This window comes from Alligator mississippiensis, chromosome 9 (assembly GCF_030867095.1).
Source record: "Alligator mississippiensis isolate rAllMis1 chromosome 9, rAllMis1, whole genome shotgun sequence".
Taxonomy (NCBI): Eukaryota; Metazoa; Chordata; order Crocodylia; family Alligatoridae; genus Alligator; species Alligator mississippiensis.
Genome location: NC_081832.1, coordinates 1754113 through 1855182, shown reverse-complemented (window position 1 = coordinate 1855182; position 101070 = coordinate 1754113). Strand labels below are relative to the sequence as shown.

Below are 101070 nucleotides of genomic sequence, written 5' to 3'. Positions count from 1 at the left end.
GGAGCAGCAGTGAGGGCGCCTGAACCGGGTGAGCTACTTCCCTGGCTCCACCAAGGAGCCGCGAAGTGAGACCTTCGCCCAGCGGGACGGGCAGAGTCCATCCCTAGTGCAACCCCACGCCAGGGGCCAAACAGGCACTGGGAGCAAAACACGCTTCGCCCCAGCACGGCACCGAGCCCGGCCCTGCAGACAAGCCCAGGGCTGGGGGTGGGGGTGTGGAGAGCTCGTTCCTGCCGCCCCATCCTCATCCGGGCTCCAAAGAGGGACTGCCCGGCCCGGCTGTTTTTAACCTCAAAGGTTGCCCCTTTGACTTCCTGCTTCCTTAAAACCAACCGCGTGGCACCAGCAGCAGCGTTGCTAGCCAGGCAGCAGGGACAGCGTGGATTGAATTCATAGCTCGTTACCATCTACCAGACCCCTCCTAAACTCTTCATCCCACAGGGGTTAATGACCCTCTCTCCTTTTTGGTGTCCTGGATGCCCCACCAGTCACGCCAGCCTTTCTTCTGCCATGCAGCTGCCTCTAGCTGCTCCTGGTCGTGAAGCTCCTACTTCACAGCCGTGGAGCTTTGTTTTTTCTGAACTCATTGCAATGAAGCTGTCTTTGTTTTTGCTTCAATCTTCAACCGAATAACCCGGCCCGAGGCCCCTAGCACATGAGCAAAGCGTCCCATTTCTTTTTCGCTGGAGAAAGATGTGTTGGGTTACATGGGAAGAGGCACCTCACCGTGCGCACCCCGCTTTGCAAAACTCTAGATCCTCCCATGGAGGAGGCGGATTAAAACCTCCCTGGTGCGAAGGACCTAGTCGCAGCTGGGCATTGGTAAGATGGAGGCCAAGCAGCCACGTGGCAGCGGAGGCAGTGGGGACAGGAAGCCTTCTGTAGATGGCCTGGAGAAGTAACCATCCAGCTGACCTGCAGGATTCGGGTCCGGCCGTTGCTTAAAAGCGTGAGAGGGAAACAGTCGGGGAAAGGCAGGCAGAGGGGAGCAGCCCAAGTGGCTTCAAACGAAGGAGCTGCCAACATGTGTGCCAACGGGGCACAGACGGAGAAGCCGCCTGAACCTGCTCATCAGCTCCGGGCGGGTCTCGGGAAGGGCCGGCTCACCCTGCACTGCCAACGCATTTGCCTGTTGCTTCTTCCAGCCGCCGGTGCCGGGTGCAGGGGGCAGGAGCGCTGTCCTGAGCACCGCTAGCGCTGGAGCTGTGCCAGGCCAGCGGCTTCGCGGGGTGAGTCCTGGGGTCCCGCCTCTGAGTCCACTGAGGCACGAGGACCCTGCATCCATGGAGAGAGGCAGGGGGGCTTGCACCGGGCAGGAGATGTAAGGGCCTTGAAGCCTGTGGTCTCCCTGGGGCTGAGACCAGGGAGGCGAGTGACTGCCCTGCAGCCCGCAGGTCACCAACGTGCACCCTGGCCCGAGGATCACGTGTGCAAGCGCCGACGCGGCGGGGGCATGCCCGGGGGCCTGGCTCTCTGTAACACCGGGCTCTGAACTACCCGCAGTCACAGTCCAGCTCAATAATGCAGGGCCGCGTGGCGTCTGCTGGGCCCCTGCCCTCCCGTGCACCCCAACGTGGCAACGCTGTGCCTCAGTTTCCCCTCCTGTGCGAGGGGGAGAAGGTTCTCGGGTCCCCGAGGGGGCTGGGAGGCTTCCTGGGTGAGAAACCTGCTGAGCTCAGGCAGGAGGAATGTGAAGTGCTCTCCAGAGGGGCTCGCTCCGGCCCCAGCCCTGCGGTGTGCTCCCACTTCCTCCTTCCCGAACGAGCTGCACAACGGCTCTCAAAGGCACGAGGCTCAGCCCGAAGGGGGAGAGCAGGGGCATCCCCACCCAGCCCCCCTGTCCTTTGAGGCCTGCGCTCCCACGCCGTGCGGCGCTGCCCGTCCAGGTCCGTGCACACATGCCCCAGGAGGTCTCCCGCGGCCACGCCAGCACCGTGGGGGGGAGGCAAGGGAAGGAGCCGCACCTCTTCTGCTAACAATGGGTCTGGCAATGTGACCCGACCCGAGTGCCAGCCCTCCTGGTTGCTGTGCTCCCTCCAGAGCACCCAGGCAACGCTCGGGCATGGCTGCACGGCCCCGGCGCTGAGTGTGGCAGCCGTGGGGGTCTGCGTGGCAGGGTGGGCAGCGGGCCCGGCTCCTCGCGTGGGGCTCAGCCCTGGCCGGGTGCTCCGGCGGGGAGGAGGAGCCGGGGCAGGAAGGGGGAAGCTGACTCAGCCCTTCTGGATTACACAGGACTCTGGTTTCAAGGTGAAGCTGTTGACAGCCTGGCGGGTGCATTTACACTCCTGGGCTTCGGTTCCGGGTTGCTGTAAACCCCAGGCACGGCCAGGCTGGTGGGGAGCGTGTGGCCAGCACTCGGGCTCAGCATGAGCTCTGGGGAGCATTGAGGACAGCGGCAAGGTAAGGGCTCCCTCTTGCCTGGGGGGGCAGGGACATGGGCACTGCCAGGCTGGATCAGCCCAATGGCCCGTCTCAGCAGCCTGGGTGAAGCTCTGCAAGGGGCCGAGACCCAAGCAGGCAGGGTATGCCAACCTGCACCCAGGACAAGGGCTAGGCTTCTCATGACACCTTCACCTCTGGGATGCCCCTGGGGGATGCCCTCATGGCCCATGGAGGTGCAGGATGCTGCACGGGGGTTACATCGGCTGCAACAAACACTCGGGCTTTCTTGGCCCTTTCGCCCCTGGTGTTTGCAGAGCACCCCCCGCTGCTTTGGTTGGAGGGGTGGGCTGCGCCGTCCTCACGCCATGCCCTCTCCCCGCAGGAGCAGGACGAGCCTCGGCGCTGCCCCGCCATGGCGCTGCTCACCCACTTCTTGGCCTGCGTCTTCGGCACCGGCTCCTGGGTCGCCGTCAACGGGCTGTGGGTGGAGCTGCCACTGCTGGTGCCCGTGCTGCCCGAGCACTGGTACCTGCCCTCCTACATCACCGTGGTCATCCAGCTGGCCAACGTGGGGCCCCTGGCCGTCACCCTGCTGCACCGGCTCCGGCCCGGTGCGCTGAGCGAGGTGCCCGTGATCTACGCCGTGGTGGCCACGGGCGTGCTGGCCTGCCTGCTGCTGGCTTTCCTGTGGGGCTACACCACGCACGTGGCCGGAGCCCCCCACAGCACGGCCTTCCTCATCCTCACCTTCTTCCTGGCGCTGGTGGACTGCACCTCCTCCGTCACCTTCCTGCCCTTCCTGGTGCGGCTGCAGCCCCGCTACGTGGCCCCCTTCTTCGTGGGCGAGGGGCTCAGCGGGCTCCTCCCCGCCCTCGTCGCCTTGGCCCAGGGCGCCGGCGTCACCCACTGTGCCAATGTCACCCGGGAGGCCAATGGGACCCAGGTCCTCCTGGAGACCCGCTATTCCCCAGCCCGCTTCTCCCCGCTGGTCTTCTTCCTCCTGGTGGCTGCCATGATGCTGGCCTGCCTGGTGTCCTTCTTCTTCCTCACGCGGCTGCCGGCGGCACGGGAGCTGTCCCAGCAAAGCCTGTTCCGCGGCGACGTCAACCTCAGCCCCTTCCACGGCTCCCCGGGGGACGAGCTCGGCGGGGAGGACAAGCCAGGCAGCGCTGGCAAAGCGCCTGGCGAGGCCGACGTGGACGTGGCCGCCTATTCCCCGGCCCGGCTCGCCAGCATCTACGCGCTCGTGGCCTGGGTGAACGCGCTGACCAACGGGATCCTGCCGTCCGTGCAGTCCTACTCCTGCCTGCCCTACGGCAATGTGGCCTACCACCTCTCAGCCACGCTCAGCGCCATGGCCAACCCCCTGGCCTGCACCATCGCCATGTTCCTGCCCGGCAGGTACGACCCCGGGCCCCGGTACCCCCTGCCCGGTGCTGGGGGGCTCCTGGGTTCCTAGCTCCACATGCGGTGAGCGGAGCTAGGGCAGGCTGGTTGTGAGATTTACGCCGTCGGAGGGCTTAATGCAAACCTGCTTGCTTGCCCTGGGACCGCCGGGCCAGCATCTCTCCCCCGTGGGGGGTTGTTGGGCCCAGACGGAGCCGGAGTCACCCTCGGCGTGTCTCCCACAGGTCTCTTGCCCTGCTCGGGGCCCTCTCCATCACCGGGACGGGATTCGGAGCCTACAACATGGCCATGGCGGTCATGAGCCCCTGCCCCCTCCTGCAGCACTCGGCCTGGGGAGCTGCGCTCGTTGTAAGTAGTTGTGGCAGCATCTCGTTCCCCGCCGTCTTCCCCCCTCCCTGGGGTGCCTCGTGCATGCCCCCCACCTCCTCTCTGCCTATCCAGAGCCACAGGGATGCCCCTTCTGTGCCCGCAGGTCGCATGCTGGGTGCTTTTCACAGGCACCCTGTCCTACGTGAAGGTGATGACCGGGGTGATCCTGCGGGGCCGCAGCCACGGTGCCCTGGTGTGGTACGGGGCGACGGAGCAGCTGGGGTCCCTCCTCGGGGTGCTTCTCATGTTCCCCCTCGTGAATGTCTACAACTTCTTCCGCTCCGCTGACTACTGCAGCCTGCAGTGCCCAGCCTGAGCCAGGGCCTGGGCAGGGCACTCGCTGGGCTGGGGCATCCTGAACCCGGACGGGTGCAGCCCCCCAACTCCTTGACCGGTGGACCGTGGTGCAGGGCAAAGAAGATGCCAAGGGACATACCCCCCAGCCCTGACCCCAGCCCCAGGGAGCACTGTGGGTCCAGCAGGCGCTGGCTGGAGCGCAGGACAGCTCTGTCCCGGCTCCCCTTGAGCCAGGGGGTGGTGGGGCTGCTTCCCTGGGGCAAAGGGAGCCCTCTCCAGGGTGCACAGCCAGCGCAGAGCAGGGAAGAGCCGCCAGACCCCTGCATCCCCTCATGCACTGCCGCCCGGTTGCACCAGATGGAGCCACAGGCTCGGCAAGAAGGCCCGGGCGGCTCCTAGCTGAGGCCGGGATGGAGCAAAGAAGGGCCTAAGTCCCCTGGGGCTTTCGTGCACTTGGGGGTCTCTGCCTGTGGCAGCCCCTCATTAAAGAGCTGGGCCCAGCCCCAAGCCCACAGCATGTCTGTGCCCTGTCCCTGCCCCATGCACCGGGCTTGACACCTGCTGCCCCATGTCCGGGGGGACGGGGCAAGCGGTTCCTTCCCCTCCTTCTTGCGCTGAAGGACACAAGATGCCCCCCTTGCCCCAATGGTGGATGCAGCTGCTGACCCTTTCCTAGCATCTTCTGGGAGCCTTGTCCTGCGTGCAGTTGTTGCTCATGCAACGCCCCCAGGCAATCAGGCTCCCCGCTCCCAGCCTGGGGGCGTTAATCACCATCAGGGAGTGGGGTGTCAGCTGCATTTCCCATGCCATCAATCACAGGCCGAGGCCAGCAGAAGCCCAGGCTGCGGCCTGGGATGACCCAGTTACCGTGCGAACAGCAGGGCAGGCGGCAGGCTGCTGCTTGCGGGGGGCACCGGCCCCCACCCCAGCACAGCCTGGAAGGGGCCTGGATCCACGGTGCAGCCAAGTGCGGATGCAGACACGTGCCTTGACTTGCCTGCCACGGTGCCCTGCGGCCCAGGAGGCAGCAAGGGATGGGGGCAGCTGGGAGATGCTGAGCCGGTCCAATGCCTCCCCCAGCACCCCCCTGCCCGGGGGCCTGTGTGTGCAGGACAGACATGTGCGCACATGCACACGCAGGCACTCAGGTGTGCAAGCTGTAGGTCCCCTCCCTTGCAAAACCCAGGGACGTGGCAGTGGGGAGGCAGTGACTGGAGCCCCCACCTTGCTCATGGGCACCCTGCTGGCATAGGGGTCCTGGAAATCTTGCCCGGAGCCAGAGTCCCTCTGCCAAGTGAGGTGCCAGGCATGGCTGTCGCCCTGCGGCGTGACAGGCTGGGGGACCGTGGGGGAGCGGTGCCAGCCCCAGGCCACCTGGCAGCCCAACTGTTCCTGGGCAGCACAGAGCACCCAGGGAGGCCTTGCTCCAGGGAGGGAGGGCATCAGCAGGAGCAGGGGACCCCTCCAGCCTGGCGGGGAGCAGGGGAGAAAGGAGGAGGATGGGGAAGGGAGCACAGGCCCCACGAAGGCTGGCCTCCTGCCTCTCCCCATCCTCAGGGCACTTGGCAGCTCAGAGGCAGAGCAGTGCACCCAGGGGTTGCTCTGGGGCCAGCGGGGAGGCGGGGGGAGCAGCACTTGGGGCAGGGGGGCACATCTGAGCCTCACAGAGCTAGCCGGGGGCCCCGAAGGCACAGTCAGACCCAGCTCGCCCAGCAGCCTCAGGGCAATGACCTGGCGCACGCAATGGGGTGCTGGTGCTGGACGCCCCCCTGCTTGGCTGCTGCCCCTCAGTGGGCTCCCCCAAACTCACGCACGCGTGCACACATGCACACCCCCACCCTTCCCGGGGGCACGGCAGCCCTGTCTTTGTCCCCGGCTCTTTGTCTTGCAATCTGTTTCACCTCCGGGAGATGAGCGGCCGGGGGCTGCCAGACAGCCGGCTGCTTCACCTTAAAGACGCAGATCCGGGCGACTTTGAGGGGCTCCAACTGTTCCCATGTTGCCCACGGGGAGGATGCCGAGAGAATGGCTAATGGCAGGCAGCCCCGGCTCCCTCCCGAGCTCCCGGCGCGGAGCAGAGCCCAGGTCCGGAGCTGCCCTCCTGCTTCCCGACCTGCCATGGGATCTCCCCAGGCCACCCTGCTCCGAGTCACGCAGCCCCGCCGCCTGCCAGCTGCATGGCATGAGCTGGGGCAGAGCCATGGGGCTGAGCGAGCACAGGGGAGGGGTTCACGATTGCAGGGATAGGGCTCACTGGGGGGCCAGATACGCCGGCTTGGTCTGCGGGGCACGAGGCGCATTGCATTTTCTGGCCAGCTCTCAGCAATGCCCTTCTCTGAGGGGCTTTGCTGCTCGGCTGCTGGTGGCAGGTCTTGCACAGGTCAGCGACTGCTGGACTTTCCACCCAGCCCGGCTCCTCTGCCCTGGAGCTTCTCCCGGCTGGCCCCCACCCGGCCCCTCTGTGTAACCACTGCCGTCTGCCCTAGGGCAGAGTATATGCACACGCGTGTGTGTGTGCACGTGGGCCTGAGTGCACAGTCTGTCGGGGGCAGGCCAAGTCGGCAGCTCCGAATCACACTTGTCGGCGGGGCGCCTGAACCCTTGAGGCCAGCACTCCCCTCCTCTGGCTCCTTTCCCCTGTCGCAGCTGGAGCAAGGGGAGCTGCCTGCCTTGGGCAGGGGGGGAGATGCTAGAATCACCTGGCATGCTCTGGCACGTGCACATGTGTGCACTAGTGTGCAGAGATGTGCAGCGATGTCTGCTGCAACACCCCACCCCTCCTACCTAGTGCCCCTCTGCCCCAATGCCCAGCATCTCATGCTGGCAATGCCTCGGCCTGCGCGGCAATGTCTGCATTGCTGGCGGGGTACCAGGGTGGTATAGGGGTAGCAGGATCACTGCCAGACAACACGAGGGGTGCCAGCCCAGGCCACCCACCCATGTCACAGGGCCCTGAGCTCTCCTTTGATCCCAGGCAGGGAGGGGCTGGGGCTACAGGGTGCTCTGGACCCCAGGGCTGGGAGCATTCAGCCCAGCACAGCTTGGAGGGGATCAGGACCCTCTGAGCCAGGGCCTTCGTGCAATCAGCCCACACAGTTGCTCCCTGGCATGTTCCCCCCCATCACCCCCATGCTCCAAGGGACCGTCCTGTGCAGACAGATGGACCAGGAGACAGGGGGAGGGGCCGGGCCTCTCCCAGCGCCGCACAAAGGGGAAGGCGGGCGCGCTGCAGCCCAGGGACTTTGTGCTGCTCCTTATCGCACAGAGCAGACCCCAGCGCCCGTGTCCCCCCCACACACACCCTTCCCCAGCCTCGGGCACACAATAGCCAGGGGGCTGGGGGCTGCGAAGATGAATTGCCCGAGGAGCAGGCGTGTGGGCCTGGCGGCGGGGGAGAGGGATAATGAAGTGCGCACGAGTTCATTGCATCCTCGGCTGGCAGCTCTCAAAGGGGCCGACAAAAGCGTGGCTTCCTCCAGGCCCTGAGAGAGCTCCAGCCTGGTTCTGCAGAGGTGGCAGGAGCCTGGCGCGCAGCAAGAATTGTCCTCGTGAGAGATGGAGGCAGCGGGGCAGCGTCCGTGCTTGGCCAGGGAACGGCCAAGGTCAGAGCTGGTGGCTGGAGCTCCGGCCACCTTGGAGCGACTCAGCCCAGCCCGTGGGGCTGAACCAGACAACTGGGGCTCTGCTCTTGTGCATCCCCACGTGCTTCCCTGGCTGTGTGTGGAGCCCGGCTCTGAGCAGCACAGGGCACAAGGCGCCCTCTCCCCGCCACGGGCAGACCCAGGATTGAGGGCCAGTTAAAGATGAGCCTGAGCTCCAGCGTGGGGCGAAACTGTGGCACTGATCAGCCAGCCCAGGGACCCCCTGCCTGGAGGGCACTGCCCGGGGCATCAAGCTCCAGGGTTGGCTGCAATCTGCCTCCAACCTGGCCTGCACTCCAGGGCCTGTCCCCCCATGCCGAGCACATGGAGACAGCTGGTGCTGCACCCATCCTGCTGGCCCCATCCTCCCCAGTGTGAATGGGACACTGTGCACTGTGCAACCTGCCAGGCCAGGGCTCCTGGGGCGGCCGCCTCCCGCCAGCTGCCCCGTGCAGAGCAGGACGGCTGCCCCTGCATTGCCGGGGCCCTCTCCAGGCCTTTCACGTGGGAGAAGGGGCTTTCTCGTCACACAGCCCAGCTCCAGCTGGTGGGACTTAGCGTGGAAGCGCAGTGCAGGCGGCACAGGGGCAGCTCTTAAATCAAGCCAGGAGCAGCCTGAGCATGTGATGACAGCCAGGCCTGGGCCAGGTGCATCCCAGGGAGGGACCGGCAGCCCCAGACGGAGCCGCTAAGCGCTGCCCAGCTGCAGGGCGGGTTCTGCCCCTCTGCGGGACCCGGAGGCCTGGTGTTCTGTGGACACATCCTGTGCAAGCTCCCCCTCACGGCTCGCCCCGACCCGCTGTGGCCCCACCATGCCAGCTCTGCTGATGTTCCTCCATCACGTCAGCCTCCTCCCTGCGCTCCAGCCTCAGGACCTGCAAAGCGGGCTGGGGGTGTAGGGCTGTAGGGCACCTCCCGAGGAGGCCACAGTGGGTTTCCTCTCCAGGACTCTGTCCTGTCAATGCCCCGTATCCCTGAGCCTGGCCCTCCTTGCAGCCAGCCCGCATCCCCTGCCTGGATGCATCCTGCCTGTCTGTGCATGGCGCTGGCGGGCATCCCTGGGGACCATGTGCCGACAGGTGCTGCGTTCGCAGGGGCCTCCATTTCACGCCTGTAGGCAAAGAAAGGGCAGGCGGTGCCGGGGCCATCCATCACCCGGGCGGGCAGGGGAGCAGAGACAGGCCCACGGGCATAAATCACCTGCCATCGGACAAGGCCCCCAGGCCTCTGGGAGCAGAAGGCCCAGGTGAGCTGTACTCCCCACCATGGGGGTGACGTCCAGGCGACCGTGTCAGGCCACAGCTCAGACTCTCATCCACAAAGCCAGGTTGGCATTGGCAGGCTGGCAACGGCTCCCTGCATTGCACCTCTTCCTCCCAGCCTCGTGCCTGCTGCTCCAAGCCCTGCCGGACCACTACTGCCCTCGGCAAGCCCCCCCATAGAGCGCGAGGCTGGGGCTGACAAGCGAGCTGTCAGGGACTGAATCAGGGCCACACAACAGTGCCTCCTGCAGCCATAACTCATGCTGTCCGGGGTTTTGTTCCCCACGTCCCGTAGGCCGCGCACAGGTTGGATTCGTACAGGCTGGGGAACAGGTAACAAAGTGCTTCGTGGCCCCCGGGCCAGCCCCGGCCCCTCTCCTCTGACACGGGAAGCACGGACTGCAATCTTCATGCAAATGTCGGCAAGCCCCTGGGCACATCAGATGGGGCTGCAGCTCTGGCAGCCGGGAACTGGGAACCCGCCCTGCCCATCAAGGCACAGGTGGCTTGCAAAGCTCTCCCCATAGCCTCCCTGCAGACTGCCACGCTCTGCCCACCACCAACCACCCAGCACAGCTCCTATGAATACTGAGGGCCCAAGAGCATGTCTGCATGTGCCCATGCCCATGGCAGCGCTTGTGCAACCCCCCCAGGGGCACGGGGTGGGCATGAGTGTGGTGCTCTGGTGAGGCTGAGACACTTCAGCTGGTGCTGCCAGCCGCAGCAGTGAGACCGGGGGGAGGCAACCCCAATCTCCTTCTGCCCAAGGGTCTCATTCAGGCAAAACCTTCCCTGCTGGGCTCAGCACCTTTCCAAATCAGGCCCAGGGTAGGCTCAGAGCAGAGGAGGACGGAGACAGGGCAGAGGATGAGCACTGGCAAATCCACTGCCACTGAGCACTGGCCTGCTCAGCTCCCAGAGGTCGAGAGCGGCCCACGTGGCTTGGACAGGAGCCATGCAGCAAACTCCCTGGTGGCTCCGGATGTTGGGAATGAGGACAGCAAGGCTGGATGCTGGCTAGGGAGCAATCCCAGCCTTGCCGCTGCGGTGCCAGAGGGCAGGGAGTCCGTGCCAGAGCTAGCTGGGGTCTGCGCCGGCCCCGGGTCTGGGCTAGCGACCCAGCTCATGCCTGCCCCTCTGCGCCTGGAGTGAGAGGATGGAGCTGGCAAGGCCCAACCTAGCACAATGGGACCCTGCTCAAAACCTCGCAGAGGGCAGGGGGTTGCCCAAGCTGGCTGGAGATGCAGGGCAAGGAGGAAGGGAGACTTGCCTGGGAACTGGACCTCCTGAGGCAGGTGGACATGGCCAGCAGGCTTCCCCAGCTGCACCGACCCCAACCTGCCCCCCAGCCCTGGCCACCTGGTTTCTTCCCAGCAGGACACACCCAGCGCACCGAGTCCCTGGTGTGTGTGCACATGGGTGCTGCTGCTCCTGCACGCCCTTTCCTGGTGAAACAGCCTCTCTCTCCACTCCCCATCGCACCTACTGCCTGTGGGTGCCTCTGCGCCCAGGGCAGCCGCAGCACCCAGCGCCTGGCAGGATTCCCTGCGCCCCCCATGGCCGCTCCCACTCCCCACGCTGGAAAGAGGCACAGGAAACAATCAGATGCAGCCGGAGCGAGAGGGAAATTATTTCCATACAGCTGCCCAGAAAGCCACGAATTTAAAGATCACCCAGTCGTATTTTAGAAGAAAGGGTTGGCTTTCTTCTGCTTGTGCTCTCCCCCCGCCCCCCTTTTGGGGGAGGGGGTCTCTGTGGCAGGGAGGGGGAGGTGTCGGAGGCTTCTTGCAGTCAGCAGTATTAGCGCACTCAGCAGGGCTGATTGCAGGTTATTAACATACATTATCTCACTCCCCTGCCTCTGAAAAGAGTGGAGTTCCTATTCTCCCCTGTCCTCAGCCCCCTCCCCCTTTGTCTTTTACACTTAATTGCCTCACTTATTACACTACAGGCTGGGGAGAGAGAGAAATCACAGGACAGTGGTCAGGCAGGCCCAGCACAACTAGGGCGTGAGTAATCGCCTGTTCTGCCAACGTGCCTTCAAGGAAGGAAATCACACGCAGGCACATAAATAAATAAGGGGACCGAGGCTTAGCCGGCGGGGCTCCTTCCATGCGTGCAGTCGGAGGGGAGAGGAAAGGCCAAAGCCCGACCCGTGGCGTTTCCATTCAAGGCACCGCTCCCGGCCTGAAAGGGACCTGGGCCGGATGGGACCCTGGCCGGCGCTGAGGGGGGGTGTGACCTTGAACTTGTGACATCACCGCTCCTTGCTGGGGAGACAGATGGGGTGTGATGTCATAGCTTGGCCGGAGTGTGGGTTTCAAAGGGGAGATGCACAGAAAGGAGAGGGAAGAGCGGAGCCCCGATCCGGCGGGGGCTGGAGACGGGTCTGGCTGGCCGGGCCCCCAGGACATGGCCAGGCCCCCAGCTCTGCTCCCAGGGGCACGGGGAAAGCAATTGGAAAATGCGCAGGGCCTTTCTCTGCCCTTCCGGGACCCGGCTCAAGGGCAAAGGGCCTGTGGCTGATGCAGGTTGGGCCCTGACCCTGCACAGGCCTCTTTTGCTTGCAGCACAACTCCAGGGAGCAGGAGGGCCCTTGGGGGGCAGTGGGACAAGGGGGCAAGGTGCTGGGCTCTGCTCCTGGGGGATGCCCCAGGGGAAGGGGCTTTTGCATGCGTGTATGTACAGCACCTAACACGGCAGGGACAGCGATGTGGCAGGGATCTCCCCAAAGCTGCTGGGAGAGGAATAGGACCAACCCCCGAGCTGGCCTCGTGGTTCAAGGGCAGAAAATCAGAGAACATGAGGGTGGGACGGGACCTCAGGAGGTCACATCTAGTCCAAGCCCCGCTCCAAACGGGGCCAGCCCCAACTACATCAGCCCAGCCAAGGCTTTGTCTAGCCGGGTCTCGGATGGAGACTCCACCACCTCTCTGGGGAGCCCGGTCCAGTGCAGCTGAGCGCTCTGTATCTGAGAGCACCATGGGGGCACCCCCGGCCCCCGGCCCATGGACAGAGCCACCCTGCCGCTGTGGCCATACATCACATGCTGTTAGTAGTGAAGTGCTGACAATGTACTTGGCACCTGGCAAGGCACCAGGTCCCCTGCCAGCGGGCTGAGAGCACGAGCAATGCACAGGGGCCAGGCTGAGCCGGAGAAAGGCGTCTCTTGGAAGGGAGAGGGGGAATTTTGGATGATATAAAATGGGCACAGGAGATGTTTGCTTCAAGGCCGAGGGGGGCAGACGGGGTGAGCTGGCCGAGGCCACGGTGCGGGGAGGACAGCTCAGTGCCACAGCCCTGCCGTCAGCAGGGGAGAGTCAAGCTGGCTGCGGCTTTTGACATGCAGCCCCACTTCATACCCCTTCCTCCATCCATGAGGACTGCCTGGAGCATGGGAGGGAGGGTTGGAGACCCCCAGCCCCTCCCCATGGATAACACGGGTTCTTTGGCGCATCTCCGACGTGTGGCCGGATAAACCCCTATCCTGGAGCGAAGTGGGGGCAGCGGCCACTCAGAGGATCAATGTGGCACACACCAGCCCCCCTTCTCGTCCCCCAGCCACCAGGGTCACTGTTTATTGCCCACCTTTGTTGAACTGGGAAATCAAAGGCCCTCCCCCTTCCCCCCACAGCGAAGGGATCCAGACTGTATTATTCACAGGGTCTTAAAACACATGAGCAGCACCAAGACAAAGGAAACAGAGACAGACAGAGACAGGGAGTTCATCCTGACAGGCTCTCCCCCTCGGCCCCCCTCCTCCTCGGCCTTCCTCTCTCCTCTTCCTCGCGCACGTGCTTCTATTGTCTGCCTGCCCGTGGACCAGGAAAGAAAGAGTGGGGGAGCCAGAGCCACGGAGCCGCTTGATCCTTGGCGGGGGAGGGGGGGGCAGCAAGGACCCGGCTGGATGTTAGTGGCACTGGACCAGGCTCCCCAGAGAAGTGGTGGTGTCTCCCTCCTTGGAGGTCTTTAGGAGCCGGGTAGACAAAGCCTTGGCTGGGGTGATGTAGCTGGGGCTGGTCCTGCTGGGAGCCGGGGTTGGAGTAGATGTGACCTCCTGAGGTCCCTTCCACCCTCCTTGTCTGAGTCGATGAGTCCCTCTCAGTGCTGCCCTTGGCATCATGCCTGCATGTGCATGCGTGTGCATGTGAGCGCACCTGGGGAGAGACTCCCCCCAGCCCCGCGTTGGCTGCACAAAGTTGGGTGCCCAGGCCGGAGTGGCCCCGCCGGACACCTGCCCTGCTCCTTGCCGGGGCTCAAAGGCATGCATGTGAGCTCCCGCGGGTGCGGGCTCAGCAGATGGGCAGTGCCCCCTCCCCCCGGCTCCCCCCGGCTCCCTTCCTCCTCTGCCTGCTCCTCACTTTCGCTGCCTGCCTTCCCCTTCCCTTCCCTTCCCTCCCCTCCCCTCCCCTCCCCCTGCTCGGCGCACACTTTCTCCCTCTTCCCCGTCCCTCCCCTCTCCTCCCCCCGGCCCTGCCCGCACAGCCGGCTCGCTGGCAATGTGATGATTGTCCTGGGGGACGTTTGATGGATTAGGAAGCCGAGCAGCTCCGCGGCGAGGCACCACCTGATCGCGTCCCATATAAAGCCGGCGGGGCCCGGGGGCTGAGCTCAGCTCCGGCTCCGCTCCGGCTCCGGCTCCGCGTCCCCCGGCCGGCTCCGGAGCTGTCCAGTGCTGATCCGGCCGCACCATGCCCCGCTCCTTCCTGGTCAAGAAGATCAAGGCGGCGGACGCCTTCCAGCCCGGCCAGGCGCCGGCCCCCGCCTACCCCCCGCTGCCAGCCGGCCCGGAGCCCGGTAAGGGGGCAGGGCCGGGCCGGGGTGCGGGCCGGGCCGGGGTGCGGGGCTGTGCGGGGCGGGGGGGCGTGTCTCTGCCGGGGGGCGGGGGTGCCCCCCGCTCGCTGGGCCGGCCCCTCACCTCGGGCACATGCACACGTACTGCACCGCATATGGATGCATGCACACACATGCACGTGGGCACATATGTGCATGCATGCGTGCATACGCACACCTACACATGCATGGATGCATACACGCATTTGCACATTGACACACGTGTGCATACACACGCAGGCATGGCACATGCACATACACATGCCTACATGCACACACGCACACATACATGGATGCATACACACATGCGCACACATATACACATTGCATACGTGCATGCACACATACACCCACACCTACATGCAGATGCGACCTTACATGGATGCATACACGCATTGACACACATATGCATTGACACACATGTGCATGCACACATACACATGGACACATATGTGTATACATGTGCATGCACGCATACACCCAAACCTACATGCACACGCATGCTTACATGGATGCATACACACACTCACACATATACACGCACCCACACATATATGCACAGGGACACATATGCCCATGCACCTATACACCTGCACGTACACACATATACACACATGCATGCATACACATATGTACACATATATATGTATGCACACACACATATGTATACATGCTCGCACCTTGCATGCACACATATGCACATGCAGACATATACACACGTACACACTGGGTGCATCTTCGGGGAGGAGGGGCACCTCTTCTGCCTGAGAACTCCCCCCACCACCCATGTCCTCTGACCTGGAAATGCCCCTCCAGGGCACGGGCAGGCACGGGCATGGGAAGCCAGGTGGGAGCCTGGGCCAGTGGCGGGGGCAGTGCCAGGGGCTGGCTGGCTATACACCAGTTTGCCAGGGGGCACCAGCAGCATGCGGGGAGATGGCTTCTCCCAATGAAACAGGGGCTGCATTGCTGGGCCTGGGGGCTTCCTTGTTCAGAGGGAGGTGGAGAGGCTCCCCCCACCCTCTGCCCTCCCATGGCAACTGGCTCAGCAGAGCTGTGGCTGGGCCAGCAGGACTTGGGGGGTGGGCATCTCTTACTGCTACCAAAGCCTGGCTTCATGTACACACAGAGCTCCCAGCATGGCATGGGGGGCAGAGCAGTACAAACAGCTAGATAACAATGCGGGCAGATAGAGGTAGCCAAAACAGGGACCCCAAAGCTCCGCAGATGGCCAGGGCTCTAGGCCTACAGCCAGGGAGAAGGGATGGACGGTAGCACCATTGACAGGGAGGGATGCTGCTGCCTGGTCTGGCTGTTTTGGGGTCCCAGGCAGCAGGAGGGTGTCAGGTCCTCTCCTTCCAGGCCTGATCCAGGTCACACTGAAGCCTGGGAAGCCTCCGACCTCAAGTGTGGGGTCTCTGGTTATAGCACTGCACACATTAATGTGAGGGCAGGAGCCTGGAGGCCTGTTCTGATCCCATCACAGCCATCAAGATGCCTCTTGGGGACAGCCAGCAGGCTGTAGAGCCACCCCAGGAGAGAGGGGGAAGCTGGCACGTCCCCTCTGACCTCTCATTTGGGCTGAGCCACATCGGGCAGGGGTGCCACCAGGAAGGGGCACCCTAGGTTTGCACGTGACAGGAGTCTGGTCTTCCCAGGTCCTTTCCTCCTCATGCATTTAAGCTCTGCATGGAGGTCACTTGGGTCACTGCTTCTTAGCACAACCCCTGGGGCCGATGGTGGCTGTGCCCTACAAACCTCCTCCAGGCCAGCAGCCAGTGTCCTTGGGAGTCAGGCTGAGGCAGGGTCCAGGGTGCTGTTGAGTCCCTGCCTGTGTGATGTGTGTGGGTCACTGAGCGGCTGTAACAGCAGCATGGACCTGACTGGCATGGGCAAGAGGTGGCACCCAGCTCCACATGCAATGGATATTGCAGGGGGAGGCCAAAGTGGCCAGACCTTGCATTAGCCACAGGGTTGAGTCCTTCAAGCTCCCCATATGGTCCCCACAGGCTTCAGCTTTGGGCTCGTGGAGCAAGGTGTATATGAAACACCGGGAAGGAAGCATGTGCGTCTGGGGAGAGGCTGGGGCTGCCGCTCTCCTGGAAATAACCTTGCTGCATGTTGGAGAAGAAGTGTGAAAAATTGCTGAGCAGAGCGCTTTTTGCCCAGCGTGTGTGACTGCACTCGGTAAACAAGGAGAAAGGAAGGAGAGCCAGGGTGGGGGAGCGGGGAGGGGGCTGGGGCAGGGGAACGGCGGGCTGCAGAGCTCCATCAGCAAGGCTGTCACAGCCCCTGATCTGTGCACCCCAGCGAGACCACTGCTCTCCGGCTCCTCCGGGCAGGGCCAGGAGCCTGCTTCCAGGGAAGGAGCCTCAGCTCTGCTTCTAGACCCCAGCAGCGGGAGTCACTAGTATGCTCAAGCCATCTCAGTAATCTCAGGTTTGCAGGGACACAGAGGATAGGAGCAAGCTCATCTCCCTCTCCTGGCTCCCGTGCACCCCCTTCCCTGCATGGCTGGCTCTGAGGACACGAGCTGCCCTGAGCAGAGGCAGCAGACTGCATGGGGCAAGGGCTATTTCTCAAGGAACTACCTGGGACTTCTTCCGTCCCCAGCTCAGCCCTGCACACCTCCCCTGTCGCTCTGCAACCTCCAAAAGCAGGCAGCATCCCCCTGGAGCCAGGGCAGGGAGCAGGAACCCCACACCCCATGCAGTCATCCGGGCAGCCACGGGGGAAGCCCGGGGGCCCAGAGTGCAGGAGCAATAACCATGCATCATTGAATCACAGTCAAGCTCACTTAGCATCAGTGTAGATGGGAAGGCCCCGGTGGTAGGAGACCAGGGCTCCCCACTGGCTGTGGACTACCAGGGTGACCTTGAGCCAGCCGCTGTTGAGACTGAGCACCTTCCCACCAGTGCTGGGAGCACCAGGTCAGCCAGCTGTGCCCCGAGCAGACCTGGGCAGCATCATTGCTCTGGTCCCTGCCTGCCTTGGCTTCCAAGAGCTGTACCTGCAAGCCACCCTCCTAAAACTCAGCACAGCTGTGCTCCCACCCTGGCTCCGGGGCCCAATGATCCAAGCCCGGACCAGGCTCCTGGCTCCTCCACACTTTGGTCCCGGGGTCTGTGGAAGAGAGAGCTGAGAAAGGCCTCCTCCTTTAACAGCAAGGTTCTTTGGGTAGATGTGATATCTTTTATGAGACCAACTAAATAGTTGGAAAAATTGTTCCTAGCAAGCTTTCGGGTACAAACGCCCTTCTTCTTCCTTTCATGTGCCTTTAACAACAGGCGGCAGCAGGCCTGGGTCCACCAGTGAGCTCATTAGCCAAGCGCTCGCGCTGCGTGCATTTGCTGACATGGCATGTTGCGGGGGGGAGGGGAGCGCCGCTTCCAAAGTGACATTACACAGGAAACCGCGTCGCTGCAAAGGAGAGCAATGGTGCTGAATTAGCACACGGAGCTGCGGTGCGCAGGGACGCCCCTTCCCATCATCAGGCTTCCCCAAGCAGCCATGCTGGGCCTGAGGGGCAGCTGCTGGGTCAGCCAAGAGCCCCAGCTTCCCTGCCCCTGCAGGAAGCAGAGGAATGACCTCGCTGGCACAGCCATCACCCACCCCTACCCCGGCTCTCCTTGCAAGACAAGCCTGACCCTCTCCCTCCCAGCAGCTCCATTCCCCACGTCCCCCTGTCCCACACACCAGCTTCCCTGGGGGAAAGCCCCTCCATGCCCTCTCCAGCCCCTGGCTTTTCTGTGTGGGCCAGGGGCCAAGGGAGCCCAGACTCTGCCTCCCAGCCCTTGTATCGCTCGGACCAGTTGTGCTCCACCGGGGTGCGGCAGCACCCTCGGGTGCCATGAGATCCTTTTCAGGCTGACAGTGTCAGCACTGCTAGGTGTGCCAAGCCCTCCACGTGATTCACAAAATAAGCCTAGAGGTTTCAAACGGGAATCTGGAGTGTCCGAACCTTTCTGCCCTGCTCTGCACTCTCTGAGGTCTCTGCTGCAGGAGAATGGCTCTAGTATTTTTCTGTAGTCAAAAAATACAGGAAAGCAAAGAGCTGCTGTTTTCCAAGGGGTGCCCAGGTCTGCCAAGGGGTGGCCTGAGTCTAACAAGGGATGCCTGGGTCTGCCAAGTGGTGCCTGGGTCTGACAAAGGGTGGTTTGAGTCTGTCAAGGGCTGGCCTGGGTCTGCCAAGGGGAACCTGGGTCTGCCCAGGCTGAGAACCCCTGGTTTAAACACACTTAGAAACTCAACACAAGTGCCCCCCAGGCCGTGGCGATCCAGCTCACCGCTGCTAGGCTGAGAGCATCACCCATGGGAAGGCATCCTGTGCCTGCTCCCTGCAGCACTGCGGTCAGGTCAGCCCAGCCAGCTCCGTAGGGCTGCTGGAAACACTGTGCTCTGCTTGCCTGAATGGAGCTAGAGTGAGGGGGCTTGCTCTGCCTCTGAGCGCCACCTCCCGTCCGGTTTCCATGGGCCCAGGGAGAAAAATGCAGTGACAAGAACAGGTCCCTCTCCCTGGGAGCAAATATCGATGGGCACCGCATCCGGGAGTCATTCATCTTGGTAAATCCACACACCAGAAAGCGAATGCACCAACCAAGCCATGGCTCTGCTGAGCCTGGCACCGGCGAGCGCTGGCGAGAGATCGATGCGGCTGGAATTACCCTCCGAGCAGCGCACAGCAGGAGGGAGGCACAGCGCGTCCCAGGCATTAGTGGAGCTGTGCCAATTGACATCATTCTTCCATATTTTACCACCTCACATGGACAGGAGCCCCCCGCGCGGCTTGCAGCAAGAGGACCTGACATTTCTGGCGTGAAAAATTAGCCCAGCCCATTGCCTGAACATATGGGTCTTTTTATCTGTCTAAAGAACGATACCAATGTGTGTGTGCATGTGAGAGAGTGCGTGTGTGTTTGCACAGAGGCACCTCATGCCTCCAAGCATGGCACAGAGACGGGACGGTACAACAGGCGTGGTGCTTGTGGTAGTGCATGAAAGAGGCTGCACGAATGAAGGATGCTGTGATGAATTTGGCCTTCCATGGTTTAAGAGAGCGGGTGAGCTGCTAAAAGGCAGACGCACATCACCCCGCGCTGCCAGCAGAGATCATTGCAGCAACCACAGGGGCTGAGAGTCACCGAGCCGCATCCATGTTCCAGGGTCACATTGCGGTTGTCCGGTTGTAACCCACAGCAATTAGCCCAGGCTGGCGGAGAGGGGGCTACTGCCTACAGATCTGCAGGGGTGCCCGCCCGAGGGGTCTCAGGTGCCACAGACAACTTCTGTTATAACGCAGCCTCACGGCTAGCTTTCCTGCACTAAATGCATGCCAGGCAATATGCATGTCCTGCCACACCTGGGAGGTACCTGGTGCACAGAAACAGATTCACCCTAATCCTTTTCACCCTTTCCATGATTCACCCTAATAGAGCGGCTCTTTCACTTTTTAAGGTACGGCATAGCCTAGGTCTTGTCCCCCGACTGCAAACTGGGAGGTGAAAATCCCTCCAGCTACTGGGTACAGGAGCAGAGTATGGCATTTCTGTAGCATGGTATCCCCCGGACAGACGTACCCCATGCCCTACAGAAGGATTAGCCCTGGAGGAGGAGGATGGCTGACCTGTCTGTGTCCTCAGGGATTCAGTGCAAAACCTGACACTGACTGAGCTGAGATGAGGCAGGGTCCATGTGGGACAACCCCCAGGATGAGGAGGGGGCTCCCAGGAGAGCAAGCAGGAACAGTGCGAGTTGCAAGCCCTCTGCATGGGTGCCTGTGGTTTCCAGCAACTCCCCCCAGCATCCCCTGTGCAGCCCCCACCATGGGTACCCCAAATCTGAGTCCTGTCTTGGCTGTGTTTGTCTGTACGGGCTTTGCACACCTAGCACGATGCACGGAGCAGCTGATCCCTCGCCCAGGCTGCTCCTCTGCGTATCGCTCACATGTCCTGCCCGCAGCCTCCTCCGGCTGTTCCCTGGCTGGGTCCCTGGGAGAGCTGCAGTCCCAGAGGTTGCCCCTCATCTCCCCTTTCAGTAAAGTCCATGCTGATAACCCGCCCCAAATGCACCGCCATGCATGTGCCCCCTCTCTGGAGTTCACAGAGTCTGGGAAGACTGGGACCACTGGGAGAGGGAGGGGACTGGCAGGAGGGAGAAGCGCTGGTGGATGGTGACGTCCCCTCTGTTTCCCACAGGGTACGTCCAGCACTGCCTCACCGCCCCCAGCTATGAGACGGACAAGAAGCCGGGGCTCCAGCTGGTGCCCCCCGACCCTGCCTATGCCCCAGGCCATGAGGAATACAGCGACCCCGAGAGCCCCCAGTCGAGCCTCTCCGCCCGCTACTTCCACGGCGAAGCCGCCGTCACGGACAGCTACTCCATGGATGCCTTCTTCATCACCGACGGCCGGTCCCGGCGGCGCGGGGAGAGCCCGCGGCGGGGCAGCCACCGCCACGGCTGCAGCCAGTGCGGCAAGACCTACGCCACCTCCTCCAACCTGAGCCGGCACAAGCAGACGCACCGCAGCCTGGACAGCAAGATGGCACGGAAGTGCCCGACCTGTGGCAAGGCCTACGTGTCCATGCCGGCCCTGGCCATGCACGTGCTGACCCACAACCTCAAGCACAAGTGCGGCGTCTGCGGGAAGGCCTTCAGCCGGCCCTGGCTGCTGCAGGGCCACATGCGGTCGCACACGGGCGAGAAGCCCTTCGGCTGCGCCCACTGTGGGAAGGCCTTCGCCGACCGCTCCAACCTGCGCGCCCACATGCAGACTCACTCGGCCTTCAAGCACTTCAAGTGCAAGCAGTGCGAGAAGACCTTCGCCCTCAAGTCGTACCTCCACAAGCACTACGAATCCGCCTGCCTCAAGGGCTCCGAACACACCTGCGCCCTGGAGAACTGAGCCCCCCGGCCCGGGGCAGGGCAGGGGACCGGCGGGTGGAGAAGAGGAGCCGTCGTGGGCCGGGAAGCAAGGGTTCCCCTCTACCCTCCTCGGGCCGCTCCCCCGGGGCCTTTTGCAGCTGGGGGCTTGGAAAGAAGTGCTTTCCCGGGGATGCTCCCGCAGACCAGCGCCTGCCTGGGGCAGGGCACGTGTTTGTCTCCTCCAGTTCCCAGCCGGGGGGATTGCTGTGCAACACAACTGCACCCAGAGCTGGCTCCAGGGGTTTCCCACCCGGAGCCCCTCGCTCCTTGCTCCCGTGCAGCCCTGGCCTGGCTGGCCGCACCAATAGCTCCTGGCTCTCTAGGGAAATCCCAGTGGGGTTTTCTCCAGAGCGGGGCTGCTAACCGAGTCTCTCTGGGCTGCTCATCAGGACAAAAGAGATGCTGCCGTCTCTCCGAAACTCCTCCTCTATTTATTTAATTTATTGTCGTATTTATTTCGTGCTGCTGCTTCTCCCCGGGGGGAAAGGAACGGTCTTCGACTTCAGCAGGAGCAAAACTTGCTGGGTGTGCAACACAAGCTGTGCAATCGCCAGAGCACGGACCAGGCCGGGAGGGTGGGGGGCCAGAAGGGAGACCTGGGGGGTCTGTGCAATGGACCGAGGGGAAAGGGAGGCCCTACAGCTGCAGGCCTGTGGACAGGAGGGGCTGGGGGGCTGGCAGGCCGGTGTACATGGGTTGTCTTGAACGACTGATGGACCGTGGCTGGGAGGGAATCTGCGCGGCTGAGGGACGGGAAGGCGGGGGTGGTTCTGTGCAATGGACACACCGAGGTTTTATTTTGATGCACACCTGGGGTTTTGGAGCGGGGGGGTCTGGGTGTCACAAACCGCTGGCTCCCCGGCGAGGTGCGGGGCTGCCGGGAGCCAGCGCTTGAGGACGAGAGACAGCTGGAAGCTCCCCGCCGCCCCAAACACCTCAGCAGTGGGGGACGGGAACCCAGGAAGGAGGCAGCCCCCTCCAGTGCGCCGGGGCAAGGACCCTCAGCTCTGTGAGGATGCAGAAGGCTTCCCCCGGGCCCCCCCAGCCCCTGGTCAGGTGCCACGGCCAGGCCCCCGCGCCTCCCCACGGTCCGACAGCCTTGTCCTGCCGGATGAGAGGGGAAAGGGGTGTTAAATGCTCCAATGCATTTGGTGCCCCCGCCCTTCACCAGCATGCACGCCCCCTCCTGTGCCCCGGGAGGCTGTGATGTCGCATGCTGTTGCTGTGACATCATGCTGAAGGCCAAGCCCGATGGGCCCACGCCACGGAAAGGCCTCTCCTCCGGGCCTCGCTCAGAGCCCCCGGCATGCAATGCCCAGCGCCCTCAGCATCCTCTCGATGCAGACAGACTGGGCTGATGGGGCTAGAACGGCCCCCCCCGTTACCTCTTCCCACCCCAGAGGTGGAGTCTCTGCCCGCCGAAGTCGGGGAGAGGAGGGAGTCCTGGGGGTGCTACTGTGAAGTCTGGGGGTGGGGGGAAGGGTCTATTTAAATGCTCTTATTTATATTATTTATCATTTATGCTGTTTAACTATTTATTTGCCAAGACACAAGGGGCAGCGCTGGGTCCCCAGGGCAGCGGTCAAAGCTGCTGGCACAGCCACCAGTCCCAGGGCAAGCTGGGGGAGGGCTGGCAGGGCGATGACCTTGCTGCCCAGGACACAGGGCATGGAGGCATCCCCCAACCAGAGCTGTGAAGCTCAGCCGAGGTGCTGTGTCCTTGCTCCGACTCTGGGCTCCGTGGCTCATGAGCGGGCGAGTCAGGGCAAAGCTGTTCTCCCTCGTCTTCCTCCCTGCCCCTCGCCATGGCAGGAACAAAGCAGCTGTTTCTATGCAACTTTCCAAGGGGAGAATGAGCTATGCTGTTTCCACGTGCTCCGGGCCCTGCGTGCGCTGACCGTGGGGAGGGCCCTGCCTCCTCCTGGCATGCCCAGTGCTCCTGGCACAGGTGCCCACCACCGCAGAGCTTCCTGTTTCCTACCTCATCCCCCTCCCTGGATGGCAGTGACTGCACAGTTTGGGCTGGAGGGTGCTGGTCCCAGAGGCCAGGGCGCCTTGCTTGCAGTGGGGATGCACGGTGCAGCTCTCAGCTCCACCCCGGAGCAGGGAGGCATACCTGTATCTTCACCGGCCCTCCTGGCATGCACTCTGGTCCTCGGCGTGCACGTCTCACCCATGCTCCCCTCGCCCACTCTTCCCCAGGCATCCTGCCTTATGAGAACACCCCGTGGGAGGCTCCACATCCCCGTGCCATCATTCACCCATGCACCTTCCCTCACCAGAGGTGCAACTTCCTAGGCACAGTCCTTCTTGCTGCCATGTGTGGATGCCTGAGTGTACAACCATGCACGCACATGCAGAGGTGAACAGCTTCATGCCTCCTCCTCCTCCAGGGGTGCAACCTCACGGGTGCCTCCTGCTCTGGGCACACACATGCACATGTGTTACAAGCACTGCATTCTCCTTGCTCACGCACATCCATTGTGCAATGCTGTCAATGCACCTGGACTCATGCACACACACATCACACGTGCCACGCAACACACAGTGTGTTCTCTCTCTGCCCTGTCCCTGTGCTATCCCCCTTGTCCTAAGCAAAACTCATCGTCCTCTGGGGGCAGAAGTTGGACGCCCCCTGCCCCATAGCCAGCTCTCCCTGCTGCTTGCCCTGGGGACAGCAAGGGCGCCCTGGGGCCCTGCTCCATGTTTATATTGTAAATAGGAACTCCTACAGCAATAATTTTCTGTGCATGATTGATTTTTCTGCCAGGTTTTGTATTGGACACATCGCAGCCAGACAAGTCTACTGAGAGCCGGCCACCTGCAGTATTACTTGTAATGCCATTCAGGGATATTAAAGGGGCTTCTGCCACTCGTCCCCGTGTCTCTGAAGATCTGTGCCGCTGGCTTTGGGGAGGTCACAGCTGGAGCTGGAAAAGCCGGGAGCACGATGTGACGCTCCAGCCGCAAGCCCTGTGGTTCCCCGTGCTTGACCCCTCTGCACAACTCCAAGGACAGGGGTGTTGCTCTGAAAACTTGTGTGAAAATAACCCCTGGACCAAAGGGCAGTTGAGCCAATCTCTTCTACACTGGGGAGATGCCTTTTTCACACACCTGCTGGGGCCACTTGGTGGAAATACTGCCATTGCTGATGGGTTTTGTGCAGGAAAAAGAGGAAATTAAACATCCTCTCTCGGCGCGTGCTGCAATACAGACCCACCGCCTGTTCTGAGATTAGCTGCATGCACATGCCAAAAACCTCCGCACCGATCAGGCTGCCTTTGCCACCCCCCAGGAGCTCAGAAACAAACACAAGTAGACCCAGGAGACTGTGCCCATCTGTCTGGGTGCCCAGCTCTGTTCACACGTCGCCTGCCGCTAGCAAGAGCCTGGGGATTGTCACAGCACAGCGGAGCCCTGGTCCCTCTGGCCCGACAGCTGCCGTTGTCTAGCACTTCGGGGAAAGGTGTCACCTCCCCATAAGGCTCCGGGATGGCCTCTCCCTCCCCTTTCATCCTCCAAAGGCCCCAAATGCAACTGGAGTGCAGGGTGCTGAGCAGCTGGTGGCTGCAGTGAAAGAGGAGGCTGCTTTGGCCCCAGCTCTTAAGGAGGGGAGCGAGTGGGAAACCTCAGCCCCAAACCTCTGCTCTGTCCCACCCTCTTGCTCCTAGGCTCCCTCACTAGCTGCTTTCCTGAGGGCACTGGAGGAGAGTCCCGCTTGCCCCGGGGGCTTTTGTCACCGGTGCCCCTGGCACTGTCTGAGTCTGCGAGCAGCCGCCCCAAGAAGGGCATGCAGCAGCAAGCAAGGGCTCCGTATTAAAAGCACCCTGCTGATTAAAGGCCGAGAGCCGGAGCAGAGCGCTGGCCTGATGGGAGAGAGAAGCAAAGGCTGAAATCAGAGCCCCGCAGGGAGCAAATGCCCCCCCTGAGCTCCCCCAGGAAGGGCTTGCCAGACATGCGGGAGGCAGGCCCCAAAGCCACAGCTTTCCCACTCACTCCATCCCCAGACACTAGATCTGGGATCACCCTCGGTACCAACCTTTGAAGCCAGCACATGGCAGCTGCATGGAGTAGATGCGCTGACATAGGACAGGTCCATCGGTGGGTGCGAAACGAGAGACCAAGGCTGCAACTCCACATTAGGACTTCCCAGGCCTCTAAATGCTAGAAGCTGGAAGGGAAGATGGGCCAGAAATGGGTCAGTCTGGGTAAATGAACATCCCCTTAATCTGGCGAGATACGGGGTGCTGGGTTAGATACGCCAATAAGGAGAAGCTCTCACGTGTGCCATTCCAGGCCCCTTGGGACATCAGATAAATGACCAATAGTCACTAAATACTTAGCTAAGCCTTTGCAAAACTCTTCTCCTTGATTGCCCCCTGCCCATGGGGTTGCACGCCTACCCCAAAACGCCCTAACCGGGAAGCAGTGAAGGTCTGAGTTGGCAGGCCAGTCACTGCACGACTGAGATGCATGCTAAGCCCGGGTCTGGTGAACCTGTGCACGAGCGGCTCTCAGGCATCCCCACATCCAGAAGCAGGATTTAGCCCAGCCCCAGCAAAGCTGGTGAGAGGCTTCCAGCTCCAGAAGTAGTCACTGCAGCGAGTGGGGTGGGTGCACTAGCCTTTTCCGGGATGGAACCGTTCTTGCAATGGATCTGGCACAGGGCAGCAGCCTGGCCTCCAGACGGGTACAACCGCGTATTGGCAAGGCTCTGCTCGTCTGCCAGGTGCACGAGAAGTGCAGCCCGCCTCCGCACTGCAGAAACCAGCCCCAGAGCTCATCTGTTCCCATTTGTCCCAGTTGCCAGGTGTACTTGTGGCCGTTTGCCCAGCTGCAGGGTGAGGGGGCCAAGAGGACAGGCCTGCCGGGAACAACAACACACCCCAGGAGGGCTGGGAAGAGGGCCTGGGTTTGGCTCCAATGGTGCCACCTGCCTCCTTTCATTCACGTGGGGACACCTCCTTTGCCACCAGCCCCTGGTCAGCATCAGTCATGCCAGGGCAACGTCCCCTCACCGGCAGCCAAGGAAGGCAAAGTCTGTTGTGGGGCACAGGCGGGCTCCCCGACACAGCACAGAGGGGCAGATTACAGGGCTTTGAAGGAGTGGGTAGGGCACTGTCACAGGTGGACGTCTTGGAGGTGCCAGCTGCTGCAGGAAGGAAGGAAGTCCCGGAGCCCCGGCGCTCGGCACAGACAGATCCAGCAGTGCCAGGCACAGGGCTGTCCTGTCCCTGCAGCAGCACAGACACGGTCCCGCTGGCTCGAACTGCCTGGATTAGGGAGGGGATCAGGGCAGGGGCTCCCTCCCCAGCCTGCGCCTCCCGGCCTGGATCCACAGTTTCTCTCCACCCCCGGGCAGGGCCAGCCCGCCTTGTGCGAGGCCGGTTGTGCTGCATCACGCTGAGTCTGTCCCCAGGAAGCTCACGCCCAGATTCCAGGCCCGGGCAGGGCAGGCGGAGCCGCAGCAGAGCGGGCGTACAGCGCTCCTTCCCTGCAGCCGCCGGGCACGGCGGGCATGGGGAGCCAGGCGGGTGAGGGGCCTGGAGGCTGCAGCATCCACTCCGCCGGCATCCCCGTGGTGCACAGCGTCCCCATGAGCGTCCTCATCCGGCCCCTGCCGCCCGTGCTGGACCCAGGCAAGGTGCAGAGCCTGATGCGGACCATCCAGGTAAAGCCAGGGCGGACTGTGGGGCTGGGGAGACCTGGGGTCGGGGCAGCTATCCCCTCTCCGTGCCTCGGCTGTCCCTAGGGAGGGAAATGGGCCCGGTGATCCCGCCCAGGGCTCGAGGCAGGATGGCAAGGGTGGGCTGTCGGCTGTCTTGGGTGGTTTCCTCCGCTTCCTGCCTCAGCTTTCCCCAGCTGTGAAAAGGGCTTGGGACAGGATGGCAAAGGCTGTTGGCTGCCCTGGGTGGCCTTCCCTGCTCTGCCCTCAGCTTTTCCCATCTGTGAAATGGGCTTGGGGCAGGATGGCAAGGACTACCTGTTGTCCTGGGCATCTTTCCCCACTCCTTGCCTCAGCTTTCCCCACCTGTGAAATGGCCCCAGTGATTCCATCCAGGGCCTGGGGCAGCAAGGGCTGTCAGTTGTCCTGGGCGGCCTTCCCTTCTCCTTGCTTCAGTTTTCCCCATCTTTGAAATGGGCACAGTGATCCTGTCCAGGGCTCAGGGCAGGACTGCAAGGGCTATTGGCCCTCCTGCACTGCCAAGCATGGGGGCACGCTGGGGGGTGCTAAGCATGGCCCCCTGGGACTGGGGACCCCGGGGTCGTGCTGCACTGTCATACTGCTCCAGCCTCTCCAGCAGGTCTGCTGCTGCGCGCGGCGCTAGCCCCTCCAGGTGGCCCACGGAGGCAGGGCGGATGCTGCCCGGGTGCTGGGCGTGCGGGATGCCTGGGTGACCCCCTGCATCAAGTCCTCGGTCTCTGTGCCCCCCCAGGAGGACCCCGACAAGGTGCCCCCCATCGACGTCCTCTGGATCACAGGCAGGCAGGGTGGGGACTACTTCTACTCCTTCGGGGGCTGCCACCGCCACGCCGCCTACCAGCAGCTGGGCAGGGAGACCATCCCTGCCAAAATCGTCCGCTCCACCCTCCGCGACCTCCGCACCTACCTCGGCTCCTCCACCCCCGAGCTGCAGTAGGGCCCTTGGACCTCCCCTGCCGCGGGCGCTGACAGCCGGACCTGCCATGCGCCACCAGCCCTGGCGATGCCCTGTGCCCCCCGCCTGCCTGGCTGAGGCCACAAGGAGAGTGCCCTGCTCGGCCCCCACGAAGGAAGGAGCCTCCAGCCCCAGCGTGCAAAGCCTGGCAGGTTCGAAGGGCAGCCTCCGGGGACCAGGCAGTCCATAACGGGCAGGGGAGAGGGGTGATGCTTTTTAATGCCAGTGCTTTGTGTGTTTGTATAATAAAGCCAGTCTGGGTACTGTGTGCCAAGGGGCGGTTGTGTGTGCAGTGTGCAGGAAACGTGTGTAAGTGTGCAGCCTTGCACATACAGCAGCAGGCACATGCCAGCCACCTGCAACTCTGCAGCAGTGTCCAGAAAGAAGGAGGTGCAAAGCCAGGTGTGGGTGCCCACACCAGAGGGGCACATGGGGCCGTGCACATGTGGCCGTGTCCGGAGAGGTGCAGGACATGGGGCCGTGCACATGTGGCCGTGTCCGGAGAGGTGCAGGACATGGGGCCGTGCACATGTGGCCGTGTCCGGAGAGGTGCAGGACATGGGGCCATGCACACATGGCCGTGTCCGGAGAGGTGCAGGACACAGGGCCATGCACAAGTGGCCATGTCCAGAGAGGTGCAGGACACAGGGCCGTGCATGTGTGGCCGTGTCCGGAGAGGTGCAGGACACAGGGCCGTGCATGTGTGGCCGTGTCCGGAGAGGTGCAGGACACGGGGCCGTGCATGTGTGGCCGTGCCCGGAGAGGTGCAGAACACGGGGCCGTGCATGTGTGGCCGTGTCCGGAGAGGTGCAGGACACGGGGCTGTGCATGTGTGGCCGTGTCTGGAGAGGTGCAGGACACGGGGCCATGCACAAGTGGCCATGTCCGGAGAGGTGCAGGACACAGGGCCGTGCATGTGTGGCCATGTCCGGAGAGGTGCAGGACACAGGGCCATGCACAAGTGGCCATGTCCAGAGAGGTGCAGGACATGGGGCCGTGCATGCGTGGCCGTGTCCAGAGAGGTGCAGGACATGGGGCCGTGCATGCGTGTCCGTGTCCGGAGAGGTGCAGGACATGGGGCCGTGCATGCGTGGCCGTGTCCAGAGAGGTGCAGGACATGGGGCCGTGCATGCGTGGCCGTGTCCGGAGAGGTGCAGGACATGGGGCCGTGCATGCGTGTCCGTGTCCGGAGAGGTGCAGGACATGGGGCCGTGCATGCGTGGCCGTGTCCGGAGAGGTGCAGGACATGGGGCCGTGCATGCGTGGCCGTGTCCGGAGAGGTGCAGGCCGGAGGGGAGCAGCCAGCAGATGGCATCCTCACCCTGCTTGGGGCCGTCTGTCTGTCCAGAGCCGGATCTGTCCTTCTGGGGCTGGGGGTGGGAGGGATTGGTTTCCTCACGCCCCTTCAGAGCAGTGGATCACCTGTGGCACCCAGTGCCCTCGGGGATCCTCCAGCCCCGTCCGTGCTCCCGTCTCTGCCATCTGAAGCACTGCCCGGAGCTCCCTAAGGAGCAGGTCCGAGGCTGGGTGTTGCTCCCCCCCTACAACCTGTTGCACCCCCGGGACAAGCTCAATGCAGCTGCACTCTGGTGCATCTCTGGAAGGCTTCACCTTCTTCTCTCCAGCAAACCGTCAGGGGCTTCTGCCGGCCGGTGGTTTCCTTCTGCTGCTCCGAAATGCAGCAGTGGGGGCCCCTTCAGCAGGTGCAGTCGTGCCTGGGTGACCCAGGGGCCCTGGGCTCCTGCCAGGCTCCTATGCAAGGGCAGGAAGCCGCTCAGGCCCATCCCAGAAGCTTCATTACCAGGTCAGTGGCTCAGTGGCTCACCCACACTCACACCGTGAGTCAACAGCAAGACCAGCACCACGTGTCCCAACGCCCTGCTCCTGCCATCGGCCACGCTCCTCCCTGCACGGGTCCTGGCCGGAGACCTGAGACAACCTGAGCGTTGCACTGGGCAATGCCTCAGTTATGTGGGGCTGCTGGGGAGAGAGCGTGGTCCGTCTGTCTGCCTCCACCTGTCCTAAACCGAGTGTGCACTGCACTGTGCGGCGGAGAAGGGCCTGAGACCCCCCCCCTACCTGGCCATGCCGCCTGCCTCATAGCCCTTCCTGCCAGCACCAAGGCCGGGCGCCCAGCTCCCGAGCGAGCCCCCGCCGGCTGCAAGCAGCAGATTGCTTGTGAGCCATTTCCGCCACAGCCCGCGGAGAGGAAGGGAAGGGAAGAGAAGGGGCTGGGGCCGGGTGGGGGCTGCCGAGCCCTTGTGCATCTGCAAGGGAAGGAGCTGAGTGTCAGCGTGCCGGCCGCCGGCATCGCATCAAAGCGGCCCCCGCCTGCAGGAACCGGCCGCATGGCCCTGGCAGCTGCTCCCACGGGGGCTGTGAAGCTGGCTGAAGAATCGTGGCGTGCTAAAAAGTTTCCTCTTGCTGGGGAAGGGAGGGAAGGAGGTGGCATCTCCAGGGATGCCTGCAAAGGGGGCAGCGTTCAAAGGCACCCTGCAAGCTGCCCACCTCCCCGCCACGGCACCGCACCCGGCACTGCAGGGCAATAGGTTTCACCCCAGACACCCGGAGCTCCCAGCTTCATTCCCCCCTGCAAATGTACCTGGCCCATTTCACAGCTAGGGAAAACTGAGGCAGGGAGCAGGGAAAGCTGTCCAAAACAACCACGAACCTCTGAGGCTGATGCGTCTTATGGTTGGGGTTGTCACTTGGGGAGCAGGGTGCAGTGCCCTCGGGCAGTCTCCAGCCCCCTGCCCACTGCAGGCACCTCCCGGCGTTTCCTGCTCCCTGCTCAGCAAGCCCCGCGGGACCTGCTCTTCCCCGCTTCCATCTTCCTCTGTAAACAGAACCCGGATGTGCCCGAGCCGGCCCCGGCTCCCCGGCGCAGGGCGCGCCAGATCTCAGCCTCTCGCTCGTGGATCCAGAAAGGAGCAAGTCCCGGCTCAGGGAAGGAAGGGGCCAGGGCAGGGCAGCCGGGACCCCTTCCTCGTGCTCGGGAGGAGTCTAGAGGCAGCAGGGAGGGCCTGCTAGCGAGGGAAGCTTGCCATGGCTGGGCTGGCATCCTCTGGGCAGGCTGGAGCAGGACGGGACCCAGCCCTTGGCTGCCCATCCTACCCCTTGCCCGGATGTCCCTGGAGCCAGCTCTGGTTATTGATCTGTGTTTGCTCTGTCTGTGTGTCTGTCTCTCCACCTGTCCCCCTCGCCTCCTTCTCTCTGCCTGACCTGCGAGGCCTCCGGCGCGGCAGACTGACAAACGACCTCAGCTGCCTCCAATCCATTCGTTCCAGCGCAGGAACAAAGGCTCTTTGTGGGACTCGCGCTCTCTTCATCTCGCCTGGCTCGCGAGGCTTCCCCGCTCCGGAACTGGGGCAGACTCCCCCGCGCGACAGGCGTGTAATGCGTTCCAGGCTCCCGCGATGCGCCGTGTCGGCCCTCACAGCCCGGCAGGTAGGAGGCCGGGGGACAGCCCAGCCTCGTGGCGCTGGCCGGCGAGGGGAGAGATATGGATGGTGGTCGTGCGGTGGAAGCTGCCCGTGGGGGGCCCTTCTCCAAGGAGAGGGATGCTCCTGCCCTGGGCCTGCCCGCAGCATCCCAGAGCCGCAGCTGAGTTTGCATGAACTCCATCCTTCCTGGATGCCCTGGAAAGCCCAGCCTCACCTGCTCAGTCTTGGGGCACAGAGGAGAAGGGGCCAGGTCCAGGTGCCCCAGGCCCAGCGCACTGGGATGTCAGGAACAACATGCGGGGAGGTCACGTCCAGAGACGGATGATGCAAGCTGGGGCCCGGCTGCGATGGAGGGACATGGAGCCCAGCTCTGTTGCAGTAGCCAGGCCCCGGAGCCAGCCGGCGTCACGTCAGCCCCGGCCAGCTGAACCGCTCGCGCAGACCCAGCGCCTCTTCCCGTGGAGGGGTCCGGTTTCCAGTTGAAAGGAGGCCGCTGGTGGATCGCGTTCCCGCCAAAGCGCGTGAAGCACCTGATGGCTCCCGACACGCTGTCCTTCCCCGGGAGGCTTGGGGCATCTGGCACGGCCTGATCTGGAGTGCATGGGTGAGCTGGTCCACTGCCCTGCGGGGCCTGCACACGCGTGCCTCGCGTTCCCATGCTCCACACCTCTTCTGCACGGAGCCAAGGGCGATCCCCACTAAGCGCGTGCCTCAGTCTGTGCTGCGGAAAATGGATCTAGCACTTGTGGAGCACTGTCCTCTGCCTCTACCAGCACCCCAGGACCCCCAGCCCTCCCCGCCCATGCGCTGTGAACCAGCATCCTTAGCCCCTGGACAGGGGTGTTACATAGGAGCAAGGTCTGGATTGATCCTAACCACGGAGAAGCCATCAGTAGCACCCCAGCAACTCCAGCCCCGTGGCCATGGTGCCCTGCGGGAGCCAGCACCTTCAGTGGAGCCAACCGTGCCACCCTGCCGGCTCCCGGGCATGCAGCCTTTCCAGGGCATGGCGTGCCAGGGCCGTAACGGCAGGCCCTGGTGCAGAGGGAACCCCTGCCGTGCTGCGGGGTTAATATTGCTCGCCTTCGGAGAGGGAGACCCCGGGGGCAAGCCAGGCCTGCGACCCTGCCCACCAGGCCAGGGACACGGGGCAGAGGGGGCTGCTCGGAAGGGCCGCGGGGCCGCGGGGTCAGGCCGGCCGTGTCCTGGTGGCCACATGTGCCCCGGCTGCGTCTGGAACCCATTTGCCGCGGCTGGCAGCGGTGTTTTCCCAGCAGGAATGTGATGGGCCCCCCGAGGTGGGGATGGCCGCCCGGCCCCTCCGGGCCATCTGCTCCCTGTTTGTTTACCTACGCCGCAGTATCACGGCCCGGAAAAACACTCCTCCGAGGGGCACAGAGCGGGGCCTTGCCCTGGAGAGGCCAGCACAGGGAGAGGGGATCCCTGCCCCCGGCTTTGCAGCCCCCGTGGAGACCCCCTGCATCCAGGACCCGTTCTGCGTCCAGCTCGCGTGCCAGCTACGGTGCGTCTGGCACTGCCAGCACCGTCTCAGCTCCAAGGGACGGGTGACTTGCCCAGGGACCCCCAGGTAGTTGGTGGCAGAGGCAGGCTAGGGACTGGAAGCCCTGACCTGCCTTGTCCCAGACTCACGGTCTGCTCACGTCCCCCCAGCATCTCTTCTCTCCCCCTGGCTCTGTAAGCTGCGTGGGGCAGGGGCTGCAGCGGGGTCCCTGCTCCTGGCTGGTGCTGGAGCCCGGGGGGTGGCTCATGCATGCTTCTCCCCCTGCACACCCCCAGCACCCCTCTTGCTCCATTGCCCAGGGCAGCCCTGCACACCATGCGCGGTGCAGCGGGGAGGGTTTTTCCTGCGCTACGAGGCTCCCTCCTTCGCCGTCAGCTGGCCTCCATGTGCTGCCTGACAGCTGCACCTGAGTACACAGCCCCTGCCGATCCGTCTTGCCGCCTGTCAGGGCCTGGGGGCTGTTCCAGCCCAGCCAAATCACACCCCAGCAGGGGGGCCAGCATGGAAGAGCCCCCTGCCCGGGGTGGGGAGGGGGGAAGAAAAGCTGTGCTCCGAGCTCAGGAAGGCCTGGGAGACGGGCCGGTATGTCTCCGCGTGGAGCCGTCATCTCCGAGGGTCCTCCCAGCCCTCCGTCTGTCCATCATGTCCGGGGCCGGGGCCACGCATTGAGTCCGTCCTTCTGTCATCTCTGTGCTTCAGCCGCCCCCGGGCTGTGCGAACGATGGGTTCAGGGCTACAGCAGACGTGCAAGGGCTTGGGAAGCTCCTGTGAGGAGCCATCGAGGTCTCCACGGTGCTTTTTGCCTTCAGCTTTCCCCAGCCCGGCCTGCCCTGGGGGGTGCCTGCCTCCCCCCAGGCCCCGGGGCTGTCCCCCCCCCATGCCCACAGCCTTTCCTTGCCAGATCCACAGGTAAAGAGCAGCCCCGGATTCACACCTAGATACACACGCAGCCCTCGAGCCAGGGTCGCTGCTCCAACCCAGGCAGGGACCACCAAAGGGCAAGGGGACGTGGGCACTGCTAGGGGACAGCAGGGTGGAAGGGGGCGCCCTGGACGCCTGCCTGGATGATGGCGGCTTTGGAGGGGGGCTGCAGGGAAGAGTCAGGCTGGCACAGAGGGGCGCACCGCGGGCCTGCCACCCCAGAGGCTGGAGAGGTTGCAGGGGTCCCTGGAGCTGCCGGGCATCCCTGCCACCCTCGGGGCGCTCTGGAAAGGCGCTGGGCCTGCTCTCCCTGCAAAGCTGCATCCCGTTTCCTCCCCGCCGCATCGCTGGGGCTGGAGGCTCTTTGGGGCAGAGACCGCTCGGCTCTGGGATTCCCTCTGCTCCCCCCGCCCCTCCGCGGCAGCCCCAGGCCGTACCCTCGTGCAGGGAAGGGGCAGTGGGCAGGGAACCGGGGAGCTGGCGGGGGTCTGCACCAGGCGCCGCTCTCAGCCTGTTTGCTTAAGCTGCCTCCACAGCTTGACCCGCGGCGCTCCCGGATCCGCACGCTCGGCCTCGGGCCGTGGGGGAAGGACGAGCAGGAAGCCTCGGGCTGCTTTTCTTGGCTGGCTTCCCCTCCTGCCGGCGCTCTCTGGGGCACGCGGCGCGGGGACCGGGAGGGGAGCAGGGACCGGGGGCCGAGAAAGCGAGAGTGCGCGAGCCGCACGGCTCTCCAGCGGGAGGGGAAATCTCTTGGCTATAACTCACCGGCGCAGGAAGCCGGTGGTGGGCAAAAGCTCCCCATGCATCGGGGGGTCAGAGCCGTGGGGCCTAGCCCCAGATGGAGGCCTCTGCCGGGCCAGGCTGGACTCGCGCCCCTGGGGAAACTCCTGCAGCTCAAGGCTCTCACTCTCCTTGCAGGAAAAGATGTGATTTTTCCACTGCCGGCACACACCTTCCTCCCGGAAACGCTCCGGGCCAGGCAGGCGGCAGCCCCCCTCCGGGGCAGCGCGCGTGACGGGCAGGGCTTTCCATCGCAGCGGTTGTGGGGCGCGGGGGAGCCGCTCGCTTCGGCTCTGCGTGCCCCTGCGCTCGCTGCAAAGGGCCTGGGCTGGGGGGCCTCGGTCCCAGTCCATCCCCACTGTGGCACGGAGCCTCCTGCTTCGTCGTGCCCCCGGTATCCAGGCCTGGGGACGGAGGGGCTCTAAATGGAGCCGGACAGCTGGCAGCTGCAGGGCACCAGGCCGGATGGACCCCCAGCAAGCCCCCAGGAAGAGGGTCTTGCAAGGGGTCTGGCTCCATGCGCCCTGTTTGGACTGCGGCCACCCTGCAGAGCCATGTTTGCAAGGTGTCTGCGCTGCCCGCGCAGCCCCACTCCTCCTCTTCCCCCAGGGCAGAGGGGTCGGAGCCATCTCCCTGCACCCGCGGCCGCTAGCTTTAAATTCTGGGGGCCGGGGCAGCACGGCAGCCCCATTGGCTGGCCGCGAGTCAGCTCCCGGTTCCCAGCCCCTCCCCGGACTTATATACAGAGCCTGCTGCGAGTCCCCCCAGAGCGAAGGTACCACCCTCTCTGGCTGTGCTCGGAGCAGCTGGGAAGACGTCAGGACCTGCCGAGAAGCCCAGGCGTGGGCAGGGCTGGAGGTGGGGGGTCCCCAGCGCGCCGGGGAGGCGCTGAGACCCACAGCTTCCAGCCTGGACCGCGCCGAGCAGGGGCCTGGGTCCGGCCGGGGGTCCCTGCCATGGCTTTCACCATGCTGAGACCCGTGGCAGCACACGTGCTGTACCCCGACCTCAGCCTGCTGTCGGAGGACGAGGAGAACCGCAGCGAGAGCGACGCGTCCGACCAGTCCTACGGCGCCTATGAGGGCCTGGAGCCCCACGGGAAGGTGGCCCGCAAGCCGGGGCCGCTGGTGCTGGTGAAGCAGCGGCAGGCGGCCAACGCGCGGGAGAGGGACCGGACCCAGAGCGTCAACACGGCCTTCACGGCCCTGCGCACCCTCATCCCCACCGAGCCCGTGGACCGGAAGCTGTCCAAGATCGAGACCCTCCGCCTGGCCTCCAGCTACATCTCCCACCTGGCCAACGTGCTGCTGCTGGGCGAGGGCTGCGAGGACGGGCAGCCCTGTTTCAGTGCCATCTACGGCTCCAAGGGCGAGCTGGAGGGCAAGCAGCCCCGCAGCATCTGCACCTTCTGCCTCAGCAACCAGAGGAAAGGGGTGAGTCCCCGTCGTCGCCCCCACCCGCCAGGGAAGGAGACCGCAGGGGTGTCGCTGCAGGGCACCGCGGAGGCAGGGATCTGGGGGACCGGTGCAGGGCAAGGGGAGCATCAGCGGGGCATGCTCAGCTGCCTGGGATGGGTCGAGGCAGGGCAGAGGGATAGGGACACACTGCCCTGGCTCCTGCCAGCTGCATGACTGCATGCGAGCCCAGCAAGAGCCCGGGGATAGCAGCAAGGTCCGGCCGGAGCATTAGCAGCTCTTGGCTCAGTCCTGCCCCAGCCTCTTGCTGGCCGGCCGTGCAGATCCAGTATAACCACGCAGAAGCCGAGGGAGGAAGGGATGGGTCTCTGCACTCACCTGGGTGCCAGGGCATAGTCTGTCCGGGTGGTCACAGAAGCGGGATGCCCGCATGCCGCCCCTCAGCTGCTCGCTGCTCCTGTCTGGCCTTCCCCCCAGGTTGCCAGCGCGGTCACCGACAGCTGGCTCGGGACCAGCGTGTTTTGCTTCACACGCAGTTAACTGCACAGTGGGGGAGAGAGAGGGTTGGTGACGTGCCCCCCACCTCCCTCCTCCGCAAGCCAGTGTCTAACCTGGAGGGCAACAGGTCTGTAGGGGTGGCATCCAGGCAGACCTCAACCTCGGTCCTGGGGTTTGTCTCTACTTCTGGGATCTCTTGGATGCCTGGAAATGCACAGCTGGGTCCCTGGGGTGGGCGGAGGGTTGCGGGGGAGCTGAGCAGACAGACCCGGAAGAGCCAGCAGCCCCTGCAGCCAGATGTTCAAGCCAGACACACACGCACCCCGCTCCCGCATCACGTAGCATGTGCTGTTTGCATGAGTTGTGTGCATGTCCAGACCAGACACAGGCCTGAGGTCCAGCCGGGGACCTCAGCTGAGTCTGAGGGCCTGAGTCCGGACCCCAGACCCTGAGGCTGTGCCCCCGAGTGCATGGCTCTGGGCTCATTTCCAAGCCCTGAGCGAGTGGGCAGCAAGGGGGGCAGGCCTGGGCTGAGGCTCCCCTGGAGAAAGGGGCTGGAGGGGTTTGTGCTTCCACCCCAAGCCAGGCTGAAACCCCCTGCCCTGACCCCCGCCCCGTGCACCAGCTAGGAGGTCGCCGGCTCTGCCTGGGGTGGGGAGCACAGAGCAGGAGAGAGGAGCCCGAACTCCCAGAGGAGCCCAGGGCTGCAGCCCCTCATCCAGGTTTCATCTGCACAAGGATGGGAGAAATGCAGAGGTGCAAGCGTTCACCCCGTTGTCCTTCAGGACAGGCCACCATGGGGCTGGGGCTGGATGTAGGGGCAGCATCTCCTGGGATCTACCCCATCCCCTCCAGGCCCCTGCATGTGCACAAGCCGATCCCTGTACCTGGAGGGACTCCCCTGGCAGCCCCTGCTTCACCCCCTGGATGAGGCACAGGCCCACGCTGCTGCCCGAGACCTTCCTTGTTCCCCCTGGCTTCAACCCTCTCTGTTCGCCCCTCTCCTCTCCCATCCCTCCCCTCTCAGCTCCCTCCTGGGGTTTGGAGCTGTCTAAGATGAGAGACTGAAAGCCAAGCCCCCCTTGCCCCCCAAGTCCGGAGGCAGCAGTGGCCCCTCACTGCTGGGCAGTTTGCTTGAGGGGGGCAGGAGCCAGGTGCAGCCACAGACACAGCCACCACCTGCACCCCCGGGGCACCCGCTCCTGTTGGGGACGGCTCTGAACATCCCAAGAGAGGAAGCCTCCGCGCTCTCCCAAAAGAGAAGATCTAGGGGTGGGAAAGGACCAGCCCCAGCACCAGGATTGGCGCCCAGGTGTCCGGCATGGCTCCATGTGCCTCTGCTGGTCAGCGTCCTGTGAGGCCTCTGGAGCTTTGGGGTGACACCAGTGGGGAACAGGTGCTGCGGCTGATGGCCGTGCCCTGAAGACCTGGGCTCCAACCCCAGCTCGGGCGACAGGTGGAAGCAGCTGCGTGCCTGGGTCAGGCTGGCACTGACCCCAGCCACGGGCCTCTGTGTTCCCATGGTCTGGGGCAGCTCATCGAGGCTGGACGGGCTGAGCTGGGGGAAGCTCAAAGGAGAAGTGCAGAGGAGGAGGGTGGAAGGAAGGGCAGAGCTGGCTGGCACAGGGCAGGATGGGGAAAGGGGAGAGGCTGGGGAGCAGGAATCACAGCTGGGGGGCCTGGGTGGGAGATGGGTCTGGGCTCTCGGCAAGCCGATGGGGGGGTCCTTGCTTAATCCCCTCTCCCGCCGGTACTGCCCCTCTGCCCCGGGGCAGCTGGCCTCCACTGACTCCCACCCATCGCCGCAGACATGCCCTGAGCCTCCTGCCCTGCCCCGCGCCCCCCATCACTCGCTTCCCCTCCCTTCCCTGCAGGGCAGCCGGCGGGAGCTCGGGGGCAACTGCCTGAAGGTGCGAGGGGTGACACCCGTGCGGGTGCCGCGGAGATGAGACGGGGCCCAACACGGCAGCCCGGCGGGCCGAAGCCCAGGACACACATGCTCCGCACTCTGGAGTGGGGGGAAGGTGCCAGTGCCCCCCCGGACCCCCGGAGAAGACGAGGCCACGTGGCATGAGGGGCTGCTCGCTGGACTGTAGGGACACAGAGGGCTGGGGCTGCTCAGCTTGGACTTGAGGGCAGGACCCGATCCTGTACCATCCCCGGAGGATAGCGAGCACCCCGGCGACGCCAGGACCCCCTGCCTCCGGGGGGTGCCGGCCCGGTGGCTGGGCTCCGAGGCGCAGGGGAGTTCTCCCCGGGCCGTGGCGCGGAGCATGGCGAGAGGGCAGGGTCTTGCCGGGCTGGCCACCACGAGTCGTCATTTCAGCAGGTTTGAAAATAAAGCTATTTTTGGATCAGCCGGCAGGTCTGCTCCAGCCCCAAAACCCGTCTTGCACCCAGCCCTGGGGAGGGGGCACGGGGGCTGGAAGGAAGCAGAGGGGCTCAGGGCCACTCTAATGCATTTCCCAGCTCCCCAGTGCAGCCCAGGCCACGGGCTGGACCTGAAACCATCCGCAGGGGGAGTTTGTCCCAGCCTGGACAGTCCCGTGGCTTTAGCTGCTGCTACAAGGATCACCTGCCACCCCAGGCTCCAGGTGGGGGGGCCCTGGGGACCTCTTCTAGGCCCGTGTCATGCTTCCTTGAAATCCCCAGGGGCCAAATTCTCCCCCCCAATTTCCCCTGCATGGCGTGGGTGCAAAGCTCCCTCAGGTGCCAGCGGGACCTGCTGGTAACAGAGCACTTGGGTGTGCTATCGCCTCGGCTGTGCGGGGACGAGATGTGTCCCTGAGCACGGGCACAGCTGCAAGGCTTTTCCCGGGTGCTAGCGACTTGCTGCTGGGCTCGGGATGGAGAGCCTGCTTTCACCTGGGAGGGTGGGAGCGAGGGGCCTGGGGAAGCGATTCCTCGGTGGACTGGTTGCAGAGACATGCTTATGCCAAGGTTTGAAACTGGCCCAGGGAAGGGCAGTGCCGTGTCCTTGCCAGCTGCAGCAGGGTTCAAGCCCCAGCTCCTGCCCCCTGCTCCTGCCTCCCCGTCCTTGCCTAGGGGACTGGCCGTGCCTGCCTGCATAGCTGCACTGACTCCTTGCTTGGAGGAAGTCTTGAGAGCCCTGCCTGCATCTCCGTGGTGGTAACGCAGTGGGGACCAAGCCCAGCCCGGGGCCTTAGCCCATGCTCACGTGCTGCCCTGCATCAGCCTGTTGCACAGGCTCCCTTTAGCCTGGGATGGCCCCGGCAGGGCTGGGAAAGGTGCAAGGAGGCAAAGGGGACGCAGCTGTGGGGCAGGGCGCCTGGGGCCGGCCTCCCGTATATAGAGCAGAGGCTGCAGGACCGGCCAGCCCGGCCCGGCCCCAAGGCCACGCTGGCTGGGCAGGCAGAAGGATGCATCAGCCGCTGAGTCAGCCCCACGCCCCTGGGGCTTTCCTGGGGGCTGCAGAGCAGTGCTTTTCCCAGGCCGGGGGAGGACAGCGCCCACGGGGCCCAGGAGACCGGGCACCGGTGGGATGGAAGAGGCGGTCTTTCCCCTTGCTCATGTGAGAGGCACCCTCAGATTCAAGGGGTCCCCCCATGCCTCCACGTGGTCCTGCTGTTTGCCTCCTATGAGGGCTGTGGCCGTGGCCTGCGCTGGGCCAGGCTGGGGGACGGCGGGGAGGGGGAACCAGCAGCATCCCCAATGGAAGGAGCAAGGGCTGCTCCCCAGGGTGTGGGGTCCCCCCTCTGTCCATCTGCCTCCCTCCCTCCCGGCTCCCTTCCCCCAGGGGTTGATTTATGTAGCTGACAGCGCGGCACAGCTGTGAGCCTGAGTCCCAGGCAGGGCCGGGGTGGGTGGGGAGCGGTTTGTTCTCAGCGTGTCTAATCTGTACCAGACCCCGGTAAACAGCCGTGAGATTCTCCAAACAGCCCTGGGACATGGGATCCCTGCCCCCGGGTTTATGGGAGGGCACGGGGGGGCTCGTGTCGGTAAACAACCACAGCTAGACGTGCGAGGGGGTGCTTCCTTTGCAAGCCCTGCAGCACCCGGGCAGGCCGGAGGCGCGGAGGCTGAGGCAGCACTAGCATATGGCTCCCGTTGCCGCTGTCCGTGCATTGGGCAAGGCTGTGCTTGCACGTAGCCGCCGGGAAGCAGGGACGGGGTGAAAGGGTACGGCAGGGTCGCGGCAGACGTGTCTCCGCCGCTCATGCTCTCCGTAGGTGCGCAGACCTTCGCCGCCACGTTCCTTCCATCCCCGCGGCCCCGGGATGCGTCCCTCTGCCTCCCTCCTTCCCTTGCTCCATCTTCCTGAGCTCAGACACCCTTGGAACAGCTCTTGGCCGCTTTCTCTGAGACAGGAAGGTGTCCCCGAGTCTCAGGAAGGAAAAACACTCAGTGCTGAACCCACCGCAACCATCTCCGAGGGACTGGGGCTGGCGGGGCTCCAGGCCTGACATCACCTGGGAACTGGAAGCAGGACCGCAGCTGCACTCGGCTCCTGTTATTTTTCTGTTTAGCTCGTGTTTTTTAAATGTTCTTTTTATAGCTCGCTTTTTCCCCTCTCCGTTCCCCTCCCAAATACTTCAGGCTCTCTGAGACTTCAGTGCGAAGGGCCAAAGCCTGAGGAATGCGGAGAGGCCGGACAGCGCGTTTCTTCCTTCCCAGGAGCCAACTCCCCTGTTGCGTTGCACCGGGGGCGTCGAGGAAGCCGGGGCGGGGGGCTCGTCCCAGAGCCCAGGGTGCAGGTCGGGCTGGGGCATCCCCCACACAGGAGTCGGCAATCCTACCGTGATGCAATGCCAGGCTGGGAGCCCTCCCTGCAGCCACCCCCCAAGGGTGCTAGGGCAGGGGCGGGAGCCCAGGTGCAACCGCGGGGCGAGAGGTGGGAGGGAGGGATGGAGCCATCCGGCCGTGGGAGGGATAACCGCAGGCCTCCGACTCCTACTCGTGGTTGGATGAGCAATTGGGCAAGTGCTCAGACCCCAGGGCAGGGGGTGAGAAGCAGACTCCTCATTTTTCTGCTGTGTCTGGGATTCGGAGGCTTTCCCCCTTGAGCTGAAGGGTGCAAATTGGGAGGCGCTGCCAGGGGCATTAGAGCGGGAATGTCTGAGCCCCTCTATAGGCCAGACCTGCCCCGGCCCGTGGTAACGGGGGTCCTGACCCTGCATTGGCCCTGGCCAGCTGTGCACAAAGCACCCCTGCTCTGGAGCACGGCGCCTGCCCCCTCCCTCCTGGTCAGACACATCCCGACGCATCCCTGAGCAGAGCATCGCGCTCGGCCCCAGTGCCACGGACCCCGGGGGTGAGCTGAGCGCCAGGGCCCCCAGCAAGAACCCCCTCTCGGGCAGCTCCCCAGGGCTGGGTGCTGCGAGCGTGAAAGCTGGGGGGTGCAGCACAGGGGCAAGCCAGGAACTGCTTGCTCACCATGCCCCCAGCTGGGAAAGCTGCTGTGGGAGGACGTCTGCCTCCATCCACACATGGGAGTATGCCCGCGTCCACGCGGACAGCTCTTTATCGCCCACCCCAACGCCCGTAGCCCCTTGCTCCTCCGCGCTGGCCGCGCTCGTGCTCTCCGGCTGTTTGCTTCTCTCTGACTTCCTCCATTCCTCCTCTCTCTCCTCTCCAGTCCCAGTAGGGACAGGGTGTGAAACGTACTGCGCGGGGTGAACAGCAGGTTAATCTCCGAACGGAGCTTCCCTCTGCAAACAATAAGACAATGCCCGGCCGGGGGCTGCCTGCGTAAACCGCCCGCCCGAAGGGAAGTTGTAATATTTGTATTTAGCAGGCAGTAAATTAGGAGAAACAAGGAGATAGGAGGCGATTACAGCCGCGCTCCTTCCAGCCCGTCCAGCGGGGACCCTTGGGGCCACAGCCTGGCCTGAAGGTCACCTGAGCTGCTCTTGTCCAGGACAGCAGCTCACCCCAGCGCGGGGCAAAGAGACCCTCGCATGAGGCGAACGCCCCATGTTGCCCCTCGTGCCATGGCTTGGAGCCTTGCTGCAGGCATGGCCACGTAGCCGGGTAGACGGGGCTGTCAGGGTAGACCCAGCTGCCACTCCACTGGGCTCAGGGGTGGACTCCAGTGGGGGGAAAGAAAGCTGGAGAGGGACCCAGCAGCTGGCCCCCCATCCTGGCACTGCCGCTAGCAGGGGGCAAAGAAGCTGGCCAAGGAGCACGGCCGTGGATGGAGCAGGAAGGGTCTTGCCTCTCTGGAGCCGTGGTGCAGGAGATTGCTGCTCCTCCAGCTTCAGCCCCTACTTTGCTGCCAGGCTGCAGCCCCTCCACAGCAGAGAGGAGAGAGGGTCCCGGTGCCTGGCTGTGCCGGGGTGGGGGGAAGAGGCAGGCCTGGCTTGTAGGGCCCCCCCTCGCCGGCAGGGTCTGGAGCTTCCTGCTGGTGCGCAGCCCCGGGAGCTCGCTGGGAGCCTCCGTGTTTCGGAGGAAGAGGAATGTTCCTGGGTGAACTGGAGCCAAGGGCTGCAGCTTGCATGCACATGCACACGTGCCGACATGCACACTCAGGTGCACGTACGCACGCTCGTTGCCACGCATGTGCACACGCATGCAGCTGGGAGAGACGGACAGAAGCAGGAGGCAGTTCGTGGAAAGGGCGTGTGGCCCACCCCATGCGCGAGGGCAGGGTACAGCTTGCAGCTAACACAGCATGGGGATGGCAGGGCTCCCAGGGTGTGCTGGCACGTGGATGGGGGCAGGTCATTTCAGGCAGGCCCCCCACCCCCAATCAGGGCCCTGGCCCCTACCAAAGGACTCTCCCCAGGCACCGCATTTGGGGACTGGGAGCAGTTATGGAAACCCGGGGGTCAGAAGATAAGACCCCGCTTCCTCTGTAGGGAAGAGAAGGAAGCGCCAGCTTCCATTAGCTGCCAAAGGACAGAGACTGTGCAAAAGGGGCTGCACAGGGCTGATGGGGTGCTGCATTGCACTCCTGCCTCCCCGGTGCTGGAGCTGAGGCCCTGACCCCCGGGAACCTCCATGGGGGTAAGGGAGGGGCCTGCCCGGTGTCAGTGCACAGCGCAGTGAGGGGGTGCAATGCAGGAGAGCAGGACAATACCCTCATTAGCACCCCCGTGGCCATGGGAGCTGGGGTCAGGGACATAGGGGCTAGGCTAGCACTAACTGCTGGTCTCCCAAGCTGGCTGCAGGAGTCCCTGCCTGGCTCTGGGGAAGGTCTGTGCATGCAAAACCCCCAAATATGGGGGACCCTGGATGCCATCCCGTAGCATCCCAGGTCTTGCTGCCTTTCTCATGCATGCACCCGTCAACCCCACAGCAATGGGGCACGGGTGGCCTGCCAGGGCAAGGGTGAAGGCCAGGAGACAGGGGTGAGCAGGGGCAGCTGGGGGGGAGGTGAACTGTGGAGGGCAGGACCGGGCAGAGAGATGAGCGTGGCACGGGGGCCCCGGCTCGTGAATCAGCCGTTTTCCCCCCACACGGCACATCCCTCCAGCCCCCTCGCTGCCCACACGAGCCCACGTCAATGCCACGGCAAAGGTGTTGGAACAATCGCTGACCACCAGCTATTTTTAGGCACTTGGATACGGCCGGGCCGCTGACAATGGGGGGAAGGGGGCTGGCCTTCCCCAGTGGCCACTCAGCGGGCGAAGGGCCCGCAAGGTTTCCTCGATGACTTCGCCTTGTACAATACAAGGAAAGCGCAGCGGGGAGATGCTCAGGCCAAGCGCTCCGCTCCTCTGCCTGATGAGAGTGACCCCGGGCAGCCGCGGCCAGGCCAGCGGGGGCGGCCGGGGACGAGCCCCCCGCGTGTGGGAACGCAGGGGCTGCACTGCACAGACTCAGGCTTTCCATGAGGCAGGGCCAGGGCTTTCCATGAGGCATGGGGCTCCAGCCTGGCTCCTGCCTGTCTGCGGCTCCCACCCGTACGCGCCAGCGGGCCGGAGCGCCGCAGCCTCGCCCAAGCCCTGGGGAAGGTAGAGGAGAGGGTCTCCAGGGCAAGGAGCTTACCCCAGCCCCTCTTCACAGTCCTCCACCCTGGGACGCTCAATTGTGGGCACTTCAGGGCAGCCAAAGCCCCGGGTGACAGCCACTGCTTGCCAGCTCAAGGAGCAGAGGGCTGGAAGTCCTGCTCCGTGGGCATCTGCCGGCGACTGCTCCGAGCCCCTTGGGTTGGCACAGGGGAGGGGGCTGTCTCGGCATGCATGCGAGCTGTGTCTTATCTTGCGGTATTGACCCCATGGCCACGCACTCCAGGGCCAGGAGCCAGCTGCCAGCCCTAGTCCCGCTCCATTTACTTCCTCCTTCAGTCTCCCCCTCTCAACCTGAGCTTGGCACAGAGGTTGGTGGCTGGTTTTCTTCAGAAAATGCAGATTTCCTTGGAACGAGCTCATGGGTTTCCATGGCAGGAAGTCAAGAAGCCTGAACATGGGAGACGGAGTTTGCAAAGGTCACGGAGCTCCTGTTCAGAGCTCGGGGTCTGCACGACGCAGGGAAAGGGCAGGGGGTCAAGTCAATCTGGTTCCAACCCTTGCCATCCAGGAGCCACGCAGCCCAGGCAGGTCATTGGGGTTCGGGCGGGGAGGGAGGAGAGCTGGGACAGGGGTGAGCGTGGGATGTACCCGGGGGCGGGGGGAAGAAGGGGGCCAGAAGGAGAATGGGATCTCAGATCTGCTCCAGACCGGGGCTCCCCTGGGAGCCCTCGGGGAAGCTGCATGTTGTGCGAAGGCATTGTCCAAGAGATGTCACACCCACGGCGACCCCACCCCGCTCCCGCCCCGGCCCCCCAGCCGGGGGCATATGGCCTCTTTCCTTTCTGCTTTGTTTTGGCTTCTGTTTCCTTCTCCGTGGGTCTCTCCGGTTCCTCTGGGGAGCAGCATCCAGCAGCCCCAGCTCTGCCGCTCCGGCCCAGGTCCCAGGGCTGCGCTGGAGCCAGCTGGGAATATTCCCCTGGACCTCTCCCCTGCGACTGCCCTGCCCTGCACGGTCTGCTGGTCCCATTGCCCTGCTGGGATCATCCAGGACCCACCGCTGGGACAGGGAAGGAAACCGCCCTCCCAGCTGCAGCCCTTCAAGGGAGATCTCCCTCACACCCGTTTTCATCCACCTCACTCTCTGGCTACTTTCTGCTCTACCCCGCGCTCCAGGTGGGCCCCATCACCTGCCAGTTTCCATGCTGGTCCCCGCTCCCTGCACTCATGTCCCTTATAGATCACAACATGGTTCTTTGAGTAACTCTGATATCTGTTATTAGACCAACTCAAATAGCTGGAAAAATTCTTCAAAATTTTGAACCTTGTCTGCCTATGTCCTTAGACTAACACGGCTACAACCTGGACCCTTACAGATCACAATGCATCGACGGAAACTTTGCACTCTAGCAGCATTTCCAGGGAGCATTTCAGGCCATGCAATGAGAGACACAAGCCTTTGCCCAGGCTCTGCTCCAGGAATACAGCAAAAACAGGTGGTAAGGGCTTTTCCTTGAACTGAAGGAGTGCTGCGGGCCAGGGCGGAAGGGCCGGGACACTGTCCTGCTGCCTGGCGATTGCCCTTAGGCTGCACATGGGAGCTGCACCTCATGGCAATGGGGGTATCGGAGAAGGGGGTGCTGCTGGAGCATCATTTGTAACCTTGCTGTTAGCAAATTTGTCCTGCAGGGCCCCCGTGGGCTTGAGCTTGGTCTGCATCCAGCAGGCTCTGAAGAGCCCCACGTCACTCTGTTGCTCCATAGCTGCAGCCCCACTGGCCCCTTCCCTCACTTCCAGGCAGGCGATGATGCAGCCAGACACGGTACAGCCTGAGCCAGGCTAGCCGAGCCCAGGGCTCCCATACAGCCTGCATTGCTCCGACACAGCCTGATTCTCCCAGCCCTACTCTCCCCATCCTCTTCCAACTGTGCCAGGGGGCTCAGTTTGGATCCTTCTTCTGAGTCAATGGCATCCCCTCCATGCTGGGACTGCCAGCATGGGAGAAGGCAGTACGAAGGCCTGGATCTTGCAAAAACACAAGCACTGGTGGGACTTTCACTGGGTTTCACAGGAAAGTGTGCTTGGCCAGGACCTCGCCTCTTCTTTTGGGGTAGCAGGTCACGTGTTGTCTAGGCCATTTTGTCCCCCAAAGTCTGGCCCTTTCCCCTTGCTGACTCTGCAGGGACCGGACCCGGCTCTGAGCGGGGCTGGGATAAGCCCCCGGTTCTGAACAGAAGATCAAAGTTGCCACCTGGTGGCAGAGTCTGCGAACAGGAATCTCCGGCTCCCGCGAGATGGACGGGGCATCGTGTCCGAAAAAAGGAACTTTAAAAAGCCGCTGGGACCTTGCCTCCACTCAGCGCCCCGCTCTCCCTGCTCAGCACCCTGGGTCTGGCAGGCTGAGCCCAGCTTTGCAAGAGCAGCGCTGCATTTGGGGACAACCAGTGAGGCAGAGCCCGACTTCCTATCAAGATTTACTGGCTTCTACCCCAGGAGAGCACAGAACAACTGCAGACTCTCCCTGTGCCTGAGGAAGGGTGTTTGTTTGTATGTGAGAGCTTGCAAAGAACATTTTTCCACCTATTTAGTTGGTCTAATAAAAGATACCCCATTTACCCAAGACAACCTTGTCTACCAGGAGTTTCAGCAGCCAGGGTGGAGTATCTGACCCGACCTCAGTCTTGGCTGCTGAGGGACACTGCAGCGAAACCTGGTTAATTCTGCAGGAAGCAGCCCTGGAAGTGCAGGAAGCAGGGCCAAGCCCATGAAATTAGCTTGCAATTGAAAAGCAATTAAAATGCATCCAAATGATCTATATTAGGGTAGGACTTGGGCAGGCATTAGCAGGCAAAACTAAGACAAAGGGCAAGCCTGAAGACAACAGTCCCCTTCTAACAATGTGGGAACAGGCCTCGCTGGAGTTTCAAATCCAAGCTGCCTTTTCAGTTATTCAAACACTTAAAGGAACCATCCAGACACAGTGACAGACCCTGTGAGCTTTTCCACTTCTGGGTTTTCACAGGCAAAACCTCTCCCCCAAACTTTGCAAAAGAATTTCATGCTTGGGCATGATAAAAAAAAATGCTCCAAAAGAGTCCCTAATCCCACCAATGCTGATGCACAGGCTTAATTTTATGCGCTGTTAGTTTTAGTAGCTACTCTCAGCACATCAGATTCAGCACATGCCGAATTCAGTGCAGAACTGGAGCTAAAGATAGTACTAAAGAGCAGGAAATTATAAATAGCCCTGTCAGCCAGATCGTCATGTTTTCTATGGGAAATCCTGCCACACTAGCTGGGCCCACGGTAACAGACCTTAGGATCTGGACCACGCACACTCAGCGCAACCTGGTGCTTCTCCGATGCAACCATCACTGTGTCCAGCTTCAAGCTGTAACCTTCGGAAGAGCCACCAGCACATGCTGACATTGCCATTTTTTCTAGTGTTTGTTATGACATCGCACGCTCACTTGTTACCATCACATTTTGCTGTGAGATCACTTTTGGTATACTGTGATCACAGAATAGTGCATTATGACACCAGGTTATGACATCACATTAGTGCATGACTATTGCATTTAGCTATGACATCGCATTTTGAGACACTGTGGGTACGTCTACATGAGACGCTTTGAGCACAGTAGACTAATTCTAGTGCTCATTAGTGCAGTGGGCAAAGCCCGTGCTAATGCACGAACATGCAGTTGAATTAGTCTACTGTGCATTAGCGTCACCTAAGTAGCACTGGTTGCTGAGCATTTAGTTAGTAACTATTACCTACCCTATCAGTACCTATTAAACACAGATTATGTTTAAATATGATATCATCAACCCTGGGCACACCACGGCCCAGAATTGATATGTCAGCATCACAGAATCATAGACTCACAGACAATGAAGGTTGAAGGGACCTCAGGAGGTCACAACTAGTCCAACCCCCTCCTTCAGGCAGGACCAGCCCCAACTACATCATCCCAGCCAAGGCTTTGTGTACCTGGGTCTTGAACCTCCAAGGATGGAGACTCCACCACCTCTCTGGGTAACCTGCTCCAGTGCTTCACCACCCTCCTAGTGAGAGAGGTTTTCCTAATATCCAACCTAAACCCTCCTTGCTGCAACGTGAACCCATTGCTCCTTGTCCTGACGTCTGCCCCCACTGAGAACAGCCCAGCTCCATTTTTGCAACTCCCCTGCAGGGAGCTGAAGGCTGCTATTCAATCCCCGTCAGTCTCCTCTTCTGCAGGCTAAATCAGCCCAGTTCCCTCAGCCTCTCCTCACAGATCATGTCCCTCAGCCCTCAACCATTTTTGTTGTCCTCTGCTGGACTCTCTCCAATTTGTCCACATCCTTTCTGTAGTGGGGGGCCCAAAGCTGGACATAAGACTCCAGACGTGGGCACGGCACTCCAGATGTGGTTAACTTGTCACGTGTTAACTTGACGTGTGACAGGCCAACTTGGCAGTGTTATGCATGTGTGATATCACTGGGCACCTCAGGAACAGCGACCGTAGGAGCTGAGCCACTTGCAGGTCCCAGCTCCTAAGCCAGCCCCAGGGCCCTGCCCGGAGCCTGCAGATCAGTGCTCCTTCCCGTGGCGCTGGTCACTGCCAGAGACTTGTCCTCCTTGTGCCAAGAGAGCTGGAGAGAAACCTGTGGCCTCAGTTGCCCGGACTCGGGGAAGCAGCTGCGATTGGAATGAGCGGGCTGCAAAACAAAGGCGGCTGCAGAATGTCTTTGACAGGTGTTTGTGTTGTTCTCCGGGTCCGGCTGCCGTGGAAAAGCCCTGCCCAGCCCTTACGGACCCCAGGGGACGGTGCACAGATCCCCTCCTTGGGAGCACGGCAGGACTCGCCCGGTTACTCAGCTCCAGCATCAACCCGGTCCCCTGAGTCCCGGCTCTGCTGCACACACAAGTCCAGGGGGCCGGGATGGAGCACAGCCCCCGAGGCCCCGATCCTGGCACGCTCTAGGAAGCACTGCAACAGGCTCCCCAGGGAGGTGTTAAGAGTCTCCATCCCTGGAGGGGTTTAAGACCCGGCTCGACGAAGCCTTGACCGGGCTGATGTAGCTGGCGCTGGGGCTGGTCCTGCTTGGCGCAGGGTGCTGCAGATGACCCTTCCAGCTCTGAACCCCGCCCCACTGCAGCGTGCAGAACTACCCCTCCCAGAACCCACTGCGCCGCCGCGGGACGAAACGCGAAGCCCCGCCTCGCCCCGCCGCGGCAGCACGTCGCGAGGGGAGGGGTTTCCGCTTCCGGCCAGCCTCGCTCTGGTCCCTGCGGCTGGCGGCCGAGCCTTGTGCCTCCGCCATATTGTCTGTGTGAGGCCGGCGGGGCGGCGGGCAGCGCGGCGGCCGCGCCAGGTACCGGCGGGCGGCGCGGGCCGGGCCGCTCCTCGCGGGGCCCGGCGGGGCGGGGGGCGAGCCCGGCATGAGCCGGGCCGACCCGGGGCCTCCCCTCGGCCCTGCGGCCTGTCTGGGGGCCGCCCTCCCCCCCCGCCCTGAGGGCCGCAGCGGGGGCCACGAGGGGGCGGGGCCAAAGAGAAGGGGCGGGGCCAGCACTGGGGGGAACCTGCAGAGCGTGTCCTCTGCACGGGGGGGAGGGGGCATCTCCAGCGCTCCTGCCTGGGGGTCCGTACGGAGAGACCCCGTTTGTCTCTATTCAGTGAGGTCTCTTTTTGGGGGGTGGGGGCTGTTCCCCACTCCTCCCCCTGTCATGGAGTCATCCCTCCCTGATGGGGGGGGTTGTTCCCCATCCTTCCCCCTGCCATGGGGTCATCCCTCCCTGTTGGGGGGGGGGGGGGCTGTTCCCCACCCCACCCCCAGCAGGGCAGCAGTCCCCATCATGGTTTGGGTCTTTGTTCCCTTTGGGGTGGGGGGCAGCAGCCCCCTCAGGAAGGGTGGAGCTGCTTTCTTCATCCTAGGAGGTGGGCTTAGCATCACCCCTTCCCCCCCCCCCCCAGAAACTTACCCTTAGCCCCACCGTCCGCCCCCCCTTCTGTTCCCCTCGGCTGCAAAGGAGCAGGAGGTATTCCAGTCGAATCCCGGCAGCAGAGCGCAGGTTGGGCGTCAGCCTCCTCCCTTGCCCTGGGTCAGATGACAGGTTTCGTTCTCCTTGGGGGCCGGGGCAGTCAGGTTGGAGCCGTGGGCGCTGGGTCCGTCGCAGCTTCTGTGACGCGCGTGGGGATGAGTAGACGGTGCTGCCCGTGGACTCTTTCAACTCTTTCAAACCCGCAGTGGCGCGCAGGTTTGCTCCGTCGCAGCTTGGCGCGAGGTTGGGGTCTCAAAGGTGCTCGGGCGCTCGGCGTGGCAAGGCGTGTTTCGGGCTCCTTCCGTTCATTTCCTCTCGCGCTGTCGTCACGTACAGTCGCCGGACTTGTCTAAATTCGGTTGATGACCTCGTGCCTGAATGAGTTAGAAAAAGTGGCTCTGAAAGTGACGTTGTGAGGCTGAAGAATCGACCCCCTTTTGAGATGACTAGCGGTGATTCTCGCCTTCCCGAGAGAGGCTGTTTGCAGGCAGGCGGAGACTGCGTCAACTCTCCATCAGTTTACAGTAGCTCAGGAGCAGGAGGCTCTTTGTAGGTGTAAGGCCTAGGACTGGTCTCCTGAGAGCGAGCGAGAGAGCTCCTGAAAGGTGCAGAGCCCCATGGTGCTGGGACCTCAAGCAGACCAGATCAGCCCACAGGTTGTGTTGGGTTCCTTGATGCGGACCCCAAAAGTGGCATGGGTAGGTATGAGACCAACGTCCATTCATTGTGCATCTCTCCCTTCTCTTGAGACACCCTTACTTCAAATAAGCATATCCCCATCCCGGCTCAGATGGAAAGGGGATAGTTCCCTTCAGGTTCTGGTAGTTCTTTGTGGGTTGGGAATCCTCCTCTTCTCGTCCTGTGGCAGAGATGGGGTATGTTATCTAAGAAATGAGGGTCTAACCTTTGTCTGCTCTGTGGTGCAAGTGTAACCTCTTGGGGTGGGTAGGGGTAAAGCTTTGGTGCGTACATTGTGGAGTGCAGATCGTAACAATTTTTTCCCCGCCTGTCTTTCTGAGTGAGATGTTTTCCGTGGGGAGTGACCTCTCTTTGGTGGTATCTTATTGTAATGGTGATGAGGATGTGCACTGGGAGAGGTTTGGGAAGACGGTTCCAATGGAAGATGGGCTGTGGTCGGAAGAGGGCAAACTGACTACAGTGGAGAGTTGGGTGGCAAGTGTGGCGGGGATTAGTTTCTGGTAAGAAGGAAGGGGTGTGGTCAGATGAAGAATTGTTAGAAAAGATGTTGGTGAAGCAGGGAGAGCAAGGAATTGCACTTCGGCAGGAGACAGTGTATTACTGTAATAGAAACAAAGGGATGACTAGATCCCTCTGGGAACACAAGTGTGTGAAAAAGGAATAAGGCAGCAGGTGGAGTAGCAAAAATGAGGGAACTGGATCCTCAGATGGTGACTAGAGTTTAGCAGAATGGGCACAAGGATTCATTTTATGCGGTGAGAGATGGGCTTGCACATTTGCAGAGAGGAGAAGGTAGCATAAACTGAGGGTGAAGATACAATCCCAGAAAAGGGGGGATAGGATGGTGACTACTGTCATAAAGATCTGATGATGAGAGTAGAGGAAAGAGCTACTTTCTGAACTCTGAGGGTTTGCTTAGTCTCTGAGAGTGTATGTGGGGAAAATGGTTGTCAGACATGAAAGGAAAGTTGGGGGCGGGTGTGGTTAAAGATGGTTAGATCAGAGCTGTAGTAAAAGGAATGGAGATGATGTCGTGTCCCTCCCCCCCAGTTTTATCAAAGAGAGTAATTTTGTCCTTTTACTTTTCATATGGTCTTTTTGGTCATCTTTTCTCTTCCTCCACAGCTTATCTCCTGTTCTTTCCACCAAGTGTGCCATTATTCAGGTAAAGAGGAATTTCTTCTGTGAAACGAAGAGTGACCCTCAACATGGTGGTGTATTTGAGATGGGGACTTATTGCTGGGTGTGGAGGCTATCAAGATTTGTCATTTCTTCTAACCAGCAGTGCTGACTTGCTTATATTATGGCATCTTTCCTGTGGACTCTGCAGGTGGGAATGATCCCTTAGGTTTTACCTGTCTTAGTGGTCTGGAGAGAGATGTTGTTTTCAGATGGTTAGGCTAGGAGGGACCTTGAAGACCTAATCGGATCACAAGGATTATCTAGTTTTCTTTGTAAGGAAACTTTTTGAGTATTATGCATGTAATCATGATATCTCCTATTCTAGGCGCCTCCAAAAGAGCTGGCTTATTCTGGAATGTGGAAAAACATAATGGAACAAAACATTTATTGCAATGGAGGAAATGGGAGCTTACCCTTTAGCTTCAGGAAAACTGCTTTGAAGAGGAGAAAGTTACTTTCCAAATACTGCTCTTGCGAATCTGTTCTTGCTGCTATTTATATTAGACTCCATTCAAACTTATCTGCCAGATGCCAGTGTAGAAAGACTTGTGAGCAGTGGGGTGTCAGTGTGGTCCTAGGGCCAGCAATTCAGAAATGCCTGGTACTTTTTAGGGCAGTAGGCGAGCAGTAAAGTGAAGTTGACACAATATATGATTCTCTGCTGTTCACAAGGTTCTGGGCAGTTGTACTAAAACCCGGCATTTTGCTGGAAAACAGAACAAGAGCAGAAACATTAGCTCTTTGTCTGGAGATGCAGGACAATGCTGTGTTGGTTTGTCTCAGTCTTAGAAGATTCCCTGTGCAGTCAAGTTTATGGGTGTGCTCTGCACAAGTCTAGTTCAGATATTTCTTCTCTTCCCAGAAAAAAGCTTGTCTGTCAGAAGCCAGTGGACTGTTTTCCAATGTCTTGATAACTGATCCCTAATTTTAAAGGAGTGTTACTCTTTGCAACAAAGTATGGCTTGTTACAACAGACACTCAAATTTAAGTCACTTTGTTCATCTCTGCAGAGACGAAATTTTATTCATTAGGTTTATATGCAGTCCTTCCTGATGAAGGCTCAGGCGGCTTACAGAAAAGAGGAAAATTAATTATCAAACGAGTGAGGGGACAAAGTGGTAGAAACACAATTATTTATAAAGCCAATAGAGTATTAAAATAAACTCTTAACAGCTGCCCTTCTTTTGCTGTGGAGCGTGGGGGCCCGTGATCTAGGGAGCATACCAAAAAGAAAGGGAATTCAGTTTTTGCCCTGGAAAGATCTTTCCTTCCACCCTGACCTGATCACTTGTGAGATTGGCCATGAGTAACGGTAGCATGATCTCTCCCAACTTCTGCATTTCCGGAACATTTGGGTGTGTCTGGAAGGAAGCAAATAATTCATTCTAAAAACAGTACACTGATGCAGCTCAATTCACCTCATGCTTATTATGCCTGAAAAGGAATAATGTGAACATGGAAGACAGCTTGTCCTTGAAACAGCCGTTGGCAGTGCTCAACTTTACGTTTGTTTTTATTGCTTGGGGTGGTAGGGATTGACTTCAACATTCATATCCCTGTTGAGCTGTATGGAACTGTGAGATCAACTAAATTCACAGGGTTTGCAGAGTTTCAAAAGTACTCACATGAACTGCATAAACTCAGGACAGCCTCATGACTACACATTTCCACTACCTGCTCGGTCCAGGAGATGGACCCTATCTAGCAGTAGCTGTGTAGATTGAGTGTTTCTTGTACTGTGTTAGTAATGCAGGAGCTGGCCTTTAACAGATGCTGGGTTTCTTCCCTTGCATTTAAATGCAAGTTCTCTGAAGTTCAAACATGGTCTGTTAGGATGGAAGATTTTCAGGGAAGGATGTTTTTGCATACTGCATCTCCTGCTTTAGGCACTGGGACGGATATTCCCTTGCTGAGTTTTATTTTATTCTTTTTCTTGGTGCTGTCTGAGCAGTGTTGAAAATGGTTTGCGGTCACTTGCTTGTCTTGCAGCCTACTTTTGTCCATATGCTGTGGCATATTTTGTGTTGCAAAAAAATCTACCCATGTTACCCACTGGATAGGTACTAACTCTGAGGCTTTCATGAGGGGAAACAACCATGTGCAATACATGCGACTTTTTTTTCCCATTTGACTATGTTGGTATTTGCCACCTCTGTCTATTACATTATCATATTGGTTAAAAACTAAAAATACATGAAAATAAACCACACTAGTTAAAATAGATCCAGCTTTGTCTTCTAAAACCCCCAGAGAAATCACTTTCCGTACATAATATAGGGGTAGGGGGAGAATCAGCTGAGAAAGTGCATATTGGTGTTCCCTTAGAGCCTGTTTACTAATTAGTGACAAGAGACGTCCCCCCTACATAGCAACAGTGACTAGGCTGGGTGTGACTTTCCACTGGACTGGAGGCCCCTGCCAAGCAAGCCAGTGAGGTCAACTGAAGATTGAGTGCAGAGGTGCTAAAAGAGATGCATTTGGTAGCCGTGTTGGTCTGAGACAAAAAGAAATGCAAAACTCTACAACTCTTGGTTCAGAGATGATTGACCAACTAAGAAGTAAAAGGTGCTGAAGTACTTCCCTTTCTAAATTTTAGGGAACAGTTGTTAGTTGTTGCCAGAAATTTTGAACTGACAAATCTAGAACTGTAATCCTGCCCAAAGTCCCGCAGAACAAGCTTTGTTTGGTGGGCTATGGAGCAAAAACCAGTGCTTTGTACTGGAGTCTGCACGAGTACCTTTGCTTTGCTGTCAGAATCCTGGAGGTTTTTTCCATGGCTTTTCCAGCCTTTCATACATGAATTGTAGCCTTCAGTTGTCATGTATGCCCTAGTAGTAATAGTGAGACAGCACAGGTTGGTACAACATGGAGTGGAAGGGAGAAAACGCCCATGTTGTTGGAAGTTGGGGAGGGGGGTGGACTAGATGTGAGGTCCCTTCCAACCCTAATTTTCTATGATTCTATATGAGAGAGATGTTGAATATCACTGCTGTCCTTTACACAAATGCTTGTATGCATTAGTTTAATAACCTTTATATTATTTGCTTAGTAAAAGCTTATTAAAATGGGATTGAGTTTCCTTTTTGCCAGTCTTGAGTGATAGCATTAACTTCTGTATTTGGAGGGTGACTTGGACCAGTAGCGCTATGGTTTCTTGCAGTCCAGTCCAGCAGTAGGCAGGAAAGAGGTCTGACTTCAGCGAGACTATGAGGAGTGGGACTCTTCGCTATGAGAGAGAACTCTGGTTAACCACGCTTCAGGTAAGCTGTGTAGACCGCATCTAGAATGAGTCTTAACATCTTTGTCCAAAGAACAGTTTTCCTTCTTCCACTGCAGCTGACTCCTGATGTTCACTGTGATCACACAACAGTGTACAGACTTGGCACTGAGATTTAAGGGAAAGCCAAAGTAATTTTTGGAGAGTGTACTCCTGGAGTTATTTGACTACTCTATGTAAAGTATGTGTGGGGAGGGGAATGGGAATGAAGAGAACTTTCTGGCTGCCTACAGCCTCCCACTGTCAGAGCAGTTTCCAACTGGTTTGGCTAGAGTACATGTGCAGGGCTGCTCCTATGTTTTCCGGGGGACAGTTGTCCAACTGAGCTGAGGATCTTGGAAACTGCTTGCATTTCATGAAAATGTAGGTCATGAGATGCTCTCTGAAGATCAGCAGGCTAAGTGCCTTGCAGAACATCTGGGAGAGAAGGTAGCGCTTTCTCTACTTTACAAGTGGGAAAACTAAGGAAAAAATAGACTTGTCCTTGACAACAGAGGAAGCGAGTATCAGGCATTGCTACATAGGAATTCCTTGTTGCCTGTCCTGCGGTTTGTCCACCAAACCATAATGCTTCATTTCAGCGGGTTACCTCGCCCATAACTAGACACTGGTGGCAGTTCAGTGGAGACAGCTGCACTGCCGGGGCGTTTGCGGCCTGGTTGATACTTTTGGTGTCAGTTTGAGAGTGCCTGCCAAAGTTGGAATTATTCTAGAAGATTTACTCCTAGTTGCTGAACTAAACTTTTCCACCATTTCCAATTAGAGCCGATCACAATTCCTTTTGAATTTAAATTGCAACTTGATTCCTTGTTTCCTGAATCATTAGAGGATGTCTGAAGTCCTTCTAAAATCTGACTCATTACTTCCCCGCAGCTGAGCGCTGCCAGCTGTTTGAAAGGAAACTGGAGGTAGTGTTTGTATACAACATAGCTTGGAAAGCAGAAATTCCTTGGGAATTGGACTTAAACTTTTCTGTTGCTATTAGGTTTGGTCATCTTTTAATTTCAGTGAAAATGGTATTTTGTTTGGATTTTAAAATCTGATTTTTCAACTTGACCTTGCCCTTTTAGCATGTATTTGTACTCCTGGGAAGGATGCAAAACATCAGTCCTAGTAAATGCAAATTCTTTTTCATTTCTGCTTGGATTAGGGAAAATCCAGAATGCTTCAGTCCTATATGCATGCCAGTAAGGTCTCTATTGCTACCTTGAATTTGACTCTAATATATATCAGAGCGATTGCCAGTACTTCCGCCATTAGTTATACAAATAGGTCTTCTGAGTACAGAGTGAAGTAGAAGTGTTACCTCCGTTTTGGCCAGATAGTAATCTAAGCTGTGTCTAGATCATCTATTCACAGTAACACCCACCTTGTGTTGGACCCTTTCCAAGCACTTGAGAAAAATGGTCCCAGCTCCAGGATGCTTTCAGTGGTTGGCGAGAGGGTTAAGGGAGCAGCGATGGTCAGTTGGATTGTATGTCAGCTCAACCTTCTGCTTTAAACAATCCCAGAAATTCAGTGAACGTAATTAAACATTGCTTATTTCAGAAGTGGATCTGAGCCCTGAATTCTGAAGGATGATGGTTGCCATCCAGTGATGCAGCAGATGTCTCTGCTTAACAAACCTGCTGAAAGCTTTTTGACAGTTGCTTTTTAGGACAGGGGTGATGGCAGTTCATCCTAATTCTTCACCTCTTAGACACCAGGTAAAGAGTGGTATTTCATATGCAACTGCCTGTTTGTTTTTTTTCCCAGCCCTATAAAGGCTGCAAGAATTGAAGCTGTTAATGAGCTAACATTGGGAGTGTAGGAGTGGGTGGAAAGTGTTTGGACTCATTTGAGCAGTCTGCTTTTTGCACCCATTTTCTTCTTTGGGAAGAGAGAACTTCTTGCAGGTTGTTTCCAGGACCAACAAAGTGAGGGGCAGAGTTCCCCAGGGTCTTCGGTGACATTGTTCTGAAATGGGCTGTGCTAATCCTGTTTTTGGGGGGATGTTTCTGCCAGTTGGATTGGTATGTTATTATGGGATGTTCTGCAATGGGCATGTTGCACATACTATTGAGCAGTTTGGTGCTAGTCTGTTCTGGTAAATTTGGAGCTCTCTGGCAATACATCTGTGCTGGGGGAGGAAGGGATAAAAGAGTGCTGTTGTTTATTCTCTCTAAGGATCGTTACTGTTAAGCGAGGTTTGTATCCATGGATGCCATAGGTACACAGTAAACCTTATCCAGAAAGGTCAGTAGCTAGATAGCGGGTGAGAGATTCCTCAGTCTGCTGGGAAGCTCTTGGCTTCTACCTCAGTTAGCATCGGTGTAACCCCTCTTCCTCAGCGTGGCACTGTTCATAGGTGATTTTGAAGGCTCTTATTATGCTTTTCTGTAAGGAGGGCCTGAAGCCAGAAAAATTTCCATTTAAAAAGAAAAGGTATGTCAGTACCATAGCTACACTCTGCCTGAAAATATTTTTTTTCCTAAAAATGGCTTTTAAAATAACCATCTCTAGAACTAAGGATAGTACTGTTACTTCATTGGGAACTACCTTTTGCTGTCACCTTCAATGGAGTACTTCTGTTTGGAGAGAGAGATGCACGGGAAATATGTCTTCGTAAAAACGTGATGCTACAAGTTGGTGCTTACATAAGCCACTTAGGAGGCAACGACGAAGTTTTCAGACCTTCAGTGTAGCCCCGGGGGGGGCTCCAGTACCCTGGCACTTCTGTCAGCAACATCTGGCTGCCTTGCTTCTCTCTCCTCCACAATGCAAGACGGTCTTTATGACCGTTCTGGATTTCATTTTAGTGTCTGGTGGCGATAGCAGTGCGGGCTACAAGTCAGAGCAGTGTAGCTGGTGGTACTGTTCTCTGTTCTGATGGGGAAGTACTGCTGTTGTGTGCTATTCCTAAGGAACAGTAAGTTCAAATAACTGTTGAAGCTTGGTGTGCGCCAGGAACGAAGAGTGACCTGCCAATTTAGGTACTATCCATGCTTCAGCTTGTGATTAAATCATTTAGATGACATGGATGTGTCTACCCCATTGTAGCTTTCCTATAACCAGTGCCATGTATTGTGTCCTGTTTGCAGCTGATTTAATAGCTCCTCTTTTCTCTCAGCTCTTTGTGCAGCAGGACATCCTGGAGCGTACTGCTGCATATCCCGCTGATGCAACACTGCATTTGTTCCATGTACTCTAGCGTCTGAGGCATTGTGGGAGAGCTCTCCAGATTCTCCCTGAATGTTCAGGCATGGTTACACAGGTGGATGTGTGCAGATACACAGACAGGATGGTGCTGGTAAAGTGCCCTGTGCTCACAGACCTTAGTGGGTTATGTGCAGCTTGTTTAAGGGATTGTGCTGTTTTAATCGGTGACAACGTTATAGACTGAATAGCATGGATAGGGGCTCTTGGTCTGCCTTCCCCTTGCTTTTGTCGGTGGGTTTATTTGCTACTTTGCTTGAAGGGAATGTGCTCATCCAAACCTGGAAGCATAAATGATGGACAAGGCTGGGGGTAGTGATGCTGTTCTTGCACAAATGAATAATTTATATGCTCCATTTAGGCTCCAACTGCACTCAGAGTAACTGGGTTTTAAGCCATTTCATGACACATCTGATCTCAGTTCAGCTATTGCTGTTCTTTGTACATACTGCAGCTCCTGCTATGGACCCTGCTATATTTTGCATGCTCGCTTCTACCACACTACTCAGCTGAATTCAAATCCGTCCCTCCTGGCCAGGGACCTAAATCAGCTGCTAAATTTGCCCTCTCAAGAATGAGGGTGGAATATGTATCAACTCCCCCACAGTTCTTAATGGGAAGGATGAGAATGTGACTGCTGATTGCTTTTAGCTTTTAAGCAAATGTGAGGTGACTTGCATATAAAGCCAGAAGCTACCTCAGCTGTCATATTCTCTCATCTCTCCCCACATAGAAGCGGGGATATAAATATATGTGTTTGTGGATGTAGATAGCCTTGTGCTTCCAGGAATTGTATGTGCCACTGTCAAAAACCACCCACTGTAGCTTCCTGAAGATGCCTTCTGAGCAGTCCTGCATGTTATATGCCCTGTGCTAAGCTATATGACTTGTGATGACATCTGCTGTGAATGGTAGTGTTCTTCTCTCTTTTTTTCCCCCCAGCAAAATAAAACCATCTTTAGGATTTTTCTTGTATTTAAATTAATCTTTATGCAAGTCTTTAAGATACCCGAGTCAGTTTAAACTAGTTTAAGGTCAGCAAGCAATACAAGGCAGCACGCTAGAAAATGCATCTATAAAATTCAAGAATATTAACCAACTAAAATAGTGCTAGTTAGGTTTGCATGGCCTCTCTGCATCTAAGCAACTTGCTTGCTGGGCTTCTAATTTTATCTTTCTAGTTGCCAAATTAAAAGTCACTGTCATTCAGCTGGGAGGGGGTAGGGCAAATGAACTGGTTCTGATATGAAATGTATCTTCATGGTTTTCACTGTACTGAGTGCATAGTAGTCAGCTTGCAAATCTTGGCAATGCAGCATGTCAGGATTTTTCCACCTATGGGTGCTTGTCATTTCTAGTTGTCGGGGTCATGCAGAGCTGCGAGAACTTTGGGTCTGAACCGGTTGCTGCCTAATCTTCTGCAGTAATAGTTTGTTACAGAGAATAGCACTTTTCCTGCTGCTTGTTTCCAGACAGTACCATCTCTTCTTCATTCTCCCTCCCCCCGGAGTGCCAGTCTGAAGTGCTGTTGTCCTTATTCTCCCTTTTTTAGAAGACTCAAGCATATCTCTGGTGCAGGTGTTGCTACAGCGATGCATGCTTTTATCACCTTGAACCACCTGCCCACCTCCTGTGTGGTATGAGCAACTGTACAGATCCAGGGTAGAGCAGTTCTCTATCCAGGTCTGATGATGGCATATTCTCAATGGAGGGTCTACACATCTGGAACTTGCTTCTTCGGTGTGGCGTAACCTAAACTCACCGTGTGTCAGTCTGCTGGACAGGGTTTGCTGATAGGTCTCACTGCTCAATGGAGCTGTGTTTCTTTTGGTCTAATTAATAGGGGCCTGTGCTTTTTTGTTAGGGGGCAAAAGGTTGTGTGCAGCACTCAAGTCATTGCTGCAGCATCCACAGTGGTTTAGGGTATAAACATGGGAGCAATTTACCCTGAAATTAAAAAGGGCAGGGCTGTAACTATCCAGCAGGTGCTCTGTAGGAGCTGCCTATTGCTCCATTCTTGTCCCTACATCAGTGGAGGTGAAGCTTCCGTAATTTAGCCCTATCTGATCAGTCTGTCCAACCTGCTCTTGAAAATATCCAGGGATGGAGATTCCACAGCTTCCTAAGCAAGCTGTTCCCATGCCTGACCACCCAGGGCTAGGGGATTAAATAATTTGTACAAAGTCTAATCTCTCCATGTCTGAACTTGGGAGTCATGGTTCTTGTCTCCTTAGATTTTGAACATCACCCTCATCGCCATACTTCCAGCAGCATGGAGCAGTGTATCTAGGACCTCTTCTGCTTCTGTCGCCCTTCTGTCTGGGAGTTCTTGCTGTACTTTGGCTCATGGTTTGTTTCCGCAAAAATGGGGTCATGTGGCACCAGGAGTAGATCATGGTGCAGTTTGGAGAGTTAGATCCTGTTGCAGTTGTTGGACCAGGTCTGGGAACAGCGCCGTCTCCTGCGTAAATGAGCTTCACCCTTGCAGTGAGCCAGTTCCTTCTTGCCAGAGGATCAGAGAGAGTTGTCAGCTGCAGTTTCTATATTACATTTAGTTACCCTGGGACCAGGTCAAGTAAGTATTCAAGAGTCCTGGGTAGTTCTGGTGGGAAACTCAACTACAGCTATTGTGAGTAACCGGTCTTTCAGGTTAGATGAATTTTAACCATAATATTTAAGAGTTAGAATTTTTCTTTGGCTTTGAAATAATTTAGTCTGTTCTGACTCATGGTGATGGATCATGGCTGTGGCATCTCAGTTTATAATTAAGTGAGGCCAAAGCTTAATAGTGGCTGACTCTTACTGAGTCTCCTTAATGAGAATGTAGAAACGAGGCAATGCTCAGAAGAAGCAGGATGAGGAGAAATGCTTAAAAAAAGAAAATCACAGCAACAACAATAATTTCATTTTAATTTGAATGAAAGTTATCAATCTGGAAAGTGAAACTTCTTGTTGGTCATTTTATTTAGAGTCTAAACTTTCTATAGACAGATGATCCAAATGATTTTTCCAGCTGTCCCACTTTGTCACAAGCTCCAGAGCTCCTAATTTCAAGCAGACATTTTAAAGCTCTGAATAGCTCTCGGTCATTATTAGCATCACTAGGGCCTGGTACATGTCATTTTTTTTTCTTGTATACCTGGAGCGTGCTCTCTTTCTTGCTGCAGCAGCACACAGTAAGTGTGGTTAAAGTAGGAAACCCTTATTCCCTCTGCTGGTCTAACTAATTCCTAGTCTCACATGGGAATAGCTGAACTGGCTAAAGCAGCTGTACACTTGCATTCACACTGGGAGTTGCCTGGCTTCACCTTGTCTTACAGTGAAAGCAGTGTGTTTTGTGTTTTTAGACAAGCCCATGTGTGGGTTAGGCCCTCGAAAGCCCAAGAGCTGAAATGCTGGCTGAGATGGAAATTACATGCCACAAAGTGAATCATTGTGGTCATAAAAGCGGGGCCTGTGCCTGGTAACCTACATAAAACACTTGGGTGTGCCCATTTTGCAGTGGGTGAGCTGGAGCAGATCATAGGTGACAAGCCGTTGGGAACCAGGGGATGAACTTCTCTTACTGCAGACTCAAAGCATCAGTACGTTTGATGTGTCCATAATGTCTTGGCTGCGCTACAGGTGATGTACGTCACAGGCTCTTCCTTGACGAGCTTGCACTCTTGATGACCTAAAGCATCATTCGCTGTTTAGCAGTTGAACTGTGCACAAAGCTTGATGTTCTGTGACTTTTTTTTTTTTCCTCTCCGTGGACAGAGATTGGCTGGATATTGAAAAAAGTCGGTGTGAGGCTATTTTGAACGAGGGCAAGAGCCACCTGTTTGAAGGATGTTATGCCTACTCTTGGGTTAAGTGCTTATGAGAGCTGGGATAACACATGGCAGGCATGCCGGATATGCTGGCTATGTTTACTGCTCCGGTTTGTCCTACCCCCTCAACGTGTCTGCAAGGGTATTTGTTCCAAACACAGACTTCTTAGGCTCTTAGCAGAGATCGGAAAAAGAAGAAGATGCTTCTTAAGCCCCATCACTGGCTTCTTCACCTGGTGCATCCTCTTGTTTGTAGTGGTACAGATATTGTTATGCCCCCTGCTAACTTTCACTGCATGTCCTGAAGGTTTCTCTCACGTGGCTCAGCCAGGTCACACTTAATTCTACCTTTTCTGAAACGTGTGCACCTGCCATTTTTTCCTGGTAAAAGAATCCCAGCAATACTCAAGGAAATCCCAAGATTAAATACCATCTGCCCACCATGGTTCCTTCCCCTGCGTTCTTTTCCTTGTGCTGGTGAACCCAGCCCTGGGACCACTTTCCCCCTTTAAATGAGTTCCTTGCTACTCTTTTTCTTCCAGGCAGCTTCTCACCAGTCTTCACCTCTCCTTCCTCAATACCATCCTCACCCTATTTATACCCACCCTGCGTAGCTGCAGGCTTTCTGGCTGGCCTGCTAATTGTAACAGTGGTTAGCCCCAGGCCTCCTGGCTCTGTACATTGGGCACCCTGCTTCAACACTGCTAAAAGCTTTGTACTGCTGGTCTCTGCTTTCCTTGACACTTTTGCAGTTGGTGGAAAATAAACTAGTCACTTTTCTGGAAATTAAGTCACTTTGTCATTAGACTGGCTTTGGTTTGGACTTCTGGAGTGAATAAGGATAAAGACAGCATGGAATGAAAAGTGAAGTGCTTCTTGTGCAGTCTGTCTTGCATGTGAGGCCGTACATAGTAGTGGAATAGTAAGTGCATTGAGGCAAAAGTAGTTGACAGTTGTGTCTGTATGTGTCTTGCAAAGAGAGGGAATTTCTAAGGTGAAAATACAAAACTTTAGTACTGTTTTTACAAAGTTGTGGCAGTTAAGGTTCCCTAAGCAGCCTTGTAATTCTGCCTGTCAGCCCTTCGTATTGTGCAGCGTCACTTATCAGTGCATTGCAAATAGATGGCGTATCCCAGTTGTGCTGTCTTGTAGTGTGAATAAAAGGTAATTTGGCTCAACATCAAGGGGCTTGGGCATTGTTTCTGGACTGGATGGATAAGCTGGGTATTAAGTGTGTTGCTTTTCATTACCAGGCTTAAATGGGAGGAATCTATCTGCAGGCTGTGGTGGCTCCTACTTGGATAGTTATCTTTGCAACCATACCTTAATTTTTTTTCTCATTTAAAAAAGCGAAAGCATTGAAGCCGCAGAAACGTATGGCTTAATGCTCCTTCCCACTTGTGAGAGCAGGCATGTCAGTTTTCCATGTCTAGGAGAATGTTCAAGGCCCAGGGCCCATCTCTGTTTCTACTAGATGACTTCTAACGATTTACTTAAATATTTTTATACTACTTTGAAATTATAATCTTTCTTCATTTTGTCTGCAGCTGGAAAAATCAGAGCCTGATCCAAGGCCTTTGCCTTGTGTCCAGCTTTGAGATTGGAGGCTACCAGAAATCAAAGCACCTGAGAGAGCTCCACCTGCCAACCTGTCTGACATGTCGGGACCCGTGCCAAGCAGGGCCAGAGTTTACACTGATGTAAACACACACAGACCCCGGGAATACTGGGACTATGAGTCGCATGTTGTCGAATGGGGGTAAGTGTCCCCACTTCTTGCTGACTCACTGGGCAGGGGCTGATCCTTGTTCAGACTGCCTGGGTTGTGTGTATGGAAAGCTCCCAGTTCGAGCCTAGGCTATCTTGCAGTTTGCTAATATCCTAGCAGTGGCATTTGTTAAATTTTAAACTTTGTAGAAATAATGTAGTGTCCTTTCATTGTCTGAAAGTTTGTCTTGCCAGCATGTTTAGACCCCCTAGCAGTTCAAAAAAGTGCCCCCTCCTTGGTTTGATTTGAAGTAAATAGCCTTGTCAAAGGGTCAGAAATTTACCACCCCACTATAAAATTTCAGTTTTGTGATAAGGAGCTAATCTTTACTGTCCTGGGGAAATAATTTGAAAAACCTTCATAAGATACTTGCATGTTAAGTAACTGAAGAGACTTCTAGTAGGCTTAACAAAAAACCTATATGCATCACTTTATAGCTTTCTTGCTCAGCTCTGCAAGCTGCATATGTGGTTTTTCAAAGGCACAGAGCATCTAAATTGAAGTTATAACTAAAACCTCCCAGGAATCAGACAAGGCTCAGAGCTCAGCAGTGCTGCTTTTATATAGCAGGCTCTGGACTATCTTGGTCCTACCCTTATCTTTGCTGTAGTGTCTGACTTCTTGAATGTACATTGTCTTCTGAGCTTCAGCAGCAGCATACATTTAGCCCACTTTAAAGGGGAGTTTTAATATTTAAATTTTTGGAGCTGCTTCCAAGTAACTTGAATCAGTTGTGACATAGTCTCCATTAACTTAATTATCTTGCAAAGCACATGGAAGCCACATGTACAAAGTCTGCTGGAAGGGCCAGTCTTAACTGAACTACATAGCTCTTTCCCAATCCTCCACTCAGGAAAACAGACTGATTGGACACTGAGCTGATATTTTTTTCTCCTGTTGGAGAGGAAGCTGATCAGCACAGTGTGGATTTGATTCTTGTGAAGAACCTTGAACAGACACTTGGAAGGAGGTCTGCTACCCACCAAAAGGTGCCCATCGAGCTGTGGTAGTGAAAGGCTTTGTACACTGCCTTCCCAGCAGGCCTCCTGAACAGGAGGAGCCGCTTAGAGGAACAAGAGGCCAGCTGTCTGCAGGGCCCCTTCATCCTCGACCTCGTGTTGAGATACGATGAACTTCTGTTCAGCAAGAGCTTCATTGGGCCAGCTTCACTGAAATGGGCAGGTAGCAGGCATCAGCTGCTCTTGGTAGCCACTGAACTGATTTGAACTTGAATAGACTGTAGAAGGTGAGGGTTAATATTTTTCTATCAGTTCTTAATCCTTTAGGATCTTTCTGCTAGACTGACTAACTAGAAGGGAAGGTGAGGCAGAGAGCTGGTGTCCATAGAAGTAGCGTTTTATGAATGACAGTAAAGAGTGACTTACCTCTTTTGGAACTCTGTGGCTTTCTCTCCGCAGAAATCAAGATGACTATCAGCTAGTTCGGAAATTAGGCCGAGGCAAATACAGCGAAGTGTTTGAAGCCATCAACATCACAAATAATGAAAAAGTAGTCGTTAAAATCCTCAAGGTGAGTCAGGGAACCAGAGAAGGTCACGGTCTGTACCTGGGACATCTGCGTGGCTTTCAAGTCCAGGACTGGGGCCAGAGCTCCTTAGATGTCCTAGCACAAATGGCCACATCTCTGGAAATCTGGCAATGGAAAATGTCATCTGTAGCCTTTGAAACATTTTGACTTGATAATAAACTCACCGTAGTCACTATCTTGCAAGCCGTGTTTGGTGATCGTTTTGGATACCAGCCTGTAGGACATCTGTGTTAACAGCTGCATCTGCTTCCATGCTGGTCCATCCTTCCCAGGTGCTGCTCCATGCTTCTGTCTGCTCCCATGGCTTTCTTGCCATGGCACTGAGGAGTTCAGTCTTGCAGTATTAATTGGTGAAATATTCTAACCTGTCAATATCAGGGGTTAGAATATCATTTTATCATGCCGGTGGTCGTCTCAGCTCGCTTGTCACGTGGTGCTAGTTATGTCCTTTTGTGCTGCCAGGTTACATTTAGACAGCTAAAAATACATCCGCTTCTCCATTAAAACTTTCACAGAAAAGTCGCTGGAGCTGTTGAAGTTGTCGTATGACTGCAAGTGGGAGGAGAGACTGTTTTGTTATCACTTCTAAATCCCTAAGGGCACCGCATCCTTTACGACAAGGCAGTCCTGTTTGCCACCTGGGTGCTGAGCTGTAGTTTTCTGTTAATCTCATTCTCACTGGAATGCTTTATTTTACCGTTTTCCCTTCTAGCCTGTAAAAAAGAAGAAAATCAAGCGTGAAATCAAGATCTTGGAAAACTTGCGAGGTGGTCCCAATATCATCACCCTTGCAGACATAGTAAAAGACCCTGTGGTAAGTATGTGAGGGGCTTGCAGGGTACCCTGGGGTTAATGCCAAGGTTACTGGGCTTGACTACAGCACTGACATGGCCTCGCTTAGTTTTTCTCCTACTTTGAAATCCTGCTTTTGAATGACTTAATCTGATCAGCCCTTTAATCAGATTACTGGCTTTCGGAGGGCCCTCCCCCCTAGACCATGACTTACTATTGTGGACCAAGGGTCTGGAAGCACTGAACTGAGATGTGTTAATTCATTCTGTAGATGTAGGGCCAGTGCACAGCAGTGCAAGCTGCAGCTTCACCCTTGCTGTCTGAGTGAATCCCTGAAAACTACAAAAATGTGTTCATTGTTAATGGGAAAGGGCCATTATTGAAGGGCTCGATAATAGAAATGGCACTACTGCCCTGAATACATGCAAAGGCTAATTATGTCAAACATCATGTGGCTAAAGACTACTCTTTCTCTCCTAGTCCCGGACCCCTGCTTTGGTTTTTGAACACGTAAACAACACAGACTTTAAGGTACGGTGAGAGATCCACTTGTATTTTTTTTCCCATTTAAATCTTTCTCAATGGGGAAAGACTAGTATCTCTACCTTGGGCAAGTTTTTTAAGGGTAGTTTCCTTTTGACACACTACCCTGACTCTTGAGGAGGCTGAACAAGGGCAGAAGTTGCTAATTTGCCCGTTCAAAATGATTTGGTCATGGAGCTCTTACTAATAGCTAGACACTCTGATCCCACATCTTGCTCTGCTGCTAGACCAAACACTTCCCACATATCAGGAGGCATTACAACTGATTTGGACTGTGGTTTCATTACAAGCTTGCTTTGGCTCCCAGCATGAGACTTGATCTGATCCCTCTCCTTAACTTTTATTTGTTTAGAAAAATGCCTGTTCCCATAGCTTTCCGCTGCTCTGAGCACAGGGACTTTGGTGCTGCTTTGCCCCTCCCCGCTTCGACCTAGCCTCAGAGAAGAATAGCTGTGTAACACCATCTGGAAGAGCTCTCTTAATCTTGCAAGGATCTTTGCCCTCTTTGAGAGCCAGCACTTCTTATGACACAGCATTTGGAAAGGGTTTTGAGGTGCCTGCAGCAAAGCGGGGTAGAACTGTGCTCTGAGAGTGGTGTTTGCATTGAACCTAGGTAGCATGAACTATGTAATTGGATTATGGTGGGAGGAGGAGCAGGGAAGTCTGAATGAGTAGGGGAAGGAGGCTGTGACCTCCTTCTGTGCCTAGCACTGAAGTAATGCATTTATCTTGCAGCAATTATACCAGACGTTAACAGACTATGACATTAGATTCTACATGTATGAGATTTTGAAGGTAAGCATGTGCTGTCTTGCTTGTTGCCTGTTTTATGAGATCTGTTTATACCTCTTCAGTTTGCCTCTGGGATACAGCCCCTCAGTGCTTGGGGTGACTTCTTAGGTATGGAAAGAAAGGAGGAGGCCCACATAAAATTAGGGTGGCAGAATGGATGCACGAATTCACATGAACCTCCTTGCCATGGTTCTGCAGCAGATGCTGGCTCTGCTGGGAAATAGAGCTATAGCATTTGAGTGTAGAGAGCTACATGATAGACTGTTCTAAGTCATAAGGTATAAGTGTGTTGTAGCCTATACTAGTGGAAAGCTGATAGGAAGCTATGATGGGCTAGCTCCTACCTGTCAGTGACCTGAGCTCATTTGCTGCCCATATCCTTTCTTCCTTAGATAGGATAGGGAATTCTTTTTATTCCTCCTATGTTTTGAGAGAGCTAGGTGTTTGGTCCATAGTGCCTGGTAGCCCTACCCTTAGGGGTCCTATTGAAATTCCACTTTTATAAGGAAGCATGTGAAGTGAAGCTAGGGACATTGGGCCCACTCCTGGAGAAAGGTATTGAAAAGCCAGTTCTAGAGAGGTTTATTTTGCTTAGCGCATGAGGTTCGGAATAGAATAGGCTTATGGTAGTGGTCGAGTCTGCTGTGTGGTAAGACTGGGGTGCGTGCTGAAACAGTCAAGCACTGGGCTTGAACAAAAAGCTGTGCCTCAAACATTTCTGTTATCTGCATGAACTTTAAAGATGGTTTGGGTCACGCATCTGTGCTGTTAACAAGAGTGACTTTCAGCCGGAGCCCCTCCATCCCAAGAGTGGGGCCTTGTGCAGGGATCTCAAGAAATGTCTCATGGTGGGCTTCCACTTTAGTTAGAGTGGGTGCAAAATGAGACTGCTCACCTGTGCTGCTGATAACTTTTCCTTTTCCATGTGTTTTCTTCAGGCCCTGGATTACTGTCATAGCATGGGGATCATGCACAGAGATGTCAAGCCTCACAATGTCATGATTGACCATGAGCACAGAAAGGTAAAGGTGGGACCTGGGTGGGTTTCACTCTTGTGTGAACTCTACAGCACCTCCTTCAGGTCACTTCCATGCTGTGGCAGTGCTTCCATTATTTGAGTACATGTAAAATGAAATTCTATAGGCTGGTTTTTCTTAAACTTACTCATATAGGTTATACAGAACTGCAGCTGTCCTTGGCCCATGGAAGACTGACCTGCTGAGACCCTAACTTAACACAGGCAGTAACACATTAGGAAGCACTTGCTTCCTATCCTGTGACTGTGGAACCAGAATTCCATGATGTGGTTGCTCAAACGGTTTGAAGGATGTTGTGGTGGAAAAGGTGCTGGTTAAGTATTTTCAGCACAAGGAAAAAGAAAGTGCATATGGTGTAGACTAATCCTCTATCAGGAAGTAACAGAAATATTCATTATCTTGTTTCCAGTTGATAGGGAACAGAGAACTTTAGTCTGATATCCCACACACATAAAATTGTCCAATATGTGATTTATAGAGTCATTGGTGAGCTGAGGGAGACTGCGTTAATTCACCTCTTCCTATTTCATTTCTAGCTCAGGCTAATAGACTGGGGTTTGGCTGAATTCTATCATCCTGGTCAGGAGTACAATGTCAGAGTGGCTTCCCGGTATTTCAAAGGACCTGAACTCCTTGTAGATTATCAGGTAAGAATCCCAGGTTCCTTGTCTTATATGAAAGGTCAGTACCCCGCCAGAGTAGTAGACCAGGAAATTCAGATATCTAGAGATTTGATGTAGGCAAGCTTATTTGGGTAGATGTGATATCTTTTATTAGACCACCTGAGTAGATGGCAAAAAGTTCTTAGCAAGCTTTTGGGTGCAGTCACCCTTCTTTAGGCATAGGGACTTTCTGTTGGAGTTTAAGAGCCAGGAGGATTGATTCTGGGGTGTGGGGGAAAACATCTGTGTAGCTGAATGATGTTAGGGTCTTTGGGAAAGCTAAGAAGCTACAGGCCTGCATCCTTGATTACAGAAGCAAAAGAAGGTACAGGGGCCAAACTTGCATGGGTGCACATGAATCAAACTGGACCTTGCCTTATACAGAGGGAAACTAATATGGTGCAGCCTGCTAAATGAAGCCTTAAAAATAAATCCTATGAAGACAACTGCTGCAGTTTCTCAGCTACAGACTGGGAAGACACCATTTATAAGATACAAAGTGTTTCCTGACCCAAGGGTCTTTTCCCTTTCAGGGTCAGATTAACTCCTTGCCCTTCTTGGGGAGGAGCAAACCACTTTTATAATCTTGCCCGTCTCATGTGGTGTCTCTGGGAACCTGTATTTAATGTCGGTCAATGAGTTCTACAATATGTAATGCTAGCGAATGTAACAAGCTACGGAAGGCCTGCGGTTCCATCGTGAGTCGGATGGAGTTTAAGACACCTGCCACTATTCTGTATTAACTACCACATCCTGTGCTGAACAGCTGGAGTTTGACTCAAGCAGTAATGATTAAGTTGAGTGAGCATGTTTCATTCTTTGTTCTCAGCCTGGTCAGTTGTCCTGTGCATCACGGAAACCTCTCTCTTCAACACAGGAGTCACTCAAGGAGTTAGCTGACCAGAAAGACTAAATCATGCCTTTGCTTCTCTGCAGATGTATGATTACAGTCTGGATATGTGGAGCTTGGGTTGTATGCTGGCTAGTATGATCTTCCGAAAGGAGCCATTTTTCCATGGCCATGACAACTACGATCAGGTGAGTGCTAGTCTCCATTCAGTGCACCCTGGTTCGGGCCTCAGGTTTTGAATTCTGGCCACTGCAAAAGACTGGAAGGAAGGTTCCCCATGCCAGATCTGGATATTTGACAGTGGGGGAGCAGTGGCTGTGTTACTTGCCACAGCTATGGGCTCTGCCACAGCAATCGACAGTGCAGCAGCTCCCCTGCTGTGAAATTTTGGGCCTGTGTGGAGCCCCAGGGACCAGATGACATGGCCCCTTGACTGCTCTGCCTGCTTTATACTAGCCATCGGGGTATCTCTGCAATGATTGTGTTCCTTCACAGCCTGCCAACTGGGAGCCACAAGGCCATCCCAGAATCCAGTTGCAGTGTTCTTGAATACTGCTCAGGCTATGTAAAGGGTGAAATGATGGCTTTTTCATACTGGGTCTAGCTCATCCTCCTTCTGTGATGGCGTATTTTTCTGTTGTTTGATCCTAGTTGGTGAGGATAGCCAAGGTGCTGGGGACAGAAGACCTGTATGACTACATCGACAAATACAACATTGAGCTGGATCCTCGTTTCAATGACATCTTGGGCAGGTTAGCCAAGACCCTATTGCACATGATCTCTGAGCCCTTGGTAGGCCAAGTAAGGTCGTCTTCTGGCGACAGGATTTTTTGTTTAGACCCAGGCCACTGTCTTGGAAAGAAAGCGGTGCTGGGTTCCGTAGCAAGGGATACTTTCATGTGCCTTGTCCAGTATAGTAGTCCTGCCACTGACGGTCCCTCTTGCAGATGTAATCAAGGATAATGCTGAACTTCAGGATGTCATCTAGGCACTAAATAGACAGCAGGTGATGGAACATGACTAAGCAAATGCTGCCACTTTCCACCTGGATATTTTGGTGGAGAAGCCAGCACCTTTGTCTCTGGGAATTCCAGCATAGCAGTTTGGCACTTGGGAGTAGGTGGATTTGTCCTATGAAGTGCTGACTAGTGCAGTGATGCTCACGAAACAACACACTCCATGTGAAGGAGACAGTAGGGAAATGATGCTGGGGTTTAATTCCTGGGAATGACAGTGTCACGGCCTGAGTCCAGGGGCTTGAAAAGAGTTGTGACCGTTGTGCCACCAGGCGGTGGAAAGCTGTGCTGCAGCAGTGGTTTGGTCACATTCGGTGTCTCTTGGAATAGCGAGGGTATCGGTTGGGCACAGAACCTGGCCAGCAGGCTTGTTTAAAAATCAGTAAATCAGAAGCCAGTCAGCAGTGGGCTGTCATTCTCCCTTCATCCGACTTCTCTCCGTCTGCAGGCATTCCCGTAAGCGATGGGAGCGCTTTGTTCACAGTGAGAATCAGCACTTGGTGAGCCCAGAAGCTCTGGATTTCTTAGACAAGCTGCTGCGGTATGACCACCAGTCACGACTGACAGCTAGAGAAGCCATGGAACACCCTTACTTCTGTAAGTATACGCTGCCTCCTGTCTTGCTGCTCTTCTGCCACCTGCCAAGGCAGTTTCTTCTGGTTTGTGCTGATCTCTGTGGTTGTGAGGAATGCTGTAAAATGAGGCTGACCTCTGGGACTGCCTGTGTTTGACTCTAGAAGATGGGATAACATCCCCACCACTTAAACAGGCCTGGACTAGTGCTGAGAAAGGGGAAGTGCTCCCAGGAGAGCACGGGTGAGTGCTCTGAATGCCACTGTCAGTCCAGTGAGTCAGCTGCCCTGGTAATGAAGCCTTTTAGTGAGGCTGCTTTGGTGTCAGCCTTGTGATGATTTCAGCACAGATGCCTGATTCCTCATCTATGTTTCAGTACAACCAGATGAATGTGCCTTGTTGGGTAACAGATCTGCCTTGTCCCCTTTTGTTGCTAAATGTGTAGCTGAGTGAATAGTATGTTCAATTTTTTTTTCTAATTTCTGTTTGAGCATATGGCAAAGTTCTCAAGCATATTTGTTCAAGCCTATTTGATGATTTGTTCTCCAAATAATTCTTGGTTTGCAGATTTTTCATGGCAATGTGAAGTACGAATATTTGTCTTCGCCATATACCGGTCGCATCCTCCTTGCGGTGTCAGGTTGACTTGTGGAATTAATCATCAGTGCGAGCTGAAATTTTTTGCACTGTAAAATAAATGACCTGAAAATTTGCTTTTGGCAAGTGTTTGAACTCAGTAGAGCTCAGTCTTTTTGGCCAGCGAGCCAGATGGGCAGTGTCCAGGCCATCCGTCAACTGGATCCAGGTTGAAGGTCCCAGTCCAGCACCAGTCGTGGCAGGATCCCATCCGGCCGAGCAGAGCGGGGCAGGGCATCCTGGCTCCAACCTGGCCCTACGTGGGGAGAAATGGTGCATGGCCCACCCCTAACCCAGCCCCATGGGGAAAGGGGGCATGGCCTGGCCTCATCCAGCTGTGGGAGTAGGGGGAGGGGGCATGACCTGGACCCAACCTGCTACATGAGGCTTGGTTTGTGAATTTGGCAGCAGAAGAGGGTGGCTGTATTTATTGCCACTGCTCCCTTGTGATCCAATTTCCTGGTCCATGGGCAACCCCGCAGGCTGGATACCTATGGCTCTGTGGGCTGCATTTGTGCTGCAGGCTGGAGATTGAGCACCCCTGTTAGAGTTAAATGCGTTTCACGAGCACTTTGGCACTCACTTCCCACAGCTGGGAGGATGGACAGTAATACCAGCTGTTTGTAAAAAGGGAAATTCATGAAAAGCAAGCATTACCATGAGGCTGTGCTCCAGTGCAGACACTTTGTGAACCATGAAGCCCTGGGCTGTGTGTAGAATTAACCTTTTAACTTCCTCTGTTCATTTGAGAGAAGTCTAGTTCTCCAAGTTGCTAATTCTTTCCCATTCCCATCTAACTTGGGGATGTTTTTGCCCCTCTGCTTTTTTTACCATCTTTCAAGCACTTGTTGAGGCTAAAGAGTGCTGCACAAATGCAGTTTGTTAGTGGTCAAAAGCTTTGGTTCCCACAGAAAACGCAGCACATTTTTGTGAAGCAGAGGGCAGAATTTGATACCCAGAATAATCTGTTGTGCTGCCTTGCAGTGATTCGCTGCATACACACACCGCATGCAGGCCTTGTGCTGCCTGGCAAACCAGAACCTAAACCTAGTATGTTCTTCCAGATCCCATCGTGAAGGACCAGGCTCGGATGGGCTCGTCCAGCATGCCGGGAGGCAGCACTCCTGTCAGCAGTGCCAGTATGATGTCAGGTCAGTTCCAGCGCAGGCTGCTTTTGAGAGGTGCTGCCGCACTTGCTGCGAAGGACGGGACCAGGGCTGAATTCTACACCTGATGCTTCTAGCCTTCAGCCCCAGGGTGTGAGCTGCTAAGGAGCGGGGTGTGGGGGGAGTTGCAGAGGATTGGAGGGAAAGGGGGAAGATCTGCTTATTGATTCACTGCAGCTTAACCTGACTGGTCTCTGCCTGTTCAACAGATGGAAGTTCCCCAAGAGTGAATGCCATTGGGATAGGTTTGAAAGGTGTAGGTCTATAGGGGCAGTGGTCACAGAGCTGTGCATCTGCTCTCAGATGATGATAGCTCCTTACAAACACGGACTAGGTACACGCATTCAAAAAACCCATGGCAAAATTGATTTAAGTTGCGTGGTTTTCTGTAAGCAGTGTAGTTTAGATCAGTAGTGAACAAATGCCATTTGCCCTTTGGTAGGAGGGGCAAGTCTCAGACTTGATTCCACCATTTTTAAACCAGTCTGTGTGTGCTGAAGTTCCGTTCTGTTGCGGGTATAAACCAGTTTTGTGAGCCAAACTTCTGTTGTGGGTATAGACTGATCACTTATACCAATAAAAGTGTCGTGTCTGCCCCTGGCCATGGACCCTCCAGAGCTTGGAGACCAGTGAAAGCTCTTTAGGCACTGCTTGTTCTTTTGAAAGCAGTGGGAATATAATAATGTTACCTCTGGCCTCTAAGTATGCATCCACCAATTTTATTTTTATTTTTTATTTTTTGTGTGTATTATCTGCCACCTCTGCTCTAAGTCACACACAGCTGTTTTGTTTCAGGGATCTCTTCAGTGCCAACACCTTCGCCCCTTGGACCCTTAGCAGGCTCGCCAGTGATTTCTGCCACCAACACCCTGGGGATGCCAGTTCCAGCTGCCGCAGGAGCTCAGCAGTAGTGATGGTTTTTTGTCTCCTGATGCCTGAGTTGAGTCAGGTGGGGAAGAGGTTTTCCCCTCCACCTCTCCCCAGGACGCAGCTCGCGCCTGGCCGGGGAAGAGGAGGGGTTGGACCGCTTCGGAGGCACTGTGTCTGAACAGTTGCTTGTGGATTTATAGTAGTTCAGTCATTATATAAAAAAAATTATTATAGGCTGTTTTTTTTTCTTTTTTTTTTTTTTACTTGAACTTTTCGTAACTCAGGGGAATCCCTGAAAATACCTGAAGAAGGAATATTTCTCGGACAGTTTTTTTTTTGTTTTTGTTTTTTGTTTTTTTTGTTGGGTTTTTTTTTTCCACCCCCCACCCCAGACTCCTCCTCATCGAGAATAAAGATGAATCAGCTGCGTTTCCAGGCCGTTGCATCCTGCTGGAAATCTCTTCTCTTCATAGTCCCACCATTATTCCTCCACCAGCCTACACCATGGGGGGATTGTCCTGTGCTTTTCTCCGGAGGCTACCAAGCCAAGTTTTGACAAGGCCGGGGGAGGTGGGTTTCTTAAAGTACCGATCACTTTAACACCATATTCTACATATGACTCAACTGGGGTACGTTGAGGAGACAACTTCAGTTCGTAGCAATGGTCAAAGTGTATAAGTGCAGATAAGGCTTCAAACCCTATTCTGTCCCGTGTGAATTATGTCTCCCTAGGAGCTAACCAGAATGCCAACTCACTCCCTTGCATGTAATTTTAGTCTTAAGCATAACGTTACGGATCCAGTGGAAGTCCTTGCCATCTCCCAGTAAAGGTGCTCTAGAAGGGGGAAGCTGTACCCTCCTCTGTACCTTCCCCCCCACATAGGGTTCTTCCTGCCAGCTGCTTGGCTTGGAAGTCTAGCATTTATTTGTTACTGGGTATATTGTTTTTAAATGGCTTATGCAGATTTCAGGCTGGTGGCTAGTTAAAGAGCTGGAAAGATCAGACTGCACCAAGTCAGATACTGTCTTCACCCACCACCCTCTCCCTCACGTGCCATGTGGTGAGAATACCGGTTACCTCAGTCTTGTAAATATGCACTGAGAGGAAGGAGCGAGCAGACTCTAACTTAAACTGAAATGGTAGACCTGTAATTGTGGACAGATATTACCGTTAACAAGTAACAGGAAAAAACAAAACAAAAAGGCACCCTTGTTCCAGCCCTGCTACCCCTTGCTGTGTATATATACTTGTCCTTCATTGTGAAAGAGCCAGTGTTGGAATTCTTTGGTGTAAATAAACATTTGGTTTTATTTATCAAGGTTAGATTTAAGTTCCCTGTGTAGAGGTCTCGCTGGGTTGGTGTTGCACACTTCCACGCAGGGGCGGCCTTCCACCCTGCACGCGTGGGGTGAGGCCACCTCCCTACTCACACGCACCTTTGTACGATGTGTTGTAGTGAGCAGTGCAGAGAAGCCTTATAGAAGCATCACAAGCCAAAGTATCTCCTGGGATAAGGATCCTTTGCCATAAAACTCCTTTCATGTCTCAGCCAGGCTGGGATTGGGGATGGAGAATCGCGTCCCCCTTTTTGTTTTTTGTGCATTGCTGTTCACTGAAATCAAACCACTTCAGCTGGTTGGGTGCTGTACTGGAGAGACTTTGTTAAGCACAATAGCACCCATCACTTCTGGACTCCTCTTCTGCCCTCAGGCCATTGCAGCTGCTGCGTGTTCTGGGCATCGAGCGCACTTCCAGTTCCCACCACAAAACCTGAAGTTTTGGTGTCCCACTCCCGCTTTGTCTTCTGAGCATCTGTCCCTTGAGTTTCATCTTTTGTGGGGGCTGTTCCCTTGTCTTTCTTCGTTGCTTCAATTAATTCTGCAAGGTAGGACAGCTGAGTGTACAGGCTGGATTCCACCAAGGTGAGAGAAACCGGACGGCATGGAACCCAGAGCCCGCTTTCCACAGGGACCACCTAACTGGAGCGATGAATTGTAAACTGCATACCAGGGTAGCTTTCTTCTCCATGACTTCATCCGGTGGAAATTTATTGTAGTGAAAACCCTCTTTTACCCTAGAATGATGTGAAAGTTGGACCATGTTGACTGTTTCTTTGATGTGCAGTAGCTTGGGAGCACTGCGTCTGGCAGAGACGGCAGGCAGTAGTTTTGCACTCGGTTGTGAGCTACACGGGACACTTCACCGATTTTATTTTTTGCATCGAAAGTGAGGGAGCAGGGTTGCATATCTAAGTCCTCGGCTTCCTTCTGGCTGAAACAATAACGGATAAGTCTGGATCAACGCTGATGAAATCTCGAGCGGCCAAAGGTCCTAATGCCCAGCCAGCCTCGTGGAAGAAGGCGAACGCGTGAGGTGAGGACGGAAGGACTCGGCTCTGGGAGCGATGTCTCGCGCTGCGCCGGATTCACTGCACAAGCATGCGACTCGACTGAGCGGGGTAGCGGTGCCCAAGCAGCAGCGGGGTTGGGGGGGGCACGAGTTTACAGATTGTAACAACTCCTGTGTTGTAAATTTACCTCATCTGTACACCTTGTATTGGAACACTTGTTTCTCAGCACTACCTGTACCCCTGCATTGTGTTAGGCGGCAGGAAATCATGCCAGTATATAGCAGTCCTGCTGGCAACTAATTTCAAAGGCTTGTTGAAAAAACAAAACAAAAAAGGTATTTTTTAATCTCGTTTTGAAGTGGCCCCTTTTTTTTGTTGAAGCTTAGACTTCCCTTTTCTCTCGAGTTATTGGTTGTCATTGTAATGTACTTGTTATAACTAAACCTAACCGTGCTGGGAAGAAGCTGTGCCATGGAGGTCTAATTTTTTTTTTTTTTTTTTTTAATAAAAAACATTGAAACACACCTCCCTGCGCACTGAGCTGTACCGTAGCCTCCAGCCCGGATGCCCGTTTGATTTGACGCCCGTGAATTGGCAACTTCCATTACAAATGGGAAATCGGGACGGAGAGAAGCGACGCCTCAAGGGCAGCAGGCGCGGGGGTGTCTGTGCGGCCGGGATGGCAGCACGAGCCAGCCGGGTCTCGGCTGTCGGAGTTTGGACGGGATGGAGGTGGTCTGTAGCAGCAGGCAGACGTGATCTCTTTGATCAGACCAATTCAGTAGTTGGAAAAACCATTCTTCGCAAGCTTTTGGGCACAACTGCCCTTCGGGCACTGGGAGACTGCAGCGCGGCGGGGGCTTTTGCTTGGGAGCTGCCGTGTCTGGATGATGGGGGAAGCCAGGAAGCTGGTCATAGTCTCTCCCTCTTAGCCTCGCTTTCCTGGACGATATTTAGCTAGATCTGCCCCCGGGAGTGGGCAAGGCAGTGGTGCCAGGCGCTGGCTGTGGATTTAATGCTGGCACTGGGCTAACCTCCACTGCTGAGCAAGTCCAAGTCATGACAGGTTGACCCGGGTCCTGCGCTGCCCCTGGCCCGACTTGGCCCACGCCCCCTCCTGTCCCCTCCGGCGCAGCCACGTGGAGCACGGCCTGGCAGCGCCCTCCGCGCATGCGCCCTCACTCCGCCCCGGCTCTTCCGCCCTCTCGGGCCACGTGAGCGCCACGCCGGCCTCGCGCGCTGACGTATCGGGGGTGGTGCACGGGGGAAGGGGCGGGGCCAGGGGCGGAAGCGGAAGCGGGCGGCGGAGAGCGGGGCGAGCCCGGGTTGGGCCCCCCCCCCCCGCGGGTGCGCCATGGCCGTGCGGGGCCGCCGCGCCGGGCACCGAGGTGGGCACCGGGGCCTAGTGTCGGGGGGCTGCTGTCCTCAATTCAGGGGAGGGGGCCCTGGTGTCCTGAATTTGGGGGGGGTGTCCGCAGTTGGGGGGGCCGGACCCCGGTGTCCTCATTTGAGGGGAAGGGCAGTGTCCTGAATTCGTGCTGGGCCCCCGGTGTCCTCAATTGTGGGGGGGGGCTGGTGTCTGCAACTGGGGGGGCCGGGCCCTGGTGTCCCCAATTGGGGGGGGAACAATCCTGGTGTCCTGAATGCATGCTGGGCCCCCGGTGTCCTCTATTGTGGGGGGGACCCTGGTGTCTGCAACTGGGGGGGCTGGCCCCCGGTGTCCTCAGTTGTGGGGGGGGGACAACCCTGGTGTCCTGAATGCATGCTGGGTCCCCGCGGGGCCGGGGGGCCGGACGGGAGCTGCGCCTGAGCCTGCCCTGGCACGTGTCCCCTCCGCAGATTACGATTCGAAGCAGAAAAGGAAAGAAGCTGAAATCCAGCAGGCGCTGAGCAGCGACCCCATCGACGTGGCCACCCTCCGGCGCATGGCCATCAGCGAGGGGGGGCTCCTGACCAACGAGATTCGCTGCCGAGTGTGGCCCAAGCTGCTCAACGTGAGCACGGACGACCTGCCGCCGCCTCCAGGTACGGGAGGGCGCGACGTGCCGTGCGTGCACGCACGCAGGTGGGAGGCCTTGCTCCGTGTTGCCTGCGTGTCACGTGTGCTGCCCCGAGAGCAGGGCGTCCGGCACGGACCCCGTGGTGTCCCCGCATCTCGCATCCAGCTGCTCGTCGCCCGCCCCAGGAACGGGTTGATTTTAACTGGTCGGTGCTGCCCGGAGGAGCCTGACCGGCAGGTCTCGTCGGGCAGTTTGGAGCAGAGCTGCGCTACACCAACCGAGAGCAAACAGTGGCCACGCGGCGAACGCGTCCTGGTTTTTGGGGGGTGCTGTTTTGGTGGGTAGGAGCTTGCTCCCGCTCCAGACGCAGGTGAATCGATGGCCGCTGTGCCCCGCGGAGCCTGCGTGCAGGGCGCGTCAGATCTGAGGCTGGGAAAACGGTTTTCCCTGCGACGTTCGAGCCTGCCCCCAGCTCTGCTCGCACAGAAAACACCGTCCCCCTTGGGGCCTGCTCATGGGCACGCGTTCCCGGTTGCTAGGGCTGTGCCAGGCCTGGGAGCTGTGGGAGGCAGGGACTGATGCTCGGTGGCCCGCAGCTGTCTGGTGCCTCGTGGCATCCCTCCCGGTCTGCTCCAAAGAGGAGCGGCTGCTTCTCGTTCCCCGGGCGTTCAGCAGCTCCATGGCAGGACCTCCGCTACTCTGTCGTGCCATGGAGTGACGTCCCGCACGCTACGTGCTGGCAGCTAAGCTGTGACACAGACCCATCCTCAGGGTTGCAGGGAAGGTGGCAGCATGTGGGTTGCAGAGAGCCGGCGACTGTTCCTGGCCCCGGCACGGCCTTTGTCAGCGGTAACAGTGCCAGGATGGGCATTGACAGGAGCACGAGGCCTGAGTACAGCGGGGAGAGCCTGGATCCCATGTGGGGGTGGAGGGTTTTGCTCCGCAGTGCCAGGTTGGCGGGTTTGTAATGCTCCTCTCCCCCCTCAGGAAAGGAGCTGCGGGAGGACAACAAAGACTACCAGCAGGTGCTCCTGGACGTCCGGCGATCCCTGCGTCGCTTCCCCCCTGGTGAGACGCTCACACTGCTCCTCTCTGCATCCCCAGAGCTCCCCGTCCCACACCCAGTGTCATATAACTGGCTTCCAGGCTCACGGCACTTTGGAGCAGTGACGCCCCTGGGACCCGAGTCTTCCTGCAAGCCGTGCCCTGAGCACGTGCAACCCTTAAGCTGGGGCTGTGCTTCCTCCACCGGCTTTCTCAAGCCCCTTCCTGCCACTGCAACCATTAGTTCAGTGCATCTCTGATGCTACGCACACGCCTGGTACCCCCTGAGGAAGCCCTCACCAGCCTGGCTCTAATGCTGCCACACCTGGCAGTCACATATCTGCCACGTCTCAGGTGGGGGCCTGACCCTTTGCTGCTGGTTCTGGGGCCTGGTTTCTCAGCAGTTGAAGGGGGAAGTTTCTCAGCCAGGCGCGTTCCTTCCAGCTGCTGTCATGCGCCCGCTCAGAACAGCCCTTGACCGTTGCAAACAAAAGCTTCTTGCAGTTGCTCTGTTCTTAGGATTGGCTGGAGCTTTGTCGTGCTATTTATAACCCGATGGGAGCCAGGAGTTATCCAACTTTGCAGAGCAGCTGTTGCCCCTGGGCAGAAGCTACTGTTCGCGTCCTGTTTTTTTCTTCCCACTTCATGCAAGCAGCTGATTTACCATATTTATCCGTGTACCACACCTCCTGTTTTGGGAAGGTAGAGAGAAGGGAAGGAAGGATTAGCCAAGCTGTTTGGAATCAGGCCCCTTATTGAAGCCCCACACCCCAACTTCCAGTAGCTGGTTTTGGGGAAACGGTGGGTGTTGTACATTGAGAAGTATGGTATTGCAAGGCTTGATGCACGCACACAGAGACGGGTGCCTTGTGGGATGCTGATGCCACGATGCACAGAGAGGGTGTGGTTGTGCAAGAGGCTCGCGAGTGCTGCTTGCTCATGGGGTTAACCCGGAGAAGCTTGTTCTGGGGCAGAGACTCCCTGAGCTGAAGCCGGGCCGTGTGGCAGCCTCTGCAAGCATTGCACGGGCATTGCAACATGCCTGGTATGGCTTCCGGGGGAATGGGATTAAGCTGGCTTCTTAGGACTCCTGGGAACAACAATAACGTCAGCCTCGAGTGGTGCGTGCAGTGTTGTAAACACAGCGAGTCCTGCCCTTCCCCTTGTGCAAAGCAACTGCTAGTATGCCTGTTTCACAGAGGGAGAAACTGAGGCACTAAAAGTGAAGCAAAGGTTGGTGGGTTGAGAGCCAGGATTAGAACCCAGGAGTTCCTGGCCCCTGGGTGGGACTGAGGTTGCTGCACAAGGCCCTGCCTTGCTGCGATGCCGGCTGGCCCCTGTCGAGCTCTGAGAGTGCAATCGCCTGTTAGATGGGACTGGTCCGCTCTCACGGCCGCTGTCCCCACAGGGATGCCCGACGAGCAGCGGGAGGGGCTGCAGGAGGAGCTGATCGACATCATCCTGCACGTCCTGAAGCGCAACCCGCAGCTGCACTACTACCAAGGCTACCACGACATCGTGGTCACCTTCCTACTGGTCGTGGGCGACAGGCTGGCAACTGCCTTGGTGGAGAAGCTATCGACCCATCATCTCAGGTACAACAGACAGGCAGGGCCAAGGACCGTCCTGTCCTCCTGCTGGGGGGCTCGAGTCGGGGAAACGCACAGCTCCCTGGGGGCCTGAAGCATTCATGGGACGGAGGCTTTTATCCGGCTGCACTCGTGAGTCAGGACCAGGCAGCTGAAGTGCCGGGGGACCCTAAAAGGGGGTCTGGTTTCTTGAGCAGGTCTCTTGTTTTGTCCCCTGGTCTGGATGCCAGCCTGGGCCAGAGGGGCTGGTCCTAAGAGAATCGTCTCCCACCCCCTGCCCTCAGCAGCCACGAGCTGGGCTGTAGGGCCCCAGGAAGGTGTCTCTGGGCTTGCTTACACCCCGAGACGTGGCTCTGGCAGGGGAGAGGCCTCCGCTGAATGCCGGCTGCGAGGCCAGGGGTGGGTGCAGGTCCAGGTTCCCAGAGAGGTGGTGCTGGAGTGCAGCTGGCCTGCCTGGTGGGATGGTCTCTGAGGAGCCCTGCCCCTGACAGCTGCTCTTCATCCACAGGGATTTTATGGACCCGACGATGGACAACACCAAGCACATTCTGAATTACCTGATGCCCATAATAGACCAAGTGAACCCTGAAGTCCATGACTTCATGCAGAGGTATGTGGCCAGCTCCCAGGCCGCCTCTGGGGAGGTTCCCAGCCAGTCTGGGGCTGTCTTCCCTGCAGTGCTGGGATTTACTGGTTGGGACTTGTCCAGGGCTAGCCGCTTCCTCCAAGTGGACCTGAGGAGCCAGCACTGGTCAAAAGCCTTCTGTGCCTTGGTGCTCAGCAGCCCCAGGGCCCCCCTTGCTTTTGAAACCATTCCCCTGCTGTGCTGGGCTTGTCCACGCTGTGGCATCCTCGCCCAGGCTCCCCCTCTATGACAATGGCTCACAGCTGGTGTGCTACAAAGCAGACACCACTGCTTCAGCTCCTGTATGGACTGAGGCCTCTCCTCCAGGTCTCCTGGCCCCGAAAACCGCCGCAGCAGCCGGCAGGAATGGAAGTGGATTGAAATCGGGGCAGAGAGGGGTGGGATGGTCCAGAAGAGACTTGGTAGGGGGGGACTGAGTCCAAGCCCCACAGTTCAGAGGTGAGGTGATGTCAGGCTCCCCCCGCACCCCAAGACTTCGCCCCGGTGGAGCTGGTGGCAGGGGCTGTCTGACGGGGGCTTCCTCTCCGCAGCGCTGAAGTGGGGACCATCTTTGCGCTCAGCTGGCTGATCACGTGGTTCGGGCACGTCCTGTCTGACATGCGGCATGTGGTGCGATTATACGACTTCTTCCTGGCCTGCCACCCGCTGATGCCCATTTACTTCGCTGCTGTGGTAGGTGCTTCCTTTCCCTTGTCAGTTTTAAACCTGTTGCTTGCCAGTTCCAGCGGGTGCCCCTTAGATCTGGTGTTCTGGGCCTGGGTAAACGACAAGTCCCTGTTCCCTCAGCCTGTCAGGGGTGAGCTGAATTGTCAGGTGTCTGCCCAGAGCTGGGGCAGCCCCTGCGGGGGGAGCGGGGAGCCTGTTCCCATCGGGCCCTGCCGGCCGTGCTAGCAAAGTGAAGGAGCCAGGGTCAACGGCTGCTTGCGTTGCAGATCGTGCTGCACCGGGAGCAGGAAGTACTGGACTGCGAATGCGACATGGCCTCCGTGCACCACCTCCTATCGCAGATCCCGCAGGACCTGCCCTACGAGACCCTCATTAGCCAGGCGGGCGACCTCTTTGTGCAGTTCCCACCCTCGGAGCTCGCCCGGGAGGCGCGGCAGCACGCCGAGCGGTGAGTACTGGGCTCCGTGGGAAACCTCACGTCTGCCATGGGAATGAAGCGTAGCTCTGAACCTGCCCCGTGCTTGGGCCGTTCCGAGTATCTCGGCATGGCCCCACGTCAACCGACTCGTTGCCCTTGCCCTCCTACGCCAGCTCCCCCAATCTCCTCCCTGCTGTGGCAGCTCCCCCCAGGGCTGGGTTCCAGCTCCGGCCTTGCCAGCACCAGGGCTCTCTTCGCCGCTTGGTTTTGGCACAGGCAGTGAAAGAGCCACGCTCAGTGCAAATGACAGGATCCAGGGTGCTGTGCTCTGCCCCTGGGCAGTGCCAGGGCAGGGACCCTGCATGGGGCTTGCTCATGGGATCAATGGGTGAAACACCCATGGGGCAGAGCTGCCGTTAGAGCGGCTCCACTGCCAGTGTCCAGTTGGCCCCACATTGCCAAGCGGGGTAGGACTTGCAGGCTTCTTGGCCTGTGTGTCTGCTCCACCCTGGGCTTGGGTCACCATGCCCTGCAGATGCCTGCCCTCTGGCACTGGCAGGACCTGAGCTGGATGTAACAAAGGCACTGGCAGACCCTGCACCCCTCTAGCTGCTGTCAAGACTGACCACGGTTTCCCATAAGCAGCACTCCTTGTCTTGGAGGCTGCCAACTGGGGATCCCGGGGGAACCCGTCCACCTGCAGTTCTCACCCCCTCCTCTCCCCTCGCAGGACGGCCGCTTCCACCTTCAAGGACTTTGAGCTGGCGTCGGCCCAGCAGCGACCGGACATGGTGCTACGACAGCGTTTCCGGGAGAGGCTCCGAGGGGAGGAGCGGACAAAGTCAGTCTTGACCAAACCAAGGACCAACCGCTTAGTCAAGCTGGCGGTGATGGGGCTGACGGTGGCCCTGGGCGCCGCGGCACTGGCCGTGGTGAAGAGTGCCCTGGAGTGGGCCCCCAAGTTCGAACTGCAGCTCTTCCCCTGAGCACGGCAGCGAGGGGCTGTCTCCGCACATGGCTCCCCTCCAGGACCGTGTCCAAGGGGTCTGGCTCAAAGCTCTGCCTAGGAGCACGACACAGAGCACTGTCGCCTCCTTCTCCCCACGTGGGCTTGGAGCCCCTGCTCTCTCGTGCCTGGGCGTTGGAAGCTGACACGTCCTGGCATGGTCGTACCCGTGCTGGGTTGCTCGGTGCAGGGGCCAGTTGGAGAGCTTCTGCCTTCCCCAAGTGGTAGTCGAAACAGAGATGATGACCCACCCTGGGTCGGCAGGTAGAGGGGCAGTCAGGGTTGGGCAGGGGAGGTGGGAGCCTGGTGAGCATGGCACCGTGCTGGTCCTGGTAGTCTCCGACACCGCCCCTGCCTGGGGCTTGCTGAGTGGGCGCCTTGTTAGAGCAGCACCCTCTTCGATCCCTGTTGGAGGACTCTCCTCCCTGCCCTCCCCCCCAACCCTGCTTGGTCTCCTGCAGACTAATGTTTCTGCCTTTGGCGTTAACCCTGAAATTGGTGCCAGCACATGCCCCCCTGTGCTCCTCCCCTCCAGGTCCCCCCACCCCCTTTGCAGCAGGTCCCTGCTCTCACACTCCCAGACTTTCACCTGACCCAAGTGAAGCCAATAGACACTACACGCCTCTACCTCTGCCTGCCCCTCTGCTGCTAAGCCTCCCATAAGTGCCCTTACCCCATCCCTGCCTCGCCTGTGGTTGTCCCCTCCTGTCCCCAGGAGCCACGCTCTGTCCCGTGGGAGCCCCAGTCCTGGAGAAGAGCAGCAAGCTCGGCCTGGCAGCAAGGCACTGTGCCCCTGCCCATGTCCAGCATCATGAGCGCTCTGAGCAGCGAGGCTGTCCCTGCTGCAGCACTCGCTCTGCAGGGTCTTGGACTCCCAGGGGTGCCCTGAGCTCTGTCCCAGCGCTCGCCGGGCGTGTGACGGCTGCTTCTGCAGCCGGGGCAGCCGCTGGCTCCTCCCAGCTCTTCTCCCAGCACATCCTCATGTCTGCTGCATGGTGACACGATGGCGCCAGTCCCTCGGTGTGGGAGGAGGCTGGCACCGACACCACAGTAAGTGGAGGGCAGCATGAAGAGCTGTTAACGAAGCACTTTAAAAGCCCCAGAAGAGGAGGGCGTTTTCCTACGGCCACCAGCTATCTGCAGGCTCAGGAGATGGCCCTTAACCCCATTACCTGCAGCACCAAGCCCTTGCGTAGCTTGGGTTGATGTGCAAGGTGCCTCAAAGGCGGTGGAGGGAGCAGGGGGTCGTCCCATGGTGGCGCAGCTCAAAGCGCCACCCTCCCACCCCTCCTGCAGCGCTGTGGCTATGGGCAGAGACAGCCGGGCTGGGCTTCCCTCTCCCGGCATCGTCTTTCCGAGCAGCGCTCCCCACCCGCGCTGGGGCCTGTTCGTCCCCCTGCCAGGCTCTGAAGGGTGGGTCTGCACACACTGAGGTCCCTGCCTCCTGGCCCGTAGGAAAACGTTCTCCTCCGGGGTCTAGCAACTCTGTATAGACTTGTACATACGCGTGCACACCAAGATTGTACAGGCTTGTTGCTGTGTAAAATAAACAGTGCCCGGTTACTAACCTGCCCCGCCGTGCCTGCCCGGGGGCAGAGCAGGGCCGTCCCACCTCCGCCCCGCCGTGGGGCTCTTCCCAGGCCTGCCACGGGGCTGTGGCCAGGCACGTCTGCACGTGTGGCTAAGGGCAGGGCTGCCAAACAGCTGGGAGCACCTCCATGAGAAGGGGGCCCCAAGTCCAGGGCTGGAGGCTGGTGCCTGGCACTGGGCACCCCTGCCCAACGGGCACCACGGGGAGAAAAGCCAGACACGTGACGTCCTCCCTGCGCGGCCCGCAGGTCTTTATTGCCTCCAGCCGCCGGGTTGACAATCGATGAGTGAGCACCCACTGTCCCCTGAGCTCCGGGGCTGGTCCCGCCTCGCCAGGGCCCCGGGGGAGCGTGGGAGCACGCGCTGGCAGCCCCTCGGCCTGGATGCAGGCGGGCCCAGGCCTCCCACAGCCCAGCCCAGCGGCTGGCCCTCCGTGGGGCTGACCGCGCCAAGCTCCAGCGATGTCCGGGGCACGAAGTACCAGCCCATCCTAGCCCCAAGCAGGGCTCAGCCCCCGGAGCAGAGTCGGGTAATGTCGGGGGGCCATGGAGGGACCCTGCCCTCCACGCCCCCCTTGGCTCCTCGGTGCCTAGTGGCAGTTCTGGCAGTGGGGGTGGCAGGGCGCGCCCTTCAGCCGGCAGCGACAGCCCCCGCTCGTGTCGCCGGGACCCTGCGGAGAGCGGAGGTCACGGGCAGGTAGCGAGGCAAGGATGGGGGCAGAGCCCCGAGTCCTGCACTCCGGCCCCTGAAGGCCAGTCTGGGCAGGGGCAGGTTTGGGGGTGTGCATGGGGAGATCCCGCTTTCTCCCTCTCTCCGGGAGCTGGGAGAATAATGGGGGCTGCATACTAAGCGACAGCTGCTGGCCCTGAAAGGACAGACCCGTGCAGCAGCTGCCTTGTTTGGGCCACCGTTAGGTTTCAGAGTGAACACCCTCCTCCCAGCCTGGGAAGGCAGCACTGCAAGGACCCCCCACCCCCCGTTTTTGTTTTCCAGAGCCAGGAGGTGGCACGGGGAGGGGGATCCACCTAGGCACCTACCGCCGGCCCCCAGCGCGGCCCCTTGGTGACCCAGCAGATCTCGGTGTGGCACACGGTGCAGCGGATCCAGTCGCAGCCATCCTTCTTCTGCACCACGATGCGGCAGCTGGGGCAGTGCATGGCCTCGCCGCGCTGCACCATCATCTGCAGGGTGAAGGCAGCGTCAGCCCCGGCGGCTGCGCCCACGGGAGCGCCGTGCGCCCTCAGTCTGGCTCGGCCCCCCGCCCACCGCGGCGGCCCCGCAGGGTGGCCCTTGGGGGCTCTCACCGTCAGCATCTCGCTGGTCTGCCGCGCGGCCTGGTCGTTCTCAGCCCGGGCCTGCAGGTCGTCCTGGTACTCCTTGCAGTTCATGTTCTCGTGGATGGCCTGCGGGATGGGCCCAGAGTCACACCGGGGGGGGTCTCCCTGCCACCCAGTGTTGGGGCCTCCCCTCGGCTCCACGAAGCCCTCCACGCCCCTCTGCCAGCTGCCTAGTGCCTCCCACCCCAACACGGGGGTCTATCCAGCCTGCGACTCCGGGGAGAGCAAGCAGGGACCGTCTCCCCCAACACCAAGGCAGCAGCTCGGGGGCTTCTGCACATCCTGGAGGAAGGCGGGCCGGTCCCGGCGCCCACCCCAGGCCCCCCAGGCCGGGCACCCCTCGCTCACCTGGCACAGCAGGCAGTTGACCTTCAGGCACACGGGGCAGGAGAACTCATTGACATCGTCCTCGAAGAAGCACCAGCCGCGGCAGTCGGCCGTCTTGCAGTGGTAGCTGCAGGGGCTGCGGGTCTCGGCGATGGAGACGCCCAGGTCCAGGAAGCGCTCGTACTCCTCTGGGCTCAGGAGCTGGGGGGGCGTCCATCAGCACCCAGGCGCCTGCCCGTGCCCCCTGCTGCCAGCCCCCACCCAGCCTCTGCAGCTCCCTGCGCCCCCCAGGTCCCTCCTGCTCCTGCTCCTGCTCCTGCCCCGGGCACCCACCGCCTTGATCTCCCGCTCCAGCAGCTGCCCCATGCAGGAGTAGTTCTTGTCGATGTAAGGGCAGGGCACCTCGGGCTCCGGGCTGTTCAGGATCGTGCCCTTCAGGCAGTCCCTGTGGGGTCAGAGACAGACCCGCAGAGTCAGGGCCACGATCCTGGGTGCTCCCAGCCAGGAAGGAGCTGGAGCTGGGCCCTGGGGGTCGTCTAGGCTGGGGTCATGGCTGCAGCCTGGAGGTGATGCTCCTGCAGGTGGGACTGGGGCCAGGGGCAAGTGGATGTGGGGAGTGGAGCAGGGTGATGCCCCTCATTGCCTATACCCCTGCTGCACGCCCCCATCCCTCCAGCCCCGGCGGGGGTTGACCCCCATGAAGTTGGCCACAGCTGCCAGGGGCTAGGGTGGGCCCGTGGGCAGAGCCGGCCCTACCTGCAGAAGGCGTGCAGGCACTCGCGCAGGGTCACGCCCTCGCCGGGCGGCACGATGCCCAAGCAGATGGGGCACTCGATGGCAGCATCGGCCGGCACCAGGCTCTGCCCATCCAGCTGCAGCAGCTGCTCGTAGTTCTCCTTCTGCTGCTGCTCCTTCACCTGGGCACCCGGCCCGGCCGCGTCAGCCAGACCACGGAGCTATGCCCCCAACCCAGGCTCCTGCCTGCAGCCCCCTGCCCCATTCCCCATACGTAGCTGGGCAAGGGGAGGGAGTGACCCTGCTGCCCCCAGCATGCCCATTCTAGGCTCCCGGGGCAGCTCAGGGGGGCAGCTGAAGCATGGGGCTAAGGGATGGGCCCAGGGCTTATCAGGGTGAACAGTGGCAGAGCAGGGAACGTCCTCCCCTTGAGCGCTGCCTGCTAGGCCCCGATCCTGCCTGGCTCCCAGGACGGGCTGGAGTATTGTGGGGGGAACAGAGCACATCCCAACCCCCACCCCACCCCACCCCACCCCCTCTCCCCCACAGTCTCCCAGCATGCTCTGCCACGAGCTGCCCCTTTAAAGCTGGGAGTTGCAAGCAGCTGCAGCCCTAAGGGCTCTGCACGCGCCCGACTGCCCCTGCCTCCTGCATGGGTGAGTGCCCCCCCGGGTGTGTGTGAGGGGGGGTCCCAAGCTGGGCAGACCCCCCCAGGGTGGAAAGAGCAGCGGGGGGAGTAGCAGGCACCCACTGCATGGGAGGGAAGGGGCACATTGCCAGTAAGCAGGCAGGAGAGGGCTCCTGGGGGAAGATGGGGGTGAGCTGGGGGGTGCGATGCGAGTGCCGTCCTGCCCTGCCCCTCACCTGCTGGTACTGCTGGAGAGCCTCCTCCTCGCCCCGCAGCCGCGCCTGCTCCGCCGCGTCGGGCTGGTAGCCGTCGGGCACGCAGTAGCCCTCGGGGCGCTCCTGGCAGCACAGCTCGCAGCCGGGGCGCGTCGGCTTGTTCACGTAGGTGCAGCGCGGGCAGACCCAGCCCACCTGGGGACAGGCGCGTGAGCCCCCAGCACAGGGGCACAGGCCCCAGCAGGGGTTAGGGGGCAAAGAAGGGGGCCGCCTTACCTGGGGGGGCTTGGGCAGGGCCGCTGCCTCCCCCCACGAGGGCTCCTCCACGTCTGGCCCCGCCTGCGTCACCCTGGGCGCTGCGTCCACCTGCTCCGGGCCCCCGCGCGCCTGCAGCACCTGGTTGCCCAGCCCCAGGTCTGGGGGGTGGAGGGGCAGGGCAGGGTCTCTGCCGAGCTGGGCTTGGCGGGCCGAGAGCAGGTAGAGGAAGGCGCAGTCGCCGTCCCGCTGGATGCCGTTGTAGTGCAGCGTCTCCTGGTCCTGGGGCAGCCGCTGCCCGATGACCCACCGCTGGACGCTGGGCGGGAACCCGTACTGCGCGAACACCTGGAGCCAAGGGGCCGGGGCTGAGACTGCTGGGACCCGCCGGGACCTGCCAGCCCCCCAGGCGGCCGGGAGTGCAGAGGGGAGGGTGGACAGATGGACGGACAGGAGCATGGGGCAAGCCGGCCACAGTTGTTGCCCAGCACGGGGCATCCCGAGGGGCGTGCCCCGCTCGCGCCCCCCCACACCATGCCCTGCTCCTACCATGTCCTTGAGCGATGCCAGGGTCATGTGGGGCCGGACCCGCAGGTGGATGGGCACCGTGTGCATCTGGGCGTCCTCCACCCCCACCCACAGCCTGGGGGCGCAGAGGAGCGGGGTCAGTCGTGCCTCCGCGACCCCCCACCACCCTGGACGGCCCCATCCTCCCACTCGCACCTTCCCATCACCCCGAATAGCCCCAGCGCGCCCCCTCTCTCTGCCCCACGCTGCCCTGAAGGCTGGGGACCGGTGCCCAGCTCCACACCCCTCTTGCATGGGCAGCAGCAGTAGGCGCTTATCCTCTCCTCCAGCCAGAAAACTGCGGGACCCCAGTCTCCTCGAGTCCCTTATCCTCTGAGTCCTATGGCAGCAGCAACAGTAGGCTGTTGTCCTCTCCTCTAGACTGGCCCCTGGAGCCCCCTCTCCTGCCCAGGCTGCCCCGCCAGCTCCTACCCCCAACACCCGGTAGCACCGGTGCTCACCGTATCTCTTGCTGGGGGTAGGCCTGCTCTTTCAGCCGCACACTCATGGAGACGGCCAGCTCCGCCAGCTTGCCGGCGCACTGGCACGCCAGCACCTGGTCCCCGCTCTCGATGGCCTCGGCCAGCCGCTGGGCCAGCTCCTCCGCTGAGGAGAGGAGCGGGCAGGGTGAGCCGCGGGCTGGGGTGACCAGGCAGGGCCCAGGGGGGTCAGAGACTCTGCTTGCTTGCACAGGCTAATAGGATCCTGAATTGGATTTGTTCTGCCTGGCTTGAGCCCCCCACGCAGCCTGCCCCCTTCCCCGCCAGCCAGCCCATGCCCCCCGCGCCCAGCTGGGGTGATGGCACAAGGACCGCGTCCCACCCATGCCCACCTTTCCTCGTCGTCTCCTCCATGCGCGCCGCCCCCCGGCCGGCAGCACAGCAGCGCGCGGGGCCTGCTGAAGGCAAACAGAGTGGGTCACATCCTGCGGGAGCCTGGACAGCAGGGCTTTGCTCTGGCCCAGGTAGACCTCCCCCCCCACTCCCCCTGCCCAGGGCAGCGTGCCTGCAGCAGCTCCAAAGCGGGGAGGGGGAGGGGGAGGGAGAGGGAGCATTGGGGGGCGCGGGGGACATAACCGGCTTCTCCACAACCCCCCAGGCCTGGAGCAAGGGCTGTGCAGCATGGACGTGGCCGAGCCGGCGCTGAAGCAGGCAGCCGTGGTGCTGGGCAAGGGGCAGAGTCCCAGCTGGAGCAGGGCACTGGGCCCTGCAGCCTGCTGCTGGCGTGGGCTCCTGGCACCCCCAGGCCCAAGCCAGCCCCACACAAGCCCCATCCAGCAAGACAACGGTCTGGGTTCAAGCTGCCACCTCCCTGCAGGGCAGGGGCAGGGGCAGGTGCCAGGTCCCGGGCGGCCGCAGGGCCACGGTCCAGGAAGAGGAGGTGGCAGGCACGGGGCCAGAGCCACACGCACTTCCCAGCCAGAGACGGGGCCGTGGAGGCGAGCAGGCTGGAGCCCCGAGCTGCCAGTGCTTTCCTGGCGCACTTACCGCCCGGAGCCCCGTGCCTGCCCGTGGCCTGGACCCCGGTGCTGGGACCAGCTGGAGGCCGGGGCTGACAGCAAGGGAAACCGAAAGCAGAGAGGAGGAGGAGGAAGTGGGACAGAGCCCGGCAGGGCAGGGCGGAGGCACAGGCAGAAACCGAAAGCCAGCCCCCCCCCCCCCCCCCCCCCCCCCCCGAGGCAGCCAGACCCGTGGCACCTGCCCCTCGCCTGCTGCTCCCTTCAGCCCCCTTCTCCCAGGCAGCCAGGGAGCAAGGGGGGCTGGGAGCTGCCACCCGCACGGGCAGGGCTCTGCCGCCTTGCTGGGCTGCCCCCGCTTTGCACGCCGAGCCCCCAGCCCCGCGCCCACGTCCTGAGCCCTTCGGTGGCGGGCCAAAATCTTTCCTGCAGTGTTTCGCCCCGGGGTGGGCACCATTGGGCAGGGGGCAGACCCCAGAAGGTGCGAGTGGGAAGGGGCAGGGGAGGAGGCCGGTGCCAGCTCCAGGGGGGAGCAGGGTGCGGGACCCTTCTCCTCCCCGGTGGCTTGAGGTGCCTGGATTAGCCTCTGCCCCAGACCCCAGGCACCTGCAGCACACAGCAGGCCTGGGACCTGATGGCCCTGGGGGGCTTGGTTGCTGCCTGGGATCTCCCTGGGGGCATGGGGGGGTCGTGCCCCTGCTTGCTGGTTTGCAATGAGTGGCCCCAGCACCATCCCCTCTCCCCCAACTCCTGCCCGACACCCCACGCCACAGAGGCAGGCACTGGGGGTGAGTTAGTGTCATGAACTTTTTATTATTCATCCAACGTCAGGACACGAGAGTGCTGGTGCTGTGTGCGAGAGCGCAGCCGGCGCAGAGCACGGGGCGGCACCTCCCGGGGTGGGCTGGGCTCGGAGCAGCCGTGGGTGCCCGTGGCGGGGGGAGCAGGAGGGCAAAGCCAGCCCGCTGCAGACCCCCAGGGCTGGCCACGAGGGCAGGTTCGGGCTCCCTGCCTGGGTGGATTCAGAGCCCCGGCGAGAGAGGACTGCCCCGGCTGCTGGCCGTCCAGCCCATGGGCTGGGGGCACTGCTAGTGACTGGAGTTGCAGACAGTTCTTTGGCACACGTAGGTACAAGCGGGGCACTCGGGGCGGGGGTGTCATCACAGTAACCCCGTCCTCCCTGAGTCCGAGGTGTGGAAAGTGTGGGCAGCTTCCTGACGGGCAGGCGTGGGGACGACCCGGGTCTGGGCGTGGATGTGGCTGGTCCCCAGGTCTAAGGCACGTGGGCGTGAGTGTTGGCCGGGCACCCGGCCAGGATCGAGCCTGAGCTGCAGGCGCCCCTGGTGCAAGCTGGGGCCCAGAAGCCATCCCCTGCCCCTCTCACTTGGCTAGCACGTCCTGAGGGCTTTCCAGAGGCTCAGCTGTACAGGTCTTCCTCCTGCTCCTCCTCATCCCTCCTGCCCGACGTTCGGCACCACTTGGTCCAGCCCCTGCCTCCAGGAGGGGCCGGAGCAGGGCTCCTGGGTGGCACCCCCGCCGCCGGCGAGCCAGGGGTGCAGCAGGATGCCTGGGGTGCTGAGCCGCTCCGCCGGGGCCTTGCGCAGCAGGCAGCGGATGAGGCACCGGGCGCGGGGCGAGAGGCCGCCGGGGATGGCGAAGGCGCCGTGGCGGATCTTGCTGAAGAGCAGGGTGGGCTCGGCCTCCTGGAAGGGGTAGCGCCCCACCAGCATGGTGTACAGCACCACGCCCAGGCTCCACACGTCGGCCGCCTTCCCCGAGTACCGCGGCCTGGTGTGGAGGATCTCGGGGCCCACGTAGGCCGGGCAGCCATGCTTGTCCGACAGGGCGTCATCGGGGCCGCTCAGGACACACGCGTCCTCCAGGCTCTCCAGCACCAGCCTGGTCCTGCGGGTGTTAGCGACCAGGGTCAGCACGGCCAGAGCCCCCGCCGCGGCCGGGCAGGCGCCAGGAGCCCGGGCACCTGGACAACATTGTGTCCCCCGGGCAAGGACCAGTCGATGGCAGGTCTGATGTTCGCTGTGCCCCCGGCACCCCGCAGCCTGTGCCCGGCTGGAGAGGTGCATTGAGCCTCCCCCCAGGCCCAGCAGCACCCACGCCCCGGACCCGCCCCGCCTCACCTCTCCCGGTCGGCAAAGACGAACTTGCGGAGCTTGAGGTCCCGCAGGACGATGCCGTGCTGGTGGCAGTGGGCCACGGCCTCCGCCATCTGCCGGAAGAGCGCGGCGGCCTCGGCCTCGGGCAGGCGCTTGCAGCGCCGCAGGTGGCTGTGCATGTCGCCATGGCCAGGTGGGAAGAAGATGTAGGCGCTGCGGTCCCCCTGGATCACCTCGGCCACCCGGGCCACGCTGGGGTGCGGCGGGAGCCGTCCGTATGGGGCCATCGCCTCCTGGTAGCTCCTCATCGGGTAGACCTGGGGGCAGCGAGGGTGGGCATGAAGGCGCCAGGAGCAGGGTGGGCTCAGCTGCCTTCCCTGCCCCATCCTCCTAGGGAAGTCCAGTTCTCGCCCAGGCCAAGCAGGGAGGCTCCACATGCAGCCAGGGGTGGAGAGGCCTGCAAACCCCGGGCCATGCAGGGTCACTGCCCCCGGTACACCCCCCTGGCAGAGCCAGTCCACGGGAAGCGCCAATGCATGCGTGACCCGAGCTCCAGAGCCCTCTCGGACCTCCGTACCTTGCAGCTGTACTCGGCCTCCGTGGGCCGGTGCACGGCGCGGTAGGAGCGGCCCCCGTCCCTGGGCTCCAGCAGGACGTACGGCCCGATCTGCAGGACCCTCGCATCATGCTCCTCGGTGCTGGGAGATGGGGCCAGAGGTTGTAGGCAGGGCACAAATCCTAGCAGTGGGCCCAGGCGCGGGCGCTTGGCTTCGGGGCTCTTGGCATCCGGGGCCTCTCCCGAGTCCAGCCGCTTCTTGCCGAGTGGAGCTGTGCCGAGGATCTTCAGCATGGTCACGCTCGTCTGTGCGGGCGAGGGTGGCACAGGGTCACACTTGGCAGCTGGCCATGACGAGGCTGGGTGGGACGGGCAGAGCCTCCCGAGGGGCCCTGCTCCCAGCCCTCCGCCCCCCTGCACCCACGGCCCATGCAGACAGCCCCAGGCTGCTCTTTCAGCGCAATCAGCCTGGCCAGGCAGACCTGGGCACCGAGGGCAGCTGGTCCTGATTGTCTTGGGTTGCTACAGCCCAGGGAAGGACCCCCGCCTCTCCCCCTGGGGAAGGGGAGCGCCTGTCACCACCATGGGAGCACGCGTGTCAGGTGGTGAGCGTGTGTTGGTGCCATTTGATGTCATGGTATAATCACAGCCTGGGGTGGGATGGGGCAGGTCTGCCTGGATCACCATGACGCGGTGTTTGCATGTGTTGGTGTGTGCGTGTGACCTCATGCTCGGTGTGCCTCTGGGTACGAGGTCATACTGTGTGAGGCAGAGGTGCGTGTCAGCTGGCTGGCATGTGTGTTGCCATGACTGCACACGTGTGTGTGTCATCATGGGCTGCACGTGGGGGTGTCCCAGTGCTGGGGGGGTGTCATCATGGTCTGTGTGCCCCTGGAGACCGGCTGTGCCTCACCCCGCTGGCATGCGTGTCACCATGACCATGCTTGCGGTGCTCACTCATGGTGTGTGTATGTGTGTGTGCACGTGAGGGGGGCGTGGCTCTCCCACTCATGGGGTGTGTGTGTGTGTGTGTGTGTGTGTGTGTGTGTGTGTGTGTGCGCATGGGCACCTGTAGCTCACACTCCTGGTGCATTTGCCTGTGTATGTGTGCATAGGTGCGTGCCTCTCTCACGGTGTGCGAGTGTACGTCTGCGGGTATCTGTGTGGCTCCCACTCATGGGGTGCGCGTGTCTGTGGCTCTCATGGTGCGGGGGGGGGGGGGGGGGGCCGCACGTGTGTGTGTGCATGGATGTGTGGCTCACGCTCCGGGAGCGAGTTCGCGTGCCCGGGCCCCGCCCCGTCCCGCACCGCCCCGCACAACCCGCACCGCTCCGTCCCGCCCGGCCCCGCACCGCTCCGCACCTCTGCGTCCCGCGCCGGAGCCGAGTGCCGGAGCTCCTCGGGAGGCTGATGCCCGAAGCGGCGGCGCTTGCACCGCCCGCCCCGCCCCGCGCCGCCCCGCCCCGCCCCGCCCCGTGTCTTGCGACACCCCCGCGGCCCGTTGCACCAGCCCGGCCGGCTCGCCGCTCGGCCCCCGCGGGGGCTGCCAGGCCCGCCCCGCCGGCCCTTGCTGCGGCGCCCCCGGGCCCCGCTCGGGGTTAGCCCGGGGGTGCCGGGTCGGGCGCAGCTGCAGGTCCGGGCAGGCAGCCTCCTCCGTCCCCGTCGCTAGCGCTGTCCCCGCGCCGTGCCCGGCTGAGCCCGGCGTGCGCGCAGGGCCGACCGGCCGGCCGGACCCTCCCCTGGCTTGCGGCGTCCGGCTGCTGGAAGCCGGGCTGGGTTTTTACGGGGTCACGCTCTCCTCGGTTATTTCCCTACCCCTCACAACCTGTCTCCGGAGCTTTCTTCACCCCTTCCGCTGCCCGGGCGCCTGGGATGGATGTGGCGGGCAGCGAAAGCAGCTGTCCATGTGGGGCTCACAGGCTTCCCTTTGCCCTGCCTTCCTTCGCCTGGTGTCTGGCTGCTTCCCTGACTTGCTCCACAGCCCTTTCCAAGTCCGCGTGTGCCCAGAGACAGCACAGCGCCCTGTCCCCAAGGATTTGGCAGACGATGGCACGGCCCCAGAGCCAAGGCCACCGCCGCCTGGGCTGGCAGCACTCAGCAGTGCCTTGACTTTGACCTCGTGTTGGAAGCACGTCGACCGCCCACGGGGCGCGAGCCGGGCAGGGGCTGGCCACTGGGCCTGGAGGCAGCTGCCCTGCTCCATAGGAGGGGCCGTACTGCGGTGATTGTGGAGGCCAAGGTCCCCTCCAGACCCCCGTTGCTGGGGATTTGGGGGGACCCGGGCCTTCCTGCAGCACTGTGCCCATCACTGTGGTGCCTGGGCCCATGCCAGCCCTTGGCTCGGTGCTGGTCTCTCTGACGCCCCCCGCCCCAGCTGCTGCCTGCTGATAAAGACCCCAGCTCCCCCGTGGGCCCAGCCGCCCCCTGTCCCCGTGAGCGCCGCCCTTCCTTCCCGGCCCCGCTCGGCCCCTGCGCGCCTTGCGCCTGGCGGGTTTCCAGCCCTTATCGCTGCAAGTCCGACACAGGCTGCGGGCTTGTGTGGGCTGAGCTCTTATCTCGGCACAGCCGTGGGGGGCGTTGTGCAAAGCCCCGGCCCTGGGGGAGCAGCACCGGGGGGCTGTCAGGGCTGCGGGGAAGCGTGTAGTTAAATGTGGGGTGTGGGGGTGCAGAGAGCTGTTTCCAGCCCTGTGTCCGGCTACGGAAACTGAGACACGGGGCCACTCTCCATGCTCGTGCACTTTCCCACCCTTGGTGTCTCCACCAGCCAGCCCAGCACCCGGAAACCTGCTGGCTCATCCCACCCGGAGGAAACAGGCTGCTGTGTCTGCATCCCATTTGCCCCCACTGGAAGCCACCCCAGGGCTCTGGGGCCATGACTAGAGCTGGCACCGCTGAGCCCAGGGCTACCCCGTGCCACCTCCATGTCCCTTCTGCCTGGAGCGGAGATGCACCAGGATGCACCATGCAACCCCATATGGGGCTGGCATTTGGGGTGCCCGGCTGGCTAGGACTGAGACCCATCACAGGTGGCTGAAGTCCCCACTGCTTCCAGTTGGCTCTGCCCTATGGGTCCTGGAGCCCTGTGGCCCTGTGGGCAGAGCCGTGGGTTTCCCAGAACAGGCCCTGGCAGGGGCAGGGTTTGCCAAAGAAAGGGAAATCCCAGGGCAGGCTGCAGCAGGCCACTTCTTCCCGGCAAGTGAAGCAGGGGTGAGCCGGCTCCAGCTTCCTTCTGCAAAACCACGGCGCAGTGCTGGGAACTGTCCTGGGCAGAGGCTGGGCACGGGTGTGGGGCACAGCAGGGGTCAGGGGGCAGCTCACACTGCTCCATCCTCCCCCTGGCAGCAGAGGAGGGCAGCCGTGTGCTCCTTCCTATGGCATCACTCCAGATGCAATCGCAGCCACTGCGACCAGGTCCGGTGAGCTGGCCGCCCCCTCCGCAGCGTGCCCACACCGGGCTCTGGTGAAGCGCAGCTGCTGGAGATGCTGGTCTTACAAGGGGCAGGGGTCTGTGGGCCGGGGCAGGAAGGAGAATGAGTCTTCCTCTCTCCTGCCCGGAGCCGTGCTTCCTCCCTTCCCTTTGCTGTTTCGGGAAGGCGTGGGTGCAGCTGGGAAACCCCTGCTCCCAGCGGTGATGCAGAGGCAGCTGCAGCCACAGCTGGAGGTGGCCTCTTCGCCCCGGGAAGTCCGGCCCCGTCTGCTTCCGGGGAAGTGGTGCTCCACTCCCCTGCCCTGCCTGCCTGTGCCCGTCTCCTCCTGCTCTCAGCCTGCTCTCCCCCGGCTCTTGCTGCTGGTGCCAGGCCAGGAGACCATGCCCTTCTGGCTCTGGACTGTGCCAGGTCAAGCTTGCAGCTCCCAGGGGTGCCTGGGCCCCAGCTGCACTGCGCATGCTGGTGGGGGTAGAAGCTCACCGCCCGGGCTGTCAGTGCATCTCGGCGAGCCTAGATGCGGGGTACTGCCCTGACCCGGCCGTGGAGCAGCCAGCCCCTGATGCTGCCACCGAGGTGCCCAGGGCTGAGTTGGGCTCATCCTAGAGACCAGGCTCCCTGCAGAGCTGGGGTCCAGCCAGCAGCGCTTGGGCTGGGGGGATGCTGGAGCCTGTCCTTGCCCCGGGTCTGGTGCATCATTGGCCCCTGGTGTCTGCAGAGCAGACGGGGCTGAAGGAAGGAGAGGGAGCAGCCAGGCCAGGCGCTGCCTTTGACTCATGCCCAGACCCCGACAGACTGGCAGTGGGCTGCCGTCTCCTGGGGAGCAGGAGGGAGCCAGCCTGGGCTGTGCGAGGGACAGGCCACGCAGATCCTTCTGGTGCAAACAGCCTGTTCTCCGCGGCCGGGGCTCTGAGGCTGCCCCGCTCTGTGCCAGCTCCCCAGGGAGGGTGTCCAGTCCACGTGGGCTTTGCCAGCCCAGGCTTTGTCCTGCTGCTTTTGTGTTCGCCCAGGGGAGGCGGGCACAGGCACAAAGGCAGTACCTGGGTGACAAGCTTTGCCATCGCTCTGGGCTCAGACAATGCCCCAGCTGGTGTCAGAGGGAGCTGTGCCCGGGCACGGGCTGTGGGAGCTTTGCCTGGCACGGGACTCCACACTTCATGCTCCGTCCCCGCTGGCTGCAGAGCAGAGACGAGGGTTTGCAGGGCCCGGCACCGGGTCCCCTTCTTCTGCCCCTAGCCTCATGCTTCAGAGCAGAGCTCCCTGTGCCTGGGTGAGCCCCGGGGTGGCACCGTCTGTGTGCACCGCACCCTGCTTGTGCTCCTGGCACCCGGGCATGGGAAGGAGCCAAGCTGCCCCAGCATGGTGCATGGCATGGGAAGCATGTGCGCCCCCGCGTGACCTCTGCGTGTGCAAGTGTGTAATAAGCAGGCCCAGCCTGTCCTGGAAGAGCAGGCTGGGGAAGGGGCCGCCGTGCCACTGTGGAGAGACCTCTGTTCCTGCCCACCCCAGCTCCACCCTGCATGTCACCTGGCTGGCAAGCAGCCCGGGTACTGCTGTGCCAGGCACGGAAATGCATCTCCCAGCCGTGCCCTGGCAAGCACAAGCAGTGGGCATGGCCGTGGCCTTTCCATGCCAACACACCTGGCACAGAAGAGGGTGGCTGGACGGGCTGGGATGCAGACTCTGGAGTCCTACAGGCCTTGAAGCCGGTTTGACACCTGTTCCCTGCGCCGTTGCACTTGGTCCCAGACGCCCGCCCCTCAGTCCCCTGCTCCTCTCCCGTCCTGTCCTTGTAAACCCGGGGTGCTGAGATGCCCCCTCCAGCTGCCCCTTATCCCGCTGCCTGCCAGAGGTATGCACATTGCATCAGAAGGGGCTATGCAAGGAGCAGCTGGAGTGCACCAGCGTGGTCGGCCAGGCCGTGCCCCGCATGCCCCCCACATCCTGCTGCACCAAGGAGGAGAGGGGGCAGCGCCTGGCCCTGCAATGGGCGAGGAAGCTGAAGGGCAGACAGGCCAGCCCGGACTCATGCAGACAGCTCTGCTGAGACCCCCCACCACTGCCTTGCTGCCGGCTCTTGCAGGGGCTCCCCGGCAGCCTTAGCAGCATTTGGGGCTGCAGCGTGGGGCTGAGACAGGAGAAGGCTGGGGCTGAGCTCTCCTGGGGAGCAGCCCCCGCTCTCTACCCTGGGAGCTGGCTGCAGCTAGGCCTGCGAGCGTGTTCCTCCCTGCAGCAGGAAGGCCCCTTTCCCCATGCCGGGATCTGGCTGCTTACCACGCTCCCCCCCTGGCACCCACCAACTTCCAGCCTCCACTTCCTAGTGCAGCCCTAGGGCCAGCCCCTTTCCCACGGCCCTGGGGTCAGATGCTCGCCCTGGGCTCCATGCAGCCACAGCCACCCCTCCCGGGGCCAAGCCCAGCTCCCCGCACGCACCAAGGCTGCCAGTGGGCAGGGGGCTGCACTCTTAGGCCTGGCATGGTGGGGACACTGGGACCCTTGCAGGTGCCAGGCTGCTGACCTGCCTCGGTGTGCTGGTGTCTGCACCAGGGCATGCATCCCCGCGGGGCAATGGCCTGACCAGCTCTTGGGCAGGCTGGAGCAAGGCAGAGCTGCAGCCAGTCACTGGGGGGGGTGCAGGGCATGCAGCCCCTCACCTCCGGCTGCCCCCCATCCCTGGGAGGGCAGGAGTGCTGGATGCATTGTGCAATCGCCTGCAGCGTTGCAACACACGGCCTCCCCGGCGGTTATGCAATGCCCTGGCTACCTGCCTGGCCCAGCCTGCCGAGGGGCTCGTGGGACAGGATCCTTCTGGCACCAGGAAGCGGGGCCTGGCATGGCGCCATGTGCCACACGTGTACAACTACAGGGAGGGGGTAGGCGTGGAGAGGGCACAGACATGCGACCTGCTGGGGGGGGGCTGCCCCCCTGCACCCCAGCTCTGGCCCCCAAGCTCACCCCAGGGGTGGGTCCAGGCTCTGGGATGCTGCCCCTGCCCACATTACGGCGGGGGGAGCGCAGCAGGGGAAGTTTCCCAGAGCAACGAGCCCCACGGGCCTGTTCCCCGCAAGCATCACTGCAGGTGCCGGGTCCCCAGTGCATGGGGGGCGGCACGCCTGGTCCCCGGCCCTGCCCACGGCACCCGCGCAGGGCTGCGTGAGATGGGGCTGGGGCAAGAGGCACAAGCCTCTCCTGCCCCTGGGTGTGTTCATGAGCAGCATCAACGGGGCACAGGGGGAAGGGGGCTCCCGGAGGCATGAAGCCAAGGCCAAGGGGGCTCTGCTGCGGGCAGCGGAGATGGGGTGCAGCTGGGCAGAAGGCAGCGCTGTCCTGTGGTGCCTGGAGGGGGCTGGGCCGGGCCTGCAGCTGCGGTGGGCGCCACGGGGAGGAGCTGGGACGCCCGGGTCCTGGAGCCCTGAGCGGGCAGCTCCACCACGCGGTG

General features: G+C 59.3%; 8 protein-coding genes and 1 long non-coding RNA gene across 11 annotated transcripts; 6 read left to right on the top strand and 3 right to left on the bottom strand.

Annotated features, from left to right (window-relative positions):
- The first annotated feature begins 2774 nt into the window (after positions 1 to 2774).
- SLC52A3 (solute carrier family 52 member 3) lies at positions 2775 to 4907 on the top strand. The gene is made up of 3 exons (XM_019493796.2): positions 2775 to 3783; positions 4014 to 4137; positions 4262 to 4907. Exons 1-3 carry the CDS (start codon positions 2795 to 2797, stop codon positions 4472 to 4474), a joined length of 1326 nt encoding a protein of 441 aa, XP_019349341.2. The 5' UTR covers positions 2775 to 2794; the 3' UTR covers positions 4475 to 4907.
- A 9142-nt stretch (positions 4908 to 14049) lies between these two features.
- Positions 14050 to 21098, top strand: SCRT2 (scratch family transcriptional repressor 2). Its single transcript, XM_006274274.3, has 2 exons — positions 14050 to 14173; positions 20386 to 21098. Exons 1-2 carry the CDS (start codon positions 14050 to 14052, stop codon positions 21090 to 21092), a joined length of 831 nt encoding a protein of 276 aa, XP_006274336.1. The 3' UTR covers positions 21093 to 21098.
- Positions 21099 to 23669: 2571 nt separating this feature from the next.
- Positions 23670 to 36425, bottom strand: LOC109282693 (uncharacterized). The gene is made up of 3 exons (XR_002089723.2): positions 36231 to 36425; positions 25152 to 25283; positions 23670 to 24140 (listed from the first exon to the last, which is right to left on the bottom strand). It is a non-coding gene; the product is annotated as an uncharacterized LOC109282693 (long non-coding RNA).
- Positions 26489 to 28039, top strand: SRXN1 (sulfiredoxin 1). Its single transcript, XM_006274258.4, has 2 exons — positions 26489 to 26783; positions 27550 to 28039. Exons 1-2 carry the CDS (start codon positions 26631 to 26633, stop codon positions 27751 to 27753), a joined length of 357 nt encoding a protein of 118 aa, XP_006274320.1. The 5' UTR covers positions 26489 to 26630; the 3' UTR covers positions 27754 to 28039.
- TCF15 (transcription factor 15) lies at positions 34745 to 38702 on the top strand. The gene is made up of 2 exons (XM_006274259.4): positions 34745 to 35870; positions 38225 to 38702. Exons 1-2 carry the CDS (start codon positions 34863 to 34865, stop codon positions 38297 to 38299), a joined length of 1083 nt encoding a protein of 360 aa, XP_006274321.3. The 5' UTR covers positions 34745 to 34862; the 3' UTR covers positions 38300 to 38702.
- Positions 38703 to 49521: 10819 nt separating this feature from the next.
- Positions 49522 to 76025, top strand: CSNK2A1 (casein kinase 2 alpha 1). The gene is made up of 13 exons (XM_014600651.3): positions 49522 to 49621; positions 64001 to 64212; positions 65640 to 65751; positions 66482 to 66583; positions 67042 to 67092; positions 67840 to 67899; positions 68835 to 68918; positions 69470 to 69580; positions 70532 to 70633; positions 71097 to 71197; positions 71910 to 72058; positions 73735 to 73821; positions 74632 to 76025. The coding sequence occupies exons 2-13, from the start codon at positions 64112 to 64114 to the stop codon at positions 74745 to 74747; spliced, it is 1176 nt and encodes a 391-aa protein (XP_014456137.1). The 5' UTR covers positions 49522 to 49621; positions 64001 to 64111; the 3' UTR covers positions 74748 to 76025.
- A 2311-nt stretch (positions 76026 to 78336) lies between these two features.
- On the top strand, positions 78337 to 85993 carry TBC1D20 (TBC1 domain family member 20). The gene is made up of 8 exons (XM_006274262.4): positions 78337 to 78445; positions 78897 to 79082; positions 80045 to 80125; positions 81510 to 81696; positions 82199 to 82300; positions 82867 to 83008; positions 83269 to 83450; positions 84151 to 85993. The coding sequence occupies exons 1-8, from the start codon at positions 78412 to 78414 to the stop codon at positions 84404 to 84406; spliced, it is 1170 nt and encodes a 389-aa protein (XP_006274324.1). The 5' UTR covers positions 78337 to 78411; the 3' UTR covers positions 84407 to 85993.
- Positions 85994 to 86243: 250 nt separating this feature from the next.
- On the bottom strand, positions 86244 to 91653 carry RBCK1 (RANBP2-type and C3HC4-type zinc finger containing 1). Of its 2 annotated transcripts, none has more exons than XM_019485512.2 (12): positions 91568 to 91653; positions 90913 to 90978; positions 90542 to 90686; positions 90063 to 90156; positions 89535 to 89861; positions 89280 to 89453; positions 88437 to 88597; positions 88014 to 88125; positions 87702 to 87881; positions 87321 to 87419; positions 87054 to 87197; positions 86244 to 86686 (listed from the first exon to the last, which is right to left on the bottom strand). In XM_019485512.2, exons 2-12 carry the CDS (start codon positions 90932 to 90934, stop codon positions 86606 to 86608), a joined length of 1539 nt encoding a protein of 512 aa, XP_019341057.1. In that variant the 5' UTR covers positions 90935 to 90978; positions 91568 to 91653; the 3' UTR covers positions 86244 to 86605. The 2 variants fall into 2 exon arrangements, with proteins under 2 accessions (XP_019341057.1, XP_019341056.1); XM_019485511.2 differs by having other exon boundaries at positions 90913 to 90975.
- Positions 91654 to 92068: 415 nt separating this feature from the next.
- Positions 92069 to 95657, bottom strand: TRIB3 (tribbles pseudokinase 3). 2 transcript variants are annotated; one of them, XM_059713144.1, is made up of 4 exons: positions 95559 to 95657; positions 94228 to 94512; positions 93675 to 93967; positions 92069 to 93441 (listed from the first exon to the last, which is right to left on the bottom strand). In XM_059713144.1, exons 2-4 carry the CDS (start codon positions 94498 to 94500, stop codon positions 92985 to 92987), a joined length of 1023 nt encoding a protein of 340 aa, XP_059569127.1. In that variant the 5' UTR covers positions 94501 to 94512; positions 95559 to 95657; the 3' UTR covers positions 92069 to 92984. The 2 variants fall into 2 exon arrangements, with proteins under 2 accessions (XP_059569127.1, XP_059569126.1); XM_059713143.1 differs by having other exon boundaries at positions 95569 to 95657.
- Between the last annotated feature and the right edge of the window lie 5413 nt (positions 95658 to 101070).

What these genes read in the sequence shown, in the direction of transcription:
- SLC52A3 (XM_019493796.2), top strand. Translation starts at nt 2,795, where the DNA reads ATGGCGCTGCTCACCCACTTCTTGGCCTGCGTCTTCGGCACCGGCTCC. An exon ending in GCCATGTTCCTGCCCGGCAG is followed by an intron (nt 3,784 to 4,013) that starts GTACGACCCCGG and finishes TGTCTCCCACAG; the next exon opens with GTCTCTTGCCCTGCTCGGGG. An exon ending in CCTGGGGAGCTGCGCTCGTT is followed by an intron (nt 4,138 to 4,261) that starts GTAAGTAGTTGT and finishes CTGTGCCCGCAG; the next exon opens with GTCGCATGCTGGGTGCTTTT.
- SCRT2 (XM_006274274.3), top strand. Translation starts at nt 14,050, where the DNA reads ATGCCCCGCTCCTTCCTGGTCAAGAAGATCAAGGCGGCGGACGCCTTC. An exon ending in CGGTAAGGGGGCAGGGCCGG is followed by an intron (nt 14,174 to 20,385) that starts GCCGGGGTGCGG and finishes TGTTTCCCACAG; the next exon opens with GGTACGTCCAGCACTGCCTC.
- SRXN1 (XM_006274258.4), top strand. Translation starts at nt 26,631, where the DNA reads ATGGGGAGCCAGGCGGGTGAGGGGCCTGGAGGCTGCAGCATCCACTCC. An exon ending in GCCTGATGCGGACCATCCAG is followed by an intron (nt 26,784 to 27,549) that starts GTAAAGCCAGGG and finishes GTGCCCCCCCAG; the next exon opens with GAGGACCCCGACAAGGTGCC.
- TCF15 (XM_006274259.4), top strand. Translation starts at nt 34,863, where the DNA reads ATGGAGCCGGACAGCTGGCAGCTGCAGGGCACCAGGCCGGATGGACCC. An exon ending in TCAGCAACCAGAGGAAAGGG is followed by an intron (nt 35,871 to 38,224) that starts GTGAGTCCCCGT and finishes CCTTCCCTGCAG; the next exon opens with GGCAGCCGGCGGGAGCTCGG.
- CSNK2A1 (XM_014600651.3), top strand. Translation starts at nt 64,112, where the DNA reads ATGTCGGGACCCGTGCCAAGCAGGGCCAGAGTTTACACTGATGTAAAC. An exon ending in TTGACCATGAGCACAGAAAG is followed by an intron (nt 68,919 to 69,469) that starts GTAAAGGTGGGA and finishes TTTCATTTCTAG; the next exon opens with CTCAGGCTAATAGACTGGGG. An exon ending in TTCAATGACATCTTGGGCAG is followed by an intron (nt 71,198 to 71,909) that starts GTTAGCCAAGAC and finishes CTCCGTCTGCAG; the next exon opens with GCATTCCCGTAAGCGATGGG.
- TBC1D20 (XM_006274262.4), top strand. Translation starts at nt 78,412, where the DNA reads ATGGCCGTGCGGGGCCGCCGCGCCGGGCACCGAG. An exon ending in CCTGCGTCGCTTCCCCCCTG is followed by an intron (nt 80,126 to 81,509) that starts GTGAGACGCTCA and finishes CTGTCCCCACAG; the next exon opens with GGATGCCCGACGAGCAGCGG. An exon ending in GTCCATGACTTCATGCAGAG is followed by an intron (nt 82,301 to 82,866) that starts GTATGTGGCCAG and finishes TCCTCTCCGCAG; the next exon opens with CGCTGAAGTGGGGACCATCT.
- RBCK1 (XM_019485512.2), bottom strand. Translation starts at nt 90,934, where the DNA reads ATGGAGGAGACGACGAGGAAAG. An exon ending in TACCCCCAGCAAGAGATACG is followed by an intron (nt 90,157 to 90,541) that starts GTGAGCACCGGT and finishes CTGCGCCCCCAG; the next exon opens with GCTGTGGGTGGGGGTGGAGG. An exon ending in AGACCAGCGAGATGCTGACG is followed by an intron (nt 87,198 to 87,320) that starts GTGAGAGCCCCC and finishes TTCACCCTGCAG; the next exon opens with ATGATGGTGCAGCGCGGCGA.
- TRIB3 (XM_059713144.1), bottom strand. Translation starts at nt 94,500, where the DNA reads ATGCTGAAGATCCTCGGCACAGCTCCACTCGGCAAGAAGCGGCTGGAC. An exon ending in AGGCCGAGTACAGCTGCAAG is followed by an intron (nt 93,968 to 94,227) that starts GTACGGAGGTCC and finishes CGCTGCCCCCAG; the next exon opens with GTCTACCCGATGAGGAGCTA. An exon ending in GTCTTTGCCGACCGGGAGAG is followed by an intron (nt 93,442 to 93,674) that starts GTGAGGCGGGGC and finishes TAACACCCGCAG; the next exon opens with GACCAGGCTGGTGCTGGAGA.